The 141558-nt window shown below is 34.5% G+C and overlaps 16 protein-coding genes and 1 pseudogene across 24 annotated transcripts in view; 9 read left to right on the plus strand and 8 right to left on the minus strand.

Annotated features, from left to right (window-relative positions):
• The window catches only part of LOC109186237 (nucleosome assembly protein 1;3-like), a 2880-nt gene extending 925 nt beyond the window's left edge, over positions 1 to 1955 (minus strand). The window contains exons 1-7 of the mRNA XM_019336165.1: positions 1853 to 1955; positions 1699 to 1748; positions 1478 to 1579; positions 1266 to 1358; positions 1018 to 1158; positions 136 to 317; positions 1 to 42 (exon numbers count right to left, since the gene is read on the minus strand). The exon at positions 1 to 42 is cut by the window's left edge and continues 130 nt beyond it. Of these exons, the coding sequence (XP_019191710.1) occupies positions 1 to 42; positions 136 to 317; positions 1018 to 1158; positions 1266 to 1358; positions 1478 to 1579; positions 1699 to 1748; positions 1853 to 1955 (713 nt within the window). The remainder of the gene's footprint in view (positions 43 to 135; positions 318 to 1017; positions 1159 to 1265; positions 1359 to 1477; positions 1580 to 1698; positions 1749 to 1852) is intronic.
• A 12113-nt stretch (positions 1956 to 14068) lies between these two features.
• Positions 14069 to 16905, minus strand: LOC109186238 (nucleosome assembly protein 1;4-like). Its single transcript, XM_019336166.1, has 9 exons — positions 16803 to 16905; positions 16654 to 16703; positions 16435 to 16536; positions 16215 to 16307; positions 15957 to 16097; positions 15107 to 15288; positions 14848 to 15022; positions 14652 to 14695; positions 14069 to 14369 (listed from the first exon to the last, which is right to left on the minus strand). The coding sequence occupies exons 1-9, from the start codon at positions 16903 to 16905 to the stop codon at positions 14069 to 14071; spliced, it is 1191 nt and encodes a 396-aa protein (XP_019191711.1).
• Positions 16906 to 24927: 8022 nt separating this feature from the next.
• Positions 24928 to 27139, plus strand: LOC109186804 (heat stress transcription factor A-2-like). 2 transcript variants are annotated; one of them, XM_019336955.1, is made up of 3 exons: positions 24928 to 25523; positions 26074 to 26867; positions 26956 to 27139. In XM_019336955.1, the coding sequence occupies exons 1-3, from the start codon at positions 25029 to 25031 to the stop codon at positions 26987 to 26989; spliced, it is 1323 nt and encodes a 440-aa protein (XP_019192500.1). In that variant the 5' UTR covers positions 24928 to 25028; the 3' UTR covers positions 26990 to 27139. The 2 variants fall into 2 exon arrangements, with proteins under 2 accessions (XP_019192500.1, XP_019192499.1); XM_019336954.1 differs by having other exon boundaries at positions 24929 to 25523; positions 26953 to 27139.
• Positions 27140 to 27906: 767 nt separating this feature from the next.
• LOC109186805 lies at positions 27907 to 42324 on the minus strand. Its single transcript, XM_019336957.1, has 5 exons — positions 42313 to 42324; positions 29518 to 29630; positions 29040 to 29286; positions 28929 to 28948; positions 27907 to 28372 (listed from the first exon to the last, which is right to left on the minus strand). Exons 2-5 carry the CDS (start codon positions 29558 to 29560, stop codon positions 28134 to 28136), a joined length of 549 nt encoding a protein of 182 aa, XP_019192502.1. The 5' UTR covers positions 29561 to 29630; positions 42313 to 42324; the 3' UTR covers positions 27907 to 28133.
• A 392-nt stretch (positions 42325 to 42716) lies between these two features.
• On the plus strand, positions 42717 to 45959 carry LOC109186802 (IQ domain-containing protein IQM4-like). 3 transcript variants are annotated; one of them, XM_019336953.1, is made up of 9 exons: positions 42723 to 42862; positions 43294 to 43313; positions 43344 to 43719; positions 43817 to 43997; positions 44125 to 44213; positions 44323 to 44410; positions 44621 to 44851; positions 44962 to 45063; positions 45201 to 45959. In XM_019336953.1, exons 3-9 carry the CDS (start codon positions 43382 to 43384, stop codon positions 45615 to 45617), a joined length of 1446 nt encoding a protein of 481 aa, XP_019192498.1. In that variant the 5' UTR covers positions 42723 to 42862; positions 43294 to 43313; positions 43344 to 43381; the 3' UTR covers positions 45618 to 45959. The 3 variants fall into 3 exon arrangements, with proteins under 3 accessions (XP_019192497.1, XP_019192498.1, XP_019192496.1); XM_019336952.1 differs by having other exon boundaries at positions 42717 to 42862; positions 43294 to 43719; XM_019336951.1 differs by having other exon boundaries at positions 42723 to 42866; positions 43294 to 43719.
• Positions 45960 to 53802: 7843 nt separating this feature from the next.
• Positions 53803 to 59010, plus strand: LOC109186379 (casein kinase 1-like protein 1). Of its 2 annotated transcripts, none has more exons than XM_019336331.1 (14): positions 53803 to 54079; positions 54198 to 54238; positions 55102 to 55171; positions 55265 to 55413; positions 55497 to 55592; positions 55693 to 55763; positions 56653 to 56714; positions 56813 to 56876; positions 56956 to 57040; positions 57126 to 57252; positions 57370 to 57452; positions 57535 to 57601; positions 57766 to 57893; positions 58219 to 59010. In XM_019336331.1, the coding sequence occupies exons 1-14, from the start codon at positions 54004 to 54006 to the stop codon at positions 58525 to 58527; spliced, it is 1428 nt and encodes a 475-aa protein (XP_019191876.1). In that variant the 5' UTR covers positions 53803 to 54003; the 3' UTR covers positions 58528 to 59010. The 2 variants fall into 2 exon arrangements, with proteins under 2 accessions (XP_019191876.1, XP_019191877.1); XM_019336332.1 differs by having other exon boundaries at positions 53804 to 54079; positions 57370 to 57451; positions 57540 to 57601.
• On the plus strand, positions 55851 to 83393 carry LOC109186380 (putative nuclease HARBI1). The gene is made up of 3 exons (XM_019336333.1): positions 55851 to 55861; positions 58597 to 58611; positions 81834 to 83393. Exon 3 carries the CDS (start codon positions 81860 to 81862, stop codon positions 83240 to 83242), a length of 1383 nt encoding a protein of 460 aa, XP_019191878.1. The 5' UTR covers positions 55851 to 55861; positions 58597 to 58611; positions 81834 to 81859; the 3' UTR covers positions 83243 to 83393.
• On the minus strand, positions 59837 to 62571 carry LOC109186383 (eukaryotic initiation factor 4A-2-like). Its single transcript, XM_019336335.1, has 5 exons — positions 62400 to 62571; positions 61763 to 61832; positions 61577 to 61683; positions 60927 to 61357; positions 59837 to 60745 (listed from the first exon to the last, which is right to left on the minus strand). Exons 2-5 carry the CDS (start codon positions 61828 to 61830, stop codon positions 60110 to 60112), a joined length of 1242 nt encoding a protein of 413 aa, XP_019191880.1. The 5' UTR covers positions 61831 to 61832; positions 62400 to 62571; the 3' UTR covers positions 59837 to 60109.
• On the plus strand, positions 66449 to 68496 carry LOC109186381 (glycylpeptide N-tetradecanoyltransferase 1-like). Its single transcript, XM_019336334.1, has 2 exons — positions 66449 to 66549; positions 66775 to 68496. The coding sequence occupies exon 2, from the start codon at positions 66828 to 66830 to the stop codon at positions 68130 to 68132; it is 1305 nt and encodes a 434-aa protein (XP_019191879.1). The 5' UTR covers positions 66449 to 66549; positions 66775 to 66827; the 3' UTR covers positions 68133 to 68496.
• On the minus strand, positions 71279 to 73607 carry LOC109186384. Its single transcript, XM_019336336.1, has 5 exons — positions 73424 to 73607; positions 72481 to 72658; positions 71992 to 72075; positions 71710 to 71913; positions 71279 to 71606 (listed from the first exon to the last, which is right to left on the minus strand). Exons 1-5 carry the CDS (start codon positions 73463 to 73465, stop codon positions 71518 to 71520), a joined length of 597 nt encoding a protein of 198 aa, XP_019191881.1. The 5' UTR covers positions 73466 to 73607; the 3' UTR covers positions 71279 to 71517.
• A 9058-nt stretch (positions 83394 to 92451) lies between the features above and the next one.
• On the plus strand, positions 92452 to 99950 carry LOC109186568 (serine/threonine-protein kinase 38-like). Its single transcript, XM_019336606.1, has 13 exons — positions 92452 to 92861; positions 93835 to 94009; positions 94403 to 94486; positions 95182 to 95423; positions 96511 to 96730; positions 97064 to 97143; positions 97749 to 97833; positions 98210 to 98341; positions 98432 to 98545; positions 98864 to 98908; positions 99074 to 99158; positions 99279 to 99326; positions 99431 to 99950. The coding sequence occupies exons 1-13, from the start codon at positions 92671 to 92673 to the stop codon at positions 99511 to 99513; spliced, it is 1584 nt and encodes a 527-aa protein (XP_019192151.1). The 5' UTR covers positions 92452 to 92670; the 3' UTR covers positions 99514 to 99950.
• Positions 99951 to 103789: 3839 nt separating this feature from the next.
• LOC109186240 lies at positions 103790 to 104988 on the minus strand (annotated as a pseudogene).
• A 195-nt stretch (positions 104989 to 105183) lies between these two features.
• On the plus strand, positions 105184 to 114364 carry LOC109186567. 2 transcript variants are annotated; one of them, XM_019336605.1, is made up of 17 exons: positions 105198 to 105293; positions 105497 to 105573; positions 106004 to 106059; positions 106279 to 106803; positions 106892 to 107159; positions 107610 to 107908; positions 108766 to 108948; positions 109111 to 109848; positions 109937 to 110031; positions 110134 to 110193; positions 110277 to 110365; positions 110565 to 111158; positions 111236 to 111310; positions 111531 to 111601; positions 111682 to 111739; positions 112962 to 113202; positions 113365 to 114364. In XM_019336605.1, the coding sequence occupies exons 4-17, from the start codon at positions 106409 to 106411 to the stop codon at positions 114009 to 114011; spliced, it is 3813 nt and encodes a 1270-aa protein (XP_019192150.1). In that variant the 5' UTR covers positions 105198 to 105293; positions 105497 to 105573; positions 106004 to 106059; positions 106279 to 106408; the 3' UTR covers positions 114012 to 114364. The 2 variants fall into 2 exon arrangements, with proteins under 2 accessions (XP_019192149.1, XP_019192150.1); XM_019336604.1 differs by lacking the exon at positions 106004 to 106059 and having other exon boundaries at positions 105184 to 105293.
• A 5998-nt stretch (positions 114365 to 120362) lies between these two features.
• Positions 120363 to 127472, plus strand: LOC109186570. 2 transcript variants are annotated; one of them, XM_019336608.1, is made up of 6 exons: positions 120366 to 120513; positions 121803 to 122047; positions 122168 to 122258; positions 122723 to 123284; positions 123363 to 123425; positions 126413 to 127472. In XM_019336608.1, the coding sequence occupies exon 6, from the start codon at positions 126437 to 126439 to the stop codon at positions 127229 to 127231; it is 795 nt and encodes a 264-aa protein (XP_019192153.1). In that variant the 5' UTR covers positions 120366 to 120513; positions 121803 to 122047; positions 122168 to 122258; positions 122723 to 123284; positions 123363 to 123425; positions 126413 to 126436; the 3' UTR covers positions 127232 to 127472. The 2 variants fall into 2 exon arrangements, with proteins under 2 accessions (XP_019192152.1, XP_019192153.1); XM_019336607.1 differs by having other exon boundaries at positions 120363 to 120513; positions 122168 to 122303; positions 122723 to 123425.
• Positions 127473 to 130254: 2782 nt separating this feature from the next.
• LOC109186644 (protein phosphatase 2C 77-like) lies at positions 130255 to 133357 on the plus strand. 2 transcript variants are annotated; one of them, XM_019336719.1, is made up of 6 exons: positions 130255 to 130384; positions 130507 to 130614; positions 130720 to 131836; positions 132123 to 132467; positions 132544 to 132649; positions 132781 to 133357. In XM_019336719.1, the coding sequence occupies exons 3-6, from the start codon at positions 131072 to 131074 to the stop codon at positions 133116 to 133118; spliced, it is 1554 nt and encodes a 517-aa protein (XP_019192264.1). In that variant the 5' UTR covers positions 130255 to 130384; positions 130507 to 130614; positions 130720 to 131071; the 3' UTR covers positions 133119 to 133357. The 2 variants fall into 2 exon arrangements, with proteins under 2 accessions (XP_019192264.1, XP_019192263.1); XM_019336718.1 differs by lacking the exon at positions 130255 to 130384 and having other exon boundaries at positions 130409 to 130614.
• Positions 133358 to 133626: 269 nt separating this feature from the next.
• On the minus strand, positions 133627 to 136900 carry LOC109186645 (mitogen-activated protein kinase kinase 2-like). The gene is made up of 9 exons (XM_019336721.1): positions 136761 to 136900; positions 136509 to 136593; positions 136045 to 136179; positions 135614 to 135838; positions 135356 to 135538; positions 134956 to 135179; positions 134351 to 134396; positions 134145 to 134244; positions 133627 to 133955 (listed from the first exon to the last, which is right to left on the minus strand). Exons 1-8 carry the CDS (start codon positions 136829 to 136831, stop codon positions 134155 to 134157), a joined length of 1059 nt encoding a protein of 352 aa, XP_019192266.1. The 5' UTR covers positions 136832 to 136900; the 3' UTR covers positions 133627 to 133955; positions 134145 to 134154.
• Positions 136901 to 139377: 2477 nt separating this feature from the next.
• On the minus strand, positions 139378 to 141489 carry LOC109186646 (pre-mRNA cleavage factor Im 25 kDa subunit 1). 2 transcript variants are annotated; one of them, XM_019336722.1, is made up of 7 exons: positions 141180 to 141481; positions 141045 to 141090; positions 140589 to 140682; positions 140406 to 140470; positions 140238 to 140324; positions 140050 to 140160; positions 139378 to 139815 (listed from the first exon to the last, which is right to left on the minus strand). In XM_019336722.1, exons 1-7 carry the CDS (start codon positions 141335 to 141337, stop codon positions 139744 to 139746), a joined length of 633 nt encoding a protein of 210 aa, XP_019192267.1. In that variant the 5' UTR covers positions 141338 to 141481; the 3' UTR covers positions 139378 to 139743. The 2 variants fall into 2 exon arrangements, with proteins under 2 accessions (XP_019192267.1, XP_019192268.1); XM_019336723.1 differs by lacking the exon at positions 140238 to 140324 and having other exon boundaries at positions 141180 to 141489.
• Between the last annotated feature and the right edge of the window lie 69 nt (positions 141490 to 141558).

Genomic DNA, 141558 nt, shown 5'->3' on the forward strand with positions numbered 1-141558 from the left:
TTTTCTGTCAAGCATTTCCCTGGATACCAATCGATCACGCTTCTGCAAATATGCAGTCCAACTATCAATTTAGATTTCTAATTAAGACAGAACACATCCTTAGCTTTAATTTGAGATCAGAACATAGTACGTTACCCTGTCGTTCTCAAAAGAATTTCATCACCAAGCATGTAAAAAGTTTTAGTCAAGACTGGGTTGCTGAAGAATGGGTTGTTCTTTTCAAAGAAGAAATCAAGTTTGAAGCTTTCTGGTTCAACCCGCCTGGACCATTCTATGTCCTTCAGAAATGCAAGAGCGGCTTCATCCTTCTTAGAAATCTGCAGGCCAGCCTCCAACAACAACGACATTAACATATATAGATATATATACATGCAAACCAATAAGGTAATTAAGGTTGTTAGAATTGAGAAGGCCGGGAAAATGACACTCTTCCCCGAATGAATTATAAGCTTATAGCATTTTTTTGTTCTAAATTTTTCATATAGTACTGATTTTCTTCCTTCTTATTAAATACGGAGTATAAGGGCAAAATAGTTATATCAAATCACTTTTATTCCCTGTGCTTATATTTGGGATTAGAATAAATACAAAAATTATTTGTAAATATTATAATTATAATTTTAAACTATTATATATATTGCTAGTAATAGAATTAAGACTTAAGTACAAATTTAGCAGTAATGAATTATTTGTGTTTAGCATTAGGTTAAAATTATAATTATAATATCTGTAAATAGTATTTCTTTTTCACGTTTATTCTAATTCTCACATATAAGCAATAATTTGTTGGAAAATAAAAACAAATAAAATACTTATTTTTCTCTTATTTTCCGGCCAAAAGCCTATTTAACCTAGATGAGAAAAATCATCACTTTTAAAATAACCAAGGGGCAAATATGGATATATACATAAATAACTCAGAGAAGGAATCAGAGAAAAACATATAATTCAAGGATAAAAAGTGTCATTTTTCTAATTAAAAAAAATATTGGGGAATTGAAGTTTAGAAACCCTAACCGTGTTAGCTATTGTCTTATTGTTCTTCATAGCAACCAGCCAGAAGGATGGGATTCCTTTGCCCTCGTCTCGTTTAACCCCCATGTTTTGTGTTCCAACATAATCTTCACCTTCAAGGGCTCCACTCACAATTTTATACCTCTGAAATTATATATATTATATGATCAGTATATATAAGAACATTTAATTTATTTATATCAGTAAATTAAATAAAATATTGTTATGTATACTAGCTATAAGGTATATACCTGGTCATACAGTGGGTAGTATATCTTCTGGTACTTGGCCTCAAGAGCTTCTTTCTCCTTGTTGTGCTCAACCTCATATTCATCATGCTTAATCTGCACATTCAAAACACAACTACAATCTCATTCGATCATATATATCTCGACTAATATAACTATATATATATATATAATTATTGACCATATATATATATATAAGATAGATTCTGGGTGACCTGAATCTCTCTAAGAGCTATAAGACGTGTTTGAACTTGATCAGTTGAAGAGCTGAGACTCTGAAGTGGTTCAGGTCCCCTTGCAAAGCTCAAAAGCTCATTCTGCAAAAAGGACCCATCGTACGAATGATGAACCTAAGATCGAGTAGTAAACAAAGATTATATATATATATATATCAAAGAAGTGGAAAAACATTTCGATGGAGTCATAGGAATCTTACTCTCAGAATTCTGGCCGTTGTTACATCGACTCCAACCTCAGATTTCATGGCTACATACAAGGAAAAGCAAACAAATTAAATTAGTTTCATTTCTACCCAGAAATGTATAGTAGATTAAGTGTATGAACTTGTGGATTTGAAGATTGGGTTTTACCGGGCTTTGGAATGGGATTGCTGGGACCGGGATTGCTGGAACTGGGATTGGGATTGCTGGGACCGGGATTGCTGGAACTGGGACTGGAGTTGGCTTTGCTCATTTTTAGAACACAAGAGAAATGGAATTCTGAGAAACCTTGCACTGATCTAATGGTCTGCTTTTTTTCTGTGTGGAAATAATGGTTTTTGAGAGCTCAATTTATAGCTGAACAGTGAGTTGTTTGGTAGGTGGGATTGGATGCCTTCTTTGGTATCTTTATAATTTTTTCCATTTGCTTTTAATGGAATTTAAACAGAATTTTATAAATTATTATATTCATCACGCACCAATTATATCCAATGTTTTACAAAATGTTGACGTGCCATATTCAATTTTTTTTTTGAAAATGGTTACGATGTGGGTGAGATTATGTAAACTTGGAACGTGATTAGCTTTTATGTATTTCTCATTAGTTGGTTGAAAAGAAAAATTATATTCACACAAAAGAAAATTCACAACGGCTATCAAAATATGCGGTCTAGGTATAAAATCATATTTTATAACTAATATCAACTTATCAATTATCAAAGTGGCAAATGGTGAAAATTTTTACAAACATTATTATTATTATTATTATTATTATTATTATTATTTACACTTCGTTTTTGGTATTCTTTAATAATATCATATTTTCATTCATCTGTTTTCCTTTTCGGCACTTTGTGTTTGAATTTCTTACAATTGTTCTTTTTAATGAATTGAATTGCTATATATATATATATATATATATATATATATATATATATATATATATATATATATAAACATACATTTATTGTTTTAATTTGTAACTATATTAAGGGTACAACTTCATTCAGTTTTTTTTTTTTTTTTTTTTTGGGGGGGGGGGGGGGGGGGCATATGCATGTTACTGAATAATTGTGATTATTGATTAAAATAAATAAATAAACTCTCTCTGATCCATTTTGTGTGTCTAGTTCGATTAATGAGAATTAATTTAAATTATTTACAATCGTATTTTTTATAATCTTATGTTTAATATTAGTATATAAAACAAAGAATAAAGAGTTTGTCTGAAAAATGCATAGTAAACATGACATATAAAATAATGGGACAAAGAAGTATAAGATACTAAGATAGTGCGTAAAATGATTTATTTTTTATTTTTTATTTTTTATTTTTGTGAATATTTATTAACACAATCCAAAAATATTTTTTAGCATATAGTGCTGATGTATAAATACTTTAGAAATGAGTAAATTCCATTTTTAGCTCTCGACTATTGTGACATTGTTACATTACATCATTGACTTTCATTTGTTTGTTACAATTAGTTCATTCTCATTTTAAATTTTTGTTATTCTACCATTTAATAAGTATGGTTAATATGTAATTTTACCATTCAATTAAAAGAGTTTACAATAGAGTGAGAGATATTATATGGTGTGGCAAGATGCTTGAATGATGGATCAGTATTATTACATGTTAGCCATCTTTATTGAACGGTAAAATAACAAAAGTTTAAATGAAATAGTGGAAGACTAATTGGAACAATCAAACAAAAGCCAACGATGTGATGAGACAATGTCAAAAAAAAAAAAAAAAAAAAAAATAGAGTAACCTTTCAATTCCTAAATATTATATTTTGATTTAGAAGTATTACATGTATACATTTTTATCAAAACTCAAAAGTAGCACATTTTTTCTAATAAGTATTACATTTTCCCTTATAAGTAATAATCAATTTATCCATGATTAGTATTTCACTTTTCCTTATAAGTTTTCTCTCATAAGTAATAATCAATTAATTTATCCATGGTTAGTATTACACTTTTTTTCATAACAATTTTTAACACCTTTGATTTAAAAATATTGTATGTTTCATAAAAAATATCGTATTTTCCCTCATAAGTAACAATTAATATATTTCTGAGTAGTATTACATTTTTTATAATAATTACTACTTTTCATATGAATTTTACTTTCCTCACTGTTTATTTTATTTTTCTTTAAATTGTAAATGTCGTTAACAACTTCGATAGTTCTTGATGTATCGGTTATTTATATGATTCCCATCATGTTTAATTTTTTTTTTTTTAATTTAATGAAATTAGGAACTACTATTGGAATTTTTGACATATCTAACCAACGAAATTTAGTTGGTACAAGGATATTCTTGATTCGTAAATCATGTTTTGGTCAATTTTCTAGCCAAAATTAGGATTCAAAAAACAAATTAAAAAAACACCTAATGAGTGGGTTTGGAATAGGAAGTTGTGGCATGTGGATGAGATTACCCGTATGGCTACAGGCTATTATAATGACTGGCAGAATCTTTCTTTGCATGGGGCAGACGTGGTGATGCATGGCTATGTTAATCAAGGTATGCCTAGCAATTCAAATATGTCTCTAAACATACCTTCTTTGGCAGTAATGGTGGAAGTTGATGCCTCTCTACCACCTGGTGGCACAGATGGTTTCTATGGCATAATAGTTCGAGATAGCAATGGTGGTTTCATTGCAGCGAGAAGTGGACCAATTCGTTGTCTTAAAGACCCTCATCTTGCAGAGACTTTGGCTGTTAAGGAAGCTCTTTCCTGGACTCTTGAACAAGGCTGGCATAACATTCTTCTAAAATCAGACTGTCAGTTGGTATGCAAGTTTCTGAATAATGACTTACCAGATCATTCTTATGCAGGTTGCGTTCTCAAGTATTGCCGATCTCTTAAACGACACTTTGAATCAGTGTCCATTCAATATATCAATCGATCAGTGAATAAGCTTGCTCACGTGTTGGCTAGAGCTGCTAGTTCTCATACTGGTCATCTTAATTGGTTTTCTAATATCCCTTCTTGTATTGAACATTTAATTGCTTGATTTTATTGAAATATTTTCCTTTCAAAAAAAAAAAAAAAAAAAAAAAAAAAAAAAAAAAAAAAAAACACCTAAGTTTCCACATCATCTTACAATTGAACTAAATGTTATGAAGATGTAAGGATGTCCCTATCCCTGCAATTTTACCTCATTTTTTAAATTGTGTTCTACTTTTACATCACTAAATTTAAAATTTATTTACTATTTTACATTACCTACCTGCAAATCCAATCCATTCTAAAAATGGGTCCAATTTCACATCACTTTAAAACATTAAAAAAAAACAACAAAAGTGCGACATGACAGCTTTTGCTACCATTTGGCAGCAAAAGCTATCATTAGTAAGCTTGCTAGTCACAATGACATTTTTTTTTTAAAGGGAGAAGTTACTTTTTTTCACCTCATCTAGCAAGTGAAAAACTTGTTGGGATGAGAACAATCTAAATGTGTGATTTGTTTTTAACTTAGAAAAGAAATTGAAATGTAAAACAAAAATAATATATGTAAAATATTACTAGACCTATCAAAAGAATATGTATTGGTCTTTTAAAAAGAATATTTATTGGCTTTATTACTCTGTATAATTTAAATTTATGTATTCATTATTGGCATAATTTTTTATTTACTTTCAAATATTGAGTTGTATTCTTAACAATGAGGTGTAATCATGTAAAGCGCACTGGCTCTCTCTCCCTCACGATAGGGTTCTCTCTAATTTCCTCCCTAATCTCCTAGGGTTTCCAAACAGCTTTTCCGCCTAATCACCCCGCCTAGGGTTTTTTTCCAGCGACGACAATCACCCGGCGACGTCAAAACGGAGGAAGCGATGGCGTCTACGAGTAATGCTGCGATGGCAGGTCTGTCCGATAGATGGGCGGACATGGTTTTAGAAGATGAGGACGTCGGCGTTATGGCGCCGATGGATGACAATACGGCAGCAACGTTGGCGGAGTCGTGAACTCTAGTTGGCCGGTTCTTGACGCAGCGGTTCATTAAGTTTGAATACATGCAGCAGGTTATGGCTTCGGCCTAGAAACCGGTTAAAGGTGTACACATCACGGAGCTCCAGCCTAATCTCTTCCAGTTCGTGTTTCACCACAAGACGAACATCCGGAGAGTATTGGAAGAGGGGTCATGGTCCTTTGAAAATTGTACGTTGATCTGCAAGGAGTTGGTTGACGGCCAGTTACCGGGGGATGTGGTTCTTGACTCGGTTGATCTATGGGTCCAGGTTTATGATTTGCCGATTGGGTATAATATAATACGATTTTGCCGATTGGGTATAATATAATACGATTCCGGTGCTTGAACAAACGGGGAATTTTTTGGGCAAGTTTCTCAAGTATGATGAAAGACAGCTGAAGGGGCCTCTCAAAACCTTCTACCGTATTAGGGTTTCTATACCGGTTGATAGATCCCTCAAAAGAATAATGAAGCTTATTCGTCGGGACAAAACATGGGGATGGGTAAATTTCAAATATGAAAGACTACATACCTTCTGTTTTTTCTGTGGTCTGTTAGGGCATTCGGACAAGTTCTGTTTGAAAGCTAGGGATTCGGTGTTGGCACCCGAGCAGTACTTGTATGGTGTATGGATGCGTGCTGGTCAGCCGAGGGGCCCTCGGCCAATTGGGGAACCTTGGTTGCTCACGTCTGATGAACCAGTACGGTGTGTTGAGGGCATGAGGAAGATAGTGGATTCTGCATGCATGGGCGAAGCCGTGGACCGGCAAGACGTCGATGAGGAGGGGGAGGTCACGGCTTTAGCTAAACGCCGACGTCAGGATGATCGGAGTGGTGATACGGAGGAACTAGTCTCTGGTATGGATGTAAACATGGTTGACAGGTCAAAAAACTTGCAGATGGCGGGTTCTGGTTCCCAGACCCGCCTACAACAATGAGTACCTTAAGCTGGAACTGCCGTGGCTTGGGCAATCCACGGACAGTTTGCGAGATTGAGGACATGGTGTCCTGAAAGAAGCCTGATTTTATTTTTCTTATGGAGACTAAGGTGGGGCGAATACACGCTGAGCGTATTAGTGTCAAGCTTGGTTATGAAGGTCTTTTCTATGTTGATAATGTGTGGTTGAGTGGTGGTCTAGCGTTGTTATGGAAGAAGAATAATACGGCAAGACTTTTGGGTTATTCAAGGACCCATATTGATGTGGAGGTGAGTATTAATGGCTTTCCAAACTGGAGAATGACTTGTTATTATGGTTATCCACAGCGATCAAGGCGGACAGAGTCGTGGGATCTGCTTAAATTGTTGGCAACACAATCTGAGTTACCATGGATTGTGATTGGCGACTTTAATGATCTTTTATATCAGTATGAGAATAAGGGGGGAAATCCGCATCCAAATAGCCTTCTACGCGGATTTGGGGAGACTATTGAGCAGTGTGGATTGTCTCAGTTACCGATGAATGACTACCAGTTCACGTGGGAAACTGGTAAGGGCACCCCGGACTGGATTGAGGAAAAATTGGATAAAGTATTGGCTACTGATCGATGGCGGGATATTGTAAATGGGGCCTCGGTGACCAATTTGTTAACAAGGAAATCGGATCACTCGGCGATTTTTATGGCTGTCCGACATTATGGGGCCAGGAAAGGGGGAAGGAAGAGGTTTCGTTTTGAAATGACATGGCTTTATGATGAGGGGTGCAGGGTAGTTGTGGCGGAATCATGGGAGGAAGGAAAGGGTGGTGGCACACAAAATTGCATTGAACATTGTGGGAATCGCCTGTCCTGGTGGGGTGGAGACCGATATCACAAATTTGGGGAGAAAATTGAGCTGCTCCGTAAGGGGCAGGAGCGATTACGGGGATGCACTGATCCAACTTCCCTAGCTGAATACAATCGGCTGGAGGAGTCATTATCTCGACTGGAGATCCAGGAGGATGTATACTGGAGGCAGAGGGCCAAGCAGCACTGGCTCAAGGATGCTGATGCAAACACCAAATTCTATCACAGGTATGCCTCTCACCGAAAAAGGAAAAATTCTTTGCATAGACTTATGAATGGTAGTGGGGAGTGGGTGGGGGGAGATGATATGACAGGTGTGGTGTTGGATTATTTTAAGCAAATCTTTGCGACGAGTAATCCTATGAATGGTGATCTTATATTTGATAATGTTACACCACGAATCACTCAGCCACAGAACGAATGGCTAATACGGCCATTTGAGATAGATGAAGTTAAATCTTCTATTTTTTCAATGTTTCCTGATAAGGCACCGGGCCCGGATGGAATGAATCCGGAATTTTATCAGAATTTTTGGGATATTGTAGGTGGGATGTCTCGAACTTTATTGTCAATTGTTTGAATACGTGCTCATTCCCCCCTGGACTCAATGACACTGATGTGGTGTTAATTCCAAAAAAAAATGCCCATGAGTTGGTCTTTGATCTTAGACCGATTGCGCTCAGTAATGTGGTTTATAGAGTTATGGCCAAAATGATGACACAGAGAATGAAACCCCTGATGGATGGTATTATATCCGAGTCACAAAGTGTCTTCATATCCGGTAGATTGATTACGGATAATATCTTGGTGGCCTCGGAGATAGGGCATTATTTGAACAGGAAGCAGTGTGGAGTGGTAGGTTGGAGTGCTCTAAAATTGGATATGGCGAAAGCCTATGATCGTATGGAATGGCCTTTTCTGAGAGGTATGCTTGTGGCGCTGGGATTCCATGTGAAGTGGATTGATCTTATTATGATGTGTGTCTCTATAGTTTCATATAGCTTTTTGGTGAATGGAACACGTAGTGATACAATTATGCCAACCAGAGGGTTGCGGCAAGGTGATCCGTTGTCTCCCTTTCTGTTTATTATTTGTGCAGAAGGCCTTTCATTATTATTACAGAAAGCACAAGATAGGGGCCTAATACATGGATGTAGGGTAGCGCGTGGTGCCCCCGCTGTTTCACATCTTTTCTTTGCTGACGATAGTTTATTATTTTTTAAAGGGACTGTTCAGGAGGCTATTGAGATAAAGAATTGTCTATCACTATATGAGAAATTATCTGGACAAGTTGTCAATTTTCAGAAGTCTAGTATTTGTTATAGCAGGAATACAACTGATGAGGAAAGGGATAGTGTGGCACAGGTGTTGGAAGTAATGCAGGCTCCTAACTTTGGAAAGTATCTTGGCTTGCCATCATTTATTTGGAGAAATAAGAAAGCGGCTTTTGCTTACATTGAGGATAAGATCCGGCAGAGAATAGGATCTTGGAATTAGAAATTGTTATCACAGGCAGGTAAAGAGATCTTATTAAAAAGTGTGGCTCAGGCTATGCCTACCTTCTCAATGAGTGTATTTTTATTACCAGTGTATGTCTGTGCTGCCATTGAGCGACTTATGAATCGATATTGGTGGGGATCTGGGACTGATCAGAAGATACATTGGAAAGCTTGGGATAAGTTATGTATCCCTAAGAAATATGGTGGACTGGGTTTTAAAGATCTTAAAGCTTTTAATGTGGCACTGTTGGGTAAGCAGGCATGGAGATTGCTTACCAATACGGACTCTTTGGTCTCAAAAGTTTATAAAGCCAGGTATTACCCTAGACATTCATTTATAGATGCGGATCTGGGATATAATCCCAGTCATTGCTGGCGGAGTATTATGGCTACAAAGAGCTGAGCCTAGTCTGTAGTGGTGTAAGAATGGGGATTGGGAATGGAAATTCAACCTCTGTGTGGAGGCATCCTTGGTTACAAGATGGGGAGGACCCCATGATCCAAACAGAAATGTCACCCCAACTGGCTGATGCTAAAGTAGTCAACTTAATTGATCAGGGGATAGGAACATGGGATTATCATTTGCTCACTGATATTTTTGAGCCTAATGATGTGGCAAGAATTTTAAAAATACCAGTCTCCCAGGAGTATGAGGACCTATGGTATTGGCATGGGGACCCCAATGGTTGCTATTCAGTTAAGAATGGGTACAGGCGTATTATTGGAAATCATGAGAATAATATGAATACGGGGTTTAATAAATGGCTCACTTTGTGGAAACAAAAAATACCACCCAAATGGAGAACTTTCTTATGGAGGGCCATAAGTGATATTCTTCCCACTACCACCAACTTGCGTATTAAAAGGGTGGATGTTAGTCCATCACTCCATTGTGTGCCGTGTGTGGGGTGAAGAATGAGGATGTTATGCATGCATTGGTTTTGTGTGATTATGCAAAAGCCATTTGGGCACAATCTAACCTACCATTACCGAGCATTATGACAAATATTTTTTATGAATGATTTGGTGAATTGTTAAATATTCTAGACTCTGATGGAATTTCTACGCAGCTGCAATCCTATACTATCTATGGAGAGCCCGAAACGGAGCGGTATGAGATGCTTGTTTGTCTTACCCGAGGAAAACACTGGCTGTGGCCCATGTTGCTGTGAATGCATGGCGCCAAGTTCACTTATCCCCACCAAATGCAGCCGCTCAAGCACCTGCTGTTGTCAACCAAGTCGCAATACTACCCCCTACTGCCGTGCGGCATCCATCACACCAGCCACCTGGACAGCAGCGCCATCCCAACAAATGCTTCGTCGATGCCGCCTACCACGATGGTCCCAACTTAGCTTCGGTAGGTGCGGTGCTTATGGGAGAGGACGGCCGTTTTGTCTCAGCATTCACTGCGCCGTTGCCACATTGTTACTCCCCACTAATGGCAGAGGCATACGCCTGCAAGGAGGCCCTATCTTGGTTACGCGACTGTGGAGTACAATCTGTTGAGCTTCATACGGATTGTCAGGCGCTACATAAATATTTGACACCACCGTATCAACTAGCAAGATCGTATATTGGTTATGCTCTTAATGGATGCAGAAACCATATTACTACTTTTACATATTGTTATGTTCATTTTATTTCTAGATCGCAGAATTATTTAGCACATAGTTTAGCAGCTTCAGCTTTTCATTATGATACAGCTATGTATTGGGATGATATCCCACCAAACGCTATTTCAGCTTATCTATAAATACAACCCATTGGTTGACCTTAAAAAAAAAAAAAATGTAAAGCGCACTGGAAATTTTGTACTATAGGCTTAATAATTTGTAAACAAAACAATCCACTACAAATCCACTAATTATTGTTAATATTAATAATTTTTTTAGTTATTTGGTTAAACATTTAGAAACAAAATATTTAAAATTTAATTTTATTATAAGATCATAATAAAATATTTTTAGAAACTTTCAAACTAATTTTACTTGATTAAAAATTTGGAAAAAAATATCAAAAAATTATATTTTGGGATCTAGAAATTTTGAACATTTGGAAAGGATATTAAGATTTTAATTTTATTATATGAATTTTAAACATTTGGAAACAATAATGAGCAAATTTCACTTTTGACCTCGACTATTGTGGCATTGACACATTTAGTCCTATTCTTTTAATTTTGTCATATTTAGTACTAATTATTTAATTATTTTCCCTTAATTTTCTCACATTGCACAATTGAACAATTGTGCTAATTAAGTGCCTTATTATTAGTTTCGATCGAAAGTTCGGTTCACTTTTTAATGTTCACAGAATTTAAAAATTCAAAAGTTTTCATCACTTTTTAAAAAGGGAAAATGACACTTTTTCCCTCTGAATTATATACTTATAGTATTTTTGCCTCCTAAATTATTGAAGTGGCTGTTTTCCCCCCTGAAATGTTAAATGGACATATTTACCCTTCAACTAAATATTTAATTTATTTTTTTTCCAACAAATTATGACCATAATTTGGTTCAAACCAAACAAACACTATAGCAACCAAACTGAAATATTCCAATTACAATTTAGAATCGAAATCCGACATTTAGAGTTTATTAAAATCGTGAACCAGAACGGACGGTTCATGTTCCGAACTGAAAAAATAAAATACATATATTGTTGAATTTATACTATTTTAAAATAAAAAATAAAATTTTAAAATAAAGACGGTTCAAAATCGCGAATCGGATCCAGAACCGCCGGTTCACGGTTCAAGATTCAATTTTTTTGATACATAATTTTAATAAATTGACATTTAAATATTGGATTCTAGATCTGAATTATAACCGAAAACTATTAATTCGATTGCTATAGTATCCGGTTCAATTCAAACCGAACCGTGGTCATCCCTACGTATACGCAATAATTTGTTGGAGAAGTAAAATAAATAAAATATTTACTTTAAGGGTATAAATGTCAATTGAATATATCAGGGGGGGAAAAAGCACCACTTTTAGAATAACTGAGGGGGTTAATGTGCTTACTTAAATAATTGAGGGGGAAAAAGTGCTATAAGTATATAACTCAGGGGTAAAAAGTGCCATTTTCCCTTTAAAAAATAGTCAAAATTAAAATATAGAAAGAGCAAATTTCAATTTTGGTCCACTGACTATTGCACTTGTGTTAATTGCAGCACTTGACTTTCAAAAATGTTAATCTAGTACCTTGACTATGCAATTTCTATCAATTTTGGTCACGCTGGCCAAATCTCACCGAAAAATTTTAATAGGTCAACTAATGGGGGTATTTTAGTCATTTTAGTCATTTTTTTCTTTCTTCTCCCCAGAGTTTGTCCATTTCCGGTGAGCTTCTTCTTCATTTCCGGTGAGCTTCTCCATTTCCGGCGACCAATGGTGGATCTTCATAACCAGCCGCTTCTGCTTTGTTGATGTATCCATTGGAGTGGAGTGTTGAAAAGGTGAGTAATGTCTCTGAGAGGCCTCCTGGGAATCCTCTTCTTGAAAAGCTTGGTTTTTGAAGGCTTCGGGATGAACTTTTCTGCAGATAATGGTGGGATGTTCTCTTTGTTATCGTGCTCAACAATGGCGGCTGCTACTACCTCCATGGCAGATTAAAGATTGGAGAGATTGAATCGAGGAAGAACTGGGAATGGAGTGATGAGTGGTGGTTTTTGGGATAGTTTGGGTCAGCCATTTTTATAGTTTATGAAAGGATTTTGGAGGGATGGGTTTGAGTTTTTGAAGTTTTGCTAAACCTTCTTAGAGATGCATTGGCGAAGACCAGCAATGTCCTCTCGACTTTGATTAACGATGCAATGGATACATCAACAAAGCAAAACGGAAGATTCCAACTCGAAAGGCATGGCGGAGGAGAAAGCATAAGCGATTGGTTATGAAGATCCACCATTGGTCGCCGGAAATAGAGAAGCTCACCGGAAATGGAGAAACTCAGGGGAGAAGAAAGAAAAATGAGTAAAATGACTAAAATACCCTCATTAGTTGACCTATTAAAATTTTCCAGTGAGATTTGGCCGGCAATTTGACCGGCGTGACCAAAATTGATAGAAATTGCATAGTCAAGGTACTAGATTAACATTTTTGAAAGTCAAGTGTTGCAATTAACACAAGTGCAATAGTCAGTGGACCAAAATTGAAATTTTCTCATATAGATATAGAAATATACAAACCACCCATCAATGCCATCGTAGCAAAAACTTATTAAATACATCTATAATATAATCGGAAACTTAGCTTGCATGCATGGTTTCCCAATAAAACACATCCATCTCGTCTTGTTTTGTTGTATAATAGTAAATTATTTTAAGAATCTTTAATCATGCATATTTTAGATTTAGATAGAAGTATTTATTAAAACAAGATAATTTTATCGATATCTAATGCATGTATTATGCTATATAGAACCTCAATTCGTTATCCTAATTAATAAAGTGCCACATATTAATTAAACGTATAACCCTTTTAGGGTGGTATATATTCTTAGCATTTGGGAGGATGTAAATCATAGTAACTGACTAGACCGGTGCTCACTGAGCACAAGGGACCCCCCCTCACTTTGAGAAGTTGCTCCCCCATTGCCGCTGGTGAGACTCGATTCCTGGTCATTTTTCCAAAGTTTCACATCTATGACCAGTTGGGCTGCCCATGCGGTTATTTAGTTTGGTATATATGTTTGCACAGACAATGCAACAATGCTGCCATGCATGCCAAGAATTCTAATAACGGATGTCTACAACCTAAGCTGATTTACTTTAATTATATTTCTTGTGGCCCTTTTTAAGGTTACAATGCGGACTTAACCTAGAATATACATTCTAATAGTGATCGAAGGCTTTCTCGTAAATCAAAAGAATTCTAGTATACTAAATATAATGTTGCACTCAGAGGATCAAGCTAACATATGAATTATTGAATCTAATTAAACCCATTTTTCAATCCATTAATCCATGCAAATATTTCAATGTCTAGCAGAATAAAATTGCAAGAAAAAAAGAAAAAGAAAAGAGAGTATAAATGTTGCAGTATAAATTGTAAACCATAACATAACAATCTCATAATGCATCAAATGAGCCTTAGTCTTTCTTGCGCCTCTTGCTTTCGTTATCATCATCATTCTTGTTACCCTTCTTTTGATAGTTTCCCTCATCTTCACATTCATCATCAGATACGTCGTCAAAGTAGTCATCATCATCTTCATCATCGTAGTAGTAGTCGTCGTCATCATCATCATCGTCGTAGGAGTCATCATCATCATCGTATTGAAATAGATCATCATCAGAATTATCAGGGCAATTAATAATCTCATCGTCTTCAAATGCTTCTCCAGTGTACCAATACAACGCATGTGGAATGATCTTGTTCCTAATTGTCATCCTACATCAAACACAACATATATAGTTTATAACCAATTCAAAACCTAAGTTTCACATATAGTTTTCCGACAACCTTTGTTGGTGGTCAGTGTACTATTACGTATCACTTTTATCAAGTGGTCGGTAATAGTGACAAAAGTTTTTTCAGAATTGAATATCATTTCTGAAGGTAATTAAAGGCAAAAATCCCTAAGTTGCCTATATAGTAACTAGAAAAACAGAAATATAAAGTAAACGATTTTGGGTGGTTGAAAATCTCGAGTTTTTGCAGCAAAACACTTACCCAATTCTATAGTCCTGCTGCATCAATTCCTTCACCTCCTCAGCCTGTTGACAACAAGAATGAAGGTTCATATATATATGGTTGTCAAATGTTGAGCATATAATATATAAATCATAAATGTGTAATCGTGTCACGAAACACTACATTGAATCTCCGAATTCGATAATTACAATAAATTAAATGACTGTATTCTTACATCAGGATGATCAGCCTTGAGAACCTCAAGTGGGCCGAAGAAGTTGAAGAAACTAAACCTCTCCTCCTCATCACTTCCAGTCATAGCTTCCTTATTCTTAGCACTCCTCTTAGCTTCATTCTTCCTCTTCGTGTTTTCTGTCAAGCATTTCCCTGGATACCAATCGATCACGCTTCTGCAAATATGCAGTCTAACTATCAGTTTAGATTTCTAGTTAAGACAGAACACATCCTTTAATTCGATATCAGAACATAGTTACCCTGTTGTTTTCAAAAGAATTTCATCACCAAGCATGTAAAAAGTTTTCGTCAAGACTGGGTTGCTGAAGAATGGGTTGTTCTTTTCAAAGAAGAAATCAAGTTTGAAGCTTTCTGGTTCAACCCGCCTGGACCATTCTATGTCCTTCAGAAATGCAAGAGCGGCTTCATCCTTCTCAGAAATCTGCAGGCCAGCCTCCAACAACAACCACAATAATGGGTAAAAACATTAATATATATATATATATATATGCAAAACAACAAGGTTATTAGAATTGAGAAGGCCGGGAAAATGACACTTTTCCCCTAATGAATTATAAGCTTATATACTTTTGGATTGTTAAAAATAAGGACAAATTAAAATAGTTATATCAAATCACTTTCATTCCCCGTGCTTATATGTTGGGATTAGAATAAATACAAAAATTATTTGTAAATATTATAATTATAATTTTAAACTATTGCTAGTAATATAATTAAGACTTAAGCTAGCATAAATTTAACAATAATGAATTATTTATGTTTAGCATTAAGTTAAAATTATAATTATAATATTTGTAAATAGTATTTATTTTTTTCACGTTTATTCTAATTCTCACATATAAGCAATAATTTATTGGAAAATAAAAACAAATAAAATACTTATTTTCCTCTTATTTTTAACAATCCAAAACCCTATTTAACCTAGTGGATAAAAATCATCATTTTTAAAATAATTGAGGGGCAAATGTGGATATTTACACAAATAACTCAGAAGGAATCAGGGAAAAACATATAATTCAAGGATAAAAAGTGTCATTTTTCTAATTAAAAAAAAAAAATATTGGTGAATTGAAGTTTAGAAACCCTAACCGCGTTAGCTATTGTCTTATTGTTCTTCATAGCAACCAGCCAGAAGGATGGGATTCCTTTGCCTTCGTCTCGTTTAACCCCCATGTTTTGTGTTCCAACATAATCTTCACCTTCAAGGGCTCCACTCACAATTTTATACCTCTGAAATTATATATATATATTATATGATCAGTATATATATAGAACATTTGATTTAATTTATTTATATCAGTAAATAAAATAAAATATTGTTATGTATACTAGCTATAAGGTATATACCTGGTCATACAGTGGGTAGTATATCTTCTGGTACTTGGCCTCAAGAGCTTCTTTCTCCTTGCTGTGCTCAACCTCATATTCATCAAGCTTAATCTGCACATTCAAAACACAACTACAATTTTATTCCATCATATATATCTCGACTAATATAACTATATATATATATATATATATATATAATTATTGACCATATATATATATAAGATAGATTCTGGGTGACCTGAATCTCTCTAAGAGCTATAAGACGTGTTTGAACTTGATCAGTTGAAGAGCTGAGACTCTGAAGTGGTTCAGGTCCCCTTGCAAAGCTCAAAAGCTCATTCTGCAAAAAGTACCCATCGTACGAATGATGAACCTAAGATCGAGTAGTAAACAAAGATTATATATATATATATCAAAGAAGTGGAAAAACATTTCGATGGAGTCATAGGAATCTTACTCTCAGAATTCTGGCCGTTGTTACATCGACTCCAACCTCAGATTTCATGGCTACATACAAGGAAAAGCAAACAAATTAAATTAGTTTCATTTCTACCCAGAAATTTGAATTAAGTGTATGAACTTGTGGATTTGAAGATTGGGTTTTACCGGGCTTGAGAATGGGATTGCTGGGACCGGGATTGCTGGAACTGGGATTGGGATTGCTGGGACCGGGATTGCTGGAACTGGGATTGGTGTTGGCTTTGCTCATTTTTAGAACACAAGAGAAATGGAATTCTGAGAAACCTTGCACTGATCCAATGGTCTGCTTTTGCTGTTTTTTTCTGTGAGGAAACAATGGTTTTTAAGAGCTCAATTTATAGCTGATGAACATTGAGTTGTTTGGTAGGTGGGATTCGACGCCTTCTTTGGTATTTTTATAATATTTTCAATTTGCTTTTAATGGAATTTCAACGGGATTTTATAAATTATATTCATCACGCACCAATTCTATCCAACGTTTTACAAAATGCTGACCTGCCATATTCGTTGTTTTTTTCTTTTTTTTTTTGAAAATGGTTATGATGTGGGTGAGATTATGTAAACTTGGAACGTGATTAGTTTTTTTGTATTTCTCATTAGTTGGTTGAAAAAAAAAATTATATTCCCACAAACAAAAAATTTACAACGGCTACCAAAATATGCGGTCTAAGTATAAAATCATATTTTATAACTAATATAAACTTTTCAATTATCAAAGTGGCAAATGGTGAAATTTTTTACTAACATTATTATTATTATTATTTACAATTCTTTTTTGGTATTCTTTAATAATATCATATTTTCATTCATCTGTTTTCCTTTTCGGCACTTTGTGCAGTGTTTGGATTTCTTACTATTGTTCTTTTTAATGAATTGAATTGCTATATATATACATTTATTGTTTTAATTTATAACTATATTAAGGGTACAACTTTTTCAAAAAAAAAAAAAAATATTAAGGGTACAACTTCATTCAGTTTTTTTTTTTTTGGCATATGCATGTTACTGAAGAATTGTGATTATTGATTAAAATAAATAAATAAACTCTCTCTGATCCATTTTATGTGTCTAGTTCAATTAACGATAATTAATTTAAATTAGTTACAATCTTATTTTTTATAATTTTATGTTTAGTATTAGTATATAAAACAAAGAATAAAGAGTTTGTTTGACAAATGCATAGTAAACATGACATATAAAATGGGACAAAGAAGTATAAGATAGTGCATAAAATGATTTTTTTTAAAAATTTTTGTGAATATTTATTAACACAATCCAAAAATATTTTTTAGCATATAGTACTGATGGAATAGTTGAGGACTAAAAGTGAAACAAAATTAGTTGTGGAAGACTAATTGGAACAATCAAACAAAAGCCAAGGATATAATGAAACAAAATTAAAACAATGTCACAATAGTTGAAGACTAAAAGTGAAATAAAATTAAAATAATATAACTAAATATAACAATGTCACAATAGTTGGGGACTAAAAGTGAAACTTGCTCTTTAGAAATAGTTTGTGCCAAACATGTACTCAAAATCAGCTACCATTTCTAACGTCCTTAAATTAAAGGCAAAATTTCATATGAGACCATCTCATGAATCCTTATATGTGAGACGATCATATTTTTAATAAGTATTACACTTTCTCTCATAAGTATTATATATAGTTTATCTCATAAGTAACTTTTCAATTCCTAAGTATTATATTTTGATTTAGAAGTATTACATACATTTTTCATCAAAACTCAAAAGTATCGCATTTTTTTCTAATAAGTGTTACATTTTTCATTATAAGTAATATTCAATTTATCCATATACGATTTGTATTTCACTTTTCCTTATAAGTTTTCCCTCATAAATAATAATCAATTAATTTATCAATGGTTAGTATTACATTTTTTTTTCATAATAAGCAACTTTTTAACACCTTTGATTTAAAAATATTGTATGTTTCATAAAAAATATCGTTCTGAATAGTATTACCTTTTTTAAAAATCATAATTACTACTTTTCTAATTAAGCGTCTCACGGAAAATGATATGCGAAATCGCCTTACCATAAGGGACTCAAGCTAAATTAGATACTTTTGAAAGACTACAAAATTTATTAAAAAATCATCATTTTAAAAGGGGAAAATGACACTTTTCCCCCCTAAGTTATATATTTATAGCACTTTTCTTCCTCAATTATTTATGTAAGCACATTAGCCCCCTCAATTATTTTAAAAGTGGTGGTTTTTCCCCTTAATATATTAAATTGACATTTCTACCCTTAAAGTAAACATTTTATTTATTTTACTTCTCCAACAAATTATTGTGTATATGTAGCGATTACCACGGTTCGGTTCGAACTGAACCAGACATTATAGCGATCGAATTAAAAGTTTTCGGTTATTATTCAGATCTAGAATCCAATATTTAGATTTCAATTTATTAAATTTAAGAATAAAAAAAAACTGGATCATGAACCGTGAACCGGCGGTTCCGGATCCGGTTCGCGATTTTGAATCATCTTTATTTTAAAATTTTATTTTTTATTTTAAAATAGTTTAAATTCAACAATAAATGTATTTTATTTTTTCAGTTCGGAACATGAACCGACCATTTCAGTTTGCGATTTTAATAAACTCTAAATATCGCATTTTGATTATAAATTGTAATTGAAATATTTTGGTTTGGTGCTATAGTATCTGTTTGGTTTGAACCGAATGATAGTAATAATTTGTTGGAGAAGAAAAATAAATAAAATATTTATTTTAAGGGTAAATATGTCCATTTAACATTTCAGGGGAGAAAAGAGCCACTTAAATAATTCAGGGGAAAAAAATGCTATAAGTATATAACTCAGGAGAAAAAAGTGTCATTTTCTCTTTTAGAAGTTTTAAAATCTACAGAAGTAATAATGATTAAATACACTCTCTAAATTAAATACGTAAGTAATGACATTGGATTTTTTTAAAAAAAAAAATAAAAATAAAAATAAAAACAATTCCGACATCGTCATAAGAGAAAAAAAAAATTCTAATTATATACTTTCTAATGTATAGGTACGTCGTCTAAAAATTTTGAATTTATTAACAAAGAGTTCAAAGGATGTTTTCTTTTTCTTTTTCTTTTTTTTTTTAAGTTAGTTTATCAAGGTCCTTTCAAAAAAAAAAAAAAAAAAAAAAAGGTTCAGGTATGATGGAAATTTTTAAAATATTGACAAAATATTAACGAATGACTAAAAAAGTTTCAAACATCCCCATTGACGTCAAGTACGTGTAGAAAACAAAAAGGAGCAAATTTCACTATTCAAGTACGTTTAGTCAGCAAATTTAAACGAGATTAGTTGTGACAAATAAATAAAAGTCAATAATATAATGCGTCAAAATTAAAAGAATATGACCAAATGTAATATGCCACAATATATAATCGATGACTAAATGTTAAATTCCCCCAAATAAAAAAAAATTACTTTCAAACTTTAAATGAAGATAGGTGTGCAGTAATTGCAAAATGAAAAGAGTGAGAGACGATGCACATAGATATTATTTTAGATATTATTTCTAAACGTTTTATCAAATTAATAAATTAATTAATGAAATAAAATACATATTAATAAAAATTAAATGAATTAACTTTAAATGTTTGGAAACAATGTTTAATTTTTTTTTAACGCTACTGACTCTACTTTCTCAACCTACTGAAACACAAAGAACCAGTAACACCTCTACTGAGACTCGAATTCACAACCTTTCAAATGAAAATTCAATCCGGGTACTATTAGACCACATAATCTTGGTGAAACAATGTTTAATTAAATAAAATTAGCTTAAAAGTTTCTAAAAGTATATTGTAAAGTTCCTAGCTATAATAAACTAACTTTTTAAAATATTGTTTCTAAAAGTTTAAGTAGGCAAAATAAAAAGCATATTAATACTAATAATAATACAAATTAAAGGAGTTGTAGCAAAGGCCCTATTTGGTAAAATACGCAAATTATGCCCTGCAACCGTGTGCATTGCAAAAATGACATCGTTTTGATTAAAAACGTGCGTCCGATTTTAAAAAAAAAATCAGTTTCGATTGCTATTAACGGCGTTATGTTGTGCACTTGTGCATAATTTGAACTATATATCCAGAATGAATGAACTATGTATCCAGAATGAATGAAATCTATAGTTCAAATTATGCACAACATAACGTCGTTAACGACAATCTAAACTAGTTTTTTTTAAGTCGGACGGCAAAACGACGTCGTTTTTGCAACATGGTGCACACGGTTGCACAACATAATGCTCCGCTAAAATATTAGCCTATCAACTCATTTTGGCTTATTTGATCACTATTAATTGTTTGACTTGGTTAATAAATCACTCTAAAATGCTAAAATTTAAAAAGTTGTTCAAATTAAAGTAGCATTTTCAATTAGCTTTTTGAAAAAAGAAATTATACCAAACAGCTATCAGTTAACAGCTAATTTACCAAACACATTTCTACAAGCAGCTAATGTTATCAACTATTTGTACCCTCTAATTAACACAATCAGCTAACAGCTAACCGCCATTTACCAAACAGGGCCAAAGTATTTTGTTTTTAAATACAAATAAAATAAACATTAATAAAAAGGTATTGTAGTAGGAAGGTTAAATGTAGTATATACTTTAATTTATAAATAACATGGTTTCACTTCTTACTAATTATATTTTAATTTTTGATTATTTAATAAAATAGCATTGATAACGTAGTATAAACAAATTTAAAAGTATGTATCTCATAAAAATACAAATAAAAATAAATCATAGTAATGGTTAATTAGTATCATAAAAATAACTCCTAGCCCTATTGTTGATAATCTTGATCAAATAGTGAAAGACGTGAACAGTGAACTCAACAACTTTTGAGATGGAGTTCATGAAAGAGATTTGATTAGCATAAATAGAGATTCAAAATCACGCATGAATTAACATTTGTTATACAGGTTAGTGATATGCCCCTAGCATTATATACTCAATTATCCATTATAGTTTTATAGGAATAATAATTGTATTAGTAGAATTAGAAAAACATTAGAATGCGATCAAATTATTATATTGTTAGCAAAAACATTAGAATTAGTTAGTCTAAGATTTAAAATTATATTTGATTGAAAAAAAACTCACATTTGTTGTTAATGACTATATAGTTATGTTTAAAAGTATATTTGATTGAAAAAAACTCACATTTGTTGTTAATGAATAGTTATTGTTGCAGTTATGATATGATATGATGAAAGATTCATTTTACCTCGTATCATTAATTTGTGTTTATATCTCAATTTTTGAGAGTTTGTTGGAAATATATTTTGTAATCAGTTGATGATAAATACTCTTTGGATTTGAAATGTAATTTGAATCTAGGAATAAGGTTCAAATTGGCCACTGAACGTAACCTGAAAATGCAATTAGGCTATTGAACGAAAAAAAAAAGTGCAATTAGGCCATTGAACACTCAAAAAATGTGCAATTAGGTCACTGAACTCTCCAAACGTATGCAATTTTACCGGATAGCAGGTTACCATCAATTTTAGCAGGTTACCTGCTTACGTGGCAGCTTAGTTGGCATTTTAAATAATTTTTAAATAATTTTTAATAATTAATTTTAATAATAAATTTTTTAAAAAAATTGGAAAAAATTAAATAAAAAATAAAATAAATTCGTTTTTATTTTTTTAAAAAATTTTTAATAAAAATTTATTATTAAAATTTATTAAAATTTATTAAAAATGCCAACTCAGCTGCCACGTAAGCAGATAACCTGCTAAAATTGAGGGTAACCTGCTATCAGGTGAAATTGCACATTTTTGAAGTGTTCAGTGACCTAATTGCACTTTTTTTCGTTCAGTGGCCTAATTGCACTTTCAGGTTACGTTCAGTGGCCAATTTGAACCTTATTCCTTGAATCTATAAATTTGGTGCACGTAATAAAGAATATTAATGTTATATTGATAGTGTTGCTAAGTCAAATTAATTGAACTGTACTGTGAACTATAGTCTATATAATTAAATTCTCCCTGGCTACTATGATTGTTACTAATCATCGCTTTTCTCTCTCTGTTAAGATATAGTAATAGTAATGCTACCTTGTTAAAATATTTGTTATTAATAATTAATAATATAATAATGATAATAATAACTATTATTGGTTGACGGTGGTTGGTATAGTCCTTGTAAGCCCTACATCATCCTTTGTATATCTTTTTTTGAGTGTATCTGCAATCACTACTTGATAGTGTTAGTTAAATTAATGACCACAATAAATTAATCAAGTTTAAGTTGTCTGATCTATAGCTGATTAACTCAAACCAATAAAATTAATAGATCAATATTTTTACTGAGAATTAGACTTGTAACATTGTGGTTCTTAAGTAACAACCTGGATGGATCTCTCAATAAAGACCTTGATTAATTCTTTTGTTAACAATGTGTTAGGCCCAACGATTGGCTATTGCGTCGAAGGGTAGATATTCGACTAAACAATAGACCTGACCCGTTTTCACTACAATTGTATTTCTTTAATCCATATCATTAATCTTATTAGACTTGGCCTAGACGCCTAGTTAATATATATGGATCACTATTCCAACATTGTCACTTTAAAATTATTTATTTATATCAAGTTTTATTTGAAACGATATAATTCATTTTTTAACTTATTGATTAATTTACAAATAATTAATAATTTCATTTGAGAACACATTTAGACATGGCATGTATGTGTTGTGATCGACTTGTAATTCATGGAAATTATTATTAATTTGATAACGTATAAAGGATGCCCTTAGAGAAAATTATGCCCACTACTTTTGGCAATACGAGAAAAAAAGATGTGATTGAATGGACTTATGATTTGGTACTAAAAGATCATAATTTCAATTATTGTAAAATAATTAGATCTTTTATTATGAAAAAATTAGTATTGTCAAAGCGGGCGAGCCTACCCTACCATGGACTTAATTTTGGCTGGCCATACGGTCCAACCCGCAACTTTGGAAAATATGCTTAATTCTTTTAAAAAATTTTAATAAAAAAGTTATAATTAACAATTAAAATTATGATTCATGAAGAAATATTACAAAATTACAAGAATAAAAAGAAAATAAAAATAAATACATTACAAGAATTTTATATATATATATATATATATATATATATATATATATATATATATATGTGTGTGTGTGTGTGTGTGTGTGTGTGTGTGTGTGTGTGTGTGTGTGTTGGTCCAAATGCGGCGTCCTATTCTCATGCGGCTGTACGGATTGCACCATCACGTGTTAAAAATGCACCATATAAATGCATCATACCTTGGTGCATTTATGCATACATAGTGGTGCAATATTGCACAAGATCAGAAGCAGTGGCTGCACTAGATCTTGACTATATATATATATATATATATATATATATATATATATATATATATATATATATATATATTATATACCTCTCAGTCCCATTTTACTTGTAATGTTCATTATTTATTGGTCAAACAAATTCTTTATTCTTTGCTTATTTTCTTTAATATTTTTAATTATTTTTAAATTTAATTTTTTGTGTTTAATATTCCCTCTGTCTCATTTTACTTGTCATGTTTACTGTTCATTAATCAAACCAACTCTTTCTTCTTTGCTTATTTTCTTTAATAGTTTTTAATTATTTTTAAATTTAAAATTTTGAATTTTATAGTACTTTAATGTAGTTTTTAAACATATGAAAAAAATGAATCAAAAATAATTTCAACCAAACTTCGTCAACCGAACTAAGACGGAAAGAGTATATAAAATACTTGGCCTGCGAGTTAGTCTGCAGCAAGTGTGGGTTAACCTGCCTCACTGCGAGACGGGTACGAGCTAGCTAGTGAGTTTTAAACCATTTTGACACCTTTAAAAAAAAACCTCAAAGTAGAGTTTCTTAAATCGGTCAAAATTTTCAAAAAGCCCATCAATAGAGTTACTCTTAAGTGTTGACTGTGAAAGAGGAAAAAAGAAAATACCTCTAAATATTTAATCAAATAATAACTTATTTGTAAGGTTCTCCCGGGAGTCCCGGCCTATGATTACTCAACAACAGCGAGTTTTGTGTGCGAAAAAGAATAAAAAATTATGTATGGGTCAAAATAAAATATATTTAAAAATGAGGGGCTGAATGGTGTGGCGAATCGAAACTTGTACGATTCTCAGAGCTACAAATGGCAACATGTTAACGGAAACCCTTTTTCCTATTTTGTCCACCTTTCAACCACTCCTACAACGCACACCCTCACGCGCATCCTCCGCGCGTCATCCACAACGCCCTACCGTATTATACATACGACAACGTCGTTGGTTATGCAAAACCGCCAGCAAACCCCTTCTCAACAACCATTCTTCTTTTTTTTCTCCTTCAATGGCGCCTCTTCAGAGCTGAATCGCTATCACCCATTTCAAGAAATCGAAAATCGCGCCGAGGGTCTTTTTGCGCCGCCCGAAATGGTGGTGGAAAGCTCGGGAATCGACGGCGAGGTTACTGTGAAAGTAGAGCCGCCGGAAGTGGTTGTTCTCGATGACTGTGATGTGGATTACGGCTGCGGCGATGGTGGGAATGGAGGGTTGGGTTTGGGTCTGAGATCAATGGAAGGGGTGAAGGAGGTGGGCGGTCCGCCGCCATTTTTGAGCAAGACATTTGCAATGGTGGATGATCCTAACACCGACGCCATTATCTCTTGGGGAGCTTCTAAGAAGAGCTTTGTTGTTTGGGACCCACACAGATTCGCCACCGAGCTTCTTCCCCAACACTTCAAGCACGCCAACTTCTCTAGCTTCATTCGCCAGCTTAATACCTATGTGAGTATTCATCAATGGATATGATCGATAATATAGAAATCTGAGCTATCTAGCTTTATCTGGATTCTTTAGTGAAATATTTCACTTATGATGTTTTTAGCCTTTTGTGTATTTTGTTATTCCAATGCTTCATTGTAAATTTGTAGTAGTCATGTTGAATTGTAAGAACAATTAAGTGAATTTGATCCTAGCTAGATAAAGCTGAATTGAGTTGCTTTAAGGCAAATTTTGAGTGAGGAGATAAACCCGCAAACACTATCCGAGTGTGCACTTAGTAACGTTTAAACCTTGCTAGGCAAAGGACCAGATAAACCAGTCTAAATTGCCCATAGCTGATTGGCTTAAACCAAGAAGGTCAATAGACTGCCCCCACCAGGAGTCGAACTTGTAGTCTTATAGTTACCAAGTCAACAGTCTGAACAACTTGACTGGGGTTGTCCTGAATTAAGGCGAATTTTTTATCCAGTTTTCAGGTTTTGGAGTTTAGGAATGTCTAATTGAGTTGTGTATGTATATGACTGGAATTTTTGTTATTGTGCAATGGGTTTAGAAATTCAGGAAAATTGATTCAGGGAGATGGGAATTTGCAAATGAAGCCTTTCAGAAAGGGAAGAAGCATTTGCTCAAGTATATCAAGAGGAGGAAGCAACACAATCATCCCGCGATGCAGCAGCAAGGAGGGGCAGAAAATAGGGTAGGAGCTTGTAAGAATGGGGCAGCAGAGGTTGAGCTACAAAAGCTTAGAACTGATCAGAGCACCTTGAAGATGGAAGTGATGACGCTAAAGCAACAACAAGAGACAACAGAAAGTTATTTGGCCAGTATCGAAGAAAAATTAGAACTTGCTGAGACTAGGCAAAAGCGTATGGTAGTTTTCATGGCTAAAGTGTTAAAGAATCCCCTCTTTATTCAGTGTTTGATTGGGAAAATGAAGCAGAATGCTGCACTAAGAGGCTGTGAAGCAACAAAGAAGAGAAGATTGGCTGCCTTAGAAAGCCATGAACTTTTGGCAAAGGCCACTGATGACATGATTATTACCACTGCTAATGAAAGCGTTGATGTGAAACCTCTCGTGGCTCAGGCTTCGTTGGTAGATCAATCAGAGGTCCCGATGCTTTTCAATGGTGTAGAATCAAACAGGTCGGTTGAGGAGCAACAGGCCAACATTTTCTCTGAGAATTTCTTCGCGTGGGAGAAGCTCATGGAGGAGGATACTATGATTTATGAAAACATAGTAACAGCTGAAGAACACCAATCCAACATTGTTTATGAGTTGGAGGATATGTTGGCTGGAGACTTGGTGGAGCAAGACAACTGTCCTGTCTCAGTGCCACAAGCTATCTGGTATAGTATCCTCATGTCAAGATTACTTTGGCTAACTTTTATGGCATTTTAATTTGCTAATAATGTCCAAAATGTTTTTCTGCAGCAGTGAAGAAAGCAGTATGGGATCCCTCCTGGATTAACTAATGGGTATTCATTAATTAGCCATGCTAGTTCTTATTACCCAAGTCAAATTTTCTGTTGTTTTAAGATCACTAGAGTATTACCGATCTATGATGCACAAAAACTCTCAAGGATGAACATATATTTTCACGTTCAAAATTGAAACTTACATAGTATATTTAAAGAAAAGATATGTAAATACGCACTTTCCTTTACCTTTCGTATCATGCGTTTCATTATGTTCTGCTTTTTATTTTCATGATACCGAATTGGTGATCATTCCTTAGAATGATTGTGTTGGGCAGCGGCTTGAAAAGTCGAGTATAGCATCATGCTATCAAACTATGGCGTTGACTATTCGCAAGTATATAAGGAAATAAAGTTGTGCATTTGCTACTGGCTATAACTTTTTGCGTTGTGGTAAGCGTTTGATCTGGGGTTGAAGCTAGTAGGTGTTGGGAGGGGATTGTCGGGTGACAGTTTAGAGAGTTAAGTTTAACATCCTGTTACGCCATTGCTGACTATAGTTTTTGGTGTAATGGTATCGATGTAAATAATTGAGAAAACACATTGCTTGGCTCATCTTTGAGAAAAATGACAAAGGAACAGCATGAGACAAGATAAGGTATGACAGGATAGGAACTTGTGATTGACTCAATAATTTGTGGATAAAATAAGTGTAGGATGGTATAAATATATATGCCTAGTCATCATATCCATTCAGAGTTCATGAAGTGGAGTGGTTTAGAGCCACAGATCCAGGTTGAGTCATGAATCATGATTAAAGGTATGATCTGATGGTGGGTGGGTAAGTGGGACCTTTGAGTTTAGCCAAAGAATTGATTCAAAGAACCCCACAGCTATAAAAAAAGAATCAAGTCAACAACCAAGTTATGATACATGGCCACCCAATTCCAAAACCATTCACAATAGTGAATTTTAAGTGATTTTTGCAGTCTAAAAACTTGAACCATAGTTTTTCAACAAATGGGGGATGGGTTTTTTGATGGTTTTTCACAAGATAAGAATCTGGTTTCTCCATTGAGATATATATCAATCTTTGTTATGATTACCAAGAGAGCAAATCTTCTATAAACCTTTCCGTCGAGAAGGGGAGCAGATATATGGTTTCCAATCCTCGTCTTCCAATGGTTGCTTCAAGTCCTACCTTTCTTCTTTCTTTGGGTGAATAGCTTCAACAATGGCCTCGATTTCTTCCTTGGCTCGTGAAAATACATTCGGGCCTTTGACGTGACTCACTGGGGTGTTTTCATCAATGTCATCACTCATTCCGTGAGTTTCTTTATGGTGATGGTGAGAGCGCGGTGACTTTATCTTGTTCACAAGATCTTCCATCTCTTTTTTAGACTTCTCTATCCAGCTCGGCCCCTTAGCATCCTTCTCTACAGAAATATAATCCCAGTAGGGAAAAATGGAAGATTACAAACTCAGAGTCCAAGCAATGTCAAAGGATAATCCACAAAAGATAAACCTTTGATCATGGGACATGTTATTTGCTTCAAAACTGAGTCATCTTTGATACCATGAAAGTAAAGCACACATCCAATCGAAGGCATTTACCAAACTCCATGTCCCAGAACTGGACAAAATGTTACTCAAAAGAAGTAAATTAGCCACTGAGAGAGGGGTCCTATTTAAAACCAACATATGAAGAAGTATTCTCAAATTTCTACTAAGTTCTCTACCCATGTTACATCTATGGAAGATAGGTATGCTAATATCTTTCCCTAAGCCTTTGAGCACCTAAAGATCTCAACTTTGTGCTGCATTCTTATTGACATTGTTCTTTTGGAGTTCCTGTCATCAGTTATATTGTTCGAGTCATCGAGTGTGTATGTAGTAGATAAATAGCATCTCAAACCACCAAAACGCAACACAATTACTAGTTTCACATTTGAACAACTAAAACTCGAAGCCTATAACAATGTAACTTCATACCTGAGTTAGGACTTGAATCCCTGCAAGCAAAACGCAAAAACATAACCCTGTCAATTCAACCAAAGATATCTCGTCTAAAACAACATACTGACCAAAAACAAAAAACAAAACCTTAGTTCTTCACATGAATCCGATCCACCGGATTCCTTCTTAGTATGAATTGTCTGCACAAGAGCCTCAATCTCCTCCTTAGCCCTCCCAAACACATTGGGGGCTTTCACCTCACTCATTGGCGTCTTCTCATCCAAATCGGTGCGCTTCCCGTGACTCTCACCGTGAGTTTTGTGTTGACTATGTACCACTGCCTCGAACTCTTCCTTCACTCTCACAAACACATTGGGGGCTTTCACTCCCTTCTCTGCCCAACATTAAGAATTAAGAATACCATAGTGATAGTCACCCCTGAACAATACAGACACACTTGCGCTTACACAGACACACGCACAAACACATTGAGGGCATGTTCATGATCTTGTAAAGAGTGGATTTAAATTTTAAAAAATCTAGGATTTCTGAATAGAATCTAAATCCAACGGCAGTTCTCATGAAACAAAAAGTGAAAATTAAAGAAGTGAGATGAAAGTATTACCTGAAACCGAGATTGATGATGGCTCTGATTTGGGTTCAGACATTGGAGGTTTCTTGAGCTGGGGAGAAATGGTTTCTGAGAATTTCGATTTGGGTTTTCGGAACTTCGGATAAGCAGTTGGTTTGGCGAGCGGTTTCGGGGAGAATAAGAATCTATTGATTCCACGTATGCCACGGTGTCTGACTGTCTGGTCCCATTTTGATAGAGCAAGGCATTAATTTTGGAAAAATACTACTTGTACTTTCAAATTTAACTCACAACTTTAATTTTCTCTTATAAAATATTGATGTTGACATTTTTATTAGGATTCACAGAATGAAATAACTAACCATCAATTGTCATATTAGGAAGTACAAATAAGAGAATAGAAATATGAAGTACATGTACTAGAACTCTTAATCTTGTCTCAAGCAACTTGATCGATTGGTTCTGAGTGGTAAATTATAACCTTAATGATACTGGATGGTCTCATTTTGATAGGGTAACCAGAGTGTAGGGGTTTCACCTAACAAGTGGGTTCCTTTGGAGCCGTAGATATTGGTTGCTGCTAAGTTATTGTAATTTATCATTCTATTATCTTGTTTGATAAGTGTGTGACCTTAATTAGCTTGAGACCTACATGAACATCTTTTTTTTTTTTTTTTTTTTATAAAAAAAAAAATTGATTTCTAATAAATAAATTGTAAACAAGGTAAGTTCGAACTTTAACAACCAAACTCATTTGCTATTCGCAGATGATAGCTATGTGTTCTTCAAAGCCAACCAAACTTAGGCAATCAATGTAAAGGCTAAGATCTTCTTTTGGCTAGCATGTTCCAATAGTCTTCCCACCAAGGACCTTTTGCGTAAGAGGAGAGTCGACTGTGATACCAGGTGCCCCATCTGTGACAGCTCGGATGAATCGATTTCCCATCTTCTTGTGGAGTGTAATTACGATATAAATAAGAATGAAGCAGCAATGGGTCTTGGCAGTGTGATAAGGGATGAAGAGGGCAATTTTATTGCAGCGAGAAGAGCTCAGTGGAAGGGTATTTTTAGCTCCAGGGAAGCCGAAGCAGTCGCCATACGGGAAGCGCTAAGTTGGCTCAAGTCGCACAATATAGATAATGTGCAGGTGGAATCTGATTCCCTTCAAGTTGTTCAATGTCTGAAATCCAAAGGCGGAGCATCTTCTTTTCATTTAATTGTTGAGGATATTAAACACCTCTTGCATGATTTCTGTAATGTGTTTCTTTCGTTTACCAAAAGATCAGCGAACCAGGCAACCCATGTACTTGCTAGGCAGTCTAGTTCTTTGTCTGATTTCTCGGAGTGGTTCTTCAGCCCTCCGCCTATCATTTGTAATGTGTTGCTTTCGGATTTAAGTTAATGGAATGTTCTTATGGTTTTCAAAAAAAAAAAAAAAAAAAAAACAGTTAAAGTGCGACAATTTCATCACTTTTTGTAATGAATTCCTTGACACTAGACACTAGACCTCTCACTTAATGGACCAGTGAGTGGGGGAAAGGGTTTTACCTTTCGTGGGCAAAGATGTGTCTATGTGGGGTTCGGGAGGCAATAACATTTGTCTTGTGTGGGCAAGCTAAGGGCCTTAATTTGGTTATAATTGCAAACAAAGGCACAGATTTTGTCTCCATTCATAATGTAGGTTTATAGAAATTATGAAATAGCCCTAATATGAGATATCTTATTGCCCCAAACTCTAATAATGTAATGGGTTTGGATACTCGTTGCATAATATCCAAACAAGGTTAGGGGCGTTTGCATGGCTCATCATGAAAGGGTGGATATGTGCAATGGCATGCAGAGAGGCTCTCTATAGGCTAAAGTAACGTAGGGTTCGTGAAGTCCGTATCAAATCCGATTGCCTTAACTTGGTTCATGCCCGGCCTATGCAATGGTGAAACCAACCGAACCTACCTTGGTAGTATTATTTTCGATTGTCTATAGTAGTTCATTTTTAATTAGCTATTTCTTTTGAATATATTCCACGATCTAAAAACCAGTTTGCTCATGCTCTTGTTAGTGTAGCTGAGACACAAACCAAACTTATATATTAAGACGACGTCCCTCCTGATTTCTTTGATGAGACTTAATATATTGATTCGTTTGACTTTCAAAAAATATCACTACTAAATTAATAAATATTAAATTGATTTATTTTAATTACTAAATGGTTAATAAATTAAAATAAAGAAAAGAGTATTAAAAAAAATTATTGTCACCTAACTCATACAATGCAAACTCTGCCTTTATTATTAAATAGCACTACTTTATATAAGTAATTCAATGAGTATATTATTGATCAACGTGGACGTGGATAGATCTTATGTAATATACTAGTTTTTTACGCGTATTGCGCGATTGGGATAATGTCCCATGCTTTTTTTTTTTAAATAAGTACTTTAAAGTATATTAAGACAGGATTATATTGAAATTGTTCATGCATAGATAATTGAAGGTTGAATTTGCGTATTTAAATAGGTAATTCTTCTCCCAAAGATTGAGTCCCCAACCCCAAGGGCCCCCCACACTCCGACCAGACAGAGCATTGTGGGAAGTTGTAAATCACGGTGACTCAATGGTTCAGCAGACAGGGCCAAATGCTGATACGCACAAGGAATCTGCCCACTTTGGACATAATTCCCGCATTGCCGCCGCCGAGGTTCAAACCTTCGTCTCTTCTCCCAAATACTACCCACTAAACCATTAAGCTAAGCCCGTGCGGGTTAAATAGGTAATTCTAAGTTTACAAATGCAAGATAATATAGTCAAGATTGATTATAATTGTCAATAAAATAATTGTATAGGTATCGTTGAAACCAAATACGGGACATAAGGGAGAACAAATAAAAATTAGGACATAAAATATTAAATATATACTAATATTGTTTGAGGAGATTCCGACATTAGGATTTGTGGTTAAGTTCTATTAAGACTTTAATATTAGAATTAGATTAATGGTGTAGTTATAATTCTATATTAGACTTTAATATTAGAATTAGACTAACAGTGAATTAACGGAAAAGTTAAATGGATAATCATATAATTAAGGATAAATTAGAAAATTTTAAAAGAAAAAATTAAAACCTGAACAATATGAACCATTTATTTGATTTAATAATTTGGCAGTCATTTTTTCTACCCAATGTTAATAATTAAATAAATTCGCTGGTCAAATCCGCTAGTATAATCCGCTAACGTTAACCGCTAACTGCTGATTGTAAAACAAGGACATTGCGAGGTAGTTCTCACTTCAATTTGTTGTGTGATTTGAATACTCTCGTTGTCACAAAATCTCTCAAGTAGTTAATATGGTTGACTTTATTAATTATATTTTTTTAATTTTTTCATGGTATTAATAAAATACTTGGTAAATAAATAAATAAATAAATAAATAAATATATATATATATATATATATATATATATATATAGCATTATTTTGTATTATAACTTTGATATTTAATTAGAAAAATAGTGCACAAAAAAGATAATAGATAATGTAGTGAATATAATGAATTGATGAATTTGAATGTAAACATATTTACATTTGAGAAAAATAAAGACACTATAACTAATGAAAATATTTCTTTTAATTAATTTATTGATAATTAATAAAAAAAATTCACTGAATAAAGACATTGTAAGGATAATGTAGCGAATATAATCAATTAATAAATTTGAATATAAAGAATTTTTATATTGAAGAAAAATAAAGACAATATAACTAATAAAATTATTTCTCTTATTTAATTGATTGATAATGAATAATTTTTTTTTTGAATAAAGGCATTGTGGACACATAATTCTAAATTAAAGAAATGCATATGTATTATTTTTTGTTGTAACTACTAAATTATTATTTATATAATTTAATAAGGAGAAAATTACACTTTTGGTCCTATGACTATTGAGGTGTTGTTAATTTCAATCCACAACTTTAAAAACTAACAATTTAGTACCTTAACTATGCAATTTTTAACATATTTAGTCCACCTAGCCAAATTGCCGACAAAATATTACTGAAAAGATAAATTTACCCTCAAATTTCTAAAATAATAATTGAAAAGTTAAATTATTTACTTTTCCCGTGGCCATGCCAACGGAGTCCGGCAATTCCTTTCGTCGTTGAGAAAAAAGGATAAAGAAAGGGTTCACCCACCTAACAATCTAGTGTGCCTATTTACTTTCCGACTACTTTTCAACCTTTGACATAGCCCTCATCAATAGCAACTCCGACTACGAAGGCGCTGCCGGCACCAAATCGTCCCTCCTGGAGGCTTTCTGGGCACCCTCCTCTTGCTCCACTTGGGCGGCCCCCACGCCATCACCTACTTCGACATAGAAGACAACTTATGGCACCACCAACTCCTCACCCTCATTGTTCAATCTTTCTCCGTTCTCCTTGTTTTCTACCGTTACCACCGCTGCTTAACCATCTCCACCGAGATCGTCTTCTTCGTCGGAATTGTCTAGTACGCTGAACGGACCCACTCCCTTTACCTGGTATCAGTGTCCCATATGAGATGGTCAATGCTGGAAAATAATTCCAAAATGCCTGCGGATAGTTCTGTGAGGACATACTTCGCATTTCCCCCGGATTATCATGATTTTTCATCGTTTCCACTAAGGGAATTTCGTTGTCCGAGGTTAGGATTTGATAGAAATTTTCCGGTTAGTCCAGATTTGCAGGCTGAGTTCCGAGATGATATGTTTTTACATACCAGGAATCATGATTATCGTCAACACTATCGTCAAATGCAATTTCCAGTCGCTGGCGCAGATCACTGTACCCCACCGGAAGTCGTACATAAATTAATTTTAGTTATTATTTTAAAAATTTGAGGGTAAATTTGTCTTTTCAGTTATATTTTGCCGGCAAATTGGCCATGTGGATCAAATCTGTTAAAAATTGCATAGTTGTGGTACTAATTTGTTAGTTTTTAAAGTTGTGGATTGAAATTAACAACACCCAAATAGTCACAGGATCAAAAGTGTAATTTTCTCTTTAATAAGAGTAAAATAGAGTACTAATTATGCCAACTTTGATTGGGATGTGGTTCGAACCTAAGACATTTTTTTTATTGAAATCAATGAGTAAGTTAATGGTGAACTAACGGCAATTCTTAAAATTTTAACGGAATTAGTAACAGTGTGTGGGTATTTTAAGAAATTTTAGTGTAAAATTTAAATCTGATCAATTTTTTAATTAATCTGAGCCATTCATTTGATTAAAATCTGTGACCGCCATTTTTTCTACCCATTATAGGCCTAACTCTCTTGGGCTCTTATTAGTATAGTAGATAATATACTAGACATATAATAATGTATATATTATTAATAAATGAGAAAATGATCAGATAGACCATTCAACTTTACACGAAAAAGCCAGCAATTAGGCTTATGAAGTTTTAAAAATTGCAATTAATTAAACACTTCAATTTATTAAAATTGATCAAATAATTAAGTCTAATTTATCAGTAACCAACATGTTATTGAATTGATATACTGGTCATTGTTGACTACCGTTGAGGCATTGACCGCCATCGACTATTGTTGACCATCTTAAAAAATTCACCGCCACTCATGGTTGAAAATATCACTAGGCGCTCTTCAGGCGCCCATGTATTTTTTATATATATATTTTTTATTTTTTAAAAATTTGTTTAAAATTTTTAAAGTTTTTAAGACTAATAATTAAAAATTATTTAATACTTTATAGTTAATACTAAAATATTAAATATTAACCTAAAAAACATTTAAAATTTGAACAATTTAAGGTTATTTTACTCAAAACAGTATCGGGCGAAACAGGTGTTGTTTTTAATGAAATTATTTTATTTTATTTTTTTACATTCAAGCATTCTCATTTTCCTAACAAAAATTGATTAAAAATCCATACAGATGTTGTATGTTCTTCTTCAAAGATTAGAAAGTTGTTCAGAAAAATGGAAAAAGATTGGCCTGGGGATAATTAATGCAGCCTAGAATTGTATAGATATGCTGCCTAATGATTTAAAGTATGCATTATATATTATTGGGTGCATCTAGAGGGATTCTTCTTCCAATTCATTCATTCATGCATGCTTCGATTCGCTTCAACCGTTTGAATTAGCAGCCAGACCGGACACCCAAACACAGCCAAACATTAATTTAATGTATTATGTATGTAGTTGTTTCCCTGTCGTTGTACCCATCTAGGATTGAAATAGACGCATCGATCACCCATCCGCCGTTTATTTGGACCAAATGCTACGTGGCTATCATCAAAGCCGCCGCTACGTACGTACACCCAACTAGCTAGTATAACGCAAGAGCTTATGCCCTATATATGCGGCAAGCGGTCTATAACAAATAATTATGGCTGCTACAATAAATAAACTATGCCTTTGCTTTCCGCATGCAACAAAAATAATTGTCATGGTCATGCATGACTTTCCAATTGTAACAGTGATTCAATATTTGGACTAATTAAATTTGATAGTTTTAATATTAATAATTAAAATTAAAAATAAGCGATAGTCAAATGACTAAATCTGGTATTAATTACATTAAAATATCTATTTTGTACAATTAAAATTTTAAAATTATTTTTTAAGTGTAATTTATCTTTTCTAAATTATATCATGGATGTATACAAATAATATTATAGATTTATAAATAAATAAATAATTATATATATATATATATATATATATATATATAATTATATATAACAATAATACATAGGTTCATAAAAATGATATTGATGAATCATAAATTAAATATATATCATTTCCTTTTTTTTTTATTAATAAGATCAATAATTGTATAGTGAACCTACGGTAGTAGCTTTCTGAATCAATATTAATGACTATAATTACTATGCAATAACGATTTTATGAACATGTTCTAGTGATTTATATATGAGCTCATACTAGTCACTTTATGAGTTTATGCACATAGAGTAATTACTTTATGAACTTATACTTTTCCAGTAGTAATTTTATGAACATACAATAATGTCTTTCTAAATATGTAATAGTAAAAGTTGGGAAAGACTATGTGAGCCAAAATGTTCGGGAGGTATGGGTTTCAGAAGAATTCGAGAATTCAATATTGCAATGCTAGGAAAACAGGCCTGTTGTCTTGTTAACCAACCTCACTCCTTGCTTGCCAATTCAGACTTTCAAAGCCAAATATTACCCTAACAGCAACTTTTTTGAAGCTCAATTGGGATATAATCCTTCCTTATTTGGCGGAGTATCCTTGAATCACAAACAACTCTCAAAAGACATAGTAGATGGCGTGTGGGAGATGGGAAATCTATCAACGTGTGGAGCGACCCTTGGCTGCCAAACAATGATACTAGATACATAGCTTCTAGTTACACCAACTTAAACTTCTTGTTTGCTAAACAGGTTGCCCATTGTTTAGCTAGGGAAGCTTTGTCGATGTCTGACTGTATGGACTATTTTGATATTCATTTTCCTTCCATCACTCATGTGTTGAGCCTGGACCTTAATTAATACTATCTCTTTAAACTTTTCAAAAACAAAAATATGTAATAGTAATTTTATGAAATGGTCAATTTGCAATAGTGATTTTATAAACTCACGTGCATTAGCAACTCTATAAAATACAATAATGATTTTATGAACTTATACTAGTGTAATGACTTTATGAAACTACACTAATAATTTTATGTACCTGTAAATTCATTAATTATGTACCAATAAAACTATGTACAAATAATGTTCATATGAATCCAAAGAATGTTTTTAATAAAGAATCCATTGTATATATTAATAAACACGTACAATTGTTGAGAAGTAATATTCTATGATTGTACACAATTATATATATATATATATATATATATATATATATATATATAGAGAGAGAGAGAGAGAGAGAGAGAAAATTAGGTTCTGGTGCAGTTTGCAGTCCCAGGTGCGATTGTGGAGTTGAATATGAGACATTTATCTTGCTTAAATCAAGGTCCAGGATTACCAAAATTTATATATATATATAAAAACGCGGTGGCAATTTGGTAATTTTTGCATCTAAGTCAAATTTTAGGTGCGTGAGATTTTTGCTTAAGGTGTGTGGGTTTTGTGCTTAATATGCGTGAGTTTGTGCTTAAGGTACGTGAGTTTTGTGCTTAATGTGCGTGAGTTTTTGCTTACTGTGAACCATTTTAAAATCTTAGGTGCGTGGATTTTGTGCTTAATATGTTTTGTTCTGTGTTTAAGGTGCGTCCAACCGCATGGGAAACCATTCTCCGCACCTGAACCCTTCCCTATATATATATATATTTTATACGTGTTATAGCTCTGACTCCCTATTTAAAATTTCAAACCCTACCACTGATATTGCATAGTATGGCCAACTTGATTTATTAAAAGGCCATTAAATAATTAATTACTTAATTATTGTATAATGTTGTGTTGTTGTTAATTAATGATGCATGACAAATTCTTCTTTAATTTGGTGTGGTTGGCAGGCAACCTGCAGCGCAGGGCGATTTTAATGACCATTACAAGATTGGACCGACGATGAATATATTAAGCTCATTTTTTCCTTTTTCTTTTTTCAGTTGAAAAAAAACATTAAATGTCAAATTAATACGGAGTATATATTAAAACTTTGATAATGAAAGCTCTAGATTATTATGTAATAATAATAATAATAATAATAATAATAATAATAATAATAATAATAATAATAATAATAATAATATTGTTTGCATAGTTAACAAAATTGTATCCTTTTATTTTTATTAATTGAATAATAATTTTATTAAATATAAAGTATAATCACAATATTATTGCGTAGGATATAATGAATTTCTATAATAACAAAAAATAATGATGATAATGTTAATAGATTGTTCAACTCCCAGGACAAATTATTTGACACGAAATATCAACACTTGCATTATTTAATGTTTATATAACAAGTTGTACGAATTTGAAGATGTCTAATAACAACTATGTAGTCTAACCAGCTTGGTTGACATGAGTGACTGTATACTCTTATCTCTTAAGAGATGTCGAGAGTTTGAATCCTCTCTTGTATAAAAAAAAAAAAAAAAAAAATTAATCTGACCAGTACTTTGGATTAGTGTGAGTATGGTACAGACGGTGCCTCCTATAGTTAAGGCCTGCTCAGGACACAAAAAAAAAAAAAAGTTACTTTATCTTTAATTAAAACTTGTTTTAGTGAGTCCCACCAAGCATGGACCTTGGGCAAGGGCCCAACCAATTTGCCTTTGTTCAGGGTCGACACTACTCGCACAAGTAGTCCAGTTGATACTCATCGATCATATTGCGGGTGAAAGTTCAATATCGAAGTTTAATAATTACAGTGTGAGAGTTTCACCGCTACGATAGACTCTTTAATTTGTAAACACCAACCACTTATATTGTACTCCAACTTAAAAATCGCAAGTTATTATAAATTTACCTATTAATAATCTTATCCGAGTAAAGTGTGAGATTTTTGGAGTGAGGGATTTGACATATAAGGGTGAGCATATATTAAGGACGGGGTTGCTCAAAAAAGAAAAAAGAAAAAAAAAAACAAAAAACGAGGTTTTGGTTTTTAGCGGTGTTTGTTAAGTGCAGACGTCAAAACACACATGGCATTACGTAGTTTAGATTTGTTGCCGTGTTGGGCGCGTTTCGTGAACCTGACTATAGACTTTTGTACAAGTAGTTGACTTTTACAAACCCCATAAAATCTTAGTCAAAACAATAGTACTCCGTACAAATATTTATCTATACATATACACTTACATACCTATATATATGAAATAATGCAATATACATACCTCCTAGGAATCAGAGCTTACTATATTTGACCATATAAAGGCAGCACCATTGATTCTTTTTATTTTATTTTTTTTAAACAAAGGCATGTATTAATTCAGATATGAAGTTAACACATTATAAATGATAAAAGGAGGATTAGAAAGTCGCTTCACATAATCAGACATAAAAACATACTATCTAATTAACCTATGGGTCGCTCAATTCGCTGATCATTTAGCAATAACTACAAATACATGAAAAAAGTATCTCAATAGTTTTTTTTTTTTTTTTTTCTTTTTAATATCTCTAATGACTAAATGGAAATAAGAGTCACTTTCAATGACATTATTTAGGCTTTGAATCACTAGGAGAGAGTCGTTCTCAATATGGATATGATCATAACAAAGTTCCTTCATCTGTTATAGCTTTTTTAATTTGTTAGAATTTTGCATAATTGGAAGAGAGATTGACGAGAGAGAAAAAAAAAATTCAAAGTAATGTGTACAATTTTTTAGAATGAAAAAAACAAGCATAAAATAAGTGGTTATCGCATTCTTAATGGTGTCCCGCGCCATCTGGGCGCATTAGGATGGTTGCTAAATTGATTTTTTTATTTCTCTCCCTCTAATGCTAAAATGACATGTTTGGTTGACATGAATTAAATTGCAACTACGACACAAAAATGAAGTTGGTTTCAACCGGTGTAATTGGTTTAGAACTTTAGGTAACCTCCGATTATTAGTAACCATATTTTCAACTGATTTTTAGTAAAGTTCTAAACCAATAAAACCGGTTGAAACTGGAAAAATAACAAAAGAAAAATATGAAGAGAAAAATGTCCTTACTAAAAATAGAAAAAGTCATGAGAATGACTAAAAATGTCTAAAAAATAATAGTCTGGAATGGTAAATGACAAAAACGATAGAATGAGACTAAATTTAAAATTACCACCATAGACAAGGGACCTCTAGTGGAATTAACTCTATTGTTAACTATTTAAAATAATTAAGGTGCAAAATATTTTGTAATTTGAAAATTTTAAACTCATTTTTTAGTTTTATCAATTTATAAGATTGTATCACTTTCCCTTTGTTTGGGCGTGACGAGGGAAATCTATAGTCATCCAATGGTGTTTAGTGGGTAAACTCCGTTATTGTGAATAATCTACAAACCACATAAGAGAGGTAAAACATTCTACAAAGACCTTTTGTACAGGCTCATTAAAAAGATATTGGCAAAAATCAAACTCTTATTATTTTTACCCATATGATATTGTTGTTACCGATAAAGAAAATTTTTTCTTAATTATATATTTACGGCACGTTTGGTTCACGGAATGAATTTGGAGGGAATAGGAATGTTATTCCACATGGAATGGAATAGGTAAAGAATAGAATATGAATTGTATTCCGTTGTTGTTTGGTTGGCTGAAGGAATAGACTTTAGTAATTGTATTCCAGTGTTTGGTTGGTTAATGGAATAGAAATGGAATAGGTTTTAAAGACATAAATACCCTTATACATAATAATAATAATAATAATAATAACAATAATAATAATGAATATGATTATGATATACTGAATGTTATATATATATATATATATATATATATATATATATATATATATATATTTATTTATATTTGTATTTATATATATGTATATGTATGTGTGTGTGTGAGAGAGAGAGAGAATAACAATAACAATAACAATAACAATAACAATAATAATAATAATAATAATAATAATAATAATAATAATAATAATAATAATTATTATTATTATTATTATTATTATTATTATTATTATTATTATACAAATACATATTTATTTTTATATTTATTTTCTCATTTATCCCACATTGGTTGGAGAAGTAAGGAATGGAGCCTTGAGGCTCCTATAAAATGAGCCTGAAGGCTCCATAATTTCAATTGCAATGCCCATCCGCTAGGCATGCAGATGAGCAGACTACTTAATTAGGAGCCAAGGCTCCATAATTAAGGAGTCTTATACAGTTAATTATATATATATATATATATATATATATATATATATAAAATAAACTGTCACGGCCGGTGTTTTGAGAAATTACTTTTCTTTTCTTAAAATGTCAATTGCAAACGCTACAAAATGTGTGTGTGTGTGTGTGTGTGTGTATATATATATATATATATATATATATATATATATATATTTATTTATTTATTTATTTATTGAAAGATTGATGGATAAAAATTATAATTAATTAAATATATACATTTATATAATACACTATATTTATTAAATAAATATAAATATTATATAATGTGCAAAGGGTATTTTTGGTATTTGTGATATAAAAGTTATTCCCAAGGGCATGGGAATAGCTAATACCAAGGCCCCCCTAGGAATGGCTATTTCCCCTTGCGAAGGTAATAGCTCATTCCTAGGCATGCTATTCTCATGACAAAATGATCCAACCAAACGATGGAATAGATCTATTCCAAGGAATGTTATTCCATTCCTGACCTATTCCATAAACCAAACATGCCATTAAAGATTATAATAAAAAAATAGTAACCATAAAAAAAGTCACCCGAAAAAAAAGGAGCTTACAGAAAGAGACAAGGGTAAAGCTTTTATGGAAATTTTATATTTTAGGAAAATTCATACCTTAAAGAAATGTTAAAATGCTGCATTCCCTAATTTTTTAAATATTTTCTTGACACATCGTTATTTTATCGTATTAAAAATAATTTTTAAAAATACTAAAAATAAGAAAAAAAAATTTAACTTAATCAATGAATAATAAACATGTCAAATAAACTGAAAGAGTATTAATAAATTTTTGTTAACATTATAAAAAAAAAATTATATCAGTAATATCATATACTAACCAAATTGGTAGGTATGAATGGTCATATAAACTTATAAATGTCTCATACAGTGAGTACCTCATGACATGACAAAAAATAATATTATATACTATCCATATTTCTTATGACAAAAAAAAAAAAAAAAAAAAAAAAAAAGTTTGTGGAATATTCATTGTCAAAGAAAGAGACTATGAAACGAGCAAAGCTTTGTTGTGTTATTCCAAGAAAAAAGTAGTTCAAAAATTTAAAGCTTTGAACGGATCAAAGTAACCACCTCGTGCGTTTGAAACTTATAATCCCAGTCATGATTTCCCTTTTTCATTTATTTTTCGCGTTCCCATTTCAACAATTTGCCAGAAACTTCTCTGTAAAATTGTCTGTAGGGACAAGAATTCAAATAACAGTGTATTGTAATTCCCAGTCCACGTGCTGTTTTGGTACTTCAAGGTCTCCTTAGACTCGGCATTTTTTTTAATCTTATTTTGAGATATGGTTTTTATTTTTTTCCCGAAACCTACGTGTTCTGTCTTTGTATATATAGCAATGGGGGTGCAATATCAGTTGGTCATCATTTCATATCATATCATAATCATAAACATCTTTGTAGCTTCTACTGTTCAAAAAGGTGATAACTTGTGATCAAACAGTGAAAAAACAAGAAAATTTTTCAAAGCTTTGATCTTCCATTATTGCAGGTTGGTGTTGTTTCATAGTGGTTGCTATTCACCTTTTATTTCTCTGCATTTTCTTGGGTTTTTGTTGGTGAATCGATTCATTAACTTACACTAAAAATCTTGGATTTCTTTGTTCTTTCTGGGTTTATTTTTCTGCATTTTGGTGGGGTTTTAATGGTGAATTGGTTCAATAGCTTATAAAAAAAAATGTTGGATTTCTTTGTTCTTTCTGGGTTTATTTTTCTGTGATTTCTTGCTGTACTTTTTCTGCATTTTGGTGGGGTTTTAATGGTGAATTGATTCAATAGTTTATAAGAAAATTTTGTGGCTATTTCTTATTTCATTGTGAGTTGAACTTAAGATTGTGAGATGGAATTAGAGTTAAATTAGGGGCAATAATCTTGGATTAGTTCTGGGAAATCTTGTATTTACATGGAGCTTTGAATCTGCAGGTTAAAAGGCCTTGAATTCATTGAGCTATTATTGTTGAGAGATAAGAATCTTGATCTTCTTATAGGGTGGTAAGAATTGAGTTGAGAGATGACTGTAAAAGCTAGCAGCTATGAAGGGATAGATTCTAAGGCTGTTGTTGAGTCAGAGAAGATGACGAGGAAGAATTCAATTAGTGTAAGGCATTGTGAGCCTATCAAGCTGATGCTCCTAAGAAACCTTACTTTCAAGGATCTGGTTCAGGACTTCAAAAGATCGGATGCAACGAGTGGTAAACGAACCCCGCCTACCTCGCCTGCAATTACGTTCTCGTCCCCCCGCCCTGTCAGCGAGCTCGATGCTGCTGCAGTGAAGCTGCAGAAAGTGTACAAGAGTTACAGGATTAGGCGGAGCCTTGCAGATTGTGCAGTCGTGGCCGAGGAGCTATGGTATGACACAATTTCAACATCGAGGCATAAGAATTGTATGTTTATGCAACCTTAGCTTGAGCTAACTAAACTAAGATGTTTGGTCTGATTGTTTTAGGTGGAAAGCGTTGGACTTTGCAGCACTCGAGCGGAGTTCTGTTTCCTTCTTCGATGTTAAGAAACCCGAGACTGCTGTTTCTCGTTGGGCCAGGGCTCGTACACGAGTGGCTAAAGTTGGAAAGGGATTGTCCAAGGACGAGAAAGCGCAAAAATTGGCCTTACAGCATTGGCTCGAAGCTGTAAGTCTTTTGGTCAATCCGATTTCTTGTAGTTCATCAGTGTTCTTATGTAATTAATACATGCTTTTAACTTTTATCGACTTTATCCCGCTAACATGAATGCGTTTTTGTCTTGAATTGTGCTCAGATTGATCCACAACATAGGTACGGACACAATTTGCATATCTACTACGACGTGTGGTTTAAAAGTGAAAGCTCACAACCTTTCTTCTACTGGTAAGATTTACTTACGCTTTGATCTTTCTAGATTGTGAAACTAAATGAAAATTTTGTCTTAATTCTGAGATTTCTTGAAATCTGATATTATTAAATCTGCTCTATGAAGGTTGGATGTAGGAGTTGGGAAAGAAATTAATCTCGAGAAGTGCCCGAGGAGCAAGTTGCAGCGTCAACGCATTCAATATCTCGGACCAGTAAGTCTACAATGATCACACTGTGATATGAAACTGCTTTTAAGTTTTAAGCCCAGAAGTTATTTCGAAACAAAACTTTCTTTGTTTTCATTTCAACTGTTCTATCGACTTCTTGATCGATAACGAGGGTATGATCTTGCGTTGTGGTTTAATTTACATACTTAATAACAGCAGATGGCTGATCTTTGCTCTCATTGTTTTGTGTTCCAGAAAGAGCGAGAATCGTATGAAGTGATTATTGAAAACGGGAAGCTCGTGTATAAACAAAGTGGTAGCTTTGTGGAGACAATAGAGGGTTCAAAGTGGATTTTTGTCCTCAGCACGTCGAGAATGCTGTACATAGGACAGAAGAAGAAAGGCGAGTTCCAGCATTCGAGTTTTCTAGCTGGTGCAGCCATCACAGCGGCTGGAAGACTGGTTGCTCATGATGGTGTTCTCGAGGTAAATCATATACTCATCACTGATGAATATATACATTACGAATTGTACGATATTGTCAGCTTAACTGCAGATTTGCAAAGATCATTACTCATTAGTCGAGTTTCTTGCAGGCTATTTGGCCTTATAGCGGTCACTACCATCCAACCGAAGAGAACTTCCAAGAATTCATTAGCTTCCTCGAGGAACACAATATAGATCTTTCAAATGTTAAGGTAAAAACATTAAACTTTGTGTTAAGAGTAACATATGGGTTTATAAGGTCATGTGTTAGACTAGCTAATTGATTGGATTCAGTATTTTAGTGTGTTTGGCCTATGTTGTGTAACACTTTTTTGTTATTCTTTATCAGAGATGCGCGATTGATGATGACTCGTATTCATTCACGAAGGCTGATGAGGGCTCGAGTGGACAGAAAACCGAGGATCTGTCTACCACTGAAAGCACCTCTAGCACAGATGACTCAGTTGGAGATAACCAAAGTGGAAAGGCTAATAAGAAGCCACCAGCATTTAGCTTGGCTAAACATATGTCTTACAAGTGGTGTACCGGGGTCGGGCCGCGCATTGGCTGTGTCCGGGACTACCCAACCGAAGTTCAATTCCGGGCACTCGAGCAAGTTAACCTGTCGCCTCGGGTGGCTAATGGCGGGTTCATCAACTACGGTCCAATCCCGTCACCACGCCCAAGCCCCAAGGTGCGTTTATCCCCTCGCCTTGCATACATGGGGCTGCCTAGTCCTCGGACGCCAAGGACTGCCGTCGTTTAACCGGAATGGATCCACGGCTCGCTAATCTGACCTTCAACAAACAGAGAAGATCACACAGAGGAAACTAACACAAATCTTCATATCATTATATTCATTCATAAGTTTTGTCTATTATACATGTGCCATTCTCTCTTGGCTCCTTTTTCTTTGGAGCTTAGAATTCTGATTGATTCTTTGATTTCTATTTTTTCCCCTTTTGAACAAAGTTTAGTTGGTAGGTCTCTAATAAAGTAGCAAATTTGTAATTCAGTTGATACTGTTACAAGAGGTGACTTGTTGAGCCTTGTATATGTGCATCCCCTTGGTAACAATTGTAATGAAATAATTTTGTTTTGTTTTTTAGTTTTCTTTTTGGCATATATATAGCTATCTGAAATTTGTTGTTTAAAACTTACCAAGATTCGAGGTATATATTTAAGTAAAAATAAATAAAATCTGAGATGTTAAGATAAATTTACTTATTGATAATGTATATACAAATAATTTACTTAGACTGCTTATAATGGCGATACTGTTGAAATTTTAGGCGGTCAGCCATCGCCTAGTGTCTAAGCGCCATTTTTGCAACATTGGACACATGTTGCCCTTCCCGTATTAATTGACATATGGCGACCAGGTAATGGGTGAGGTGGCTGGTCATGTCATATGTTCCAGTTTCACTAATCAATGCTAATTGGACAAGTCAAATTGACACGTGTTGGCGGTTGTTGTGTCAACAATATTCATCCTTAACCCGACATAGCTACTATACAAGGCTCAAATACCTATAAGGTCATATCAAGTCGATCATAACGTATATTGTCAGTGCACGCGCCTAGCTGGCCGCAAGATGTGCGCCTCTCGCGAGGCGCATTTCTTTTTTTTTCTTTCTTAGTAGGTTCCACGGTAGAGACAAAAACTCAGTCTTTTTTGTAAGAACCTCATTTATTCTCTCTCCTCCACATCACCTTTATTTCTCAAAATCACATCAAAAATTACAATTGGGGATGCTCTAAAACTTTGAGATTTGAGACAAGACAACCTGTAACTCCATTTTAAAATACTACGTAAAATTTAGCAGACTGGCCTAGAAACACAAAGGGAATGGAAATGCAGGTTGAATACATAGAGATGCAGGCAGGGCAAGTACAGATGCAGATTGAATGATCAAATCAAAGTGACAGTGATGCAGAAAGCCCAAAGAGGAGCTAGAAAAAATGAGCTAGGGACACAAAGTTCATGTCTGACTACATAATAGGAAAATGCACCATATGCCTATACTATGAAACAGTAACCTATATATTTGTGTGTATACACAGACAGATTTAGGCTGCACCCACACTGTCTAGATTCTCATCTCCTTCAGAACTCTGCCTTTTTACTCCTTAAACGGCTAACACTTCATTTGTCTCCACCCCATATATTCCCATCTCTACATTGCTCCAACAAGAATTAATAGCAGTCTCAGAATATAGAGTTTTGATATACATATTATAAACGTATATAATTGATCATGTTGTGACATTTTATACATGCATAACCCCGTTGAAGAATTTGTGGGCTATTAAATATGATAAGATTGCCAAGACCTTGTGGTCTAATAGCATCCGTGTTGGACTCTCATATGGGAGGTTGTGAGTTCAAGTCTCAGTGGAGATGTTATTGGCTCTTTGTGTTTCAATATTTTGAGAAAGTAGTTATGAACAGATACTACATTGTAACAGAGTAGCATTCAAATATATATATGATACGATATTTATGCTAGAGTCAAACCTCCACTATTATTTCATTCTCTCGTTGAGAGGACGATGTGGGGAAAAAATGACTACCTCCACTATTATTTCATTCTCTCGTTGAGAGGACGATGTGGGGAAAAAATGACTACCTAAAAGATGTCTGCTCGGATTGATAAGGTTCAGAGAGAATTAATAGGAGTCTAAAGTGAAAATTATCCAGAGTGGAATAGGGATGACCATGGTTCGGATCAAACCCTCCCGTTCAAACCTAACCGTGCAGGATAGAAACCGAACTATAATGTAAAGGTCCCGGTTCCGGTTTAATAAAATGGGAATAATAATAATAATAATATATAAGAACAACAACAACAACAATAATAATAATAACAAGGCCGATGTCTCATCTAATAGAGGTGCCTAGCTACAATTCAGCGAAGAAATTAATCAATGTGTCTAAGGGTGGAAACCCTGGGTTACACCAAAAAGAAACGACTCTTATTAAAAAAATATAACATAAAAATGTAAGAGAACTACGTGGACTTTGATTTTATTAATATTTTCTTCTCCCAATTTTATTAATATTTTGATAAGATATGTCGTACAACGTAACTTAATCTTAGTAAAATTAAGTGCAAATCCAAAATTATTTTTATTTTTAAGTTTAAATATTTGATATAACTATTGTTTAAACTATTGTTAAAAATTTCAGAATGAAAAAAAAAAAAAAAAAAAAAAAAAGTTCAAACCATAACCGGTAGTGTTTCGATTTGTCATTTTTCAAAATTGTGAACCGCCAGTTCAGAACTGGAATCGAACTGTGTCACATCTAGAGTGAAATTGTCTACTTGTTCGGTGCTAACCTAATGGATTGGAGGGAGCGACCTATAAAAGGGTTACATGGTGCATGCTTGGTATGGTTTAGAATAAAATCGTCTATAAGAGAAAATGACTACATGATACCAATAAGAGTTTGAAGCTAAGTATGAGTTGTAGTTAACATTGGCTTGTCATGGAGTGAACAATGATTCGATTGAATAATATTTAAATTTAAATTAAATTTTCATTCATAAGTTAACTTTACAGTAAAGTATCAAAATCACTTTTTACAATTTATTTCCTCCATTAAACTTCAGAATTAGCGTAGATGGAGTCTTGAATGTTGGAGTTCAATCATTTCTTTGTATCATGTGCATCATACAATTGCCCGCAGACCATTAATCTTTGCAATATAATTCACCAACTCTATGCTCAGAGAATTTAATTTCATGCAAAGAGAGCCATTGATCATATTTCAAAAGTTTAGTATTCAATAATAATTACATAATTGTTCTCAATAATAATTACATAATAAATGTACAATCAAAGCCAATCTCGTATTCATTTGTTTTTCTGATTGATGCTTTTTGCAGTAGTTTTGCTGACATAATTATACAGCTCCATATATCCTACTATTTTTGTATTCTACTATGCTAGCTAGCTGTGGTCTATAAATCTACATGGCTGTACCCTTTTCATTCAATCAAATCCGTTTTCACATAAGAGCATTTCATTTTTTTAAAAAAAAAAATAAAGATTCAAAGATAAAATATTACAGATAAAATCAGGGGATTTGAAAACCACTCTGAACAATCTGACATAGAAATGGACAGCCTAACAATGACATAGGCTGCTTGGTTTGCAGATCGCTTAGTAAAAAAAATTACAACTTAGAGAAATCTTTTAACAAGTTTTTAATATTATTAAGAACTAAATGAAAGGATGAGCCCCTGTTGCATGCTCGAAGACCTTGAACTGCCTATAAAGAATCAGTTTTATTTTGTACATTGTCAAATTCTCACTCCTTCGGTCAGCATTTCATTGAGGGTGTTTATCCTTAAAAGATAATCAAGATTATGTTTGTTTGGAAAATATAAAATTCACATATTTGGTTTAAATTAAGTAGTTTTTTCAGAAAATGTCATTTAAACAACATAAATTTTTTAGCTATTTTGAAAGGAATATAATCATTTTAGGTATTCTTACGTTGCCTTACATTTTTATTAATTTAATCATTTTAACCCATTATTGTGTTTTATTTCCCTCATAACATGTTAGCTAGGGCGATTAGGCAACAACAACCCTAACCTTTCATCTTTAAAAAAAAAAAACAAAAAACAAAAAACAAAAAACAAAAAAAAAAAACATTTCTCTCCCTTGTTTGGCACCTTAACCTAACAAAACGCCATATTTGGACTATTCTTCCATTAAATTTGCTCTAAGTAGTCAACAACAAAACGAGTAATATTATACATGAATAAAATATCATTTAACAAATTACTATTGCATGTATGTGATAGAATGGTTAGACTTTTCTCCTGAAATGAGTTGTTAAATGGGTTGAACAAAATTTTCATATATTTAATTATTGTTAACACCATCCCAGTCGAGCACGTTATACCCAAAAAAAAAAAATCTCATTGGACATTATATATATATATATATATATATATATATATATATATATATATGACATAATCAGATGATTTTAAAATTAAGGAGTTTCTTGATTTGGCAGTTAATCAATAAAAATGCATAATATTGCAAGGTTTTATAAAATCATGTTGTGAATTTTAGTAGATAGTATGTATAGTGTTTTAATGTTTGAATAATAATATTTTTTGGAGAATATTCTTGTTCCATCCATAGACTGGGATGGGTCTGGGTGTTGAATAACTGGTCAAACTGAATCAATTTCCACAACAGATCATGTTCCATTTAGCTGGTAGTTTAGCAGTGTCCCATAAAACTAAAAAGATGACAACTAATCCATCTTGAGAATGCTTCATGCAATGTGGACTTAGTGATAAAAATGATTAAATGAATCCAACTGTCATCTCTTCTCACACCAAAAACACCCCTTATGCCTACTGGTCCAACATATTACCCAACAACCACCTACCCACTTTTTAATTTAACTCATTCAAGAAACCGAAAGAAAGAAATCAAGAACAAAGACAGAAAAACGAAGAAGAACAAGTTTAGAACAATGTGAATAAGTTATTTTCTTGATCGTGATGATAATATATCTTAGGGATATAATTAAACATAACATAATTGTACATTTACAAAATTACTCGTGAATAGTACCTTTGTTCCACTATGCTTTAGCACCCATCGTCTTCTAGTACCCTATGAGACATATACAACATAACGAGCAACCGTTTGGAGCAGTGTTTTGCTCTAAACTAACCGTTGGAATCTCAAACGCTCAACTGTTTTATACAAATTATATTTATGCTTCTTTTGATGCTATTAAATATGTGAGGGTACAGAGGGTACAAATACTTGTTATTGTGCAGGAGCAATATCTCTCACATTTAAGATCAGTTTTCAGCTTTCAAGTGACCCATCAGGAGAAGTCTCAAGTCCACTCTTTGACAAAAGGGCAGAAAACAGAATCCTCAGAACTCAAACATAGAAACACAAGTCCAAGAATGTCTGCACTGCATGAATATGGATTCTATTGATTAGTCAATGGTGGCTTTCTTGTTCCACTGTACCTGCTTCTCTCACTCTCCAAATTCTCTCTCTCTCTCCCTGTATATAATACACAAGCTAGCTAGCCCAACAATCATTTCTTGCCATCCACTTGAAGATGAAGATCAGAAGATATTGCTGCTTTTTAGCAGCTACACTGCATGTTCTAAGTTTGGTTTGTGCAGCAAAGAGGCCCTTCTTCTTGGCACCTCACAAAAGTAAGCCTTTAATTTCCTCCCAGACCCCAAACCAAATTTTCATTCATTTATATATCTATCAATTTTTTCGTTGATAAATTTGATTTTTCTTGTTTTACTTACACACGTACAGCTCAGATTTTGGATTCTCCTCAAGCTGTTTTGGACCCCATTCAGCTGCATACATATGTCTTCCTTGTAAGTTGTAACCCCGAATCACGCACATGCATAAATAATATCATGTCGTCGTACTTAGCTTACTGGTCAAATTTAGTTCGAGTTTCACTAACTAACGCTAGTACTATTCAACGAACCCGCATTTAGTTTCGAACTAACAATTTGTTTTAGGGAGGGGAAATGCTGAGCAAAGTTGGGTCAAGGCCACCAAACTGTGAGCACAAATGTGGGAGGTGTAAGCCATGTGTGGCCATTCAAGTACCAACTACTACTAGTAGGAGTGGGCATATGGGAGTGCAGTATACAAATTATGAGCCAGAAGGGTGGAAATGCAAGTGTGGGGCTGCTGTCTTTGATCCATAAATTAAAACCCTCTATCTCATCTCATCTTCCTTTTGATTATTTGTATGTGTACTTCACCAATGGGTGGCATGGCAGCCTAGCTTGCTTGCTTGCTAGCTAGATAGGACATTAGGACAATAGGACCCTCCCCTCTTTACTTCATCCTGCTGTCAACTTTTTGTTTTTCTCTTGTAATTATTGCATCTATGCATGTGTCCACTGGATGTCCTCTTGCTTTCACCAAATATGATTTTATTGTATGTCCCATATGTTATGTTACTAAGAGATGATAGGTATTGGAATGTTGCACATGTCTCCGTGATTGAACCCAAATTGAGTTTGCTGTGTGACAATACCTGTCTCCGTGATTGAACCGTCACACCTGTCTACGTGATTGAACCCAAATTGAGTTTGCTGTGTGACAACACCTGTCTCCGTGATTGAACCGTCACACTTGTCTACGTGATTGAACCCAAATTGAGTTTGCTGTGTGACAACACCTGCCTTCGTGATTGAACCGTCACACCTGTCTTCGTGATTGAACCGTCACACCTGTCTACGTGATTGAACCCAAATTGAGTTTGATGTGTACGTGACAACACCTGTCTCCGTGATTGAACCCAAATTGAGTTTGCTGTGTGGTTGGAGGTGTTTATGAATATGATGTTTGTAACTCTAATCTGAATAGTTGGAGGCGTCTATGAATGTAACTCGTTTGTAACTCTAATCTGAATAGTTGAAGGTGTCTATGAATATGATGTTTGTAACTCTAATCTGAATAATGTCTATAAATATATATAATGTTTGTAACTCTAATCTGAATAGTTTGATTGGCATAATTAATAAAAATCACTTTACCTCCTGTATTGATATAAACTCAGACTCTAATTAAATCACAAAAGTCAGCTCAATAGTGTTTGAATGACTCAAATTACCTTATATATTTGTTCATACTTTCAAAAATAGCCACGTGGGACACAAAATTATGTTCGAACGAGTCATTGTTCAATGTATGCAAGTATTTGTCATTGTGCTTAATATATGTGGTTGTGATATTAATTCATTTCCAAATCTTCATATTCAAGAATGTGATATTTAAAGTACAGTAGCAAATATATATTGCATGCGACATAAGTCCTTGAAGCGTGAAAATAGAAATCATGAATGCATGAGAGAATTGGGAGCAAAGAGGACAATGGACCAATGATGTCAACATATTATTCATTAGTTCATAAATAATATTATCAACATTTATAATGATGTTAAATTGTACATGATACACTTACGAAGGTATGTCAAGTGATAATAAGTATTCTCAGTGTTAAAATTTTTAACTTAAAATGACATTTAAAGTGATCATTTTGTGATATAATTTTCAATGGACTTCACTTTCAGTTTTAATCGGGTTAAATTTTGTTTGAATTCTACTAGGTAAGATGTTTCATTTGATATATTATACGCATAAAATTGATAATGAGTGAATGAAAAATTGATTTTTAAAGTGTATCCATTTAAATTGAAAAAATGGAGTTTAAATAATTTATAAGAAGCAATTCTCACATTGAAAAATGGAGGTGATCGAGTTTGCACAAGTATATATATAATTTTCTTTTTAGAGAAGTTTAATTTGAATTGTATAACTATAGATGTTTTTCTATAATATACTAAATATATTTTTATAATTTATAAAATAATATTATTTTTAATATATTTACCAAAGAGTTAATATCATTTTTTGTCTTAGATTTATAGGTGTCAAAACACTTTAGTCCCTTTTTTTTTTGTTTCGAAAATCTTCATTTGGTCATAATATTATTGTAACATTACCATTTTTGGTCATTTATCAACAAAATCGTTGAAATGTTATTAAATACAAGAAAATTATGATTTTTTTTCCAAAAATAAAAAATAAAAGATATAGCGGGTCAAACTCACTTTGTATAAAACAATCGAAATGTTTTTGTATTTAACATTTCAACGACTTAGACAGTTTTACAATAATATTAGGACCAAAGAAAATATTTTTTTAAAAAAATTAAAAATATTATGTTATTTATAAATCTAGAATAAAAAATAAATTAACTTTTACCAAATATATTTATGTAAAATATCTCAAAAATAGCATTCCCAAAAAAAAAAACGGTAGGATACAACTTTAGTATCACTTTCCGCTTCGTTGGACGACCGAAATGTGACGAAGAGTGCCGTTAAATATAGAGAGTGGAAAAAAGGAAAGCATATATCCGAGATATATGTATAAATATAGAGAGAGAAACCACATGAAAACTCTCTTTCTCTCTCATTTCTCTCCTGCTTCAACCTAACCCTAGTTTGGTTGGGATAAAACCAGAAGAATCAACAAACAAGCAATAAACCCTAGATCTCTGGCTACAAAGAACAAGCTTACTTGCTTGTGTTTTGTGCTTTCTCCTTCTGTTGATGGAGCCCCGTGTTGGTAACAAGTACCGACTTGGACGAAAAATCGGCAGCGGATCGTTCGGAGAGATCTATCTCGGTTTGTTTTGCTCTGAATAGTTCTATTTTTTTTTTATTTTTTCTATGGTTTTGCTGTACTGTATACTGTATTTTTGGCTGAGCTGGTAATCGAGTTCGTATTTGGGTGACTGTTGCAGGTACTAATATACAGACTAATGAGGAAGTGGCAATTAAGCTCGTGAGTAGTTCTTTGAATAGAAATTTAGTTAAATTTTAATATATGGTGCATCAAATGAATTGCTTTTGGTTGGTGTGCTTCGTTTGTAAAGGGTTGACTTTGAAGTCTTTTGCATCAGAGCTGTGTTGAATATGGAAACTGTGTTGTATGTAGATAGTTTACATCTGAATTATGGGTCTTTGATACTTGAACAGCAGAGATGGAAGTAGAATCCATTGTAGCTTTATTATTATATCAAAGTTATGTTATGCATTTTAATCCGACTTCTAGGCTTTGAGGAGTAGAATTACTTAATTAGATGAAGTGTAACCTTGTGCATAATTACACTCACTAACAGTAAAATGGAAATTTGTTACTGATATTAGTTCAAAAGGCTTGAATTCCCACCACTAAACATTGGGTTACCACATTTGAGAAGCTTTTGCTGTTAAGGCCCTTAATGGAAAAGGAAAAGTTTGATTCTTTATCAAGGTGCATGTTTGACATGAATTTCATGTAAATCTTTTGGCTTATTTTTGTTTCTCTAACATATCTTTACCCAAATGCAGAATTTTTGTCCTAATTACCTAATTAGGACCCTTTATGTGTAACTCCTAGTATTATGTAAATAACATTCTCTTCTGAATGGTCACATTTGGAAAACAGAAGACTTTGTCAAAAGCACTGTTTACACTATATGGTTACTTTTTGAAATCTTGGTCAAAAGCACTGTTTGCACTATACAACTGTGTGTGTGGACATGTCTAGGAATGTAGATGTGTTCTTCATTGCTTGACCTGTACTTTTTTCTTCATGCTTTACTACTGTTTGAGCCTTTAGTGACCACAAAGTGCAAAACTGATTATTATTTTTTTATGTTGCAGGAAAATGTCAAGACAAAACATCCTCAGTTACTGTATGAGTCGAAGTTATACAGAATTTTACAAGGAGGAAGTAATGGAATTTGTTGTTTGTTTTCTCTCAACATTTGTGGTATTTGATGATTGATATAATTGGGGTTCTAATTGTGATTATTCTATGTTGTAGCTGGAATACCCAACGTGAGATGGTTTGGGGTGGAAGGGGATTACAATGTTCTGGTCATGGACTTGCTTGGACCTAGTCTTGAAGATCTATTTAACTTTTGTAGTAGGAAGCTTTCTTTGAAGACAGTTCTGATGCTTGCAGATCAAATGGTGAAATTTTAATCCATTCTGTATTTTGGACAGTTCTATATCCTTAATAACTTGTTGACATTTTATTCTGATGTTTTCTACAGATCAATCGTGTTGAATTTGTACACTCTAAGTCATTTTTGCATCGAGATATCAAGCCTGACAATTTTCTTATGGGCTTGGGAAGACGTGCAAATCAGGTCTGGTCTTCTGACTAGTCTTTGTACCTTTTGTATCAAGGATTTCCTCTGGATCCACATGTTTATAAATATTTATATGGCCTATTATTCTACAATGCAGGTCTACATAATTGACTTTGGTCTGGCTAAGAAGTACCGAGACACTTCAACTCACCAACACATTCCTTACAGGTATATTGATAATTAGCTGCTTTTTCTAGGTTCATGTAAATGCAGTTGCATTAAAAATTAATTGTTACTGCCAATTAACTGATTGTGTTTCTTTTCATGTTAGTTGTATACTTTACATAGATTTTTATTACATCCAAGGTCCCTTTTCTTGCACAATGGATAATTACCAGTTTGTCCCTTCCATATAAGACATGCTACCATATTGTGTTATCCAATGCCTTCTGTACAACATATGTTGCTACAATTTGTGATTCTTTTTTTTTTTTTTTTAATTGAGTGGGGTGATGTCACTTATATTTTTTCTTGATTTTAGGTGTGGAAGGGGCAGTTTACTTTCTTTAATTCCCCTATTATAGCATTGTAGAAGTGCCTAGCTTGTTCACTAAATTGCAAGATATCACCTTCCTTTTAAGCTCCACTATATTAAAGTAAATGGATCTTGATGCAGATTATGTTCTAATTTTTCACTTATTCAATTCTATTTTTCTACATGTGCAGCCCTCTTCCAGTACAGGTTTCAGTTGCCTCTTGTAGATTTAACCTTTAAAATGTGCATATCATTTGAAGAGATAACTAAATATACCCAATGTGCTATGAGTGCTATCTTTTCTAGCCATTTTTGGTTGGTTTTAACCAAACTTCATGTGTGCTTATATTTTGACATATCCACTATCCAATCAATTGGTAATTGGTTATGGACATGACTTCATTAATTAATTTCCTTTCTTCACATAGACTTGTTATTTATTTGTACTTCTTAATTACCCAATTCATCTGTCCCACAAATGTACTAACGCAGGCATGCACTATGCTTTTTATGCTTCATTATGTTGCATGTAGATTGTTTTGTGTTGTAATCTCATAAGTGGTCTTATCTTGGATGTTGCAGGGAGAACAAAAATTTGACTGGAACAGCAAGATATGCAAGCATGAACACTCACCTTGGCATTGGTAAGTATTATTCTGCTTGTGTGGAACATGTAGGCATGTAGATATCATTCTCTTCTTGTTTTCTCTCATCACTAAACTGTACTTTATATGCATTGTAGAACAAAGCAGGAGGGATGATTTGGAATCTCTTGGATATGTACTAATGTACTTCCTAAGAGGAAGGTGATAGTTGCTTTCACACTATTTTTTACTGGCTCCCCGTGCTTTGCTTATCATCTGTTTTGACATCTATTTATTACAGTCTTCCTTGGCAGGGACTTAAAGCAGGAACCAAGAAACAGAAATATGAGAAAATTAGTGAAAAGAAGGTGTCAACATCTATTGAGGTAATCTATTTGCAAACTTGATTATTAGTTGTCCCTTGACAATGTTTTGTGAAAAAACATGACTCTCTGTTGTCCTTTTCTCTAGGCCTTATGTCGAGGTTATCCCACAGAATTTGCTTCATATTTCCATTACTGCCGTTCACTCCGCTTTGAGGACAAACCGGATTATGCTTATCTGAAGAGAATATTTCGTGACCTCTTCATCCGTGAAGGTTAATAAGAATGTTAAAGAATAGTGTCTAAGCTTCACAAAATAGTACTCCGTAATTTGTAAGAGAAAAGGCAAGTGAATGGAAGCGGCATCTTACTGTGTTGTTTTTTCTTGACAGGCTTTCAGTTTGACTATGTTTTTGATTGGACTATTTTGAAGTATCAGCAGTCACAAATTTCAGCTACTCCTTCACGTCCCCTTGTAAGTGGCATACTTGTGTCCGTTGTGTATTTTAAATTTACTGGACTCATTTTCCACGGTTATTGACCATTGCTTATGTTAGGGTACTGGTGCTGGTGCTGGAACCAGCTCGGGGATGCCCCCTGCAATTGTCAATGTGGGACAGTCTGGTAATTTATGCCATATGCCTTCTCTATGTTTACCTTTATATATGAAAATCATAATCGACCCTGTCTCTACTTCTGGGTTTTAACAGTGAAATACTCTTTCTACATTGTTGATATATATCTGCTTAAATTCCAAATTCAAATGATTTATGTTATTATTCTTGCAGGTGAAGAAGAAGGGAGGCAATCAGCAGATCCTGCTCGAAGGAGAGGTTCTGGACCACTTATGAATGTAGGAAGCTTATCTAAGCAGAAGAGCCCTATCGGTAATGAATCAACAAGCAAAGATGCTATGGTAAGTTATCCAAATTACTTTTGTTTAACTAAAGAGCGGTTGATAGGCAAGATGATGTGTTTTCCGAGGGCAAGGAACTTTCTAGGGTTGAAAATGAAGCCTTATCTTGCTATTGCCTTTGTCTCTGATGCAAGTAAATGTTAAAAACCTAGTTCAATGGCCTATGTAAGTAGTGATAGGTCTTGGAATTTGTCTCTCCTACCTCCAGCAGGATGACTTGTCTCTGGTGTTTATACCTTACAAGTTCTACACGAAACATGTTTCCTTTCTCGTAGAACAATTCTGATAATTTCTTGAAGGGTAATAAAATCAATGAACCTTGCAGTTGTCGACCCCCACCGCTATGGGAAGAACAAGTGGATCGTTGAGGCGAGGTGCTGTCTCCGGCAATCGTGAATCACTGACTATGGGTATTGATTCTGACCCTATGCATTCTCGCACTCCTGAGGCAAGTGTAGGGACTGGACCAAAAATCTCCAGTGGACAAAGAAGTTATCCGCTTGGTGGCTCATCTGACCCCACCACCAAGCATGCTTCATCCGGTAGGAACATTTCTAGCACAAAGAACTATGAATCTACACTGAAAGGAATAGAAACTCTGCGCATCGATGACGAGGAGAAGGCCCACTATTGAATGCTGGCCACATTCACATTCTTGTAAATTGTGTGACGGACATTGGGTAGAATTGAAGCCCCCCGAAAGTTGATTTTCTTTGAAGTAACAATGGGTCGTTATTTGTGCTCTGTGAAAGATATAAAACCAATAAACAGATCCAGATTGTGGTAACGCAGGAAGGAAAATCTGCCCGTTGAGGCTGCTTGTTGTGGTATGTTTTATTTATACTTCGCATACCCTTTGATGATTCCATTTAAATGGTCATCACTGTAAATTTGCCTTTGTAATGCTATTCGCCCCAACAGTATTCTTTTTCCTCCTAAAACACCTAAATTTCGAGTTGAATGTCAAATAGGATGCTTTAGTAGTGCTATTTGGTGGTCTATTGGTTGAAAACCGAAACCTTCAACATTGTGCCCTAGACTTGTGTACAAGGTTGGTGCAAGTATTTTCTCTGTTGATCTGTGTTGTAGAGTATAATGCATTCCTATTTGCTATCTATCTATTTTGTGTTTTTTCCTCCCATATCGTCAAATTGGTAGGGTTGTATATAATTCATATCATATTGAATGCTACAGCATCACCAACCCAAAAGACTAAAAATTGGCTTTGCGTGAAATTGTTTTGCGTGAGATATGTTATATTTTTCAAAGAAAGTAAAGTATTATACGTCATATTTTTCAATGAAAGTTAAGTATTATACGTCTCATGTGAAATGATTTTACAAAGTTATACGAGCTACTTCAAGCCTTGATCCATTGAATTCTCTTCTTTTATCGAGCCTTTCCTAGCTGTCTTTCATCACAATTATTATATCGTGGATCAGGATGCACAGTGCACTATGGACCTTGGTTCAATGCACAAAATTGAACTTCATAATGTATAGAATTTATGTTTATAATAAAACATACACATAAACATGATATAATGAATATGAATTTTGTGCATTATGAACCTGAATTTTATACATTATGAATATGAATTCGGTGTACTATATTAAGTGTTTTTGTCTTCATTATATTGTGTTTATGTGTGTGTATTATGAACATGAATTCTGTACATTATAAAGTCAAATTATGTGTATTGGACCAAGATCCACAGTGCATTGTAGACCACGATATAAATTGTCCTTTCATCACGTAAGCTTTATAGTTAAGCTAAAAGGATTTCTATTGACTTGTATATTAAATAATAATTAAATATATTCCATTTTCATACGTAAATTCATTGCCTTTATTAATGAAGATTCTGTAGGATTTTCAGTAAATCTGGTTTTAAGTATTGCAACCATATATTGGACAATTGAGAATATCACAAAATTGAAATATTAGCTCCCAGTAATCACTGCTTCCATCATTCAAGCAATAAAAGACAAAACATAACCAAAGTAACAATCCTTAGGTTAATAAGGTAACCTTTCAGTTACAAACCTCAAATGCAAAATCTTCTAAATTGATCCCCACTTATAAGATACAGAGATGGATTACATTGCTTCATAAATTTAGACAATAAGAGTTGCTAAACTAAGGGAACTGCAGAAAAGAAGAAAAGTCGAAAGCAGGAAGAGACTGGTTTTTGAGCTTGTAGTGACAAAACTTTGTTACAGGAGATCAGCAACATTTGCTGGCAGCTCCTCGATCATCACGTTGTAGAACTTCTGGATGTCAAAAAGCATCCTCTCATCGTCCTTTGTTACAAAGTTGATTGCCACACCTTTCCTCCCGAACCTTCCACTACGACCAATACGATGCAGGTAGTTCTCGGGTTGAGTAGGGAGATCATAGTTAATGACGAGGGATACTTGTTGAACATCAATTCCTCTTGCCAACAGATCAGTAGTGATGAGAACACGGGAGGACCCAGAACGGAATTCACGCATAATAATGTCCCTTGTGTTCTGGTCCATGTCACCATGGGTGGCTGACACTGTATGGTCTCGGCTTCTCATCTTGTCAGTTAACCAGTCAACCTTACGACGGGTATTCACAAAAATCACACTCTGTGTAATGGCAAGGGTTTCGTACAAATCACAAAGTGTCTCAAGCTTCCACTCTTCTTTGTCGACATTGACATGGAATTGCTTAATACCCTCTAGTGTCAGCTCATCACGCTTCACAAGAATTCTCACAGGTTTGTTCATGAATTTCCTTGTTATCTCAAGTGCCTCAGGAGGCATTGTAGCTGAGAAGACACCAACCTGAATTTTTGGAGGCAGAAGCTGGAAAATATCATAAATCTGCGTAAAAACAATATTGTAGTTAGAACAATGGCAAATATAAATTTATGCCAAGTGACCGTTTGAGATGAGCACCATCATATGCACAAGTGAAATATAAAGATGAGTACCATCATACATAGATAATTCAACCACTAGATAGAGAACCATCAATCAAAAAAGACAAGAGAAGAAGATAGACCTGATCCTTGAATCCTCTTGACAGCATTTCATCAGCCTCATCCAATACAAACATCTTAATGTAATCAGGACGAAGGGACTGCCTACGCAACATGTCAAAGACACGCCCAGGAGTTCCGACAACTACATGAACTCCACTGGAAAGAATGCGTTGGTCCTCACGGACACTGGTTCCTCCAACACAAGCATGTACCTTGACACCAAGATAGTCTCCCAGTGCCCGCATAACCTTCTCAATCTGCTGTGCAAGTTCACGAGTCGGTGCCAAGACCAGAGCTTGACATTCCACTTTGTCATAGTCGAGCTGTTGAAGAACACCCGAGCAGAAAGTAGCAGTCTTCCCAGTTCCAGATTGAGCCTGCTGAATTACATCGAGACCATTGCAGAATGGAACAATACCTCTTTGCTGAATTGCTGAGGGCTTTTCAAAACCTATATTTTAAGAATACAAGTTAGTAGCACTATATCATGCAATCATTTAGGGTTGGAACACAGAGAAAACATTCACCATGTATGTGATATATAAACTTCACTAAAAACACTATCTAACAAACCATATTCAGGAATGCAAAATTCAGTGTAAATACTAGTAATATAATATATTCATAATTAGCAATGGAGAGTTAAAGAACAGGCTGAAAATATATCTACCATATGCATAAATTCCCCTGAGAAGGTTCTCCTTTAAACCCATGGCATCAAAACTGTCATGAACTTCATCATAAGAGGTGAAGAACTCTTGCCCTTCAACGGTCAGCCTACAGACACATAACCAATGAATAACAAATTGGAGAAAGAACCATCTAGTAAAAGGTAACAACTGAGAATAGTTCTTACAACTCCTGCATTTTGGCATCATACTGACGAGCATCAAACTGGGATCCCTCTGGTGCTGCACCTGCCATAACTGAAAAAAAAACATTGAAAACACTATCAGGATAGAAAGAAAAAAAAAAAAAAAAAAAAACACCACAAGCACCTAAACAGAATAACTATTTTATGTATAAACAAAGCACTATAGCAAAATACAAAATACATATTAATAGGAATGTTCATGGGCAAACAAACAAGAAATACCTACCAGCTAAACACTGCTATGTAACATTTACACCTCTGGTTTATTTTTTTTATGCTTGCAGATAATGATTGTAACTGTAAACTTCCAAGTAAAATGAATATCTAAAACCTCATCAACCATAAGCTTAACAATATCATTCAAGAATTAATATTTTACCTAACCGAGTTCCGCAAACCACCATCATCTTAACTAATTAACAAAAAGCTTGATTGTTTAATATAATCTCCAAATATATTAAAATTTTCCATTCTAAGCGCGAAAAAACAAAGAAGATATGCATCAAATAACATGTTAAAATCACTAAAAAGGAAGAAAAACCGAAAAAGAAAGACATCCGGAAAAGATAAATTAGCAAAACAGAAGCTGATTCAGAAAGGGGGGGAAAAAATTGGGTACCTGAAGACGAAGTGAAATGGAGTGATGAGAGAGAAAGTGAAAGAGCGAAAGAAGTGTGGCGAGAGAGAAATTAGGGTTTTCCCAAACTCCTCGGATCTAAGCCTTGGAGTTGAGGAAGAAGAGAGTGAGGCGCGAGAGAAAACTACGGTAAGGGTTCCACGCAGGGAAATCGTCTCCCTCCTTCCTGCTTTCTCTATTTTACCCCCCTGGGCTCGACTACCCTGTGTGCTCGCCCATACTACTACCGCTGCTTCTAAATTTAAATTTTATTTTTATTATTATTATTTTTAATAATAATATTGTTTCTGTTACCCTATAATATATGTCTATTTATATTTTTTCAGTTTATTGAAGCACAAAGATTCTATGCTCTGCCAAAATTTTGTGGTCTAATAGTACTAAGGTTGAATTCCTATATAAGAGATTGTGGTCTGTGGATTCTATAATGGCACCAAGATTGAATTCTTATAGAGGAGGTTGTGGGTTCGAGCCTCAGTAAAGACAATAAAAAGAAAAAAATAAAAAAACAAAAAAACAAAACAAATCTGTGCATTTGATAACAATCAACTTTGAATGCATCATCTTATTTTTTAAAAAACCCCACTAAAAGTTATTGGTGAGAATGTTTAACCATAAGGTCTTCATGCTCATGAAAAATAAATAAATTATGCCTAGCAAATAAACTTACCTCCAAAATATAATGAAGAACAGATTGGTTGCTCAAATAAAAAAGTGATGTGCCAAATTCTTGATTTCTTGTACAGTTTGAGAGAATAGTTGAATCCCGGCCCTTTATATAGAGTTCAAGATTTCAATCCTTGTCATGGTTGATGTTTAATATTCTTAATTCACATGTAAGACAAGGAATCATAATCATAGTGGAAGAATTCAAATTCTTATACTTTCTTAATCTCCAAGATTTCTTAATCCCATCATACTCATGACAAATTATAATGTAGACTCGAGTTCAAAACAACATCGTTTTACTTTAAAATGACGCCGTCTAAATTTTTTTTTACTATATTTATTTTTCGTTTAAACTCCCAACCTCTCTTAGAGCATCCACACCAAAGGTTAAAAAGGGGTTAATGTCTGATGAATAAACTTGGATGGAGATATTAAGAGATGTGGAGTGGGGTTATTTGAGAAAAGATTTGTCCTGCAAATGCAAAAATAATGTCAGAAGAAAGAAAAAGTAAAAAGAATTAAGCAACACAGGCGCGTGCAATGCACGCGCCCGTGTACGCGTCAAGCGCGCTGTTTTCAGCGCGCCTGACGCTTCAGCTTTTTGTTTTATTATTATTTTTTTTTAATTTCAGTTTTCTCTTTATTTTTTCTTTTTTTTTTCTCTCCCCTCCTACTTTCTCTTTCCTAATCACTCTTACATTATCCTCAAATTCTCCCCAACTGATGTGGATGCTCTTAAGGAATGAGAGTGCATAAAACAATTTATGCCAACCAAGCTGGTTGCAGAAGACAAGTCTTTCGTGCTCCTTAATAATTGTTACAAATTACTCCGTATTATTTTGCCAATAAATAGCCAATCTAAAATAAAAACATTACCGATTTCAAAACCTGATATAGTGTTAACATGTTTGGTAGGGAAGCATATAATTATTGAGGATGAGAATGAAAAAGTGGTATAAATACTAAAATGTCTTTGTGTAATAATAATAATAATAATAATAATAATAATAATAATAATAATAATAATAAGAGTTAATTTCATCGGAGATCCCTTGTCTTTTGTAGCAATTTCAAATTTAGTCATAGACTATCGTTTTTGTCATTTAACACCCCAGATCATCGTTGTTTAGACACTTTTAGTCCTTTTCATGATTTTTCTTATTTTTAGTAATGACATTTTTGTCTCTTCATATTTTTCTTTTGTTATTTTTCCGATTTCAACATGTTTAATTGATTTAGAATTTTAGGTAACCTCTGAATTTTAGTAACCATACTTTTCAACGATTTTTAGTAAAGTCCTAAACCAATTAAACCGGTTGAAATCGAAAAAATAACAAAAGAAAAATATGAAGAGACAAAAATGCCCTTACTAAAAATATGAAAAGGATAAAATTTCAATTTTGGTCACACGACTATAGGGGCCTTGTTAATTTCAACACCTAACTTTCTAAAGTATCAATTTAGTACCTTGAGTATGTAATTTTTCTCAATTTTGGTCACTCCGGCCAATTTACCAGTCAAATTTTACCGGAAAAATTAAATCCAACTTTTAGGCACAAATCTGAGGGGCAAAATAGTCTTTTTCTAATCTGCTCCTAATTTTCTCCAGCTCTTAAACGACCGGCAATTTTCTCAAGTTCTCCTGATCTGCTCCTAATTTCCTGATATGCTCCTAATTTTAAACTGAAAAACCCGCCTTTATCCGGGCAGTATAGGTTTTTGCAGAAATATTTTGTTTCTGGGTCTTCTTTTTCTTCGGTGCGATTTCTGTTTTGATGTCGCACGACGGAGCCGGGAGAAACCAAAACTCCATTGATAGAGACTCCGCCGTAATAAAGCGCATCGCCGCCGCCGTCAGAAGTTACTCCAGTTGTTCCGGCAATCCATGAAACCTCGTTTCTGCTACTTGTACCCACCTGTTTCCTTGGAGATTTATAATACGGCATCCATCTCTCAGCAACTTTCTTCGTTCTCGCCCGCTAAATCTTCTTTTTTTCATTGCCGGTCGTTTCAGAACTGGAGAAAATTAGGAGCAGATCAGGAAAAGACTATTTTGTCCCTCAGATTTGTGCCTAAAAGTTTGATTTAATTTTTCCGATCAAATTTGACCGGTAAATTGGCCGGAGTGACCAAAATTGAGAAAAATTACATACTCAAGGTACTAAATTGATACTTTAGAAAGTTAGGTGCTAAAATTAACAAGGCCCCTATAGTCGTGTGACCAAAATTGAAATTTTTTCATATGAAAAATCATAAAAAGGACTAAAAGTGTCTAAAAACAATAGTCTGGGATGTTAAATGGCAAAAACGATAGTCTGAATTAAATTTAGAATTGCCACAAAAAACAAGGGACCTCTGGTGGAATTAACCCTAATCATAATAAAATCAATAAGGGTATTTTTGTCGTTTCTTACTCTTGTTCCTTTCCCAAAAGCATTGAATTGCAATTCAACAAAATGAGAGAATTACAATTCCATGGAATTGCAATTCCTTCCAACCAAACACGGTAATTGAAATCTTCATTGAATTACAATTCAATTACAACTAAATTACATCCAACCAAACAACCCGTAAATATGTCATGGTTACCAAGCAAAAGGCAAATTGGTAAGATGCCCAATCAATAACTTCAAGTGAAAAAATTTACCTATAATATTTACTATTTATCAATCAAATTACATGGAGGGAGTGATTTTTATTTTAATTTTTTCATCAAATATAAAAAACATAAAATTAAAAGATTTGACAAAATTGATATTCTCTTAAAACACATTAGTTATTTTTTGAAGGAATAAGACTCAAATAAGTTATTCAATTGTACGCAAAACTACAACTGATGTATCCAATTTAAGAGTTACGATTGAGTCTGTAAACAATCCAAAATTATGGAATTAAATCAAAATTGACATGTTTTTACTGTCTTGAATGATGAGAAAGTTACCCATTAAAAAATTAATTTAAATAAGAAAAAATACACTTTTAGTCCTATGACTATAATGACATTGTTAATTTCAGTATTTGACTTTAAAAACTAACAATTTAGTCTCGTAATTATGTAATATTTTTTAACATACTTGATCATCCGACTAAATCAACAAGAACCTGAAGAATAAGTCAATTTTGATTAATGTATAATTTTGGATTGTTTATTCATTTTAAATTATTTAAAATTTTAGATAAAATAGTATAATTATAGTTTCATGTGTAATTCGATGACATATTTTAGCTTTATTCCTTATTCTTCAATTTTTTTTGTCTAAAAAAAAAAAAAAAAAAAAAAAAACTTGAATGGGTTCACTAACAATAATTGAAACATAGGAGGCAATTTAAAGAATGATAAAAATAGAGGGAAATAACTGCAAATAGCAAAATACCAAAGTCGCCACTCTCCCGTCAACTAAAACCCTAATGTCCGGCGTACACTTCACGCCTCACTCACAGTTCAGAGCTTCAGAATGCAAATGTAAGTATGATTATATCCCGACGTTTTTAGTTAAATCTTGCTCTTAATCTATGTCATTTCTTGTAATATGAAGGATTACAATTCGTTTTGTGCTTAATTTCATTTTCCAAAATCAAGATTCGACGTCATTTATTGATCATGAATGTTAAGTAGCTTGAATTTAGATCTTTACTTGTTCCTCTAATTTTCTCTAGCGGACAGTTAATAGGGGAAAAATTAATTCAGGTTTATAGCTTAGAGATTGAGAAGAAGTTCAGAATTTTCTTGGCTAGCTTGGAATGGCTGATAAGGGAACTGGTTCTGGATCCAATAAGGGAAACTCAAATGGGGATTCTAATGAAAACCCAGTTTCTGACTATAGAAACACTCTTGAAAATCTAGTTCAGCAGTTCCAGAACTCGAACCCCATGGGGCAGCAGCACAAATTTTGGGAAACCCAACCAGTGGGGCAATTTAAGGATGTAGGGAATGCCAGTGTACCTGAGGGTTCTATTGAGGAGCCTACACCGATCTCTGAGGTCAAACAAGAGCCGTATAATCTTCCAAGTTCGTATGAGTGGACAGTGTGTGATATGAACTCTGATGAGGTCTGTGCTGAGGTCTATACTTTACTGACTAATAACTATGTCGAGGATGATGATCACATGTTCAGGTTTAATTACTCAAAGGAGTTTCTTCGATGGGCTTTGTGCTCTCCTGGTTTTTTTAGTAATTGGCATATTGGAGTTCGAGTGAAGGGATCTGGGAAGTTGGTTGCTTTTATCAGTGGCATTCCTGTGAAAATGAGGGTTCGTGATCAGGTTTTTAAGATGGCTGAAGTTAACTTTTTGTGCGTCCACAAAAAACTTAGATCGAAGAGACTTGCTCCTGTGATGATTAAAGAAGTGACTAGGAGAATTCACTTGGAGAATATATGGCATGCTGCTTATACTGCCGGAGTGCTTCTTCCAACACCGATGTCCACTTGTCAGTATTGGCATAGAACTTTGAATCCAAAGAAGCTTATTGATGTTGGATTTTCCAGGTTGGGTGATAGGATGACGATGAGCAGGGCGATTAAACTCTACAAGTTGCCAACCTCGACAGCGAGCTCTGGTCTGAGAAAAATGGAGCGTCATGATGTCCCTGCCATTACACTGCTTCTTAGGAACTACTTGAGCCGATATGATGTGGCTCCAGATTTTGATGAGGAGGAGGTGGAGCACTGGTTGCTTCCTCGGGCCAATGTGGTTGATTGTTATTTGGTCGAGAGCCCAGAGACACATGAGGTCACTGATTTTTTCAGCTTCTACACCCTTCCTTCATCCATTCTCCACAACCCAAATTACTCGACTTTGAGAGCAGCTTATACCTTCTATTATGTCTCGACCAAGACTCCATTGCTGCAACTGATTAATGATGCGCTTATCATAGCAAAGCTAAATGATTATGATGTGTTTAATGCTTTGGATGTCATGGAGAATGAGGCTTTTCTGAAGGAACTGAAATTTGGACCGGGTGATGGGCAGTTGTTCTATTATCTCTACAACTATCGGTTTAGACAGGCACTTAAACCTTCTGAACTTGGTCTCGTGCTTCTATAGGCGATACATGATTTCTATCAAGACTCCATTTTTTGAGAAACCGATCCTTTCACCCTAACGTTGTTTGTTGGGCTGCAATCCTTCAACTTCAATTCTACCTGTGCTTAGTCTTCGCCTATCGGGAGATTTTGCAGTCAGCATGACTTTACATTTTCGTCAAATGCTGAGCCGAAATACTTTCCAGAATACAGAGCTCAGTCTAGGTGCCCTAGAGTATTATGTAATCATCGCATTTTGTTATCCTTTTAAGTTTTAAATACTGTGATGTTGGATAGCCTGTTTTTTTTAGCACTGCATATCTGCAACACTGAAATCTTGCTGCTTTTAGAGCTTTATACCAAATGCTGGCATGCTATCTTTGATTTGTTCTGATTGAACCATGCAATGCTGTTTAAGTGGTTTCCAATTTTCTTGCATCTTTTTTATTTGAGTGTTGAGGGAAACTTGCGGCCACTACCTGTGAGTAAACTATCACCTTATAGTCCTAGTCGGCAAAATCGCAAAGAACTACAAAAAGGTAAACCAACCTAAGTTGTCCCTGCATCCTTGATCATCCTTTACCATGTTCTGTTTTTTTTTTTTTTTTATTTTTTATTTTTATTTTTTTTATGCACCCTAAGATGTTGCCTTTTTCCCATTGGATACACTAAACAAATGATGCATCTAGCCAAACATTCTTGTGGGATGAACGTATATTTGCTTATATATGTCTCTTTAAACATAATAATTATTTTCACTTTTGATCTTGTGACTGTTAGCTTACTCCCACATTTGATTTGCAAGTATTATTTTTGTTAAATATGGCAAAAAATAATAATCATACACTAATGTGACAATTAATTTTTGGGACTCACACTTAAAAAAAAAAAAAAAAAAAAAGTCACTCATAATTTCAGCATAGAGAATTAGGCTTAAGCCCTCTAGAGGGTTCTCGAAAATGTTTCGACCATAACGAAAGTGATCATAATCACAATTAGTTTCTCTAAGAATATGTTTGACCGAACAAACTTAGTTCTGTCTCATAATTTCTCTAATAGCTTCAAATAAAAGATAATGAGGATTTCTCCCATTACATGTGTTCTTCAATCTTCACCTTCTTAATAGCCAACAAAGAGTCATTCTCAAGAATTATATAATGAAAGTCTTAACTCCAACAAAGTATGAGACCATGATGAATAGCTCAAATGTCTAATTGTGCTTATATTCTCGTCATTAAGCATCATTCATGGGATGAGTACAATATACTTTCATAATTTTCTATTAGTAGCACACCCACCATCGAATATTAAACACATATCAACATACTACACTAATATCCACATCTCCGGATGAGACTAATTCAGCCGAATTTCATTCAAGCCCCTTCCACATGACCCAACCTTTTTTTGTTTTTATTTGTTGTTTTTTTTTTTAATGCTTTTATTAAGTTAAAAGTAGGAATATATCAAATCAGAAAATTTATTTTAAATGGTTACAAAACCATAAAAAAAAATCCATACATTTATAGCATACATTGCAATAATCAATTATGGGCAGGCATTGGCTGGTGTTGAGAATTTCAAATGATTCTTGTGTAAATAATATGTGTTTTGTAGGTCATTTAGTTGAACAAAACAACATAAATAAATAAAACTAAAGCATATATGCCTCTTAACGTTGTAATGAAACTTTTTATTCTCTTTGTTGTTTTTTTAAGACACGTTTAATTATAAAACATATTTAGGTTGTTTTATTCTAAAAAATATGCATCTTAACAATAAATATATTTATTAATACTTGACATTAATTATAATAAACTTAATTGATTATATTAATACTAATGATAAGTGTTTATTCAAAATGTTATTAAATCTAAATCTTTTCAAATAATGAGTAATATTTTCCTACTCATGCACCGTATTAAAAAGTTCTAGTAAGACCTTCCTTCGAATAAGAGTGAATTTTTGATATGAACCTAGTCTAAGGCTCAAATAAAATAGAGTATTGTCCCAAGATTACTCTCAATGCAAAGATAGAGATGGATCAAAATACCTTAAACCTCACGAGAAACCCTTTGTCTCGAATCCTCAAAGACTTGGAAGAATCCCATGTAGCTTCAAGTACCTCGATGTTGCAATCTTCAATCAACTAGAGTCGGATCTAGTTTCCTTCGATTCAAGAACGAGTCCACGAACCTAAATCTAAGGTTGAAGAAAGTAAGATTGATTCGAGTCCACGAATCAATTTGCTAGTCGAGTCCACGACTAGCCACTAATTGAATCCACAATTAGCCATAAGGTTTCTTACACAAGTGTAAAGAAAAACTTAAGAATTTTATTGAATTAAAGCCTGCTCAAAACTGATATGGATGTGCCCTATTTATAGGTATAGGGCAGCATTGTAATCTAAATACAATGGGAAAAAGAGTCCTAAACTTAATCTAGAAAACAAGTAAATAGAGTTTTATTTAGAAAAGGATTTAAGGAATCCTTTCTAAATACAACTAGTGTTTTCTCTTTTATGCCAAACAATTTAAATTAATGATGACAAAAAATAATTGGGTTGATTTGGGCCTAATTTAATCACCAAAATCAGCACTTAAACAATTATAAAAAGCCTTGAGTTCTTCGCCATCATTTGCAATTGGGCTTGAATTGGATTTCCACCATTTTTGAACATAACCAATAAAGAGTTGTTTTAATTGTTTGGACTTAGACCTTGTGATTGGCCCAACTGGTACTCTTAATGGATCTTCAGTTATTTGGGTTGCATTAATTTTGCGAGCGCTACTAGAGCCAAATTTGCATTAGTCTTACAATGGTGGAGATATCGAATGTTATATGCCAAAAAAAAAAAAAAAAAAAAAAAACCCTCAACTGCAATTATTCCATCATATTGTTGACTTCCAATTTTATCAAACAATATCATTAACTATCAAATTTATACATATTTTTAGTTATTTGATAGACTAAAATAGATAAAAATTTAGACAAAACAATATAATAAATGGACTATTGCAGTAATTTATCCTTGTGAATGGTTAATTGAGGATAATATGAAAAGTAACCAATAAGTTGGCAGGGAAACAAATGCACCAGTTTTTGGGCATCTATATTCTATAACTCTATAAATCATCGTCCAACAAAACAATATTACCTCGTACAAACCAATTACATATAATGAGTATAATGAGCATAGCACAGCATCAAGTGTATAGTAGACATACTAGAAATCAAGATTATCAATGCACAACTCAAGTTATGTTCTGTAAAAGTGTCATATAAAGGGATGCACTTTTGGCTTACAATAGATTTGTGAACTCTGAATATTCCTAACGATGTATACACTATACACAGCATCCTATTGTTGATTAATATGAGAATGAAGATTCTACCATGTCTTGAAGTTAAACCTGGGTAAATTCTAGTGCATTGGCATCTGGATCTCGTGTAAAAAGCGCTGGCCTCCCGGAGCGACTGAGGGTGTAGGGAATACCTGAAAGAAAGACGGGAAGCGTGAAGGAGATGATACTAATCCAGTTAAACAAGAACTCATAAGATGGATCGTCTCAGTGAACGGGATAGGAAAGCAAAACTACCAGCTTTGTCGAGAATAACTTTGAGCTTAGACACGTCCCTGATTGCTATGCAAGTATGACGATCCTGGCCTCCATGTTCTGGTCGACCGGTCAATGGATCGGGATTTGGAAGCTCCATCAGGTGTATCATCTCGGACCCAACCCACAACCAAGCACCTCTATAGGGTAACTTGTCGTGTGGCCTCGCCTCGTTTATCTCAAGACCTAACGATTAGCGTATAGATAGTCTGAGTATATACATGATCTGTAGAAATATAAACTCAAGACTACGGTTCAACTCACCGAGAATGTTCTGGTAAAAGTCCAATGACCTCTCGAGATTTTCACATAGGATTCCAACATGGTGCATACTGACAACTCCAAAACCTGCATTGATTCAGATTCACATTTTCAGTTGAGAAGTAAAGATACTGTCAAGCAAAGGGGCCATTTTGTCTCTGCCATGAATTAAATGCCAACTATACCATCAAGATTCAAGAACAGTAAAATGTGTTGAGATAAACGAGAACAAAAAATAATGACAGAAAGTAAAGAACATTAGATTTACGTGGTTCGACAATGTGCCTACGAGCGAAGCTGAAGCACGATGAAATATTATTAAAAATTTTTAAATTTCTTCAATGAAAAAAATACCAGTGGATCAAAAGAAGTTGTATTAGCACTTAGCATATTGACCATAACAATTTGACAAACATAAATATGATGAACAATAAAATGTCCAAATAACTCAAAACAGGTTTTGTGAAAGTTGGAGATGGAAGAGAAGAACACCATTCTTATCATCGACTCCAACACTAACAGAATCATCAGCAAGTACATCGGCTTCTGCAGATGACTTGGCTTTCATCAATAAAGAATTTCCACGCCTTCTGCCTGCTGGGGAAACAAGCTGAAATGTCCTTATCTGAACCATATGTGTGGATGAAGCTCTAAAGCTTCCAACATTTAACTGAGGACAGCAAAATTTGCAAGAGACCCCAGTGTGAGGAGAATATAAAGGAATATCATGATATAAAAACAGTCAAAAGCAAAAACAGATACAACAATGTTCTTGCTTTACTCAAACATCACACTGGTTTCATGAAAACCATAAACGAGCTACCAGTTTGCCAAAATCTAATTTGTGTAACAAGAACAATCTATTTATTTTTTCCTTTTACTCCTTTCTTTTTGTTGATGACAAATATAAAATTACTCAGTAAATGTGTATCCTCACTAATTGATTAAGCGGGAAAGATTCTGATACCATGTTATAATTTAAGATTGGGCTAAGGTCAATCAACTGAACTATAATGCACAAGGACCAAACCAGAATTATATTCAACCAATTAGCTAGTCTAACTCATGAACTTATAAACGCACTATGTTCTCTCTTATTTTATGGACTCTTAACACTCTCATTCTATGCACTGCCTCTAATTATACAGAGCATAGTTTTCCTTTTTTTTTTTTTTTTAACAATGAAGACAATCAATCTCCATTTCAAGTACTGGTTAGCTATTGTGCAAGAATAGATCAAAAATTTCAACGTTTTCCCCTCTCCTCTACGAATTCAAAAATTTAACTGGACAGTCCGAGATTGCTAGTGTAAGTAAAACATATATAAACACAGATGAGAGCAATCGAACATCAAAAATACATACACAGATAAGCAAGAATAAGTACAAGCACACGCACAGAATATGATCTTAGGTTATCATATAACGAAATTTACCTTATTGGGTGAAGTGAGAGAGGGGTTTAACAGAGAAGCCATGGAAGATCAGCTCACTCTTCAGAAATTCGATTGTATTTGTGAAATTTGTTTCGGGTTTAAGAAAATGTTCGGCTGTCGCTCACCACCTGTGAGGCTCACGTTTCTCGGCCCCGGAACACCACCGGTTTCTTTTTCCACTGTTTCTATTTGAAGACAAAATTGACAAAATAATTAATTTAATTAAGGAATGTCTCAAGTAACATAATTTATTCAACAAGTATTATATAGTTTTTTTGGAATAAACAAGTATTATAGTTAAGTTAGGGTGTAATAAAAATTAATAAATAACAAATTAAGATAAATAAGTAAATTAATTGCAAAAAATATATAATTAAGAACTTGCATGTAAGTCAATGACCTGGTCAAGAGGCATGAAATGGGCAAATTATGCCTTGGACCCGTGTCCACAATTCATTGTGGACACGGGCCCAAAACGACGTCGTTTTAAAAAAAAAAAAACGCGTCATTTAGTTAAAAAAAAAAAAAAATTCGCGCGTGTTTTGCCGTTAACGGTGTTATTATTATTATTATTTTTTTATTATTATAAATGTACAGTTATGACGTTATGAATGTACAATAATGCCGTTATGAATGTACAGTTATGCAATTATGAAATTATGAACACAGAGTTCTAACATTATGAACTTACAATTATGAACATATAGTGATAAAATTATGACCATGGAGCTTTAAAATTGTGAATATAGAGCTTCGAAGATTATGAATGTACAGTTATGGAGTTATGAATGTACAGTTATGGAGTTATGAATCTACAGTTATGAGATTATGAATCTACAGTTATGAAATTATGAATGTACAGTTATTGATCGAATTATGAACAAAGAGCTCTGACATTATGAACTTACAATTATGAACATATAGTGATAAAATTATGAACATAGAGCTCTAAAATTGTAAACATAGAGCTTCAGAAATTATGAATGTACAATTATGGAGTTATGAATGTACAGTTATGGAGTTATGAATGTACAGTTATAGAGTTATGAACGTACAGTTATCGAGTTATGAATGTACAGTTATTAACATATAGTAATAAAATTATGAACATATACTCCTATAACGAAGCCGTCTGAAATTTAAAAAAAAAAAAAAAAAAAGGAAGTTGGACACGGGTCCAACGCATAACGATTGCATGAAATGACTTTTTTAAAATGAGAGATCAATGATTCAAGTTGTAATAGAGTCTTTTAGTACTTAAAAAAAAAAATTGCATATAAATTTTGTAATTATTGGGTTGTTTTTTGTTGCTTGCCTTATAGTGGGTTAGTGGAATTATAAATAATTTATGAAAATTAAGAGTTATAGTTCAATTCGTTAAGATTATATCGTTTGTTATTTGTTATAAAATGTTTGACATATTAAATTTGATAGCATAAGATCATACCGTCTCTCTCCATGGAATTTAGGATTGTTCTCTTCTCTCCTTAGGATTTAGGGTTTGGTTTTTCCTTGCATGTGTAGTTGTGGTCTTGATATTCTTCGAATTTTCGAACAACATAATTTCGAGGTATAGGCCCTGTTTGGTAAAATGGGCAAATTATGCCGTGCATCCGTATGCACCATGCATGGTGCATACGGATGCAAAAACGACATCGTTTTAATAAAATGCGCGTCTCCCCTTAAAAAAAAAAATCAGGTTCGATTCTCAGCAACAACATATGAACTAAAATTCCATAATTGATGAACTATAATTCCATAATCGATGAACTATAATTCCATAATCGATGAACTATAATTCCATAATCTAATCTATGAACTAAAAATTTCAGAATGAATGAACTAAAATTCCATAATCTATAAACTAAAATTTCAGAATCGATGGACTACAATTCCATAATCGATGAACTATAATTCCATAATCAATGAACTACAATTCCATAATCTATGAACTAAAATTCCACAATGAATGAACAATATAATGTTGTTGCTGAGAATCGAACCTGAATTTTTTTTTTAAAGGGGAGACGCGTGTTTTTTAATAAAACGACATCGTTTTGGCATCCGTATGCACCATGCATGGTGCATACGGATGCACAACATAACTATCCGATAAAATGGTTGTTAGCTGATAGTTGTTTACTGTTAGCTGATTGTGTTAATTATATGGTATAAATAGTTGGTAACATTGGCTGATTGTAGAAAAGTGTTTGGTAAATTAGCTGTTAGCTGATAGCTGTTTGATATAATTTCTTTTCTCAAAGAGCTTATTGAAAAAGTTGCTTGGAGTAGCTTTTTGAATTTTAGCCTTTTGGTGTTGCAAAAAGTTAATTAATCAAACATTTATATTGATATTTTAACCAAATCAAACAATTAATAGTGATCAAATAAGTCAAAATTGACCTATAGGCCAATTTTTTACCAAACAGGGTCATAGTGTTTGTTCTTGAAAACATAGATGTTCAAGATATCATCCAAGGTTGTGTAGACATCTGGCTAGAGGAGGAGGATATTGGGATTCGTCTTAACCCATGGACAATCAATTTAGAAGAGCCACAATTATGTCGCTTGACCACAAGATCTTTGATTTAAAAATAATTTTTAAATACAATGGAAGATGAAAACTAATAATTACATGAAACTAGATCAAATGATACAAGTGGACGTGTTATTTATTAATTGGTGGGTCTCACTAAGAGCAATCACAATGGTTGAATTCAATTTTAGAGTTTTGTCAGATTAATGTTCCAAGCATGATAGAGAACATGAAAAATAAAATTTACGAAAAATAAGTGTCAGGGTGACCACAAAACGCTCTCGTTGAGCAAGGTTTGTGCACTCAACGTGCACCAAATCTCTCTCTCTCTTTTTTTTTTTTTTTTTTTCTTTTTTAAAAATAAAATAAAATAAAATAGAACTTATCAAAATTTGAGGAAAAGACATGTTTTAACACCAAAACTCTATTTTTTAAAAATCTCTATTTATCTCTCTTACACATCACCTTATTTGCCTAAAAAAAACTGATAAAAAAAAAAAAAGAATTTAGAAAACCTTTAGACTTGAGTTTTTTTATTTTATTTTTTTATTTTAGGTCTACAATCTAACATATCCGTAGTATCTGCTCAACAACATAATATGCCAATATTTTTATTGGGATAAGATTCGAACATGTGACATTTCATTAAAAAAACCACATAGTAATCAAGTACTCCCTATAAATCTACACAAATTGTCTTCTTAATCTCCTTTACAACTGTTATTAAAAAATTGTAATAAAAAAGTAATAATGTATTTATTATAAAAAATACAAAAAATATATCATTTAGTCAATATATTAGATATATTATGCGTGAGATAATATTTTAAAGATGAAGAGAAATACTCAATTATATAATGTACGTTACGTAAAAAAAAAAAAAAGTATTCATAATATCACTCTTAACTCTTTTATTACATTTGTGATTTATTCTAAAATCTAAAGGTGATGTAATAAGCATGTAAGCATGAACTCCTTTTTTTAAGTGTTATTTTTAAATGATAACGCTGACCTCTTGGTCGTTGTTATTTATTTATCTATTATTGCAAAAATACAAATTAGCAAACATAACAATAAAAAAAAAAAAAAAAAAAAAAAAAAAAAAAAAAAAAAACACACAGAAAAAGACAACGTTATCATTTAATTTATTTATACGATTCATGTAGTTGCCCTATTATATTGTTGACGACTAAGTAAGATTGCATACATGCACGTTATCAACCCTTTTTCCCGCATATATTTTAATTTGAATTAATTATCACGTTTTCCATTTTAATTTATTATTTCAATATACTAAGTTAAAACTTATTTGATATATAGATTCAAAAATTAGTACGTGATGTAGTAAATACATCGGGGTATGTAGATAAGTGTAGGGATCGCAACGGGACAGGGCGGGGGCGGGGAGTAAATTCCTCGTCCCCGTCTCCGCGACCCCGTCCCCATCCCCGGCGGAGAATTGAAAATATTCCTCATCCCCATCCCCACGGGGAATTAGGCAGGGACGGGGATTCCCTATTCCCCGTCAACTCCTAGTCAAAATGTTAAATTTTTAATTTTTGTTAATAAAAAATTTAAAATTTAAGTCTTAGTTTCAAAACTAAAATACTAACTCTACAAATAAATAAATAAATAAAATACTAACAATATACTATTTATATTTATATATGCAATGAAGTATATACAGTAGCAATACTGCAACTTATATAAACAGTAACAACATTAACTATATATATATTCATTACATATATAAATATATATAGTATTCTGTTACTATTATATATATATATATATATATATATATATATATATACACACACATATATATATTATTCGGGGACGGGGCGGGGCGGGGAGGGGTATCCCCGTCCCCGTCCCCGTCCCCGTAGGAATTACACATATTCCCCGTCCCCATCCCCAATCCCCGTCTCTTTCGGGGCGGGGATCGGGGATCCCCGTCGGGGAAGGGGCACATTGCCATCCCTAGATAAGTGTATGCATATTGATTTGGTATGTAGGATCGTACAAGATAAGTCTGCTTGTTGGTTTAAGTAGTTGAGTTCGGAAAGATGTGACATCGTGCCAGAGCGTTCTGAGTTGACTAAGATTAAGTAAAATGCCCCAAAAGTCCCAATTTAAGGCATTAAATGTGATAGTTATAGGAATGTGAATGGAGCACATGCGGGAGGAGCGGGAGGGGGGGGGGGGGCTCGGCATGTGTGACACGTATGACACATGCACAGGGGGAGGTGTTACTGATTCCCCCACGTGTGCAAAGATTCTTGACTTTCCCGTTCCCTTTGCGTTCGGGTTGAAATCGTGAAATAAGGTTCATCTCTCTTAGTGGCCCCGCTCGGGTTAATCATCCCAAGCACTCGAGGTCGATTCCAATCTCAAGGTAAGACAAGCTATATGCTGAGTAGTCATAACATGCTCACTATTTGCATTGAGATTGGGTCGGTTACCCATAAGGTCAATTTAGGTTGGGATCAGTACCTCGTGGTGACTTAGCTGGGTTCTGAGCAGGTATGTATACTCGGGAATATTAATTTCATCAGTAATTTTTTTATGACGAGGAAAATCGCTAGTTATTACTTGAAAGTGTGCATTAGATAAACCTAGCTCATGTATAATAATATGCAAATGATATAGGAGGGGTGCACTAACGACAAACTTATTACTTTTACTCTTTTGGTTTTTTTATGATTGAATTTTTTAAACAAATTTACTACCTAACTATGACTAAAAGTAACAAAAATGTTAAAACCAAGTATCAAATCTAATTGATTCCGAGATTGAAAACTAAAATAGAAAAAAGACAATTGTCAATGGATTAAAATTGATCAACTTTACTTTCATAATTAAGCAAATCAAAACCTTGTAAAAGAGTAAAGTATATGATATGTTCGAGATTGATTTAATTAAGAAAACTCTATTTGCATCACCCTATTTGTTATTTACACCATCTATTTAATAGGTGTAGTAACTCTATAGGTGATGCAAATACAAAAGTATTATTTGCACCACCTCATTAAATATAGTCAAATATTAATATTTACTATTTATTTTTATTTAATAATCAAACTACTCTTTTCTTTTTCTTTTTTTTAAAAAAAAGAACAAACAGAAGGTGAGAAGGCGATGACTGCCTTCTCAGCGGATATGGGGGCGAGTGCGGGGGGAGGTATCCCCGCCCCACATCCGCACCCGCACTTATATATATTTTGTTATTAGTATTCATGTATTATATAAATTTATGTATATTTTATAATTAAAATGCATAATGAATTAAATTTCTTAGTTTTTTGTTAATTAAAATTGAATAAGAACAACACAAATAATATAACGAGTAAACACTTAATTCAATTTATACTACCAAGACAATTTTAGTTCCAATTAAGGATTAACTTTATTGGCTCTTATTAAATTTTAGAGTTATGTTCAATGTTATAAAAATTCATGTGATAATTAGAATTGTAGTATAATTTTTATTAGATTTAAGTGTCATATTAATAATTAGAATTGCGGGTTGGGTATTACCCGCACCCGCAAACTTTTCGCGGGGCGGGTATGAGGTTGTCAGAATTTCATTACCTGCGAGGGTGCAAGGAGTGGGTTGGGAATGCCAGTGTGGGGGCGGGGGGATATATCCCCCGCACACACCCGCCCCATTTCTATCCCTAAGGGGGCGTTTGGTTCACGGAATCTTAGATTACCCCAGGTAATAGGATTACCTCCCGGAAGGTAATGTGAGATGTTGGGAATGTAAGATTACCTTGTGTGTTTGGTTTGGATAGTGTAATATAATATTACCTTGTTTGGTTCAAGGTTATATTTTAGGTTATATGGATCAATTTACAATAATGTCCTCAATAATATATATATATATATATATATATATATATATATATATATATATATATATATATATATATAATGTGTGTTATTTATTTATATGTATGAATGTAATCGATGCTTAAATATTAAAAAAATTAAATATATAAATATACACATATATATTTGATTATATAAACATATATTAATTTTTATTATTATTATTATTATTATTATTATTATTATTATTATTATTATTATATAAGGATTAGTTAACAAGGGCAAAGTTGGAATAATGCAAGGTAATCTAAGATTACCTAAAAAATTGGAGGTAATCACATTACCTTGAAACATTACCGTCACATCAGCTGGTAATATAACATTACCAGACTCAGATTACCTAGGTAATCTAAGATGACCTGAACCAAACGCCCCCTAAAGGCAACCCAGGTAGAAGGTTACCTGGGTCGCCTTCATTGGTGAGAAGGCAGCCCCTCGCAAAAAAAAAATAAAAATAAAAATAAAAAATTAAAAAAACAAACTCCAGTGAGAAGGCGATCTCACCGGAGAAGGCGTTCTCGATTTTTTTTTTTTATTTTTTAATGAAGTTTGACCAAGGTGGTGAAAATAGCAATTTGCCACCTATTTGGCTATTTATACCACCTATATAATTATTAAAATTTTTTACCTTTTTATAATTTCATGATACTTTATACCCAATGTTGATTAAAGAGTGGTGCAAATAGCAACCCCTTTAATTAATCAAGCTCTACATTTATTTCAATTATTCAATTTTTACATTTTGCATTATTCGATTATTATTTTCTTTCTTGCGCTTTTCACTTTTTTTTTAATTATTAAATCTTTTTGAGTGCTACTGACTCTGTTATAATACAATAATTTTTTTTATTTATCTAAACAAACACAAAGTTTCATATTTATTGAATACACCTTATAAATATTTCGTCAGTAAAAATATTTGGCGACGTTTTTTTATTTTTACCGACGTTTAAAAAACGTCGCTAAATGTTAACATTCTTGTAGTGTTAATATTGTATCAAATTTATTTAAATTAAAGTATATCATTACTTCCATATAAAAATGTGTCACTAGTGTACTTTATACATAATAAAATTATATATTTATATTCATTCCTTTTTTAGATGAAAAACCAGGGTGTCATTTCGTATGGAATTAAACCAATGATTCATATCAAGAATCACATGCTCGTTGACCTAACTAACTCTATCGCCCCACACTATTGACAATGACCAAAAAGAAACAAATCACACCATGAAATTTTATCTAAATAGACGACATTGCTAAATTATCTTTAAATTTAATTTTTTTAAAAAATACATAAACGAGTAAAAATGTTCATTGCACCCGTCGTAGTATTTCTGACTTCTAGAAAGCCTTATATCATTAAATACACATTTATAATAAAAAAAATGTAAAAAATATAATATTATTGAATACTTAATTGAATTTGTTATGATACCAATAATATTGTATACCATACCTAATTATATATTTGTACTTAACTATATCAAAATCAAAATTAAAATCGATATCAGTATCAGTAATATTTGATAGAATTAAATATGTAAATTTTTATGAGATATTATTGATATGGTGTGGATAATAAAATACATATATTTATATATATATATAGGATAAGAAGGGGGCGGGGGGCGAATTTTTGTGTTATTGTAACGATAAGAAAGAAGAAAAGAATCTGTTGAGTTGAGGTGACGCTTTTTTGGCGAGTTAAAAGATATGAAGAAACTTCTACGGTATTACAAGATTTCCAAATGTGATATGACCACATTGTACCGCGTAAAACATTCTTCCTTAATTCATCATCTTAAAACAGTCCAACTCACCGTCCAAGAATCTTCCTCTCACTCACCTTTCGACCGCGTCCCAATCACATCACCAGCGTCTCTTCTTCCTTATATATAGTCAAACCCTCCATTTTTCAGAAATTCAGAGTTCTTCTGTGTTCACATGCGTTTTCAATTCGTTCCATTTTCTGAGTAGATTATATCTCCGATTACGATTTAATGGAAATTTCTTCGATTTCGTTTCCCTGTTCAGACGACGCTTCCTGGCCGAATCTGTTGAGCTTCTTCCAGGATTTCGACTTTGCTCCCCAGCCGGCGGTTAAGAAGCAGAGAATGGATAATGATTCTTACTATGATCATTCCGATTCGTCGGTGGAGGAGATTCTGAACAAGTTTCTTCCGGCGGATAGGGAGCCGCCGAGGACGGCGGCGGTGACGGCGGCGGAGGTGGAGGAGATGAAGGGGAATGGGAAGCGCGGTCGTGCGGAGTCTGTGGATGTTGTTAGCACGTCGGATGCCGGTGGGGGAGGGGGGCAGCATCAGCGGCGGTTGTGGGTGAAGAACCGGTCGAATGCGTGGTGGGAGCAGTGTAACGGCCCGGATTTTCCGGAGGAGGAGTTTAAGAAGGCGTTTAGGATGAGCAAAGCGACGTTCGATATGATCTGCGAGGAGTTGGAGTCGGTGGTGACGAAGAAGGACACGATGCTGCGGCAGGCGATTCCGGTGCGGCAGAGGGTGGCCGTCTGCATTTGGCGCCTCGCCACCGGGGAGCCGCTCCGGGAAGTGTCGAAGCGGTTCGGGCTGGGGATCTCCACGTGTCACAAGCTCGTCCTCGAGGTCTCCACCGCCATCCGAGGAGTCCTCATGCCCAAATTCCTCCAATGGCCGGACGACTCCAAAATCAACCAAACCAAACGCGACTTCCAAATCCTCGCCGGAATCCCCAACGTCGCCGGCGCAATGTACACCACCCACATCCCGATAATCGCGCCGAAAGCCTCGGTCGCCGCCTACTTCAACAAACGCCACACGGAGCGAAACCAGAAGACATCCTACTCCGTCACGCTCCAAGGAGTCGTAGACTCCAAAGGAGTATTCTCCGACGTCTGCATCGGCTGGCCGGGATCCATGTCCGACGACAAGGTTCTAGAAAAATCGGCGCTCTACCAGCGCGCAAGCCGCGGCCTGCTGAAAGACATCTGGGTGGCCGGAAATTCAGGGTATCCGTTAACGGACTGGACTCTGGTGCCGTACACGCACCAAAATCTGACCTGGACACAGCACGCCTTCAACGAGAAAGTCGGCGAGGTGGAGAAGGTGGCGAAGGAGGCGTTTATGCGGCTGAAGGCGCGGTGGAGCTGCCTCCAGAAGAGGACGGAGGTGAAGCTGCAGGACCTGCCGGTGGTGCTGGGCGCCTGCTGCGTTTTGCATAACATTTGCGAAATGCAAGGGGAAGAATTGGACCCGGCGTTAAGGTTCGATCTCTTCGACGACGAAATGTCGCCGGAAAATCCAGTCCGGTCGGCCACCGCAATGCAGGCTAGAGATCAAATTGCCCACAAGCTCTTGCACCAACATCACGCCGGCACCAAGTTTCTATAGAATCAACTTAAAAAAAATAGTTATGTTAGAATTTACAATACAATTTTGTGTTTTCTATATAAAGGGCAATACTGTAATTTACCTATGTGCATTGGCAACTTGGCAAGTCATGTTACAGAATTAATAATAGTTAATACAGGTTTATTTCTCAGATCGAAGTTAATCAGCTTTTCTATTTTTAGATTTATGGATATATTAGACCAATAATAATGATCAATTTCAAGTATAATATGTCTTTTAATTAATATTTATAGTTTATTCACTATTAAACGGTGTCAATAGTTGTTAGAATTTACAATACAATTTTGTGTTTTCCTCAACACAAGGCATATTGTAATTACTATATGTGTATTGTAATATAAGTTTATCTATAGACTTCAAGATTAATATATTTTTTCGCTGTTAAATTCATGGATACATTTGAAAAGAATTAATTTCACTATTGGTTCCACGATTTTTGAGGTTTTATCACTTTTGTTACATAACTTTAATTTTTTTTTTTTTAATTTTAGTATCTAACTTTGTTGTTTTTAACAGTTTTGATCCTTTTCGACCAAATTGATGATGAATTGTTGCTGGATTTTATATTTTTTTAGAAATAAAATTGTTTTCTCAAGTAAACATCTTCAATATCTGAACAAACTCACTGTAAAATCATATCTATAGGTGTTTGATCAATGAGAATAATGGAAAAGATGGGCAGGAACTAGACACAAATCTATGAGATTTATAGCGTCAACGATTTACAAACCTTCTTTTTCTCTTAATATGATTTTTCTTTTGTTTAGATATTGAAGATCTTTCATTGGATGGGATGACGATTTTGTCTTTTTCCCCCTTTTTCGTCTCTTTCCTAATCACCTCTACAAAAATCAACTAAAATCTCCATCTATTGAGGTTGCTATTAGAGTATCTATGAGATTTTAGTTAGTTTTTATTTTTTCTAATTTTTTTATCTGACTTGGATGATAAGATTTTTTTTAATTTTTTTTTTTTTTAAAGTTAGATACTATTATTTTGTATTTTTCTATCATTTTCAAAAAGAAAGAAAGAAAAAACGAGCTGGTGCGCACAAAAGAAATCTCTTAGTATCAGACAAAATAAAATTACTTGGTGATTAGCTTGATTGTGAAGTCTTTGGGTATGCTATCATAGTTGTGACTAACTTGACTATGACACGGAGTACATTTTATTTTATTCTATTTTAATGTTACAAAAATAATTAATAATTTTGGTATGTATGGCCAACTCTCTTCAGATCAATCCGAAAATTTTGTACCACATATTCATTAGTTGATGAAATAAGTCAGGAATGAAATAATATTTTTTAGGAGAAAAAATAACACTTTTAGTATCTGAATTGTTTTACTTTTGAAAATTTAATATCTATAAATAAACTTAAATAATTTTAGCTCTTTAATTCTTCATAATATTATATATTTAGTCTCTAATATTGTATAATTGTCAAACCCTATTAACATATGGTAAGGTTATTTTATCATTTAATATTCATTGTTACAAATAGCATTCACATTGCAAAAATAAAACTTTAATCATTGATGGGGTGTGAACCCCAGCCCAAGAAGAAGTACAAAAGGAGAAGCCCAAGAGAGAGGGGGAAGTCCAAGAAGGATGAAGAAGCCCGAGAAGAATAGCATACGGCCCAAGGTGAGGAACCCGAATAAGTAACAAGGCCCAGAAGAGACTAAGGCTGAGTCCAGGAGTCGGCCCGAGCTTGAGGATAGGACTGGGACTCGGCCGGATCGGTAAAGAGCCGTTGCACGACATTTATGGTGATATTGAAGAGCTCGGTCAAAGGAGCCGTTGGGAAGCCCAGTAACGGCAGCCCAACGGCCCTGTAACGTAAATAGCACTTAAGACCCCTTAAATGTACTTAAAGTCAGATTAAAGGGGGGCACCTATATAAAGGTCCTTCCGAGAGTGTGTGAGGGAGGCGAGTCGAGGCCCAGAGAATAGAGAAATACTTTTTCACTTTTATTCATTCCTTCCCACTTCGTTAAAGCTTTATTGAAAGGTGAATCCACCCACCAAGGTTGTGTTGGACCTCCCTTGGCCCAAAAACTCAAAAACCAACAATCATGAATATCGATTCTAAAGGATAAAAATAATTTAATAATTATATATAACATCAGTGACTGAAAGTGAAACATAATGGACAATTAAGTGACTAAATATATTTAAATTTATACAATTACCATAATTCAATGGCTAAAAATGTTGTTTTCTTTTCAAAAATATGCTGATTTGGTTGTTTGGTAGGGCACTTTTTATTTCCCTTGTAAAGATAATAACCATAATAAAGGGTTAGTATGAGGCTATTTCTGAAATTTCGAAAACATTATTATTATTCCAAGGCTGAACCCCAACCCAAAGGGCCCCCCACACCCCGACTCGACAGAGCATTTGGGATGATGTAAATCGTGGTAACTCAACTGAACATAAATCACAGAGGCTAGACATGTGCTCACTGCGCACAATTTTCTTGTAGTGATTATTATTCCAAGGCTCAACCCCAACCCAAAGGGCCCCCCACACCCCGACCCGACAGAGCATTTGGGATGATGTAAATCGTGGTAACTCAACTGAACATAAACCACAGAGGCTAGACATGTGCTCACTGCGCACAAGGAACCCCCCTCACTTTGAGAGGTTGCTCCCACACTGCCGCTGGTGACACTCGATCCCTAGTCATATTATTATTGTTACATTGTTGTTGTGTCTCTCTGTGTGTGTATGGACACCAATTTTATCTTTAATTAGAATGCTAGCTTATTGTATTTATATCCATTAATCCAACCAAATAAGAGAATTCAATTCTAGAAGTATATTCATTCCACCACCCAAAACATTAAAATAAAATTCAAATTTTATTCCTTACCTATTTTATTTTTTATGAATACGATTCTTATTCTTTCAAAATTCATTTCGTCAACCAAACATGCTATTAGTTCAAAGCTGCGATGTGTGGCTATTCATAAAAAAATAGTGCAACTACTTTCAAAATGAGCATATCTCTAAGAGTAACTTTAACAATGTGGGTTTTCTATTTTTATTTTTTTTTAGTTATAATTTTTGTATCATGGAAGAGCTAGAGAGAAAGAGAGAGTTAAGATCTCTTTACAAACTCAAAAGAACGTTAATTTTCAATTTGCCCTTATATAAGTTGAGTTTATAAAAATTTAACATGTATTAAAAATAATTCAACCCGACCTATATTGTGCTAACCATAACTCACATGGGTTTAAATCTATTTATTTTTATTTTTTCAATAATTAAAATAACAAATTGAAACTGTTAAGTTCAATTTCAATCTTGTGTGACTTGTGTCTATTTTTCTACAAAATCCAATCAATTATTAGAGATTAAAAAAGGACATAATTAATTATTCAATAATCGTTTGATTACTGGCTGAAATCTATGGATGCTACAAGTGTGAAAATGCTTTTATGTTTCTTAGAAGTTACTCCGCAGAAGAGTAACAGTAGAAGATGATACAATCATCATTACCTGTCATGATGGCATCACGATGACGCATCTTAACATAACAATTATTTCCAAATAATCCCAACAACGTAAATAGTCAAAGGATGTTACGTGTACTCGTTAATTGGTCAGTTGACAGAGACTTTCATTCAAAGCGGACGCCGTTTTATGAACAGTAACCGGTCAAAGGTTGACCTCCACCAGCATCTCGTACTTTAGCTTTCACATGAAGAGGAAAGAGATGCTTCTTGTTAACCCAACACTTGTACGATATTTTTATTGTTTTTTTTTTCTTCTTTTATCTGAAGGTGTGTATTAAGTAATCAGCTTAGCTTATTAAGTCAACAATCAGACCAATATGACTTCTCAAAATATTTGTATATCATAGTATTCGTAACAAAGTCGATTTCATATGATAAGAATTGAACTTTATGGTTGTTAGTAAAACAAAGTTATTAATGTATTGGTGAAATGACATTTTTACAAAATTACATGGCGTTTGGTTGGCATGAGAGAATTAAAGAAGAAAAGAATTGTAATTTGGTGGGAAAAGAATAAAGTGAGAATTTAAATTATATTGTTTGGTAGACATGAATATAATGATGATGAATTGATAGGGATGAAGTGAATAAAGACTAGAGTGCTCCTGTATAATAATATAATAATAAACATAAGGGTAAAATAATCATTTATCATGAAATTATAATTTCACAAAGTGCGAAATTGCAATCTGTAAATGATTGCAATTCCTAGGGGGGCCTTAATTAGGAATTGCAATTCCATGGTTGGAGCAAATTGCAATTACCTTCAAACAAACCATGAAATTGTAATTTCATAAAGTTTGGTAGGAATGAAATTACAATTCCATCCTCATACCAAACACCACATTAGTACGTCAATTAGATTTGTTATGCAGAGTTAATCTTTTAATTATTTGTAATATAAAATTATTGATCTTTTCGTTATTCTTAAAATGACGAGTTATTTTTACTATTTGTTTTTTGAATACTATTAACTCTATTACAAGGTAGTATATATTATATACTTTCTTTATCTATTACCGTCCAAAGAGTCAAGACCCCACCCCCAAGGTTCAATCTTGTGACTTTCCTTCAAGTGGGGCCACAAAGGTGTCATCTGAGCACAATGTGTTTGGTTTATTTACACTATTAGTCATATAACTATTAGGACTTTCATAGTTGGTTATCAAGTATTATTTTTGTCACATTTAGTCACAATTTTAAATTTTGTCACATTTAGTCATCTTGGCCAAATTTTTGATAGAAAATTAAACAATTATAATTTATCATATTTTCAACTCAAAATCGTACTAACTTGAAAACTTAGATGCTTTTGGGTACAAGTGTAAGATTTTGAATTAGATCGAAATGCCATATATTTTGATTTTTTTAAAAAAAGTATCTAATATTTTGTTGAAAGTACTTAATGTGACAAAAATAAAAGTTTTACACCAGATGTGACAAAATAATATTTGAAAATCAAATGTGGATGTTACATAATAGTATAGGCATATAACCAAAAGTAAAAATAATTCTAAAATGACAAATTTAGTTCATTAAGACAAAATCAACAACTCTATTAAATGACATATTAGTAATGGATTTAGTTCATTAGGAAAAATTATTCACTTTATTAGTAAATTAGAGCATCTCCAACCCAAGAGTTTTAGAGGAAAAAATTATTGGTTGGAGTGCAACAAAGAGACTTGCTATGAAATGACTATTCACTTTACAATAAGTATGACATTTTATTAAAAAGAAAAAAGATGTTAATTAAAAGTATGCATGCAACCTGTATTTGGCAGCGGGGGGGGGGGTGGTAGGATTTTAAAGCCATTTTTCTTAATTTCTTTAAATTAATCAACAAGTAAAGCGTGTTCAAGACTCAAGAGTCTATATTTGTTTTTGTTTTTGTTTTTGTTTTTTTAACTTATAAAAGACTCCCCATGAACCCAGATGGAAAATTTGTGGAATAGGAGGAAAGCTTTTTGAGCAGTTAAAGTACACCCATTATATATTCTTCCAAAAAGTATTTGGAATTCAACTTGAGATAATATATTTCTATTGTTGAGTCATTGAGTTATCTTGATTTATATCCTCTTAAATGCTCTGTTAGGCCGGGGTGTGAACTGTGAAGGTCGAAGGGCACTTGAGATTGAGAATTTAATCTTTTGAAGAAAAAAAAAAACTATTACTATACGGAGTACAATGATGATAATTCTACTTTTGATTCTCAATTATGAGATTACATTCAGATTACCAAGTTAATTCCTGTTGGTTCATTACATTTTTTTTCAACCATATTTGATCGGAAATATGATTAATATCATCACTTTTACCTAATTTTACTATTTTTATATGAACAAAATTTTAATATTTTGAAACAAATTTGATTGTTTTTTTTTTTTTAAGTCGAGGAATTAAAAGTGATTATGCTAATAGTCAAAAATTAAAAGTGGAAATCTATGGAGGCTAAGTATGAATAAGATTATGCATGTCTATTCCAACTTAATTAGAGAGCTTTGAGAATGTAGGTACGGTTAAAATTCATAACCCATGAGGTATTGCTTTGTCACTCTTAAGGTCCTATTATATGAACATGATTAGTCTGATCTTATAGTATTGACTAAACACACTATGGTCAGATTAAAAAAAAAAAAAAAAAAAACTAAAAGTGAAATGTATGATATATCAAAGGTGATTAAATTATTATTCAAAAACCCAAAAGTAAAATATCACTATAGAGTTCAATATACATAATAACATAAATTATAATTTATTAGAAATATATAAATTTTTTAAAAAATATTCGAAATGAAAATGCTCATATAATTTTTAAAAGTTTTGATTCGTATTGCGTATTTGCATGCTTGGGATTTTATTGCTTATTACTTTCCTAATATCCTTGTGTCCTAATTCCACGTATTTTTCTAAGGTTTTGTCCAACTTAACCGACTTGATTTTTTTTTTTTTTGTTAATTTTGGATCGTTTGGTCTTCAATGAGTTGTTTTTCTTATATTTAATTTGAATTTGTTTAGCCTTAACTCCTTAGACCTTGTATAGATGGCGCCTTCATTGCATGCAGCGGCTAACGGTTCTCTTTCGTGCCCATTTGATCCTTTCCTAGTCGAAGCCATAGTGATACGTGAGGCTCTTTCATGGTCAAAGGAACACGACTACTTAAATATCAACATTTATTCAGATTGTGCGGTTCTCGTCTCAAGCTTTCGGAATGCTAGTTCGATTCATACGTATCTTGGAGTTGTTTTAGATTCGTGTTTACGCTTATTAATTCTATGTCAGTTTGTTTTGTTAGTTTTGTTTGCAGAGATACCAACTTGATAGCTCATGCTCTAGCTAAACATGTAAATGCAGTCTCAGCACGAACTATCTGGAGGGATGATCCTCCTTTGTTTATTGTTTTTTTCCTTGATTTAATGCAATCCGAAGTTATTGGCTTTCAAAAAAAAAAAAAAAAAAAAAAAACTCCTTAGACCTTAATGAGCTTTCATTAATTCTATTGGTTAAAAAGGATGTTTGTCTTTTGTTGATGAGTAGTAAGGGCGTCAAGATGGACCCAAGCCTGTGGGCCAGTGCTAAATCGTCATGCGGTGGAGCGGGTTAGGGCCTATAATTTTTAGCCCGTAGAAATGTGGGCCTAGCGGGCTAGTCTATGTAGACTTTTCATAAATTATATATATATATATATATATATATATATATATATATATAATGTAAAAATTTAAACACGAAAATAATTAATATTATTTAGGTTAAATTATTTGAATATAAAATAATAATTTTTTTCGCTTTTAAAGTTAGGCTCGCAAGGCCCGCATGAAGCGAGTTAAGGTTACATAATACTAGCCCGCGAGTTTCGTGGGCTGGCCCGCAAAGAAAAAAGAAAGAGTCGTAATGGGGTATGCCTAATGGGACAAACCGGCCCGCAATGACACCCCTAATGAGCAGCAGCACTAGGGGGATACGGGTTTGGGTGAATAAACAATGACCTATTTTTATTGTTATGTGTCTTAATCACACATGTTTAGCTAGGACTTCTCCTTTTTTTTTTTTCTTTTTTTTTTTTTTTAATAAAAGCACTATATTAAATAAAGTTCGAAGTCAAAACATCACAAATGATAGGACGATGATCGAAAAATCACCTTAAACAATGAGACATAAAAACCGATTATATTATCTCATTATTGTATGTGCTGCCTAGCTAATTCATTGATCGACTAGCAAAAGAAATAAACACATGAGATCATTCATTAAGAGGGCGTTTGGTTCACGGAATCATTGATTACTCCAAGTAATTAATAGGATTACCTGGGGGTAAGTAATGTGAGATTTTGAAAATGTAAGATTACCTGATGTGTTTGGTTAAAGTTGTAGGAATGTAACATTAACTTGTTTGATGGAAGGTTATATTTTAAGTTATATTACATCAATTACTTAAATGCACATCATAGAAATTGAAAAGTGTAAATTGTAAGTCTTTTTTTTTTTTTTTTTTTTCATAATTCAAAATTTAACAAGATGCTAATAATAATAATAATAATAATAATAATAATAATAATAATAATAATAATAATAATAATGCAATTCAATAATAATAATAATAATAATAATTGTTATTATTATTATCAAAAAAATAAAAGCATAAAATGAGGAAGCCGTATGACTCTTGTGTGATGTAGACCATAATTTGGTCCTGAACTTTGTAACTCAGTTGCATAATGCATATCACGTTTTCTTGAAAAGAAATAAATGAGAGTGGCATGTTTTGCATTCAAAAAATAAATGAGGGTAATTTTGAAATATTGAAAAGTAATATCAGAGTATCTAACAAAAACTTGATAAATCAGATTACCTCAAATATACTCTCATTTCCTAAATGACAGTAATCTTGCATTATTACCCTCTCAGATTACCTAAATCAAATATGGTAATCTAAGATTACGTTTATCAGATTACCTTTTTTTTTTTTTTGAATGCATCAGATTACCTAGATTACCTAAACCAAATATGGTAATCTAAGATTATCTTTATCAGATTACCTTGATAATCTGAGATACCTTGAACGCACAGTCTTTAATGTCTAATGAGAAATTGAGAATCAAATGAAATCCCCTAATTGAGAAATTACACCACTTAGAAGAGTTTGTTTTAATGTTGACATTATCAAAATTTTCTCCTTAAGTCAATTCAAAGCTTCTTTAACAGCTACCATCTCCGCTTCCTTTGATACATACCACTCCATTGGATGACACTACATAGTACATTTGCACCACTCCATCAGACTTAGTTTAACTTGACCCCACTTAATTTTTATTATTATTATTTTTTAATCTTTTAATCCTTTTGCGTTATTTTTGACAGTTGTAATTTTTTTTGAAAGAACTCAGATTTTGGAAAAAAAAAAAAAAAATCACACTACATGCACACATGTTGCCCAGTTAGCACGTATTTTCCTCCTTAAAATAGTTAACACATATTTTTTAATTATTTGTTGGGCGATTGAAGTGATCATTAGCGTGACATAACTTTAAATTGTACTCCGTAATAGTTATATAATTATAAAATAAAACGAAGGACCCACATGGAGTGGGACCAAAAGTAACTCTATCCCGCCACGTTTAATGCGAAAAAGGCCATTTGTACGCGAAGGCAGACTGATTCTGTTTCAAAAGGCCGTTGATCCTCCGGCGAAATATATACACACCCTCTCTCCTCCACCGTCGCCGATCCCGGATGCATACACAGATATAGAGAGATATAGTGAGAGATAGAGAGTGCGGATTTGTAGAGAGGACGAACAATCTGGAGATTCGTATATATACATAACATAACACATCATAACATTAAAAGAAAAGAAAAGAAAAAAAGATATCGAGAAGGAAATGGAGGAGGAAAGGAAGGCAGTGACGGAGACTGCGTATTCGGAGGATGAGGAGGAGGAGGAGGAAGAGGAGGAAGAATTGGAGGAGCAGCTGGGCTCCAGCTTGACTCTCGAACGAGTCGCCGCTGCGAAGAAATACATTGAGAGCCACTACAAGACTCACATGAAACAGTACAAGGAACGCATAGAAAGGTCTCTGACTCTCCGAATAGCTTTTTCTGTTTGTATCTGTTTCTCTGAATGCAAAATTTGCTCCTGCGTATGTTTATTCATCTACTCATTGCATTTCTAATGAAGTTTTCCCCGATAACAATTATTATTTTTTAGTTCAATTCGAATGATGCGTAGAGATTAGAGAATGAATGCTAATTGAAAATTTTTCATTGAACTCGAAAACCTAAATAGAATATGCTTGCAGCTCTGTTTTAATTATTAGTTTTTAAAAAAATTTAGAATATCTCTGGTGAGTTCAGGTAATTTCATTTTCGTTGATATTCAACTTAGTGCTAAAAAAAATCTTTCTCCTTCGTTCTTTACTTGAGTTTCAAGTTCAATGGTGGAGAAGTTGTAAACCTTTAGTTCTGATCAAATGCTTTAAATGTTATTCTGTGGTGAGGGAGTATAAATTATATTAGTATTTGAATCCTTGTTGTGCTTGCATCATTTGAAAATTTATGAGTCTGTGAGTGGAACACAAGTCATATGAGTGTGTGTAGGGAAGTTTGTCATTGTCTTGGAAGGGTAGTCTATAGCAGGCACTCATATATACAGCCATACAGGATGAGCTCATACCTCCTATGAGGTTGTTGTCATGGAAATTGTCACTGCAAAGATGGACATTCGTAATGGGTGTTCAAATCTGCATTCAATATAAATAGGACACAGGCTGATTGAATGATTTAGTGGTGATGAAGTTGTACATCATATGCCTTGTAAAATGAACTATTTGATTTTCCTTATGTTCACTTAATTGCCGGTGGATGAATAATTTTGATATGAAGTAACAGCATTCCCATATGTTAGCTTGGATTGAGATAAATGAACTATTTATAGGAAGTATTTATTAGATTTAGTTAGCTTTCCCAGAAGGTGGACCATAATAATCAAACAAATTGTCAGATGCTTTGTTGAATTATTCAGATGCTTTCTATTCTACAAACTGCAGGCGCTCACTTCTAGAGCAGAAGTTGGCAAGCTTAGGTTTGCCAGAGGAGGAGCAAAAGGTTCTTCTCAAGGACTTGGAACGTAAAGAGACAGAATATATACGACTCAAAAGGCATAAGATTTCAGTTGATGATTTTGAGCTATTAGCCATCATTGGAAGAGGAGCATTTGGAGAGGTTTGAGTTTTTTTAAATTTCTTAAAATTCTAGAAATACCTAGTTATGCCAAAATTTTGAACTGTTTCCTTAACCTTATTGACCTTTAATTACTGCACAGAGTTCATTAATCTAAAGTAGCTTCTTTGAATTCATATATAGCTTATAGCTTGCTTAATGCTTTAAAGCAAGGGGACATGCTTAATGTTTTATGCCTTTCTCAAATATGCAGCTAGTCATGCATATACATCTAAATTTGAAGCTTTTTCCTTTAAAAGCTCCCTCTTCTTCATTTATGAGTATTTATTTGTTGGGGAGATGGGGGTAGTAGTGCTGTGTATTTCCAATTTTACTATCATCTGCCCATGTATTTTCCTCAGATTGACAAGCTGCAAAATGGAACACTTTCTGCAGGTTAGATTGTGTCGGGAGAAAATATCAGGAAACATATACGCAATGAAAAAGTTGAAGAAGGCTGAAATGCTTAGCAGAGGACAGGTATGGTCAAAGATTGATTTTGAATTTCAAACTTTCTTGTTAAGCTCAAAGGAATTAATTTCTTACCCATGAATTGAGATGTTCTCCCACATTTCCTATTTTTGTCCAGATGCACAAGTGAATGAAGTTGCAATTAATGGGTCTCCTTATATTGAACTTTAGTCAGCAGGAAACTGATCTATATGAGGGGTGGATAATATCATCATCAGCTAGTTTCCTCTTTTTATTTTTACTTTAAGAACAATTAACTTTAGTAAAACAACCTTTAAAAAAAAAAAGAAGTTTTGATTGCATTTTTCATTTCTCCCTCAAAGTGTCTGAGGTCAAACTTTTGCTTCTCTTGAGAGGTCTTAATGCCAGAGAAAAAGAGATTGTTTACTCCATACCCACCCAAAAGAATCTCAGAGAGAAAATCAGTGGTTGTGTCTAGAGTAGTTGTTTAAAGTTCATGGCTTTAGTAGATAGTTGTTTAATGCATGTGCCTTAATTAGAGTCTTGTTAGCTTGTTCCTATTGACCCAAGGCACTACAAATATCAGAGCAATGATCTGTTAAAACAGTGTGCAGGCATCTGTAAGATGCAACTTACCTTGATTGTGGCCTCTACTTTGAAAATCCTTTCAGATAAACTGTGCTTCATGTGCCCTAGAGTGCCTGGAGATATGGTGTAATATAATGCTGGGTCTTTACATGTAGGTTGAACATGTTAGATCAGAAAGGAACTTGCTTGCAGAAGTTGCCAGCCACTTCATTGTAAAACTATATTTTTCTTTTCAAGATGCTGAATACCTGTATCTTGTAATGGAGTATCTGCCTGGTGGTGACATAATGACTTTGCTGATGAGGGAGGAGACATTAACTGAAACCGTTGCAAGATTTTACATTGCTGAAAGTGTTTTGGCCATAGAGTCTATCCATCGACATAACTACATTCACAGGTGGAGTATGCTAATCTACAATACTACATGTGTTTTCTCTTAGTACCGTATATATCAGAATCAAAATCAGAATCAAAATCAAAATATATACTAAAGTAATACAGAATTTGTTTTTGAGTCCAGGACTGCAATAACACTCTTAATAAAGTTCATAATATTTACTTTAATTATTTTAGTACCTAATAAAACATTTACTAGGTCTTACATTGATTATTTACACAAGTATTGAAAATTAAAATTGATTATTAAAGATGTTTGTCCCTCTTTGAAATTACTTGCTTTTTGAGTTTTTGTTTAATTTGGAAAACTTAAAAAGAAAAAAGAAAAAAAAGAAGATAAGATAACTTTACTTTTGAAAATTAATTTTGAATTGAATTATTTCTCAAATAAAATAGATACCATATATTTGAATTATGTTTATTATTTCTAAAATAGTGGGGATACTTTATGCTTGATATGTTTTTCAAATTAAAGAAAGAATATTCCATCAAAGTATTGACATTTGAATATTTAAATTATTGTTTATACAAACAAACACACATACTAGAATGAATCTCATTCAATGCATGGTGATGCAAATAACAAAAATGTATGAAATTTTTGAATAGGGAGTTGACGCATTGATAAAATTGGTTGAATATATTGACCAACTACCCATTATTTAATAATAATTTGCATCAAAATTGAGATATATAACTACATATATATATATATATATATATATGAGTAATGAGTGGGAGCTAAACTATGTATACTTACACTTGATATTATGTAGTCCATTTTTATATAGAATTGTTACTCGGTGCATTTGAAATTTTAATAATGCTATGATATAATCACTTCAAATATGTTTGAACAACTCAGGTTTGTATTATATGTGATGTGATGCACATATATAATAACTTTAATAAAAACAATAGTTAAGATTCCAAAAATAAATATTCATTAAGATGGAAAATATTTGGTTAGTAAGAATATAGACTTAATTTTAACTAATACTAAGAAGTTTGTTTACTGTAATGTCCATATATACAAATGCACATGACTTGCACGCGCACTTAATTACTTGGTGATCTATTTTTTGCAGGGATATTAAACCTGACAATCTTCTTCTGGACAAAAATGGTCATATGAAACTCTCTGATTTTGGTCTTTGCAAACCTCTTGACTGTTCAAATCTATCTCCTATAAATGAAAATGAAATAATGAATGATGGAAATTTGAGGGGATCAGCTAATGCCAATGGAAACTGCTGGAACAGCTCCAATGAACAAATGCAGCATTGGCAATTAAACAGAAGGAAATTGGTATGGAGTTATTGTCCTATTAGAGAAATATTAGTTCAGTATATTATTAGCTTCAAAATTTACTGAATAGTTAAAGTTGTACATGCACTGTCCAATGGTAAGCATGCAATTGCTAAGCTTCTAGATACCATTTAAACAATTGCACCTTTGCTAAGTTAAACACAATGTATAAGGTTAAGAGATGCAAAAAAAATATGGTTATTGGATAATATTTGTAATGGAAATAATCTGGAGATTGATGTTACTTTGTATTATCAGAATAACTGCTATTATGCATTTACTTACCTCATCAGTCTTGACACTTGACAGTAACTATCAGCTTCTCTGATTCAGGCATTTTCAACTGTGGGCACACCTGATTATATTGCTCCTGAAGTTTTACTAAAAAGAGGCTATGGTTTGGAATGTGATTGGTTAGTTTCTGCTTGATTTATGACTGTTGGCCTTTTTAAAGATAAAATAAAATGTCTCCCCTTGTCTCCCAATATATCTTTTTGACTCTATTGTAGATTTTCTTCATCCTCCAGCTTCACATTAGCAATGTTTTAGTTTCATACTCACACTGTTCTTCTATGATCTATCTATTGGTATTTAAGTGTGTTTTAAAAAAAATGCTTACATATACATGCGTGCAAAACTAAAATTGCTATCTAGTTCTGCCTTTTTATTTCTTTTGTCCCTTTTAATGATGTTTTTTTTCCTTTATTCAATACATTTATACAAGTAAATGTATTATTCACGAAATAGCACCAAGCAGGTACAGCAATCTTAGCAAAAGATATGCGATCACATTAAAGTTAAAACAATTCAACTGTTTGCAAAGGGGCATTGAACCCCACTAGGCATATGCTATTTCTTTCCATAAAGACTACACCAGAGAGTGCAGGATAGTTCCGCACAAACTTTGTACTACTCCCCTCTATCTTTTGAGGACAATCATCACATGCCAAAACTTCATGTAATGTCGTGCTTCACTATAACTGAAGTTTTCAACTTTATATGGCTTTGCTATTTGCAGGTGGTCTCTTGGTGCTATTATGTATGAGATGCTAGTAGGTTATCCACCATTCTACTCTGATGATCCAATAACAACATGCAAAAAGGTAGATTGAGCCTGCTCTGTAGCATAGGCCATTCATATGGAGCATGGACATATTTGCAAGTTCACATTTTTATGAACTTAACCGTTAGCATCCAATAGATTTCAGAGCAAATATATAGAGGTTCTTAGGGTTGTGAGGAACTCTAGCCTTTGTGCCATTGTTGATGGCGGTGACAATTAATCCATTATTCTTCAGATTTTAAGTGATCATTATATGGTGTCATTGATGAATTGTTAATATTAAGGGCTCTTCCAAATTTGCTCAAAACCTTCAAACTCAAGACCTCTGGAGTCTATCCTATTTAGCTTTGGTCCCTTATATATATGTAAATATGTGCTGTGAGCTTATTATTCCCTGAACTATTTTTAACTTTCAGATTGTGCATTGGAAGAATCATTTGAGATTTCCAAGTGAAGCAAGGTTGAGCCTTGAAGCTAAGAACCTAATTTGTAGGTTGCTTTGTGATGCTCAAAATCGGCTAGGTTCTCAGGGAGCTGAGCAAATAAAGGCATCTACTTGTCCTAATAGTATTAGATGGATAATAATTATTCTACTCTACAATATTTTCTTTTGTACTTATTCTTCTTGAATATATCAGGTTCACCCCTGGTTTAAAGGTATCGATTGGGACAAACTTTATGAAATGACTGCAGCATACAAGCCAGAGGTCAATGATGAACTTGATACTCAAAACTTTATCAAATTTGATGAGGTATTTATTAAAGACTTTTCCTTAACAGTCCTACTTTTATGATCTTTAGCATTCAGGTGGAAGATTGGAGTAGTATTGAGTTACTTTTGTTACTTAGACACGTTAGTGTCAGTGGCTTTATATAAATAAATAAATAAATAAATAAATAAATAAATATATATATATATATATATATATATATATATATATATATATATATATATATATATATATATATTTCCTTTAAGTTTTTAGCTCAACAACATTTCTTATATTTGTGTTTGAGTTGTTGCCAATATGGTCTTACCCTTTATATTGTATCATGCAATTATTTTATAGGTGGATCCCCCACCTGCCAAAACTAACTCTGGAAACATAAGGAAGGTTAGTTTTTTTTTTTTAGGTACACATTACATGGAGCATCTTAGAACTGTTGCTTTTAGCTCTTTAATAGCATACTTGCAGTTCCTCCCTTGGATCCCCATCTATTCTTAATGCTATACTAATTACTAACCCAGTGTGTCTTATTAAAAACAACAACTTTGGCAGATGTTTTTAAGCCCTGAAAGTTTAAATTTTGTCGGCTATACCTATAAGAATTTTGAGGCTGTCAAAGGGCCGCGGCGTTCTAAGGGTATATGCTTTGTATTTAGTTCAAACATTCCTCTTTTCCTACATATCATCAATGGTTAAAAATCTATTGTGGGAAACTGCTTCAGTTTAGCCATTCACCTGACAACATTTTCTCTTGCAGAAAAAAGAGGCACTTCTCCTGACCGCCTGTCCACTGATTCAACCCACAGTTAGTTTCTGATTCTCAAATCATGTCATCTTGCTACTCGTTTTTCCCTAAGAAAATAAATTTTGCAATAAACATGTTTCCTGATAGCATGCCAATATGTGCAGGTGAATCTGCCGTGATATTCTCTTCCAAGGCAGATGGTGCTGAAATGCTCACACGCACCGCATCTGTGGATACCATGACATAGTGACGGTCAGTCTGAACCGTGCTGCATCTCTGTGCAACAGTCGTGCAGTCATAACATGCCCTTTCCCAACCACGCGAATGGGCTGCTTGGAAGAACACCGTAACCTGTACAGTAATAATAGAGAATGCACAGGTAGATTTTTGGTGGTTTGTGATTTTGCTGGTGTAGTGGGAGCTGTATGTATAGTTTTATGTACAGATTTTGCATCTTTTTCTTTTTAATAACTCGACTCTGGGTTGACAGAGCTAGGCATGCCTTCAATTGTGGCAGTCTCTATGCTCTCTAGAGTCTAGCCTTATTGCCCTTAACCCCCTTTTGCATCTTAATCATTTGCATCAGGTTTATATATGGGGCTCAGCTGTATTACAGCAACATTTGAAAGAAGTCCGTTTCTCCTGTTTTAGTAAATCCTTGATTACAGGTTTGTAGAGTTCACATACATTTCATCATATTTACCTCTGCATGTTTCCAAATCTTGAATCCACTTGCTTAAGGACAGTTATGCCATGGACCTGGGTCCACCTTGCAAGGTAGACCTTGATCAAAATATACAATTTACATACTGAACGTTCAGTATGTAAATTGTGAACATTCAGTATATAAATTGTGTATTTTTTGACCCGGGTCCACTTAATAATTTGCCATTGCTTAACCTTCAAACCCCAAAAACATGATTTGCAATTCTGAACACACTTTTTTATTGCCATAATCTACAAATTTATCTATGAATACTTTAAAAATGTGTAGTTTCTTAGATTTACAGTATACACTTAATTTCAGTACCGCTTTTTAATTCATGTAAATTGAATCTATCGTATGTTGGTTTGATTGTAAAGCAATGTCGAATCATTGCTACTGACATTGGGAACGTGCATGTTCGCCATGTCAATAGGTCAGCGAATCATCTTGTTCATATGTTAGCATGGACATCTGATTCTATGTTTGCCCTGGGTCAGTGGTTTACTGAGCCACCGGCCTGTATCTCATCTCTGATTGATTGTTAATGGAATTTCCATACTTCCTTCAAATATATATATATATATATATATATATATATATATATATGCAACTAGTGTTGTAGAAATTAGTTTACGCAACCGCTAGGTGTTACTTGTTAGGTGCCTCTAGGTTAAAGGGATTTCTTCGTTATTCAACCGTTAGTGGCCAACCTACTAGGCAAACTAGGTGTCCAAATAGGCCAACTTAGCCATGTAATTATTATTATTATTATTTAAGTTAGTTTTGTTCAAAATGACAGTTTTTGAGTGAAACTAATCAAAACCCTAAATAAATGAAGAAATCAGTGCAAAGAAGTGAAGAATATCAATTGACAAGCAAAATTAGAGTATTATTAAACTCACACCTAAACCATAAACATCATCCTATCATCCAATCGATTATCAATGCCGCCAATTTGCCAAAAGACTATCGCGGCTCACTATCTATTCGTTGAATGCATGTGTTGCTCCTATCGATCAATCGACATCAACAAGGTCTAGCCGCTATCTATTCGTTGAATGCATGTGTTGCTTCTATCGATCAATCGACATCAACAAGGTCAAGACGTTATCGTCTATTGGAGTTTTAACCTTTTGCCTGTTGACTAGCTCAACTAGTTGATGTCAAGTTGTTTCCTCCAGCCTCTCGTCCATGCATACTCCTTTGCTAAGAAATATGTTTTTCTTCAACTTTCTGAAATTGTTTGGTTTAAGGGATATTTTGAGTTCGTGTAACATTCTCAAGAATCTCACATCACCTAAGAATGTGAGGGGATGCAATAACTAAAATAAAGTTTAAGAATCTCACATTTCTTTGAATCAAATAAAGAAATATAATACGGAGTATTATCATATTTACATTCGTAGGATTATGTTATATTAACTGAACCAAACACCTTAGTTTTTTATTTTGAAGTTCTAACTTTGGCTTTCAAATTTTATCGCCAAAGGTTTTTGATATTTTATTTTTATAACACTGGCAACGGTTTTCAGTTTGACTTATATATAATTTTAATAAAAATAATAATAACCAGATATTAAACTATACAATCTTCTTCTAGACAAAAATGACCATACAAAACTCTCTGAATTTGGTCATTGCAAATTTCTTGACTGTTCAAACTTATCTCATCGTTGGTTCAAATGTATTAAGTGAGACAAACTTTATGAACTCATACAAGCCAGAGGTCGAAGATGAATTTGATAATACAAAATTTTATAAAATCTTATAAGGCATGTGTTAAACATTTTTCCTTAACATCCCTAATTTTATGATCTTTATCAATCTGAGATGTGCACCAGTATTAGCAAAACCTTCCAAACAGGATAATTTTGCTTCCACTAAATCTTTAACCTTGGATCATTTCATATATATGATTATTTGATTAATTAGTAAATTTATAACTAATGACAGAGACACATGATAACCACTATATATATGACATCTATTAGAATCACTAGCAACTATTCGTTGGATGTGTGGAAAAAGTGTAACAATGATCAATTACAAAAGTAGAGTTACTTTCAAAAAAAAAAAATATATATATTAAAAGTAGAGTTATTTTCAAAAAAAAAAATATTAAAAGTAGAGTTAATACCCATTTTGGTCCTCCAACTATTACGTAATACTCGATTTAGTCCTAGACTATTAAAAGTACCCAATTTAGTCCTCTAACTTTTAAAACGGTATCCAAACTGGTCCTCCGTTACAATTGCAATCTATCTGCCGTTATTTTGAGGGGCAAAAACGTCCTTTTTGATATTATTCATACACTAATAGTCTGATACGCATATATACGACTCACTGACTCAGTGTATCTATAATCTACGGTGTATTTTGTACGATTTCGAGTAATCGGACTATCGGAGATAGAGCCGTTGGTCCGGTGAAGTTACGCGGGGCATTTCTTCACTCAGATCCGCATTCTTTTTTACTGTCCTGTTGGATAGTCTGCTATTGGGAGAACTACTAGCAAAATGTGGGCACCTATTTTTGGGGGTGAGGGTTATTGTACCAACAGTTTTGGATGGTGACCAGATGAGAAGAACTGACGTTATTGGCAATAGAAGGTGGGGTTTTTCTTCAGCTTCTAGTTATAGCAAGGGCCTGTCCCTTCTTCTCTTGGGTCAAAAGAACGAAGAGAAACCCATGAGAGTTACGCCTTTGAGCCATTACCAAGGCGGGTGTGGAGCTCCGTGTTGGCCGTTTCCATGGCGAAATTCCGGAGCGATCTGGTGCTGAACTCATAGCTGGCAGTTTCGCCCTGGGTCTTCCACTGGTCGCCGTCGGAATTGAAAATCCCGATGTCGAGGAAATCCTGGACCTTGCTGGGGCGGCGGAAGACGGCGGTGTGGTGTTGTAGGCGGCAGGACGATGGTGGACCAGTCCAGAAAGCAGTGGCGGTTCTTGATGAAGTTTCTCTCATTTCCTTTGACCGTCCTTTGCCCGTGAATGCATTCTAAAACTTCTAGCGCATCCGATTCAAATATTACAAATTCAAGGTCAAGTTCCTCTGCTACTATTCTACTAATAGGCTAGTGGGCATTTCTTTGTCAGAGAACACCAAACCATTGCGCCATTTCTAGATTGACCAGAGTACAACTGCGAACCTTTCGCTGCATGTGTGAATCCCAGTAATGCTCTGACTAGGGGGTAGAATTTGAAGCCGGGTTTAGTGGGTTTCTGGTGTTTTGCAGCGAGGAAGAAGACAAAGAATAGGAAGGAGATGAGTGAAAGGAGGAAGTGGAATAAGTGTTCCATGTTGAAGAAAGCTGTTCGGCTGAGAATGGAGACAGGATAAACGGATTTAATTTGGAGCAAATAAAATGACCTCTTTGCCCTTAAAATAAGGGTGGATAGATGGCAATTGTAACTGATGATCTAATTGGGTGTGATTTTAAAAGTTAGAGAACTAAATTGTGTATTTTTAATAGTTTGGGACTAAATCAAGTATTACGTAATAGTCAGAGGACCAAAATGGGTATTAACTCATTAAAAGTACGAGTAAATACCACCTATGGTCCCTCGAGTTTGGTGGCATCGCCATCAATGGTCCCTAACTTCCGTAATTACCATCCGTCATCCTTCGAGTTGTGAAAAGTTACCTTCTAGCGTCCTTCCGTTACTTCCTTCCATCTTAGACGTCAAAATGGAGGGTAATATTGTCATTTGACTTATACAAAAAGAGTTAATACCAGCCAAGGTCCCTCGAGTTTAGTGGTTTGGCCATCTTTAGTCCCAAACTTGGCCAAACAATATTAAAGAAAGTTGGTGGTTTCTCAACTTCCAACTCGAACTCCCTCTTCTCCTATACAATATTAAAGAAAATTTACAAATGTATAGTATTCTCCTCTTCAATTTCTCTCAACGCCATTGCCTACATATTAGCAGAATTCATATATATTCACACACAAAATTTTTATGATATGAAATGAGAGAAGAAATTTAAACCTGGGAATAGTGGTATTGAGCAGCCGGATACTCTCTAATATACATCCTGTGGAAATTCGTGGGAGGAAGAAGCAGAAAATGCTTCTCTCCAGTGATCACGGCGTATAGATTTTCATAATGATCTTTATGGAACGATGTCTCCGACAAATCATTCCCAATCCAGAGGTTCACGGCATCAGGAAGGCATCCTAAGGCCTCGGATGCTCAGGAAAAATGGGGCTCACAGTCCAAACTGAGAGCATCATACTCCGAACGGAAGCAATCATTCTGTTGCTGCAGGTAAGCGATGGTGGAACTGTTGTCGGATTGGAGAACCCTTGACAGAGCGTCAGGGAAATAGAGCTGCTCGACATGTGCTGAGGCGAAGCAGAGGGAAGAAGGGGAGGTAGGAAGGGAGGTAACGGAGTCAGCTCAGACGGTTGGGGTAAGGTGGAGGGAAACGATGGAAGAGGAGAGGAGTCAGGAGGTACTGGGTAGAGTGCCAGAGAGTGGTGGCCGGGCAGTGGTTGATGGCGGAGGAGATGAGGCATGGCTTGGGGGGAAACATAGTCGCGGAGGAAATGAAGAGGCGTAGGTGGTCGATTTGAGAGGTCGTGCCTAAACTCGAGGGACCTTGGTTTGACAACAGAATCTTGCTAAGATATCCAATTCCATCCTTGAGCACCCAAACTTGGGACTAAAGATGGCCAAACCACCAAACTCCAAGGACCTTGGCTGGTATTAACTCTTTTCGTATAAGTCAAATGACAATATTACCCTCCATTTTGACGGCTGAGACAGGAGGAAGTAACGGAAGGACGCTAGAAGGTAACTTTTCACAACTCGGAGGATGACGGATGTTAATTACGGAAGTTAGGGACCATTGATGGCGATGTCACCAAACTCGAGGGACCATAGGTGGTATTTAATAGAATTCATTAGCATAACACTTATTTAAAAAGCAAAAATAAACGTAGATTAGAAAGATGACATATCTTCTCAAAAAAAAATCATTTCTAAGAAATCATTTGGGAGGATTGACCCCATAAATGCAAGTGTACGCCTCCAAACACAAAATATTGGGTTACCTTATAGATTTTTAGGACACCCAAAAATTCGGGTACCTAAAATCCTGGTTGGGCGGTCCGCTTCCGCCAGTAACAATGTGGCAATTTGGTCCACAAGCGGGTCATTTCAAGGCCCAAAAACCGAATTAAAACCGGGCCGAAAAATCCAACGAGCAAAGAGACTCAAAGACTGAAAAAAGAAAAGATCCAACGTATATTTCTCGATCGACTCTCCACGAGCACGACGACCTTCTTCCACCGATCAACGACTCCTTCGACGTCCGTGTACGTATTTCTCTCTCTATATTAAAATCTATGCATTTCATGCATAGACGATTTGTATATGCACATCTATAAAGTAATATTCTGTGTTTTTGAATTTATCCAATAATTATTTTTTTGGGGCTAATTAAATTTCGAGCTCGTCAAAACCCTAATTGAACCCTCAACTAATCTCAATTGTGATTGTGTTTTGTTTATCATTTCAGAATTTTGACATCAGAGGCTGTACAGATCACGCGGGTTCTTCAGGCTTTAGAGTGTATATACAGTGAAAAGTTACCAGGTATTATTATTTTATTATTATTAATTAATTATTAATTTATTTTAATTTCATTTCATAAATTTTGACTATGATGTTATTTTCATTTGGTCAAGCTAGATTGTTGGAGTGTGAAATTTGTGGGGCTCCAATTCCAGCATTTCGAATGAATGGAATCCGGGATGCTGGTTTCATATTTTGTTAGAGAAGAACTGTATAGATAATGAGTGGATATCTTGATTAGTGCTATTTGAATAGCTTTAGTGCAAGAATTAAGGTTGAATTTTGATCTATTTTGAGGATTTGTTTCATGTTTGGCATTTGATGAATGTTTGCTAAAGAAAAGCTTAAATTGATTTTGGAAATATTGAATCCAACTACCAATTGGGTGCTGCTATGGGAAACCCATGTTTTTAGCAATCAATTATAGTTTTCACCTTCATTCAATATGCAGTAGTCTTGTAGCTGGTAGCTGAGTAGCTCATCAGTGGGATTGGTAAAAGCTGACAGGTCAAATATTTTGTTAGCTTCTTAACTCATCAATTTTATAGGCAGCAGCTCCCACATTTATAATGCTTGTCAAGTCCCTATACTCTTTGGGATTAGATCATTAGCCTTAAATAATTTGTACTTAGATATATGATTGCACTTCATAAATACTCCACTAAATTGCATTTGACAACTTATTCTGAATGGGGCTCATATTTTGCTGGAATCTTTGTTTTGCAGGAACATTGTAACCCTAATTTTATTGTCACGGGTATGTGCTTGGTATTCATGCACAGTTGTTGAACAGCATTGCCATGCAAAACTGTGCTAACGGGGTGTATAACAAGGAAAGCATTCGGGAACTGATGCAATGTCTGCATCTAATAAGTATGATCTCACTTCCAGTAGTCCAGATAGGCCATTGTATGGATCTGCACAGCGTGGATCCTATGGAGCCACTTCACTTGACAGAAACATGGAGAATCCAATCTTATCTTCTCTTCCAAACATGACAAGAAGTAGTTCAGGTGCAACACAGGGAGATGTTGTCAAATTCTTTCAATGTTTACGTATTGATCCAAAAGCAATGGTAACTGAACACAAACTGAGACAAATAGATTTTAAGCGACTTACGAGTCTAGCTCTTGGTGTACCCCTGGATGATTCTCCGTCTGTGTCTTCAAAAGGCAAAACATTATCTTCTTCCTCACCCGAGGATGTTAGACGGCTAAAGTTAGGTCTTCGAGAAAGCTGCAGTAAGGCTAGGTAGTTTCCTGAATGCCTTTTTCTCTTGGTTTTTTCTTTACTGCATGGAGTTCAATTGTGATATTTTATACTATGTACAATATATCAGGGAACGTGGGAAGATATTCTACGAATCTTCATCTGTGTTCCAGAAATGTTTCCCAAATGTTCCATCAAGGAAAAGATCCCGTTCAGATGTCTTATCTAATGACAGAAACAGTGCCTTGTTTTCAACTGAAAGGTTAGCTTCTGGGACAGGCATTAGTAAGATGGGGACTCAAAGCCATAGCAATATGGGTGGCTTTGAAGTAGAGCAGCAAAAGTCAGATGAAAGGGCCAAAACTGCCATTCCAAGCAAACGTACCAGAACCTCTATGGTAGATCCAAGTCTCTGTACACTTGATATTTGATTTTTTAAAAAAGATTTTGTCATGTCTTGTTTCACCTTTTGTTGGATGTCATATTTCTTGGGCAAGACTCGATATGTGACCTATTTTAGCTGATTTGTTTTGATCAAAATTTTATTTTCTCCTTTTCTTCCTTATTTGCTGTTTGCCTGGCCTTGGGAAAATTTGCTGTAAATGGTCTCCAATAAATGGTGAGTGGCTATAGAACATATGTACTCTAGCATCAATATTGAATCTCCTTTTTGTGCTAAAATTTTAGATTTCTGCTTTTTGTTCATAGTCATTTCAAGTGTAATTATTTTAGATGGTGTCCATCTTCCACTTATTGATACCTCTTCTTTCATCATGAATTCATGATGGTATGCTTTAAACCAATTTCAATCTTTTTCTTGAAAGGACTGATATATTTTGTCAATGTAGACCGATGTACGCCCAAACACTCCTGCAAGGCCTTCGGGGAATCTTGATAGGGATAGGGACTTATTGAGGCTTCCCAACAGTAACACTGTTCAGGGTGAAGATAGAACCCCAACATCTATTCCCATGGAAGGTTGGGAGAAATCAAGGATGAAGAAAAAGCGCTCTGGAATAAAGCCAGATGCATCCTTGAATTCTGCTGCAACTAAACCAATTGATGGCTACCGGGAACCCAAGCAAGGAATGCAGCCACGACTTCTTGCTGATGCTCGTTCAAGATTGAGTGAAAGCCACAGCTTCAGGTAAAATTGCAACTCATGTAACCTATGGATTCCCTTGGCTTGAATGCATCAGTTGAATTCTTGATATTGTTGCTTCTTCTTCTTTTTCTATTTGGTTGATGAGTACACAAATTTCTCTCTGCTTCTAGTTCCTAAATTTTCTGGTTCATATAGTTACCTCAGAAAGATTCTTACAGGAGAATAGAGAAGGCAGGGTTTATCTGCTATTGTAGCTTTGGACATGTCAATTTGATTTAGCTATGCTGCATGAATCAGTATGAGAAGTAAAAATGTCACACCTATTTACCAATCCTTTCAGATCCCAAAGTATATAAGTGTAATGGAATGGAGAAAAGAAAAATATGACCATCAGATTTCTTATATTGTATGGATGTTTCAACTTGGATTCTTGTGCTCTATTGCTTAGCCACGGCATGATGAGGAGCTCATAAAATTGGCGGATTCACAGAAAAGTGTGTTTTCAGTTTGTGACTTTGTTGGGTGTGATACTGCATAGGTTTTTGCTTTACATTAATTGTTAATATAAAGTTGCTTCCTTCATTTCATCATTTTAATTATTATTTTCTCTCTTTGGTGGTTTGAACTTAATTTGAAATGCAATCAACTCATTGTAGGATCTCTATTCTTTGAACCCCAGAGCTGTTCACTTTAAAAGAGATGATCATTTGTCATTTGTAGATAGAATAGTAAAATGTAAGCTTGAGAATTGCCACTAGTCTGAACATGTGGGGGCGGGGAATGAATCTGAGTCCTTATGAACAAAAGGTTATTTACAAAAGTTTTGGTGGTACAATAGAATTATACTTTTCAGTTTAATCTTCTTTTAATTTATATGTTCTCTTATTATCTGAATGTAGGCATGGAACTAATACAGGAGGCATTGGACTGGGGAAAGCTGATGCTACCTCGCCACAAGCTTCCATTGCTGTGCGTTCTTCATTTTCCAAGGCTGAACAGGATAATGGTCTTCTTCTCCATGATAGAAGAGATCGCCCTATTGGTTCAGAGAAAGAAAAGCTAAATGTTAGAGCTGTCAACAAGTATGGGAATAATTGATTATTCCATTTACTTCAATTGATTTTAATTGGAAAATGTTCTCTAATTTAATAATGTTCTTTGGGGTGCTTTATTTAATGTAGTTATTTCCTTTGTTTATGATTCTCTGTGATTTTTAATTACATGGTGGTGTTCTTTTCATCCAGCACAAGCAAGACAACTGCTCGAGAAGATCTAAGCTCAGGTAGCCCTACCTCTAGCTCAAAGTTGAATGGAACTGCTCGGGCACCACGATCAGGTGCAGGTGTTGCACCTAAATTGGCTCCATTGGTTCAACGTGCTGCAGCTGCTAATGATTGGGAAGTTTCTCATTGTACAAACAAACTTCCCTTGACTTCTGCAGCTGGTAATCGTAAACGCACAGCTTCAGCAAGGTCTTCATCACCACCTGTTGGTCAGTGGGCCAGCCAGAGGCCGCAGAAAAGCTCTCGAACAGCGAGAAGAACTAATTTTCCTATTGTTTCCAATAATGGTGAAACTCCTGCCCCTGATAATTCAGCTGAGGTGGCTGGTAATGAAAGGCGATTGTCTGGCTCTTCTCCTCAGCAGCTTAAATTAAAAAGTGACAACTTCTCAGCTGCGTCTGAAAGTGAGGAGTCAGGTGTTGCTGAAACCAAGTCCAAAGATAAGAGCAAGAGGTCTGATGAGGTGGATGGAAAAGCTGGGTTGAATGTCCAAAAGATGTCAAATCTACTGCTACCACCAAGAAAAAATAAGTTGATAGGTGGGGATGAGCATGGTGATGGTGTACGTAGGCAAGGGAGGTCCAGTCGCAGTTTTACTTCCAGTGGGTCCCTCATGCCTTTAACTGTAGAAAAGCTTGGGAATGTCGGGACAGCAAAACAACTAAGAAGCTCTAGACATAGTTTTGATAAAACTGAGAGGTTGGGACTTTTTTTTACTGCTCTATAATTTTGGTTCTTAGTACTTGTTCGTGTTATCGTTGACAATTTTATGGGACTTCTCATGCAGCAAACCAGGTCGTCCTCCCACAAGGAAGCTCTCTGATCGCAAGGCTTATAAACGTCAGAAGCAATCAACAATTAATGCTGCAGCGGATTTCCTAGGTAATTGTAGCATATAGTTGGACTTAATAACCAAGGAGCATTTGCGAATACAGGACAGTAGTCACTTTGTTATTATTTACTCTTTTTTTTCCCTTTCCATAGTTGGTTCTGATGATGGACAAGAAGAGTTATTGGCTGCTGCAAATGATGTTACCAACACTGGTAATTTATTACTGAGACTTTTGTTTTAGATTCCATGTCAAACCGTCTTATACTTATTGACCTACTGATTTAACATGTTGCAGCTCAAGCACTTTCCAGCCCATTCTGGAAGCGGATGGAGTCACTCTTTCGTTTTATATCAGACATAGATATTGCCTTTTTGAATCAACAGGTAATTGCATGTTCTATTGCCTAAGAATATTGTTTACACCATGCATGCAGTAGTTATACTTTGTTGTTTCCTAACAAGACAGATTCTATAGGAGAAGGCATTTAACTAATTTTTGGAGTTTTGAGTTTTAATATTCCAATCCCTGCTCCTTTCTGAATTATTTGATGTAAATTATTCTTCATTTGGTGTCTTTCTCCAGATAAATGGTAGAAATGCCGTGGGAACAGCAGCCCCAGTAACAACTGAGGCAGGCAAGTTGAATATGTTTCCAAATGGTTTTGAGGGAGATGGGGGTGAATCAAGGACTGCTGAATTTAGTGCAGAACATGGAGCTTCAGGAAAAATGAAGTCTGCTGAGGTCTCCCTTTATCAGAGACTGATGGCGGCTCTAATCCCTGAAGAAGCAGGTGAAGAATTATCTTACACTGGAACTGAAGATCCCAAGTTCAATGTTTACCAGCCTACATTTGATCTAGACATGGATTCAGAATTGGATATGTTCCATACAAGAACTCTGTACAGCAGTGATTCAAGACACCCTGCTTCTAATGGCTATAGGAAAAATGCTAATGGAAATTCATTTGACGAGACAGACCATAGTCTGGATAGCAAAATCACGCCTGTTACAGAGACCCAGTTCTTATCAGACTATAATCATTCCCAAAATGGCCTACTGCCAGACAAAGCAATGATGTCTGATGTTCTTTGTACTGATTATCAGTATAATAAAATGTCAATAAATGAGAGACTTCTCCTGGAGATCCAATATATCGGAATCTACCCAGAACCAGATGTAGGTTTTGACTCACCTTGTCAGTATTATACTCTATACTCTGCCCTTGTATTACTTGATAGTTTTTCTCGATGCAGACTGGCATGACACAGGCTGGGGGCGAAGAAATTAGTGGAGACATCAGTAGATTAGACCAGAAGCACCAGGAACTGGTATGATCTGTTAGTTAATGTATTAGATATGGCTGACATAATAATTCCACCACCCCTCCCCCACCCTCCCTTCCTCTCTAATTTCTTTATTTCTGTCAAATTTTAAGGCATGACTAATATCTGAATTAGGAATGGAAATGCACAAAATTCCTTGGATACTACACTTCGAAAAATTTGTTGGTTGCAATTATTTACTATATCTTTGATTTTTAATTTATAGGTTTCTGAAAAGAATGGTATGCTGCACAAACTGCTGAACTATGCTGATAAGACAAGAGTGTGTCAAGAGAAGTAAGGATATGCATGCTTTATGATCTGTTGTATTATCTCTGCATGATCTTTGCTTAATCAAGTTTTTTCATATGTTATAGGGACTTTGAACAGCTTGCTCTTGACAAACTCGTAGAGATGGCTTATAAGAAATATATGGTAATATTGAATGTTCTCTATCCTCCATTATCTGAAATTTAATGAATATACTCCCTCCATGCCACTTAATTTTTTCTACATCCCTTTTTGGTTCGTTCCAAAATAATGTCCACTTTCCTAATTTAAACACCAACACGATTACCCCTTACAAAAATGGGATGGAGGAAGTATATTTTTCTGAGGGTTTTTATATAATGTAGTTATTAATAGTTGTCTGATTAATGAATCAAAATTCAAATTGATGTTATTAGTAATTGTTTAGGATGGATATGCATAATCAAATCTAGGGTAAATGCAGTTGGAGTTTGTTTATAAAAAAAAATGTCACTGTTTCTTCCATTGGAATCTCATTTAATCTCTAAATGATCTCATGGGGTTCAACTTTTTCTATTTCTAGCATTTATCTTTCTAGTTTTTATTTGTTTATCTAAGCCTCTATCAAGTTTTGAATGTTCTGTTTGTCAATCTTGTATCGTTTCTGATGTATAATTATTTTGCTAAAAAATTAACCACATGAACGTTTTTTGAAATTGTATAATTATTATATTCAAGACTTTATGATGTCTAAGCATTTTTAGTCTTACCTTGTTGTTGGCAATAACTGTTTGGTTGCCAGGTGCATAAAGGGTAATATCAGTGTTCGGTAAAAGTCAAATGCTCCCCTAGTCAAACTACTCATGTAAAAAGCTATTTACCAAACATCCTCTAGATTCCTTCCAGCTCTTACAAGATGAAACTTTTATGCTTGCAGGCCCTTAAGCAAAAATAATTCTTCTTTTGTTATATTTATGTTGTGATGAGTTAAATCTTTTAAGTAAAACATTTGAACCTAGGCCTCTTATATAGAGCCTCAAACTTATGCCACTGATCTAAAAGGTCCTTGGCATAATAAATGTGTATCTTGATTGTTGACTTAGGCTTTTAGTTGAGATGGACTATGTCATTCAAAATGGTATCACAGCAGGCAGAGGTCTTGGTCTTGGTCTCAAATCTCATGTTCTACTTGTCATAAAAAAATTTAATGTGGTCAGCCCCTCAAAACTATGTAGCTCACATGTTAGGTAGCTTGTTGAGGATAAAATACTCTATCCATACCAGAGAGGATGTCCAAACTTCCTTTTTAATACATCCCAAAGTGTTGTCTAGTTTCTAAAATAAACACTAGAAAACTCTTCATTTTAGTAGGGGATGGTTTCACTATTGTGAACTTTGCTTTTAATAGGCTTGTTGTGGTCGCAATGCACATGGGATGAAAAGTGGGAAAATTGCCAAACAAGCTGCGATAGCTTTTGTTAAGCGAACATTGGAAAGATACCAAGAATTTGAGGAGACTGGTAAGAGCTGCTTTACTGAGTCCTTATTTAAGGACATGTTCCTTTCTGGGATATCCCACCTTGGTGATGGACAAATAGATTCTATTACTGATGGTGAACCCGGCAGTTCTGGAGAAGCTAGAGCTTCAGGTATTCTTCCTTTGTTATTCTTTAGTCCAAGAGCATATTATGCATATTTGCATGTGTATGCAATGCAGAATGTGTATTTGTGTGAGAGAAACTGTGGGGGGGAAAGAGAGAATATGCTTAACCCATAGTTCCTATTAACAACTCCAATTTTTTCATTTGCAGCTTCTTTGGGCAAACAGCAGAGCCCGTCCTCAAACCAGGAAATATTTGCTGAAGGTAATGTAGCTTTTGAGGTGAATAGGGTCAAGAGAAGAGAGTTGTTTCTTGATGATGTTGGAAATAAGATTGGTACATCAGGCATAGGGAGTTCACTTTCAAGCACTGCAAAAGGAAAAAGAAGTGAGAGGGATAGGGAAGGAAAAGGAAATAATAGGGAGGTGCTATCTAGAAATGGATCTACTAAAATTGGTCGGCCCGCATCGGGCAATGCTAAGGGAGAAAGGAAGCCTAAAGCAAAACCCAAGCAGAAAACTACTCAGCTCTCTACTTCTCTCAATGGTCTAGTTGGCAAGATACCGGAGCAATCCAAGCCAACAGGGCCTTCAATAGCAAAAGCAAGTGAGTTTAGCTCAAATGGCACTCCCAAGGATAAGAATGACTGTAACTCTGAAGAATTGGAGGACCCCATTGATTTATCTGGATTACAACTACCCGGAATGGATGTTTTAGGTGTTCCTGAGGATCTTGGTGGCCAGGGACAGGATATAGGATCTTGGTTGAACTTTGATGATGATGGATTACAAGATCATGATTTCATGGGACTTGAGATTCCAATGGATGATCTCTCAGACTTGAATATGCTAGTTTGAAGTTGCATTTGTTGTATATTCCTGTTCATTATACGCTCACAGAAGAAACCTCGTTGTTGTTGAGAATGCCCAGATACATGTGGGTCATGCGACTGTTACATCCATTATTAGGGGTATACATTCTTTTAAACAATCGTGCGCAAGTCCACTTTGAGTGAACCCTTCAAATCCTGTGGGTTTGTTCCTTAAGTTTATGACTTCGACTGTAAAGATCTTTTTGTACAACATCAAAGCTAGTATCTTAGTTATAGTGTCTTAGAAAAAGCTGTATTTTGGTTTTAGCAATACAGGCCAGGGGACATCTCTGTATATAAGTTAATTTTCAATAAAATAACTCCTCCATTCATGCAGAACCCTCTTGTCAGTAATTGTTTCTTGAGGGATTTGTATTATAAGTTGATGTGGACACAGGTTGGACGTAAAAACTTGTAAATGGGCTTGTCATGTGGATGACTACTACGTTGGGAGTTGGACTATGCTGTCTCCAGGTATTCTTCTCCATCTGATATCTGGTAAATAGTTCTGTAATGCTTCTTAAAAATGTCTTAGCACTGGGGAAATTTTCTTACCTTGTGATTTACAATGCATGTTCTTAACTCTAAAATCTGTTGACGTTCACACACAAATTTGAGTTATTCAATTGGATCTGACTGAGGAATGCCACCTTTTCAGGCTTATCCTGCACATGCCCTGATCTACCACTGCTTTGTATTTTTGGCTCAAGTGATATATGCTATATATTTTTTGGTTCCTTGCAGAATTCCAGAGTTCTTTGTTGAGGTGATCTTTTGGTACATATGTTATTTAATTGAACAATGATGATATGTTTCAAGTGGAAAATCTGTGGAACCCGAATTTGTGTTTTATACAGATATGTTGCAGGATTCATATAGCCCAATATTTGCAGTATATGTTGTAGGATTCGTATAGCCCCATATTTTAGTGGTTGTGTTATTGTTCACTATGTTCAGGTTGAAAACATGTCGTTCCCATACCAGTTGGAAGTTTCTATGTCTCAGCTTTATTGATGTGGTTCCAGTCATCTTGCATTATTACCTTGTGTTGATTCTTGGTAAGTTTGAGGGTTATGTAAATGTAAATTATTATAAAACTAAATCCCCTCCCTTGTATTCTATGAAAGAAGTGTGATTGAAAATTTGCATAATTTTTGGGGGAACAAATTGCTGTACCTATTCTTTCTACAGTAAATGATACTTCCCCAGGCATACAAAAGTTTTCTACGTTTCTTTTTGGAAGGACAATTTCCTTTCTGAGTTATTGGGTAATTGTTATTTTTTTTTGTCTTTAATTCTTGTATGTGCTTATTCATCATCTTTAAAACTTTTATCTAGGTTGCTCTCTTCATTCCTTACTATTTTGGTAATTACTATTTTCGTTCATAGTTATTGTGCAAATGTCTAATAATTAACTAAGAATTAAGTATGAAAAATAAATTCCCAAAATTTAGGGATGAAAAGGACAACATGGATAAAAGTTTAAGGACAAAATAGCAATACCGGAATAGTTAGAAATGAAAATAACTACTCCGTATTATCCAATAATTCAAGGACAAAAATTATACTCCGTATATATCAATCCATTCAGAAGGGCTGTGTCAAAACTCTAAAATTTTTTAATAAAATGCAATTAACTTTAACTGAAAAAAACTTTAACTGAAAAAATTTTCATACAAAAGTGTAATTACCCCAAAGGTCAAATAGGCCTTTAAATTTTATCCCAAAACTCAATTAGGTCCCTAAACTTAAAAAAAAGTTGTAATTAAACCTTCAAATATGTTAAATTGAGTCAATGAAGCTCAAAAATCGGTAAATGACCCATTATTACAGGTCACTTTAATTTGACCCGTTATTACAGGTCATTTCAATTTCGGCGACCGGCGACTAAATTTGAGCAAATTATATCGTGCACCGTGGTGCATGATCAATCATGTCGTTTTGTTTAATGAAAAGAAACAGAATTTTCGCAAAAAATAACTCTGTTCTTCAGTTTCATTTTGTATACACTGCAATTTCAGTTCAACACAACTACAGTTTTATTTCGATATAACTACAGTTTCATTCAATATTTATACACTCAAATATGTGAAAATGTTATTTAATTTTATTTTATATACACTATTTTTTTTTAAAGTTATTTTATATACACTATAGTTTCATTAAAATACAACTACATGATCATTTCAATATAATTATAGCTTCATTGTACAATATACACTCAAATATGTGAAATGTTATTCAGTTTCATTTTATATATACTGTAGTTTCATTTCACCACAACTACACTATCATTTTGATATAACTGTAGTTTCATTTGATAATATAAAAATAATACGTGAGACAATGTCGGTTTAGACACGCTGTAGTGTCACTTCGTTATAACTGCAGAAATGGTGCACGATATAACGACTGCTAAATTCGGCCACCGTAGTCAGGTTTCGGCCGTCCGGTCGTCTTCTCTAGTGGAAGACGACCGGAATTTGACGACGATGGTCGGATTTTGTCGCCGGTGGCCGGAATTCGTCGTCGGAATGGAAATGACCTGTAATAACTGGTCATTTACCGGTTTTTGGACTTCATTAACCCAATTTGACATTTTGATGGTTTAATTGCATTGTTTTAAAGTTTAGGGGCCTAATTAACCTTTGAGGTAAAATTTAGGGGCCTATTTGACCATTTTCTCAAACAAAAAATACAACTTATTTGTAAAATGTAAACATATCTGTTGTAATTGTGGTGCCCGTTGGCCTGTTAGCTCCTAACCGGTGTATTGTAAGCAATATAATCTATTGACTAAAACAGGAAATGTAAAAGAGTAGAGAGAAGTGATAGTAAGAATGACCAGAATTAGAAGAAATCAGTGTGTCCTTTCATTCAAGCATTTGTACAGTATATATACACAAGAATGGGTAGCTGTTACAAATCTATTCATTAAGATTGACTGTTACAAATTAGGCCATTAAGCCCTAAAATAATGTCCATCAATCATGTTTTATAACACTCCCCCTTGGACATTATTTTGTCATAATCATGCCTCGTTAAAAACTTCACTAGGAAAACCACGTGGGAAAAAAACCTAGTTGAAGAAAAGAGTACATGATATATAAAATCATATATTGTATGATTGATTTATTAAAAACCTTAACTTAAGAAAACCCTGTGGGAAAAAACTTGGTTAAGGGAAAAAGAATACAACTATAAGCCTTCAAGGCATAATCTTCAGGATTTTGGGGTTTGTCTACTTAAACATTTATTTTGTAACTTTTCTTATTGGCATCATACCCATGCTTCGTTAAAAACCACACTAGAAAAACTTAATGAGAAATACCTAGTGAGGAAAAGAGTACATGGTATATATATGTTGCAAAAGGTACAATTGTTAGTCTTTTAAAACCCAATCTATGGGATTAATTTGAGTTGAATGTACTTTCAGTCTCCCCCTGAAGATAATAATCTTCAAAGTTTAAATATTCTAAATAAAATATTTGTTTTGATAGGGGATATGGTACATCCTTCGAGATTGTTACTAGAACTAACATTATGTATAATGATCTAGTGACTCTTCTGGAGCTCACATGGATTGAATATTGATGCTATATATTTTGTTTAATATTCTTAACTATACCCATTTAATATTTGTATAACATAAGCTTTTAGATAATTAATTTGGGTAAAACAAAACATAACCAATTTAGGATTTGTCATCAAGAATATCAAATAAAATAACCAATATCCAAGTAGCCAAAAAAAATCCTACTTGGTTACTCATATATAAACAAACTTTGTATCTCAAAGATACATGTTGCGGTTTTCATTTTTCACATTTTTGAGAACTTTTAATTCTGCATATCCTATTTTATCATTCTGCCAGTTATGTAGCGGAACTTTAATGACATTCATTTTGGGAGAGTATATTCATTTAGCTACGAACTCGCTTTTATATTTACACCACCCCATTATCCTTGTTTCTCTTTCATACACATACCCATTTTGTAACCTACGGGGTTAATGGTGTATACGTTATAAAGAGCATTTATCAGCAAGTTGAGCTATATATATGCCTTTAATTGCTCTTTTTATACATTAGTTAATTAGGGCACTTCTAGTGCCTAACTCTGGATCCAGATATAATATGAGCAATTAAAGGTAATTGTGTTGTCGACAACTTTAATATTTTCATAAGTTTCTCCCACATATAAAAGCTTTTATAGTATTTCTAAGTCAACTAGATTATAGTCATTTCCCAAAGATATTTGCATCTAGTTGTTCCGCATCTCAGTATTGTGATTATTTTGGTGCACCTATAAACTTACTGAGTTTTCTCGTCTTCTGGACGTACATAACTTCTTAAGATTTTTCGAGAGTGACAAAAATTCTTTACTAGATCTAGTTCTTTTGGATTCTTATTTTTCACTCTTTGGCAGATAGTTGCAATTATTTTATGAACTAGTACGTGATTTTGAAAGATGAAGATCATTTCATTCTGTGTAATTTCTCGGCATTCTGACTCATATCTCCCCCTAATGCCGCGAACCGATCTTCATAAAGTATGAAGTCAGTGATCCTCTGACTTTAGATTTTCAGACAACTGACAGAGGCATACAACCAATGTGTATTTGATAGCCTCTAGAGATATGCCATGGTGGTGTGACAGTAAAATAAACTGCATACTGCAGATTTTGGGAAATGTACGATTTTGAAATCACGTATATCAAGTATAAGGGAGAATAAGGATATGCAGTGTGCCGGAGGTTTAGAATTAAAGCATGGAATATTTTATTTCCCCAACAAGTATCCGGCAAACAATAGAGTATCTTATTTTTGAAATTCATAGATAAAGAATTATCTGAAATTCATAGATAAAGGATTATTCAAAAACAATAGAGTATCTTATTTTTGAAAGATATATGCTCGCATGCATAAAAGAACGAAAATGATGTATGAAAAGAATGAGACACTCATACTTGGTCTCCATAATCCTTAAGCTCCTCGCCTAATAAGTCATCACTCAAATTGAGTAAGGCGTTTGCTTCAGGCAATGCAGCTTGAGAGGATTCATTTGTCTTCCGGTCATTATTTCGCTGTATCATCATCTGGTAGGCTTCGACCAAATGTTTTGAAGTGCGACACGTGCGGGACCAGTGTCCTTTGCATCCACATTTATAGCACGTATTTTGCTGTCCTTGATGAGTTTGATCTTCAGGTTGCTTATTCTGGGTCCGAGAATCACCGTTATTAGCTCCGCTCCTGCCACCTCGCTTCGGGTCCCTACCGCGGCCTCTTCCTCGCCCTCGACCCCGTCCCCTCCGATTGTTGCTTGATTGGGCAACATGGTGCACTTCAGGTGCAGGTGCAGCGCCGGTTGGGCGTGCATTGTGGTTACGCATCAACAATTGGTTGTGCTTTTCAGCGACCAGTAACGCAGAAATCAGCTCTGAATGCTTAGAATAGTTTTTGGCCCTGTACTGCTGCTGGAGTACAAGATCATTAGCATGAAATGTGGACAAGGTTTTTTCTATCAAGTCTGTATTTGAGAGTTCCTGCTCACATAGCTTGAGCTGAGATACGACCTTGTGTAAAGCTGAGTTATATTCGGTTACTGATTTAAAATCCTGGAATCGGAGGTTTAACCAATCGAATTGTGCTTGTGGCAAGATCAGTGATGTCTGCTGGTCAAAACGATCTTTAAGGGATTTCCAAAGGGCATGTCGGTCTTTTTCAGTGAGGTACTCATTCTTGAGATCATGGTTGAGGTGGTGGCGGAGGAAAATTAGGGCCTTAGCTTTCTGAGCGTCATCGCTCGGGGAATTTTCAATGATTGTGTCTTGTAGTTCTGTTGATGTGAGATAAATCTCAACGTCAAGGGCCCATGTCAAATAATTGCTTCCATCCAGGGAAAGCTCGGTGAATTCACGTTTTGCGATGGCAGGCATAATCTATAATTTTCAAAAAATATTTACTAAAGTGTATGAGCATGCATAGATTTAAGGCTAGTCCAAAGACCTTAAATAAATAAATGTAGGACCAAATAACAGATGATGGAAGATGATTTTAAGAAATTGGGTTAATTCAAAAATTGAGAAACTTAAGCCCAGAATTTAAATTAAATGGGTCCAGAATTTAAGCAAGGCCAAGAACGTTAAACAAACCAAATAGACCCGAAATAGAATAAAGATGGCCCATTGAAAAAAAAACAGAAGGTCCATTAAAAAATGAACCAATCAGAAGGTCCATTATCTAGGTTGCTAGTCTGCTAGATAAGAAACCCTTAGTCAAAGTTAGACCTGATAATTTATAATAACGCGTCTGGCGTTATTATAGTCTTAAATAAAATGGCCATTAATGCAAACTGTTTCGAAGAGATGTTCGCCCTGCTCCGCCATATCGACGCAGACCACCGCCGATCGCCACTACTGCGGCCACCGTTCGATGATGCAGATCGAGAGAAAAGGAAAAAGCGGCGGTCGATCGGCCAAGAAAGACAGGTTTCAATTTTGTATTATTTTCAAAAAAAACAAATCCGAGGCCAGAATGTGAACATCTGATCTCTCTAAAAAAATTTGTGTTTTTCGAAAAAAAAAGGTGTATATTTTGAATTTTAAGTTTCATATGAAAGCATACCGACAAAATTTTTTTTTTTTTAACAAATGAAATTTATTTTTGTTTGTATTCCATTTGAAAAGAAAATTGCAGTTGATCCATTCGTAAACAAAATTGGAAAAAAAATGAATGGAAAAGATTTAGAATGGGAAACTTTAACCCAGTGGAAACAAATGGAAAAAATGCAGTTGATACAATCTTCAGGATTGTATATTCGAAATATGCAGTAAAATATGCACAAATGCAGTAATTTATGAAAGATATACAAGTGCATAGTAAAAAAAACAGATCATATATAGATAGATTCATATAGAAAAAAAAGATATATTCTATGAGATTGGCCGATCGAACCTTCTTTTTTGTCAAAATACACAAGAAAATATGCACAACTGTATATATACTACCAGAGAACATATAAACAGATCATCAAAAGCCACATATTTAGAAAAACATAAACATATGCAGTTGGGCATAAAAAGCTTATAAAATTACCGTTCACCGGGTGTGTATTGAGGTGCTGATAACGTGTTGTAATTGTGGTGCCCGTTGGCCTGTTAGCTCCTAACCGGTGTATTGTAAGCAATATAATCTATTGACTAAAACAGGAAATGTAAAAGAGTAGAGAGAAGTGATAGTAAGAATGACCAGAATTAGAAGAAATCAGTGTGTCCTTTCATTCAAGCATTTGTACAGTATATATACACAAGAATGGGTAGCTGTTACAAATCTATTCATTAAGATTGACTGTTACAAATTAGGCCATTAAGCCCTAAAATAATGTCCATCAATCATGTTTTATAACAATATCTATATATTTATACATTTCCTGGTGTTTCCCAAATGTTGGCAAATTATACCGTACACCAAGACGCATAATAAACGACGTCGTTTTGTATCTTTTTCGCGTGTTTGCTGTTAATCCCATAAAAAATCATGTTTCGAATGTACAGAATTGTATAATAAAAAACACAGAATTTTATACCTGAAAACACAGAATTTTTATAACTGAAAATTCCCATGTTTTGAATGTACATAATTATATAATAAAAAACACAGAATTTTATACCTGAAAACACAAAATTTTATAATTAAAAATTCTCATATTTCGAATGTATATAATTATATAATAGAAAATACATAATTTTATACCTAAAAATACAAAATTTTATAACAGAATACAAAACAACATCGGTTTGGGAGGCGCACATTGCGCCCTGGTGCACGGGTTTAATGATTGCGAAATGCGTATCTGGGCCTGGCAGACGGCAGTGCCACATAGATAGATTTCGGACCAATCTCCGAATTGAAGTATTGAGATTTGAGAATGCAAAGTCCGTCTCCTCCGAAGCAGAATATTGCACTGAAACACACCCCTGGCCTGCACTCCTATCACTTCTTCACATTCCCACTCATATCAAGGTGTGAATTTCTTTCTTTCTTCTACTAATCTCCGCGATAATTTACGTACAAACGATTTGGTATCGAAAGTTCAAGTTCAATATCATTTTCATTGCATGTTTTCTATTTTATTTTCTCAAGTCTTGAGAATGGAGGGAGGTGGATCGGGTGGAGAAGAACCAGCTAATTTTGAGGAGCTGTACAACATCAATTTGATGGCTTCAGAGTTGAGGTAGGCTTTCGTGTTTGCGTCAATCTGGACTGGACTGGACTGGAGGTATTATTTCTGGTTTGTGCTTTGTATGTGTACTGTAGTGACTTCACTTACTTATCAATACTGCTTTATTTGTGAGAGGTACTTATTTGTTAAATTCAAAGTTATAATTAGCAAGTATGGAGTGAGCTGTTTGAACAGTGTGTTCTTAGTTGTGAAGAAACTCAAGAAAGAGTGTTCACAAATTCAAAATACATCATCCTCTTTCCTGCACCGTCAGCCTTTAGCCCCTTGATTTCTCTGTTTCTTTCATTTTTTTTTTTTTTTCTGGTATCTGTATCCATCACTTGTAATTGAATTCACTTTCACAATTTGTATTTATTTTGTTAAGAAACATTGAACATTGCAATGTATACTCTTCAATTGCTTTCACCACATTGTTTGTTTACTTCATTTGCTAATATCTTTCCCCTTGCTTTCAGGAGATGTAAATCCAAATCATCTACCTGTCTATCAGATGCGGCTTCTTGTTCCTCCTTGAAAGACATTGTGAAGCCAGAGAGCGCATATGCAAGGAAACAGAAGAATGAAATTGCTCATAATAATTCCTTTGTCAGGAATTGTAATTTTATCAGTAGAGGCATGTACAAGAAGCCTACCAACTCCAGAAGCTCTCTGGCACTTGCTACAACAATCTCAGAACAACGAAAACACTGAACCTTTCAAATCTACTACATTGTGACCTTGTTTCTTTGTTCCTCCGCAACCACGAAAATCCAACAATGTGTCCTCCTTACCACATTCTGAACAGTTCACTTCATGGCGGTTTTTCTTCCCTGTCTGATCTGCATGGTGTTGCTGCTGCTGACAACTCTTGGCTTAAAGAACTAGAGAAGATAACCATAGCTTGATTTTCTTCGTCACCCTATGATATGAAGTCCAATAGATGTTCAAGGAGGTGGGAACCTCAAGAGCTCCAAATGCTCTTTGCCATGATCGTTAAACAGGCCCAAGTTTGTACATATACCTCACATATAAATACAGGTAAGATGTTTGAGAAAATGTGCCCTTTGATATGCAAGGTTAAAAGGTGGCTAAACCAAGTTGTTCTCCTCCTTGCAGGGAAGAGACCTGGTGACTGCTACTGGAATTTTTTGACCTCTCAGTGTAACATCCCAATGCAAGGTATCATAAATTTATTGCACTCACATCTTACTTCTTTGAAAGGCCTGAGTTTTTATAATGTTTGACATACTCATTGAATCTGATAAGCAACTCGGAAGCCTTGCTTCACTACCATTCCTAACAAAAGAATATTGAAGTAGTGCACTACACATAGTAGGTGGCATAAGTTCCAGATTCATTTTTATGAATATAAGATATATAAAATTTTCAAATAGATGGCTAAAATTGTTGCTTGAGAAAGATTAAGGGGAGCAAACCACTTGGAGTTTAATGTGCTTTGGCTAGATTAGAATCATCCCAGTGCAGGCTTGCCGCTTGCATTGTATTCAAACTTCAGGATTAGGCTTAAATAGACTTGATGGGGTTAGAGATGGCGTTAAAGGCTCCCACATCATAATTCAATAGTCTAATTGTGAGCAATTGAGAATCACACCAGGCCTGAGTCCCATAAAAGCATATGTTGAAATTACACAAACCTTGGTTTGAACTCGAGCCTAATAGGAAACTGAACCATACTAATTAATAGCAACCATAATATGCACCTTTTTTTTTTTCCTCTCTCTTCTAAAAAATTGACATGGACATCAGTGCATGAAATTTGATGCTTACTGGAAGTTCCCACCCTCACCTCTCACTCCTACCAAATAATCATTGATCAATTTTTGTTCCTGTCATACCTCTCAAGGTGACTCAACTCCACTACCTACAGGTTGCAAGTGAGGGAGCGCACTAATTTAGTTAGACATTCTCAATGATTTACTTTAAATTGTGAAGTCTTATAAGATAAGAGCTTGGTGTGTGAAAAGTTGAAAACTTTCTAGTTAATGCTATGGTAATTTATACTCCATTTAATTAAAGTTCTATGAGCTTAATAGGAAACAAATCTCTTATTAGCTATGTAGTGTTTCCTATTTTATTGTAAGGGAATTGAACTTTTGGAGACTAAGCCAGCTCTAGGATCAAATCAAAACAATTTGATTTGAAGAATTGGGGGAGGGGGACTCAAGCAATCAGTTGATGAATTAGTTTCTTTAAGTAGAAAGAATATTCACTAATACATAATTTTGCAAAGTTTGCAGCAACAGTTTTATTCAATGTACTTATACATTGTTATTGTGATACTTTGATTTGTATGGAATAGGTTATGATTAAAAACATATCATGAATCTAAATATCTGGATGTGCACTATGAACCATCAAAAGCGCATAATTGATCATAAATTCAAAATTTAACCATATATATTTAATATTTCTGCTTAGAGTAGATTAAGTGATTCGTAACACAGTTTGTTTTGATGTACGTATACATTGTTATTGTAATACTTTGATTTGTATGGAATATGTTATGACTAAAGACATATCATGAATGATGAAACTAAATATCTGGATATGAACTCTTTATGAACCATCAAAAGTGCGTAATTGAACATATTTTCAAAATTTAACCATATATATTTCTTCTTAAAGTAGATTTAGTAATCTGTAAAAGACACACTTCATGATTGGATGCTAGATAACCAGTTTTGGAGTCATGTTATGAGCTCACATCACGGACAAGAAAACACAAAAAGGAAAAGAAAATGTTGGGTTTGCTTGAGACCCAAAACTCCCTTAGACCCTTCTGGATTAAATTTCTGGTTGTCCATTCTTCCAAAATACACTCCCTTTTGGCTGATTACAAGGATTCCTAATACAGAGTAATAGTTAATCATTTGGTAGTTTTCGAATAACTAAACCATCTAAACTAATTTGAAGAATAAGAGTAATACGTTAAATATTTATTTATTAGTTTCTAAATAATTAAACTACGTAATAAGCTAAATAACTATTTAGAAGATTCTAAATAACTAAACTATGTAATAAGCTAAATGACTATTTTGTAGTTTCTAAATAACTAAACTAAGTAATATGCTAAATAACTACTTGGTAGTTTCTTAATATCTAAACTATGTAATATAATTTTAATAAAATAAGACTTCTCCAAACCGTAGCAATTTCCTAAACAACCATGTCCCCTAAACCTGAATGTATCAAGTCATTAGAATGCAAAAACAGTAGAACACACACTATATGGTTCAAACTAGACAGCTATTTTTGGCCTCACTAGAAAGGTAAATGCAATACAAGAATTCTTAAAGACATATCCCCAACTGACTTGAACCTGCAACCTATTGGTTTCAAGTGACGATGCTTTCTCAACACGCAACAGTCAACACTAATAAAATTTTCAGATTTGGATTCTGTGCTTTGACTAATTTCACTCTTGTTCACACTTGCGTAAAGGTTTTCTGACGGTGAACTTTAGAATTTATTACAAGCCGATATCTTCATTTATGTCGTTCATTTTTAAAAATAGAATCTGGAAACATTTATTGCTACCAAATTAAATAAGGTTAGTCTCCTACTCTCCTATATATATTGGTCTGCAGGGGAGATGGATGCATCAAAAAATCAATATGATATTCCCTTTTCGTTGAGGTCTTTTCTTCAGGTTTCTCTTCTTTTGAAACATATCTTACTTTCCTCTATGCTTTAGTTATGTAATATCACTCACTGTTCCTATCAGTTTGATTGTGATCTATCTATCTCCATTGTGACTAAAATGGTAGATGGAGAAAACTACAATGGCGCTATCACTTGGCCTTTTTTCATCTTACTGATGTATTGGCCTGTTTGAAGTAATCGTGAGCTTCCAGTTCATGTTAAATTTTTTCATTCCGTTTTTTATTTTTGTTTTTCCTCCTTTCCTCCATCTGGTTAGTCACAGGGTTCTTCTGCTTTTATTTCTTGATTATAAATATTGCTATTCTTATGCTGAATGACTAAATCTAAGAATCTTTGCCAAATGTAGTGCTTTTGCATTGTAGAATCTGCCATCAATTAGTTTGACACTTTCTCGTTTTCTGCTGTTGCTTTTTGAGAAAGTTTTTAGTTTTTTTTTTTTTTACGAGATTGAAGCCTAATGGTGTGAATTTTGTGGTTCTCAGGTGTAACATCCTGCATAATTTGCCATGGATTCTAAGCCAATTAATGATCCAAAGCGGGTATTCAGGATTTTATATAATGTTGACAGGAAACTTTACTCAATCCTAGTTTTTGAGATTGGATATGACCCCAGGAAGTCTCTGTGGATAATTGTGTTTTGGAATTGGTTGGAACAAACTGGTTTCAATGTCACCCAAACATTTTTGTCCTTGCCCAGGAACTTAATAAGTGGACTTGCTGAAGATGCTTTGACATGCCTTCAATGCATCGGCGACACCCAATTTCTGCTCTCTCCCGCTGCAAGAGAGATTGTACTTACTCAACGTGTGTTGGGAAAAGGGTTGTCCCTGCAGTACATCCATGAAAACCGGGAGCAAGCAATGTGTGGGGTCGGGAAGATCTTCAAAGAAATATATGCCAAGGTGTTGACAGATATGATGGCGATGCCGCCACCTAACAGAAACAGTGAGCAGCAAAGGCAAAACGAGATGGTGGATCAATTTGGACAATTGGGAGGGCAGTCATCTGTGGCGAGACCTCAACGCAACGAGGTACCATTTGAGGACAGGATGAGGACGATGTGTGTTGCGTTTTCCAGTGGGTTTCCTGTTTCTGAATGGGAAATAAGTGAGTTCATCACTGGGGCGTTTGGGAACTGCATTGAGTCCATCCAAATGCAGCAGCCCCTATATGCACATGCCCATGTAGTGTTCTTCTCTCCTGCAACCATCAACTCCATTCTTCAAGGCGCACAGGTTGCAAAGTTCACTGTTAATGGGAAGGACATGTGGATGAGCAAATACCAACACCCACCATCCTGATTCCTCACAAACATATTGTTCTTTCCAGTTTCCTAGTCTTATTGTGTGTTGTAGGGCAAATTATGGTGCGGACCATAAAAAAAATACATTTTTAATATACTAAAAATACATTATTCGTCTACTGAATATACATTATACAAAATAATGTACTTTCAGTACTCAAATAATGTACATTTCTTGAATACAATGTACATTTTTAATGTACATATCTAGTTGTCTAATTCTTATCTTAGAATGATTTTACCCCTTGGTTTCCTATATTACCATATATATGTGAGGCAATTTATATTGTGCACCATGACGCACATTGCAATGTGCGTCTTGGTACAAAACGACGTCATTTTGCATTTTTTTTTGAAATTCTGCGTTTTGCATTTTTTTTTTTTGAATTCTGCTTTTTTGTGTTTGTTGTTAACTTGTTAAAAAAAAAAAATCATGTTTTGAAAATGTACATAATTGTATAACAGAATACACAAATTTTTAATTGTTAAAAAAATCGCGATGTACATAATTGTATAAAAAAATACATAATTATATACCAGAATTACATAATTGTATAACATAATGTACATAATTATATAACATAATACACATACACGCTGTTGCGTCAACTCCCCACACAACTTAACTAAACGATGTCATTTTGGGAGGCGCACAGTGCTATGTGCACCGTGGTGCATGGTATAAGTGTATAACAATTGTTTTATGTAAAATAAAAATTAGGAGTACATAGTTTTGTTTGAAATTAAATAAATAGAAAAATAACGGTACACAACGTGGCCGAACCACTGCTGCCGTCTACTACCAGCCACAGCGTCGGAAATGTGCAACAGCCGAGAGCCTTGCGCCACATTACCCACCAGACTCCGGGGTTGCCACCGCACCTTAGTTCAATGCAAGCACCGAACAGGTGCTACGTCGATGCCGGCTATCGTCATGTGGACAACTCAGCTATAGTAGGAGCAGTGCTTATGGGGGCGGACGGTCGATTTGTCTCAGCGTACAGTGCGCCCTTAACCCATTGTTTCTCTCCGCTAATGGCTGAGGCATGTGCGTGTAAAGAGGTCCTTTCTTAGTTACGCAACCGTGGAGAGCAATCTATTGAGCTCTATACAGATTGTCAGACTCTTCGGAATTATTTGACCCCCCACATCTGTCGTCACGATCATATATCGACTATGCTATTGATGGATGCAGGAACTATTTATCAGCTTTTACATTTTGCCGTGTTAATTTCATTCCTAGATCGTAGAATTATTTAGCACATAGTTTAGCTTCTATAGTTTTTTAGTATGATACGACTATGTATTGTGATACTATTCCATCGAACGCTATTTCAGTTTATCTATAAATGCAACCCATTGGTCGATGTTCAAAAAAGAAAAATAACGGTACATCTTTGACTGATCAATATGAGTCATACGATGTATTGTGGTAAATTATTATATTGTGGGATGGATTACTACATATATTATACATTGAAGAGTGCATAACATTTGAGTGGTAAAAGTTCCACTTTTATGTCAACTGATAACCTTCATTTACTTGGCTTATCCATTGTGATAAAGACTTGAATATTATTTTATTCATACTTTGATGGTGTGCAAATAATTCAATATGGATCAAGTTCTTTTATTAGCAAAATGAATTTCCCTTTTGAGTAAACAATTATTGGAAAGGAGCCCAAAGTAGAGGACAAGCCTAATAAGTTCAATAAAGGCCCCATTGAATTATTTAATTATGTATAGTTAAATTTGCAGGAAGATACATTTAATTGAAGGAGAAACTATACAAGCAAGACACAAGTGTTAGAACTTTGGTCATATTTCTGTCCTATAAAGTTTGATTTTTCTATTTTAAGTTTCTAAGAGCATCCCAACTATTGAAAAATTTTTACCGAATTTTTTTCTCCTAATAAAAGAGAAGGGAGAAAAATAAGGGGGAAAAGGCAAAATAAATAAAAATTGGCTTCAAATACGCGTAGCGCGCACCAACATAGTTTATTTTCTCATGTGGGTTTCACAAAAAAGCTCAACTCTTTGCAAATTTATTTTCTTCTCTCTCCAGTTATCTCTCATGCCAAAAAAAAAAAAAAAAAAAAAAAAAAAAAAAAAAAAAAAAAACTGCGTATAAATAGTTGTTGGGGACATGGGGTTCTAAGAGTTTAGAATCTTCATTTTTATGTCTTTTGTTTTTAGTTAGCCGATTTAATTACTCCTATCTTAAAAATGTAGAATTATTGAAATAGAATATCGCGAGCTCAACCCAACAGTGTAGTTCAAGTGGCAAATGAGCTCTCTTTGTGGGGAAGAATTCCGGGATAACTCGGGTTCGATTTCCACAAGTGACGGTTCCCTTTGGGCCAGCTTCTGTGTCTCTCGAAGCGAACCGAGTGGATCTGGACTGTTAAACGGACAGAGAAAGACCCGGACCACAAAAAAAAGAATATCGCGGGCTCGATTTCGAAACTTAGTTAAAAGAAACATGTGTCATCTAATCCACATTCCGTGAATATACTCTAAATTTGTATCATTTTTAAATAAACCTTAATTCTAGATAAACATAGTGGGGTTGGCACCAAATTAATTGGTAAGAATATGCAATTGCTTAAACTTGAGAGGATCAAAGTGAAAATTTAAAGTTCCAAAAATACCCTCATCCGTGCTCCCAAATCACAAAAAGGGGCAGGGGGTGCAAAAGCAAATCAACAATTATACCACGTCACCCCCTTGTGGCAGTCACGCGCCCCAAAGCTTGATTACAAGACCCTTGATCTCAACGTGGCAGAATCAGAGCGGCAGTGGGACCCGCAATCATCTGATTAGGTCTGCATCAGATCAAATTTCAAGAAAAACAAGGACATGGTCCCCCACCAACAAATCACTTGTAAGCTCCCCATTGGTCAGTCCCCTGACAGGTGGGTCCCACATGACTCGAGCACAATTATTTTTTATTTTTTTATTTTTTATTTTTTTACTTCTAGTCTCTGGGCAGACACATCACACATCCATTTCTCTTTCTCCCCCTCTTCTATATTTCCTTTTTATTTGTTTGAAGAATTTTTTTTTTTCCCAGATTAGTTTAAGTTGGTTTTTAACCAAAGGCCTAATCTAAAAGTCATAGTCTACCCTTTTAGTGCACTGTTTTGGAACGGTAAGCAACTCCCTACTTGTCTCTTTGTATGATTTGGTTTTCCTTGTGGTTTCTTCCCTGATTCCATGATATGTGACTTGTGGGTGTGTAAAGATTGAGTCTTTTTGTGTTCTTGATGATAGTTTGTTAGGCGCAGAGAGAGAAAGGAGGTTTCTTTACCTTCAGAATCTGAAGTTGGGGAGTTTTTGGTCAGCAGCTGAATTGATTTCTTGGGATTCTTCTGTGGATTTGTAAGTTATCTTTTCTTTATTGTGTGTATGAGGAGCTAAGACCGGTAGACATTGATCTGATTTTTCTTATTTCTTTGTTTTTTTTTTTTTTTTTCATTTATTTAGGGGTGGGGTGGGGTTTGATTGTGGGATGGGACCTTGCTGTTTGGCTTTCTTGATGTGGTGAGAATATAATTGGAATAGGAGCTAAGAAGATGCTGAAACCGGATATGATTCCCTTTGAAATTGAAACATAAGTGTTTGGATCCATATTCTGCCCTGTAATGGATTCCAATTTGAGCCAGGGTTTTCATCAATTTGATTCTCTTGTATGGGACCTGAAACTGGCTTCTTTGTATAATAATATTTGAAATCTGAAAGTGCCCTTTGTTTGGTGACTTGAGGTGTGGTGTAATTAGGAGAGGTGTATAGTTTTGATTGGGGGGTTTTTAAGTTGGGGGTCTCGAGAGGAAATCGAATGGAGGAGGTGCCTTTCAAGCCCGGAAGCCTGGTGTATGATGAATCCGTGCTTCCATCGTGTATGGATATCAATGGAATCGAGCTGATAGCAAACACAAGTTTGCTCTCGGAACCCACAAAGGTCATGCTCCCTTTGGTCTCGATTGCTAATGCTAGTGTGCATTACAATTGTAGAGTTCCACGGGATGGCTTTGACCACTCGAGAATGGCTGACCTCCAAGGAGGTGGAGGAGAGAAGTTTGTCTCGGAGATGGTTATTACTAACATGATAGATGAAACTTTCGAAGGCCATGACTTGATGACCGGTGAAAGAATAGCGGGTAGCATTTTATCTAGTTCTGAGAAAGGTTGTGCTGCTTTGGAGGTCAGTTTCGCACCAGATATTGGCGGGTTTCAGAACATAAAGAAGGCCCATTCATGGGATTCAGCTAAAATGTCAGAACTTGTAAGCGGCCTTGTTCCTGTCCCGGTGAATGGCTTGTTCGTTGGAGACTCTAAAAGGAAACTACCGCCATCTCTTCTTGAAGTTTCGAAGGAACTGAAATTAATAAGACAACATGCGTTTGCTTTTGATTCCCCGCCTCTATGGGGACTCACATCTATCTGTGGAAAGAGGCCGGAAATGGAAGATGCTGCTGTAGCTCTACCAAGGTTTTCGGGAATCCCTTCTCGAATGCTAATGGATGTCCCAATCGCTAGTACAAGGAATCAAAACCTAACAGCACACGTATTTGGGGTTTATGATGGACATGGAGGCTCTCAGGTAACTTTCTATACCCTTAAAAAAACCCGTAGAGCATAAAAGTTATGTGTCCTCTTCATGGTACTTATAGATAATTGAAGCATGTGCTCCATCTCAACTAAAAGCTTAAGCTGATGGCTATATGCTCAACACGAACCCATGACCTTTGGTCTGACTCTGATACCAAATTGAAGCATGTGCTTCATCTCAACTAAAAGCCTAAACTGATAGTTGGATTGCACATTAATGACTATATGCTCAACATAGATATATGGATACGATAAGAACAAAGACGTAATTGTTGCAGGTTGCTAATTATTGCTGTGAACGTCTCCATTTGGCTTTAGCCGAGGAGGTGGACATTGTGAAGGAGGATTTGCGCATTGAAAGTGTTGGAGGTAACTGGAAGGAGCAGTGGGAAAAGGCGTTATTGAGTTGTTTCCAAAAAGTCGATGATGAGATTGGAGGAACCTCTAGAATTGACGGCGGTGAAGTTGAGTTGGGCTTTCCACCCATTGCACCAGAAGCAGTTGGATCTACCGCTGTGGTTGCCATTCTTTGTCCCACTAATATAATTGTAGCAAATTGTGGCGATTCTAGGGCAGTCCTGTGCCGGGGAAAATTACCCATGCCATTGTCAGTCGATCACAAAGTAAGGTTTATACGTATAATTGGACTTTAATACTTCTTGAAATCCAAATATCCTTAAATGCATTCTTTATTTTCAGCCAAATAGAGAAGATGAGTACTCGAGAATCGAAGCTTTGGGAGGCAAGGTCATTAATTGGGATGGGCACCGCGTTTCTGGTGTGCTTGCAGTTTCAAGATCCATTGGTATGTATAGTGTTAATTGAATATTATCGAAATATAAGTTTTGATAAAAGATGTAATTTTTATCCATGATATGAAACCATACGATTTGATTGTTATAACAAGGCGTTTTCCATTTGTAATGGTGGCGATAGGTGATAGATATCTGAGGCCATATGTGATACCAGTACCGGAGATAATGTTTGTCCCACGGGCAAAAGAAGACGAGTGCCTTGTTTTAGCGAGCGATGGTCTATGGGATGTGATGACTAACGAGGAGGTGTGTGATGTGGCAAGGCGACGGCTTCTGCTCTGGCACAAGAAGAATGGCGGTACTATGCTGTCTAGAGAAAGAAGCGACGACCCTGACCCAGCCGCCCAAGATGCAGCAGAGTACCTCACCCGAATCGCCCTCCAAAGGGGAAGCAGAGATAACATCTCGGTTATTGTGGTGGATCTAAAGGCTCAAAGGAAGTTCAAGAAGAAAGCATAGTGTTGTTACTAAATAATAATCTTAAACTCGGTTCCCAACTTCCCACGTCGTTAATCTAGCAGAACCTAGCTTCGGTTTGAGTTTCTTGCTGGCTAGGTTAGTGCAGCAGTCTTATGCTCTTCTTCTTCTTCTTCTTCTGTTATGGCACATTACAGTAAATACAGTATCCTAACAAATATATTCTGAGCTTTGATCTCTAGCAGTCTGACTGGGCAGTGAAAGAACCACTTTACGAGTTTTACTACGTGTACTCCCAATTCTTACTCTCTCGCTTTTATTTCATGATGTGACAGACACTGATAAACTTTTTTTTTTCCATGTGGGCCCTAGTACAAGTGCGTCTTTTACAACATCACTTCTATAACAAATTCTTGTGTTCCAAGATACTACAGCGCTATCTTATCTGTTTTTTGGTATAAGTTATTGGATCTCGTTATCTCTTATCTTATGATTGCTTCTCTCTTTATTGTGAATATGAGAACAAATATGAATGATCATAGTGTCATGCTGGCAACAAGAAAAACTATATTCCAACTCTCTGATTGTATACATATTTCAAGAAGCAAGTATGAGTACATACTATAGTACAACTACAGAGTCATTTGTTGTTTTAATCTTAGTGTCTGTTCATTGTGCAAAATGGAAAAAATACTTTCCTGTATCTATATATAATGTATAATGGTGGATGGGTTGGTTACTGCTGGGGAGGCCATGGCTGATTGGATGGAGGGGACTCTAAAATGACTGAATAAGGCTTCTGAAGTAGCAGTTTCAAGCAATATCCATGGGGGTATTGGTGTAATTGCACATCACTCCTTGTGAATGTATGCAGAAAGCCTGTAGATGAAACAAAGTCTCTTAAGAAACCCAACATAATAATCTGCAGAAATAGCTCAAAGACTAATGCTTTACCAACACATTCTGCAGAAATGTCATTGAGTTTGATGTGTTTAAACAAAACGCCAAAACGGGCAATTGAATCTATAAACGATAAGAGTAACAAGAACGGGTTGAAGAACAACGTACCAATTATAGCTCATAGCGTTGCAAATGGAGGTCCTATAGCGGTAAAGTAGGATGCAAGATCAATATCCAGGTCGTCGTACATGTTGATGAAAGGGTGTCTCTGTACATCATAGAATTGCATCGAGTCACAATACATTAAGATGAATAGCACACAATTCCAACCTTTTGAGTTTTGAGAGGCTAAGTAACATAAATTCCACAATTACCATTAGTTCATATGCTGACAATCTCTTATTGGGGTCCTTCTGCACACTGAAAGTAGTTAACTATATTCAAGAATGTCCATAACAAAGAACAAGTACAAGTAATACATTCTTTTTCTTTTCTTTTGTTAATGACAAGGGAAAACTCGTAGCCACTACCCAAGGGTGTGCACTGGCCACTGGGTAAACCCCGCCTTGTGACTTTAGCCAGCAAAGGACCACAAGGAAGTAAACCAGTCTAGGTTGCCCATAGCTCAAACCAAAAAGGCTAATACGCCACTCAACAGCCCATTGTTGAGAGTTGAACTTATAAGTTATAACCTTGTTGTTACCAAATCAACAGCCTAATCAGCTTGGCTGGAGTTGTCCCCACAAGTAATACACCTCATGAACTAGGGGGGAAATCGTCACGGTCTAGGGGCGCCTAGACCGATTTTTGCAACAGTGGGTATGAGTAGGTGTCACTGTAGTACACCATAGCCAATGCCATTACTTTTAACTGTTTAAGCATGAACTTATAGGTACTCCAAAAGGTTTCTTCCACTGTTTTTCACCGCTTATCAGTGACTGCATCTATGGTGAAAGCGAATTAAAAGTTTAGTACCTACCACGCAGCAATAAATGAGCAGAAGTGTGGAGAAAACAGATCTGGATTTGCATACGGCTCTGGTTGAGTCACTATGGTTTCCATAAGCTCAAAAACAGTGGTCCATCCTTCCCCTCCCTGGGGCGGGGAATATGGAAAATCACCTGTTGCACACTCGAGAAGAACTAAACCCAGGCTCCAGATGTCACTTCTAAATCCATGACTCTTTCCCGCAATTCTCTCTGGCTACCATCAAACAAGACGTGTAGACAGACACAGGAAATCACAAAGTGCAGCATAATATGTTAAGGAATTAAGGAAAGCATATCCAACAGTCTCGTGAATGGCAACAATGTAGTACATTTTTGTCATTCATATATAGTAAGTATCCTCAGTCCATGCATATTGCATAACGTACTCACAGACATATAATTGTAGGTGCCAATGAAGGTACTAGCTGCTCCAGATGTGCTCTCGAGTATTACACTGACACCAAAGTCGGTAATCTTGACATCGCCTCTATGGTTTATTAGCAAATTTGGAAGCTTCAAGTCACGGTGGATGATATGCTTTTCGTGATGAAGATACCACAAGCCCTTGAGTACCTGATTGAACAAGGCAAAAACTTTAATAGTATGAAAACTCAATTCTATGGATCAAAGTTCAAAAACAGTTTATACCTGCTTGCAGATAGCAGCAATGTATGGTTCTGGAATTTTTTTGACTATTTTCAAGAAATCCGCGAGAGATCCACCATCCATGTACTCCAAGATCATGGAGATGGAGCCATTATCAAAAAATGCTTGGTAACATATGACCACATAAGGACACTGCGATGAGTGATTAATCCTCAATTCCTGTGCAATATGCTTGCGACTTGACTCCTCGATGTTCATTTGGATAACCTAAACATGAGTAGAATCGAGCAATAAGAAAACAAATGAACTGAACCTATGCATTAATAACTATCAAAGTTTCCCGTTTAGATTACACTATCTCAAGCATGCCAAACCATTTCCTTATTCTTCCTTGCACAATTCATCATCGCTTTCTCCTTAGAAGACTCTGAGTAGTTTTTACAGTTCACAATGAATATGAAGGTATAAAATACCTTGAGAGCAAAAAGTTGTTGCGTCCACTTATGTTGAACGAGCCACACAATCCCACTATTTCCCTTTCCAATAACTTTAATCGATTCGAAGTCTGCTAAGCATAGCTGGTTATTCGATGGCTGTATAGCTGAAGACTGAACAAAAAGGATTTGCATTTTCAAGAATCAGAAACAAAGATTGCCATTTTCCATGCTTGATCAAACCCACAACACATAACAAACATAACAATGAGACATAAAGGAAAAGGTCATGTATGAATGTATGATGATTGTAGCCTATGATTCAGATGTCAATGGAAATCCCAGATCAACACACAAAAAAGTAAGAAGAATCAAGAAACACCATCACCCTAACTACAATTAAACCATTCAATTCCCATTTCTCCAAGAAAGTTAGAGCATTATAGTGAAAGGGGCATGGAGGAAAAAGAAACCCTGGAGGTGAAATTTCAGTAGAGCCATACAGATTCAGCTTGGTTTTCTGAGATAATCCGAATCCCATTTTTGTTCACCAGCAGATTCCCATCCTTAAACGTCCCGGATTCGGTCCTACACACACCACCAAAATCCCAATAATTCCTCCAAAAAACAACACAGAAACATATATACATCATTAAATACATTGTGATGTACGGAGTATATGTATTCGCGTACACGTATCAGCAGGTGTATATACAGAAAGATAAAGACGAAGAAACAGGGAAGAAGAAAAGTACAGGAATTTGGAAACTTCATCTCTTGCAGGGACAGAGAGCGTGAGCTTAGGGGCAAAAGCTCCTTTCTTCATTGTAATTCTAATCCGAGCTGAGCTTGTGAATGTGATTTCCACTAAACGCAGTCTTTTCACAAGTCTTTGCAATCTAATGAAACAATGAGTTGATTTTTCCTTGTATCCGTACGTATGTATACACCCATGCATATAATAAGTATATTAGTATGATATAATAAGTATATTAGTATGATGCTCAACAACTTAACTGGTCATAAAGGTAAAATTTGTCATAAGTAATTAATAATAAAATTTAATTGAGTTATCATGATTTATTCATCCACAATCATATCGGGTTACGGTGTGGGGAGGCAAATTATGCTGTGCATCCGTATGCACCATGCATGGTGCATACAGATGCAAAAACGACGTCGTTTTATTAAAAACGCGCGTCTTCCATTAAAAAAAAAATTCAGGTTCGATTCCCAGCAACAACATATGAATTAAAATTCCAGAATCGATGAACTATAATTTCATAATCTATGAACTAAAATTCCAGAATCTAATCTATAACCTAAAAATTCCGGAATGAATGAACTAAAATTCCAGAATCTATGAACTAAAAAGAAAAAAATGTGTCAAATAATAATATTAATAATAACACTGGTTTACACGTCCAGCGAGCGCGCGCTTGCAGTGACGCAGTTGGTGCGCGATAGCGAGTTTCTACTACATAAACTTTTCAATCTTACCCCTAAATTTTATTCGTGATATGGTGGACACTAATAAGCTACTTTTTTCATGTGGGTTTCAGTACAAGTGTCTACATCAAAATTTTATGCGTGCGAGTAAAAGTTAAAAAAAAAAAAATGAGAGTACATATAATATTTTTCCCTCTATCCCTTTCTTCTCCTCTCTCTCCTCCAAATCTCTCACAGGCCACAGCCAACTCAACTAAAAAAACTACAAATGAGGTTACTCTAATGCTATTTGCACTAACTATGCCATCGCAGTGGAGCATGTGGTAAGTTGCAATGATTTTAAATTTTAAAAAAATATGTTCGGTATTGACTGAGAGTCTGAGATTATAAATTAATAGTCGAACAACACATTTATTATTTTTATAAACTCCTTAAATTCATCATTTAAGATAATTAGGTAGGCTCTTGAAAACCAGGACTATGTGGTCTAATGGTACCCGGGTTGGACTTCTATTTGGAAGGTTGTAAGTTCGAACCTCAGTGGAGGCGTTATTAGCTCTTTGTGTTTCAGTAGATTGAGAAAGTATATGAACACATACTAACAATGTAATAGAGCTAGTAGCATTCAAAAAAAAGGTAGGCTCTTGAAAATAAATGAGGGAGAAGGAAATTAATCTTTAAGGTGAAAAAAAATTTGTGCAATCCTTCAATTATTAGAATTTTTACATTTAGTCAATCAATTATCATTTTAACAAGTAAATATAATCCATCAATTATAATCAAAGGACCATATTTACTACCAAATAACTGAGAAACTAAATGTGAAGATCTCAATAGTTAAAGAACTAAGTTAATTATTTCTTAATAATTAAATAATTTAAAATGTCATTTTTTTCCTTATTCTTCTTAATAATGAGTGTTCCTTACAAAAAAATTGATTGCACGGTTATAATGTTTTTAGAAATAAAATTAATATATTATCCTAATATATATACATAATTTAAATTTAAATTCTTGACCTATTATCTTTTAGTCGTTGATGAGTCAATATCTCATAGGTCATTGGCAAATGGATTTGAGAATCTAAGAGAAGAAAGAGATGTGGAAGAAAATGGTTTGGTTGACTTTTTATTACTTAGTCTTTGAGACTCAAATATTTATAATTGGTGGAAGTAATGTAGTGAAATAATCTAACAAAAACGCTATTTTTTTCCCCTTCCCTGTAACCAAACGCTTTGTTAGAAGTTTATAGTTCGAATCTTGTACAAGAAATTAATTTAGGTAGAGATGTCATCTAATCTTGTTAAAGATTAAAATAATAAGATGTTTTTAATCTCAATCGAGTCAATTGTATAGAATTTTCTTATGTAATTTATTTCTAGTGTGATTTGCAAGTTATTATACAAGAACGAATTTCACCTCATACACACCTTCGAATAGTGACTGCAAATTTCTATTGTCACTCCAAAATTAATTAAGAATTGAGAAAAAAAATCACTTGTGGTCCATTAACTATTGTACATGTACCAAATTTGGTCATTAACTACAAATATTTTCAAATTATGTGTATGACTATGTAATCTGTATCACATTTAGTCATGCCGAAAAATTAGACGGCAAGACCAAATGTTATACAAATTACATAGTCATCACCTAATTAGAAAATATTAATAGTCAATGACCAAATGTGATATAAATTACATAATTATGCATCTAATCTAAAAATATTATTAGTCAATGACCAAATTTGATACATGTAAAATAATCAAGGGATCAAAAGTAAAAAAAAATTCAAAAATTAATAATTTTTATTTAATGTTATAAATTTATATTGCTTGACCCATTTAGACTCGTGACACTCCCTAACTCGCATGCAAAATCAATTGAACGTATGAAACACATAGAGATTGCAAGATTCCATATATTCCAATCATACATACATAACACATTGAAATTATCAAATGCATATGCATTACAATTCCATCTGCGAGATGACCAGTTATATACATGGAGATGGAAGGAGAATGCCACTCTGTAACAGATAAAATTAAAAATTACAAAAAAAATGCTATTTGATACACAAAAAAAAAACAAATAAACAAACAAACAAAGAATCCACCACTAATAATACAGTAACATCTCTTCATATCAGCACTTGCACTTGGATTTAGAGTCTAAGTTCTTAACGAAAACGTTCATGATTTCACTAAGAATTTAAGACGAAATCTACATTGCCAATAACTTGAAAGACTGAATCTACATTGAGAGACTAAAAGTGTCATTTTTTCTTTACGGTTCAACTACATTGATGGAGAACTTTGACAGAAGCTGTGGAACTCCAGATATTATTGGTCCATAGGTCTACAAAGGTAAAAGGGTCATTGTATGGATTAGCGTAAATAAATTAGAAGACCTGAATAAAGGATCAAAAATATCAAAATTTGTGAATTGAGTCAAAAGAGGCTGCCATAGGGCCATAGGGGTATCAACTATCAAATATATAGCATCTCAAATCCAATGGTTTTTTTTTCCCAGAAAGAAAATCTAATTGCATTACCTAAATAAGTCTACATTAAAATTTACCAACTACAATACCTTGCGGTTTTCATGGATTTGACATAATGGAATCGCGAGTAGGTTGAAGTTTTTGGGTACAATGAACTTGCAGCTTGCAGGCAACCTCACAAGATAAAGTTTTGTGCATTCCTACAAAAGAAAACAACTCTCTCTAAATTAAGCTAGAGAGTGAAATTTCAAAGTGCAGAAGCTAGCTTATAACCAACCTTGGGTCTTTCTATGTTTGGTGGCAAATATGGATAAACCAATGTTTCAAAATCAGGCTTCCACCACATTCCAATGCATTCTACTACCTTCAAATTAGAATTAAAATAAGCATTTAAGTAACCCCCAATCATCAACAAAACTTGATGGATGAAAAAAAGTCCCCACACCTCCCAGCTGCCGTGTCCTTCCATAGATAGTTTGCTTGTAAGCTTGCGCTTGAGGCAGTCAATATCTACGGGAAAAGAAAATAAAAAATAAAAAAATGATGTCTCAGTTCCATGGCACTTCGCTAATATATGATGACCCTGAAATGATGAGAAAGTGATACAAAAAGGATACCGTGTTGGCACCTGATTCACCAGGCCTAACTCGACCACCTGGAAGCTTATATATAGAGTTCCTCACTTGTAACAACAAAAGATGGGGATGTTTGAACAGTTCAACCTGTAACCAAAAGGGTCTCTTAATTGCCACTTATTCATAAACTGAAAAACTTGGATTGGGGATTAAGTTTCATCTTCTTTTTTCTCCATCAAGATTCATTTTCCTTCACATTAATTAAGAACTGGATAGACATCATAAACCCAGGCCGTTGCCTTTATAAATTCATTGATCTATACTATCGAGTCTCCATTCAGATCCTCAAACTAACTTTAGGTTCAAATAAATTAAAAACTTTGGAAATGAATTTAGATGACTAAATTCGAAATCAACTCAAAAATTAATTAAACTCAAAGATGGAGATGTACAGAAATTTACAGTAGCAAGGAACAATGCAGACCAAAACGAAAGAGAATAGTACTAACCAATAGAACTGCCTGCACACAGGTCCTCAATCCATACGTATCGTAGCTGAAATTAAAAAACCAGAGAATTCATTAATGGAAACCTAAAAGGCATAGAATTGAACTCATTCATCGGAAACGGAGTGTTAGTTGTACTTTAATTTCATTCGGCCAACGCGATCAGCTAACGTTTCATCCTTGAAGGTAACAGCGTCTTTGGATCCAAAGAAGTAACAGTTCAAAGGGTAAATATCCAGTGCGTTACGGTGAGCTCCGTCGGTTCCCTCCGCCGGTGAAGAAGGCCGATCATCCATGATGACAGTTACAAGAGTATTCGTTCAAAGGCGAGTGCGGGAGAAGATTAGATTGTGGAAGGTAGAAGAAGACGGGAAGAAAGAGGAGCAGAGTGAGGTAAGAAGGAAGAAAATGTTGCAGAGGAAGAAGAAGATGTGGCACTAGGAGAGAGGACGAAGCTGAAATAGCAGAGAGTTCTAGAGTGGAGTAACCAATAGGAGGTGATGAGGTGGCACAAATT

Source organism: Ipomoea nil, unplaced genomic scaffold (assembly GCF_001879475.1).
Source record: "Ipomoea nil cultivar Tokyo-kokei standard unplaced genomic scaffold, Asagao_1.1 scaffold1407, whole genome shotgun sequence".
NCBI lineage: Eukaryota > Viridiplantae > Streptophyta > Magnoliopsida > Solanales > Convolvulaceae > Ipomoea > Ipomoea nil.

Bases quoted from the DNA above. Each gene is read 5' to 3' on its own strand.
- LOC109186646 (XM_019336722.1), bottom strand. From the start codon at position 141,337: ATGGATGATCGGCCTTCTTCACCGGCGGAGGGAACCGACGGAGCTCAC. The intron at 141,091-141,179 runs GTACAACTAACA...TTTTAATTTCAG, and splicing joins GTTGGCCGAATGAAATTAAA to CTACGATACGTATGGATTGA. The intron at 140,325-140,405 runs GTGTGGGGACTT...TCTAATTTGAAG, and splicing joins AAGGACACGGCAGCTGGGAG to GTAGTAGAATGCATTGGAAT.
- LOC109186567 (XM_019336604.1), top strand. From the start codon at position 106,409: ATGTCTGCATCTAATAAGTATGATCTCACTTCCAGTAGTCCAGATAGG. The intron at 110,032-110,133 runs GTAATTGTAGCA...CCCTTTCCATAG, and splicing joins TGCTGCAGCGGATTTCCTAG to TTGGTTCTGATGATGGACAA. The intron at 110,194-110,276 runs GTAATTTATTAC...AACATGTTGCAG, and splicing joins AAATGATGTTACCAACACTG to CTCAAGCACTTTCCAGCCCA.
- LOC109186645 (XM_019336721.1), bottom strand. From the start codon at position 136,831: ATGAAGAAAGGAGCTTTTGCCCCTAAGCTCACGCTCTCTGTCCCTGCA. The intron at 136,594-136,760 runs GTACTTTTCTTC...TGGTGTGTGTAG, and splicing joins GATGAAGTTTCCAAATTCCT to GACCGAATCCGGGACGTTTA. The intron at 135,180-135,355 runs GTGAGTACGTTA...GTTTGATGGTAG, and splicing joins GCACCTACAATTATATGTCT to CCAGAGAGAATTGCGGGAAA.
- LOC109186381 (XM_019336334.1), top strand. From the start codon at position 66,828: ATGGCTGATAAGGGAACTGGTTCTGGATCCAATAAGGGAAACTCAAAT.
- LOC109186380 (XM_019336333.1), top strand. From the start codon at position 81,860: ATGGAAATTTCTTCGATTTCGTTTCCCTGTTCAGACGACGCTTCCTGG.
- LOC109186384 (XM_019336336.1), bottom strand. From the start codon at position 73,465: ATGGCTTCTCTGTTAAACCCCTCTCTCACTTCACCCAATAAG. The intron at 72,076-72,480 runs GTGTTCTTCTCT...GAATCAATGCAG, and splicing joins TGGAGTCGATGATAAGAATG to GTTTTGGAGTTGTCAGTATG. The intron at 71,607-71,709 runs GTAGTTTTGCTT...TCTTTCTTTCAG, and splicing joins AGTTATTCTCGACAAAGCTG to GTATTCCCTACACCCTCAGT.
- LOC109186802 (XM_019336952.1), top strand. From the start codon at position 43,382: ATGACTGTAAAAGCTAGCAGCTATGAAGGGATAGATTCTAAGGCTGTT. The intron at 44,214-44,322 runs GTAAGATTTACT...TGCTCTATGAAG, and splicing joins TCACAACCTTTCTTCTACTG to GTTGGATGTAGGAGTTGGGA. The intron at 45,064-45,200 runs GTAAAAACATTA...ATTCTTTATCAG, and splicing joins TAGATCTTTCAAATGTTAAG to AGATGCGCGATTGATGATGA.
- LOC109186804 (XM_019336954.1), top strand. From the start codon at position 25,029: ATGCAAAACCGCCAGCAAACCCCTTCTCAACAACCATTCTTCTTTTTT. The intron at 25,524-26,073 runs GTGAGTATTCAT...CAATGGGTTTAG, and splicing joins TTCGCCAGCTTAATACCTAT to AAATTCAGGAAAATTGATTC. The intron at 26,868-26,952 runs GTATAGTATCCT...GTTTTTCTGCAG, and splicing joins TCAGTGCCACAAGCTATCTG to CAGTGAAGAAAGCAGTATGG.
- LOC109186568 (XM_019336606.1), top strand. From the start codon at position 92,671: ATGGAGGAGGAAAGGAAGGCAGTGACGGAGACTGCGTATTCGGAGGAT. The intron at 98,546-98,863 runs GTATTTATTAAA...ATTATTTTATAG, and splicing joins ACTTTATCAAATTTGATGAG to GTGGATCCCCCACCTGCCAA. The intron at 99,327-99,430 runs GTTAGTTTCTGA...CAATATGTGCAG, and splicing joins GTCCACTGATTCAACCCACA to GTGAATCTGCCGTGATATTC.
- LOC109186379 (XM_019336331.1), top strand. From the start codon at position 54,004: ATGGAGCCCCGTGTTGGTAACAAGTACCGACTTGGACGAAAAATCGGC. The intron at 57,041-57,125 runs GTAATCTATTTG...CCTTTTCTCTAG, and splicing joins AGGTGTCAACATCTATTGAG to GCCTTATGTCGAGGTTATCC. The intron at 57,894-58,218 runs GTAAGTTATCCA...TGAACCTTGCAG, and splicing joins CAACAAGCAAAGATGCTATG to TTGTCGACCCCCACCGCTAT.
- LOC109186644 (XM_019336719.1), top strand. From the start codon at position 131,072: ATGGAGGAGGTGCCTTTCAAGCCCGGAAGCCTGGTGTATGATGAATCC. The intron at 132,468-132,543 runs GTAAGGTTTATA...CTTTATTTTCAG, and splicing joins CATTGTCAGTCGATCACAAA to CCAAATAGAGAAGATGAGTA. The intron at 132,650-132,780 runs GTATGTATAGTG...TGGTGGCGATAG, and splicing joins TGCAGTTTCAAGATCCATTG to GTGATAGATATCTGAGGCCA.
- LOC109186238 (XM_019336166.1), bottom strand. From the start codon at position 16,905: ATGAGCAAAGCCAACACCAATCCCAGTTCCAGCAATCCCGGTCCCAGC. The intron at 16,098-16,214 runs GTATATACCTTA...ATATAATTTCAG, and splicing joins ACTACCCACTGTATGACCAG to AGGTATAAAATTGTGAGTGG. The intron at 15,289-15,956 runs GTTAGGGTTTCT...GCTGGCCTGCAG, and splicing joins ATAAGACAATAGCTAACGCG to ATTTCTGAGAAGGATGAAGC.
- LOC109186805 (XM_019336957.1), bottom strand. From the start codon at position 29,560: ATGTCTGAACCCAAATCAGAGCCATCATCAATCTCGGTTTCAG. The intron at 29,287-29,517 runs GTAATACTTTCA...AATGTTGGGCAG, and splicing joins ATCATCAATCTCGGTTTCAG to AGAAGGGAGTGAAAGCCCCC. The intron at 28,949-29,039 runs GTTTTGTTTTTT...TTTTGCTTGCAG, and splicing joins GATTCATGTGAAGAACTAAG to GGATTCAAGTCCTAACTCAG.
- LOC109186383 (XM_019336335.1), bottom strand. From the start codon at position 61,830: ATGGCAGGTGCAGCACCAGAGGGATCCCAGTTTGATGCTCGTCAGTAT. The intron at 61,684-61,762 runs GTAAGAACTATT...ATGTGTCTGTAG, and splicing joins GATGCCAAAATGCAGGAGTT to GCTGACCGTTGAAGGGCAAG. The intron at 61,358-61,576 runs GTAGATATATTT...CTTAAAATATAG, and splicing joins CAGGGGAATTTATGCATATG to GTTTTGAAAAGCCCTCAGCA.
- LOC109186570 (XM_019336607.1), top strand. From the start codon at position 126,437: ATGGATTCTAAGCCAATTAATGATCCAAAGCGGGTATTCAGGATTTTA.